The sequence below is a fragment of the Aricia agestis genome, chromosome 7 (assembly GCF_905147365.1).
Source record: "Aricia agestis chromosome 7, ilAriAges1.1, whole genome shotgun sequence".
Classification (NCBI taxonomy): Eukaryota; Metazoa; Arthropoda; class Insecta; order Lepidoptera; family Lycaenidae; genus Aricia; species Aricia agestis.
Window position 1 is genome coordinate 11451799 of NC_056412.1, and position 125423 is coordinate 11577221.

At 36.4% G+C, this 125423-nt stretch overlaps 5 protein-coding genes across 9 annotated transcripts; all 5 read right to left on the minus strand.

Moving 5' to 3' along the window:
- Window positions 1–989: 989 nt before the first annotated feature.
- LOC121728742 (chromatin-remodeling complex ATPase chain Iswi) lies at window positions 990–14880 on the minus strand. Of its 2 annotated transcripts, none has more exons than XM_042116985.1 (17): window positions 14547–14880; window positions 14251–14468; window positions 13912–14169; window positions 13678–13801; window positions 13266–13553; window positions 12669–12882; window positions 12169–12440; window positions 11427–11654; window positions 10919–11164; window positions 10655–10760; window positions 9109–9248; window positions 8412–8518; window positions 7515–7648; window positions 6528–6643; window positions 5561–5781; window positions 4811–4951; window positions 990–1403 (listed from the first exon to the last, which is right to left on the minus strand). In XM_042116985.1, exons 1-17 carry the CDS (start codon window positions 14592–14594, stop codon window positions 1202–1204), a joined length of 3063 nt encoding a protein of 1020 aa, XP_041972919.1. In that variant the 5' UTR covers window positions 14595–14880; the 3' UTR covers window positions 990–1201. The 2 variants fall into 2 exon arrangements, with proteins under 2 accessions (XP_041972919.1, XP_041972918.1); XM_042116984.1 differs by having other exon boundaries at window positions 9103–9248.
- Window positions 14881–17847: 2967 nt separating this feature from the next.
- Window positions 17848–28699, minus strand: LOC121729071. The gene is made up of 4 exons (XM_042117460.1): window positions 26889–28699; window positions 26440–26660; window positions 26201–26288; window positions 17848–18581 (listed from the first exon to the last, which is right to left on the minus strand). Exons 1-4 carry the CDS (start codon window positions 28492–28494, stop codon window positions 17848–17850), a joined length of 2649 nt encoding a protein of 882 aa, XP_041973394.1. The 5' UTR covers window positions 28495–28699.
- A 5483-nt stretch (window positions 28700–34182) lies between these two features.
- On the minus strand, window positions 34183–84316 carry LOC121728741. 3 transcript variants are annotated; one of them, XM_042116982.1, is made up of 13 exons: window positions 84195–84316; window positions 83882–83984; window positions 62847–63061; window positions 56884–56992; window positions 53960–53984; window positions 53178–53333; window positions 52653–52797; window positions 50310–50536; window positions 49125–49626; window positions 48358–48561; window positions 37479–37592; window positions 36179–36682; window positions 34866–35538 (listed from the first exon to the last, which is right to left on the minus strand). In XM_042116982.1, exons 3-13 carry the CDS (start codon window positions 63051–63053, stop codon window positions 35410–35412), a joined length of 2322 nt encoding a protein of 773 aa, XP_041972916.1. In that variant the 5' UTR covers window positions 63054–63061; window positions 83882–83984; window positions 84195–84316; the 3' UTR covers window positions 34866–35409. The 3 variants fall into 3 exon arrangements, with proteins under 3 accessions (XP_041972917.1, XP_041972916.1, XP_041972915.1); XM_042116983.1 differs by lacking the exons at window positions 34866–35538; window positions 84195–84316 and adding an exon at window positions 34183–34837 and having other exon boundaries at window positions 83882–84141; XM_042116981.1 differs by lacking the exon at window positions 84195–84316 and having other exon boundaries at window positions 83882–84142.
- LOC121729073 lies at window positions 71443–72180 on the minus strand. Its single transcript, XM_042117461.1, has one exon. It carries the CDS (start codon window positions 72178–72180, stop codon window positions 71443–71445), a length of 738 nt encoding a protein of 245 aa, XP_041973395.1.
- A 5044-nt stretch (window positions 84317–89360) lies between the features above and the next one.
- On the minus strand, window positions 89361–121859 carry LOC121728845 (sodium- and chloride-dependent glycine transporter 1-like). Of its 2 annotated transcripts, XM_042117153.1 has the most exons (13): window positions 121519–121859; window positions 120326–120485; window positions 105060–105347; window positions 103089–103242; window positions 101753–101885; window positions 98332–98466; window positions 98115–98218; window positions 97682–97919; window positions 93336–93464; window positions 92947–93156; window positions 92508–92681; window positions 92232–92414; window positions 92083–92158 (listed from the first exon to the last, which is right to left on the minus strand). In XM_042117153.1, exons 1-12 carry the CDS (start codon window positions 121597–121599, stop codon window positions 92268–92270), a joined length of 1953 nt encoding a protein of 650 aa, XP_041973087.1. In that variant the 5' UTR covers window positions 121600–121859; the 3' UTR covers window positions 92083–92158; window positions 92232–92267. The 2 variants fall into 2 exon arrangements, with proteins under 2 accessions (XP_041973086.1, XP_041973087.1); XM_042117152.1 differs by lacking the exons at window positions 92508–92681; window positions 92947–93156; window positions 93336–93464; ... (6 more) ...; window positions 120326–120485; window positions 121519–121859 and having other exon boundaries at window positions 89361–92158; window positions 92232–92321.
- Between the last annotated feature and the right edge of the window lie 3564 nt (window positions 121860–125423).

The following is a 125423-nucleotide window of genomic DNA, read 5'->3' on the forward strand; positions in this document are numbered from 1 at the left end:
TCAAAACTCAAATAGTTCCGATTAGCTAGAAGTGCAAAACTTTTAGTGTGCCCCATGTATTGTTGCTTTTTAAGAAGAATCTACACCGCCGTTTTTCCATACAAACGTTGTCCCCTGTTTCCTCCCTGGATAATGGTGGTAGAGTTATGATTTTTTCCTGAATATCTATGGCAACTATTAGCATGTCCCTATGTTTTCTTTTTTTTCATAATTTTATTATTAAAAAAGATAAGAACGTCCAAAAACCCAAAAAAATGGCCAGATTTTCCTCGGTGTTCTAACACCCAGAAAACAAAACTGGCTAAAATATACAAAAAAAAAACATAGGAACACAGCTCAAGCCTTGCTTTAATTCTTAATAAAAAAAGTACTTAAATCGGTTAAGTTTTGGAGAAGGAATCAGCGGACAACGAATGGAAGATTTTCTGTTCTTTTATTAGAACTTTTGTCGTGTTGTCTCTATCGCACTCTGCGGTGGGAGACTTGAGATTGGTGAGACAGCAATACATTTTCAAATACCTATTGAATTTTCGTATTTTTTTTCTAAGCCTTATATACCACTAGAACTTTACTCGTTTCAAAAATGAACCAGAATGACATAGTAGTTTTTGCAAAAAATCTATTTATAGATTCTTGCCAAACAACATTTTCGTAATTATTTTTTTCACCTTAAATATACATTTTTATAAAAAAACTTAATAAGGATTTATTGTTACTCCTCTTAAAATCTATCGGATGGTATTTTTTCCACACCAAAATCGAACTTTTTTACGAATGTCCACTATTTAGCGATTTCGGACCACTGTGCGCCGCGTGGCCGTGCACAGCGTGCGCAGCGATGGGTTGGCGCCTTTATGGTACACTAAGTTCTAATGATTTTACTTTGTATTGTAAACGAATAAATTAGGATTTAAACACATATTGCTAAATGCTTAACATATTTAACTGTAATAAACTTTAAGAAGTTTAAATAATAAATTAAACAAGTATTAATTTCACATGATGTATAATTTAGGTAAAAACAGTAAGTAATATTTCAATCTTCACTATTGTGGAAAAGGAATGTTAACACCTTTTTTATCTTATTGTAATACTCGAGGTAAGCCTAATCTTTATCATACTTATGAGCATTAATTAAATATTACTAAAATTATTATTTGTGGCGCTTCACAGAGACCAATCGGGAATATTACTTTAGTAATCATTTCTTTTTCTTCTTATTTTTCTGAGAGTTGTCGGGGGTGTTTTCGGCCTTGCGTTTTCCGGCGTTTGCGCCTTTCCCCGTGGCGTTACCGCCTGGGGTATTCTGGTTCACATTACCGACCTTCTTTTTCTTCTCTGCTCGCTCCTTTTCTTCTAGCTCTTGATTTTCTCTTTCAATCAAAGTGATGAGGGTGTTACATCTGAAACGATTACAGCATGTTACATTATAAAATTATCTGTATGCGAGTAAATGTAGCCATCGTCTCCTTAGCCAAAATATGACTGTTCAGTCATATTTTGGCTCGAACGGTTCGGTGATAACTGAACATCACGCGTCACTCGATAGATTAATGCAGAATGTGTGGGGGCATTTTCAAAAAAATGTGTACCCCCTGATTTTGCCTTGTCCCTCGACTTTTGTTGAGATAAATAACTTTTAACAGAATATATTAATTTAAGTGAAAAAAGTATATGTTTAAATACATATATAAATTGTCGTCTTGTTGTTACTTTACTAAATAAAAAACTTACGAAGGTTTTAAAGTATTGAAAACCAACCATTTATAAGGTGTCGTCTTTGGAATCTCTAAGAGAAAAATTTAAAGAAATAAGAATTCTGACCGTTACATCTCAATACATTTTGGAAAATCTCTTATATGTTAGAAAGAACATAAATATTTTCAAAAAGAAAAGTGATAATCATAATGTAAATACTAGAAATAAGAACAAGTTAGCAATACCAATGTTCAGACTAGCCAAAATAAGCAAATCCTTTAAAGGCCAATGTATACGCCTATACAATAAAATCCCAGAAAATGTTCAAAATCTACCTTTAAACAAATTTAAAAAAGCAGTTAAAGAACGTTTGTGTGCTAAAGCGTATTATAAAGTCAATGATTTCTTCGAGGACAGCACACCTTGGGAATAGGGTGGCTCCATGCAGGTTACTTTTCTTTTAATTTTGTTACATAGCTGTAAGCCATAACATTGTAACTTTCCATTTTTTTTTGCAAAAGATGGCCCCGTGCGAGTTTCTTACGCCGGTTCTTCTCGGCGGGGTAGTTCCCGAACCGGTGGTAGGCAACGTAGTTTCTTCGTTCGACTTTCAAAAAGTGTATCATGATACCCATTTTGAATAAAAAGATATTTTATTTTATTTATTTTATTATTTTATCAAATATACCTGTCCCCTTCCCAACTAAGATCAGATAATGATTGATTTTTAAAAATATCGAGTATTGGAAGTGATTTCTATATATAATTTAAAATCTCAAAAGTCAAATGTATCAGTTGAAGGTATCAATTATATATTTTTATATGTAATTTCTTTTAAAAGTTAATTTGAATTTAAAACGAAAATTTTAGTCTTCCGGAAGATTCCGCTTTGCGACCACTCGTTTTTGCAAAAATTCTTCTAATACTTTTCTAGTATTCGGCACGATAGTGTTCGGCACGATCTGGCAGAACAACGTATGTTCTTCATCGATAGGTACGTCTTTTTGTTTTTACTGGCAAACTAACTAGTGACAAGCGCGGAAATGTTGTTGAAGTACAGGTGCTTCAATTTCTTTGTTCAGGTATGTGACCAAGTTTTACTGTTATTAATCACTTTTCTTTGATTATTGTTATTGTTTACACATTGCAAAACTTGTATAGTATTTGATACCAAAAATGTATTAGTGCTAAATAGGATGGTTAATTTTTAAACAATTTAAAACAACAAGAAGGTAGCATTATGTGACCTCCGTTGGGTGATTTTTTCTACGGTAATTTTTGATATTATCAGGAAAATGCCTTAAATTCCGCGTTCTTTTTTGTTTTTTTGTATAATAAACTATATTTTCTATTACTTTATAGAAAAAAAGAAAAAACCGACATAAAAATTAAAATGAAATTTTATACCCCGTACACGTTTTTTTGAAATTGCCCGTGGACGAAAACCCAGGCCATGGGTTTAACTCTACATGATTGCTCAATGGAGTAAAATTGTATAGTACGAGGGCTGCTATTTATGTATCCGGAATTAAAAAAAGAAACAAACATATATCATTTAATATGGTTTTATTGCTTTTCAAAATATTCGCCGCGATGATCGACACACTTTTGCATACGCTGGAACCAATTTTCATAGCACTTTTTCCATTCTGATTGAGGTATCTCCAAAACGTGCATTTTGAACGCATCAACAGCCTCTTCGCGGCTCGAAAAACGTTGACCACGTAATTTTTTCTTCGCGTATGGAAATAAAAAGAAATCGTTAGGTGCCAAATCAGGGCTGTACGGCGGATGACCAGTCAATTCGATCTTTTGACCCTCCAAAAACTGAGTTGTTTCAGCTGAGGTGTGACAGCTAGCATTGTCGTGATGTAATATGATTCTGCGTTGTCGGTTGTCCTTTCTTATTTCTTCAAAGACTTCTGGTAAACAAATGGTCGTATACCATTCAGAATTAACCGTTTTACGATTCTCTAATGGCACTGTAGCCACATGTCCATTAATTCCAAAAAAACAGGCGACCATTTGCTTCAAAGTACTTTTTGCACGAGTAACGTTTGTTGGTTTCGGCTCATCTTGGAACACCCACACCGTTGACTGTTGTTTAGTTTCGGGGTCATATGCATAGATCCAAGATTCATCACCTGTGTAGATATTATAAACGGCTTTTGACGTACCACGGTTGTATTTTTTTATCATTTTTTTGCACCAATCGACACGAGCCCGTTTTTGATCGATTGTCAAGTTGTGCGGAATCCAACGCGAACATATTTTTTTTACAGCCAAATGTTCGTGTAATATCTTATTTATGCTCGTCATACTTATGCCTAAGGACGCCTCTATCTCGCGATATGTAACATGACGATCACGCATTATTAGTTCCCGCACAGCATCTATATTTTGTGGGACAACAGCTGTTTTTGGGCGACCTTCTTTATTTTCATCCGTGAGCATAGACCGCCCACGATTAAACTCACTGTACCAGTGATAAACAGTGGTTTTTGATGGTGCTTCATCTCCAAAAGTTGCGGTGAGTCGAATAAAGCACTGTTGTTGATTTAGCCCACGCCGAAAATCGTAGTAAATCATTGCACGAAAATGTTCACGCGTTAAATCCATGGCAAATGAAGACACGCAATTTGCAAAATGACGCCACAATGGAAAATAATTGACAGTCACATGAAACAAAATGTATTCTTCAACCAAAGAGTTCTATTTTCAAATGTTGTAATTACTTTTTAAATATTGTTCTTGTAAGTGGCCAGTTCCGGATACATAAATAGCAGCCCTCGTACTTTCATAATATTATATTATCTACTTTTTCTTTCACTTGCTTACTTAGCCCCAATTTCACCAACGTATGTTAGTGTTAACAGCTTGTTAAAATGTCATGTCTTCTCTTTCATTCATAAGAAAAATGAAAGAGGTAACGTGATACTAATTCGAGCGTTAACTTTAACAGTCGTTGGTGAAATTGGGGCGCAAAATCATAAAATTGTATCTTGTAGGTTTGCGACTAATTGGGGTAATAATTTTACACACTCCAAATTCTATTCAGAATAACACTACCATAATCTAAAACATAATTATATTATATTGATCAAGTGTATACCTTCGTTGTAGTTCAAGAGCAGTGCGAGATTTGAGGAACCAGTCGAATCGGAACTGAGGCGCCGCGTGAACCGCTGACCGTAACTCTTCATAAACGTTCTCCTTGTCGAAACCCAGTTTATGTAGCATGCACACCAGGAACCTAAAAAAAAATATGGATGTAGTTTGTCTACACACCAAAGCCACCGACGGCACAAAGTTCGTGCGGGCAGAGCCGGTGGCGTTATTTTGAGACAAGCTTGCCGGCGGCTTCCACCCGCGCGTTTCCCAGCGGCACACCCTACGCTCATTTAGTTTCTATGACATGACTGTGTTTTAGGGTTCCGTACCCAAAGGTTAAAAACGGGGGACCCTGCTACTGAGACTTTGATGTCTATCTGTCTGTCTCCAGGTTGTATCTTAAGAACCGCTATAGCTAGATTTTTGAAATTATCACAGATTTTGTATTTATGTTGCCGCTATAACAACATAATATACTAAAAACAAAATAAAATTAATATTAATAATCGCAACAGGTAGGCACTTGAAATACTCACTAAATCCTTAATTAATTGTTGCCATTATTGATAACGAGAAAGGAAGGCCAAAAAAAATTCGAATCGCAACATTCAGAAGCCGCCGTGTTCGTGCCGCCCTTATTACATATATCTACCAGATATCATTCTTGAAATTTTATACAATCTTACAAGAAATTATAATTGCTTATATTGAATTTTAATTGAAATTAGTAATTACATTACGAAATGTATACCTGTCCTCTTCTTCGACGTAATTTTTGCCTTTATTCGTGCCGTACGAGATTCTCAGTTGATGGAAAGGTGCCCTGTATCTCGCCATCTTGGCGTCGAGCGCTTTCTTGATAGACGCCCGTCTTTGGATCTTGGCTTCACCCTTTTCGATTTGCCCCATTATTCTATCGACGTCTTGAAGCTCGTGACATCTTTCCCAAAATACTGCTGAGTATTCAATAACCTGTAAATATTAAATAAGCATACTATAAACCAAAAAACATCAAATTATACTTCACGCTTCGATAATTTCTTGTATATTTTTTTGTAGATAAATGAAACATATTATCAAGTTGAAGGATTTATTATAAACTAGCTGTTGCCCGCGACTTCGTCCGCGTGGACTTCAGTCAGCTTCAGTTTATAGCGCGCGATGTCAACAAAATTGGTGTCAAAAGCTTTTATAACAAAACCCTGGTACCCCTTAAATCAATACAGCTGTGCAGTAATTACAACAAAAACATAATAACTAATAATTAGTATGATTAGTTCTATGTTACAATGAAGTAAAAATAAAACGCCATCTGTTGAATCGTATTAGAACTAAAATGTTCATTGCATCGATATATTTCTGGATTTTTTATAATATTAAACATATAATATATATTAAAGATTTTTGAAATATTATTTTAATACACATCCAAGACCCAGGAACATTGAAAACTTTTTGTTTCGCCTGCGGGACTCGAACCCAGGACCCCCGGGATGAGCGCTGGCCACGCGCAATGCGAATTAATTTTCATGGAAATAAGATATTTTCCCACATCAAAATGTAGCCTATGTCCTTTCTCAGACTCTAGAATAACTGTGTACAAAATTTCATTGCAATCGGTTCAGTAGTTTTGGCGTGAAAGCGAGACAGACAGACAGACAGACAGAGAGAGATACTTTCGCATTTATAATATTAGTATGGATATAGCAAAACTATACCTCTTCCGGGGTTTTCCCTTCAACATCCTTTGCAATGTTCTCAATATCATCTCTCCCGTATTTTTCATTTGCTTTGATAAATTGATTGAAATCACGTTTTGTCCAATTCGTAAACCCTGAAAATTAAAAAAGAATATACAAAACGCATTCAACATTCACAAGCACGAGAATAATTCAATATAATAATTATGTAATTAAGTACTATCAGAAAGTTGGGTTATGTCAAGTCAATCTTGATCGTAATCTGTCGTCTGGGGTTAATATCTCCCGACCAAATTACGAAGGTCTGGTACTACCATGGTATAATTTCGCTGATAGCATACTTCTGTCATACATGTTATGGTAGATTTTGCCTGTGCACACATCGTTGTGGCGAAATTTCATTGCCGCGTACATTTTAAAACTATTATATGTTCTTTACCGGGTCGTTTGGGGACGGGTTTGCCGTCGGAAATCTCCATGCTAAATTTTATCGAAATCGGTTAGCCTCATGGGCGTACCCAGGTAGGGGTAGAGGGGCTAAAATAAAGGTAAATTTTTCTGGCAAGTGGGAATTAAAAACGTGTTAGCTACTCTGTGCAAAATGTTTTGTGTCAATCAAGTCAATTTTCATGCTTTTTTGTTTCAATATACCAGACCGACCATCTTCTCGAAACAGGTATGCTGCCCCCCCCCGCACTGAAATCCTGGGTACGCCCTTGGTTAGCGTTAAATCGAGAAAAAGTAAGAGACATACACGCTTTCGTATTTATATCGTATGGAATATGGATGCTTACGAACGTGAATCACATACAACACAGAGCCTGATTTATATTTTTTATGAGTATAAGATTAAAGTGGCCTACTTTAATCTTGGCGCCTCTATCTGTGTACGAACTCTGCCGGCCATGACCATGGCCTTTAGTCTATACTGCCTATTCCTAAATCCAGAGCTGATACAACATGGCATAAATAATAAGACTGAGACATGACAATCACAGATTGTACCTTGTGTGAGGAGTTGTTCCTTCTCTTGTACCTCCTCCTCGGTGAGGGCCTCAGCGTCGTCGATCTTGCGCTGCTCCTCGCGCTGGATCTTGGCCGCCTCTGGACCGAGTTCCGGATTACGGGGGACTTTGTACCTGTGGGAGAAAAGTTTACATTGCAAACTTGAACCTAACACGGACACAATTGGAAATCGCCAAAAATATTACTCAACCTTTAAAAAATATAATATTTGCCTAGTGTCGGATTTGTAGACACTCAAAGTATTTCTTATATACTTTTTTGAGATTTTTAATAATCCTACTGAATACTGATCGCCGCTGGCGACAGGGTGTCCTTGCCCACATTTAGATCATAAGTTTAGTTATAGGCCTTGATTCACAATGCGGAATTCGACTCGGATTCGGAAACTTCATCGCGCGACAATCGACATCCAATAAACTCTCGCCGCGCTAGACATTGACCAATGACCGCACGGTAAAGTTTCCGAATCCGTGTGAATGGAAATCGTGAATCGCCCTGCTAGTCTACTAATTATTGTCTTATACCCCCACACCGGTTTCGGTGACGGTGGCTGGTACGCAGGAGTAATTTTATTGTGCCCAAGTGTGTGCGCAGTACACAAGAGCACTCTCTATTCCTTTACTCTCATAACCCAGTGGGACGGCAGACCGACACGATGGGGCGCAAGACAGACTTTTTACATGCCCATCCGACGCATGGATCATCTTACTTGTCAGACAGATCAGCTTGCATTGTCCTAACCAAACTTGGAAATAACATGTTTCCAACGCGGGAATCGAACCCACGACCTCCGAGTCAAGCTCGCTTTTAACCACTGGACCACGGAGTCGTTGAAGCATACAAAGTATTAATTATATATCTATCTGTTAAAGTTACCCGAGCGTTTTACGGTAGTGGTATATCTCTTGGTCCAACAGCTCAAACAGTCTTGGCGGGAAGAATTGGAAGTCCTGTACGATGGGCTGCTTCGGTGGTCTCGGTGCCTGCACAAATAGCAATACATTACTATGTATATAAAATAATAATAGTCTGACTGGAATTTTAAAAAAAGCTTGGTGCAGAACATTTTGGTTACTCAATTTAAATGTCGATTTTTCCAATGAGCACAGTGCAGGTTTTTAAATTTCAGGTCAGACCGAAACATAATAGTACTGTAAATCTACAGATACATTGATACAAATCAATATTTATCATATTCAAAAAGCTTACAAACAATAGTTTAAAAAATATTACAACAAAAAAATACTATTTAAAATAATTATATAAATACTTAAATATACTTACACTAATGAGCATAAAGAGCTAAACAATAATTACATAATATCCTGAACAACATAAACCTGGGAATAGTCTCAAGTCATAAGTGGATATTGTTTTTTTTTCTTTCAATAATGATTACAATATAAGCTTGTAATAAATAATAAAAAACACAGCAACAACTTACTACCGTAAAAATAATAAAGCATCAATAATATCAAGAACAGAAACAATCTACAAATAACTGGACCTCACACCACCACCACCCAGAATGAAAAGGGAGCGCACTTAGCTCTTTACACTTTATTACCTGTACCTTGGGCGCCTTGGGCTCCGACACTCGCAGAGCCTCCCTGAAGTACGCGTCCACGGCGTAGTTGGCCTTACGCTCTCTCTTGGGAGGCTCGATCCAACTACCGATCGGAATTATCTTTTGCTTCTCGCGATAATCCTCACCTGTGTAGTGTAAATATTGTAGTATTATTTTGTCTTAATAATATGCTGTGCAAGCATAAAGATAATATACCTAGCGGAATAGAGCAACAATCTCGAGCTGTCAAACGAAACCAAAATTGGTTTTCATCTGTGTGAAAAATATGGGTATGTATTATACACTTACACAAGCATGATTGAACATGAATTGTATGAGATCAAATTGTCAACGTGCGGCACGTGCCGACTGGACTTTTTTTTATTAAATAAGGGGGCAAACGAGCAAACGGGTCACCTGATGGTAAGCAACTGCCGTCGCCCATGGACACTCGCAACATCAGAAGAGCTGCAGGAGCGTTGCCGGCCAGGCCGGCCTTTTAAAAGGGGAATACGCTCTTTTCTTGGAAGGTTTGCAGGTCGTATAGGTCCGAAAATACTGCTGGTGACAGTTCGTTCCAGAGTTTTACAGTGCGCGGCAGAAAGTTACGCGAAAAACGCACTGTGGAAGACTGCCACTCAAGGTGATGAGGATGGTATGTTTTTCCCGTGGGACTATGGCGAAAAGTTGCCGGTGGTATGATTCCGAACAATTCCTCAGAGCACTCACCGTGATACAAGTTACAACCGATAGAGGATGCAGTGTAAAGCTACATCTCGGCGTAATTCCAACAATTCGAGCAGCCCTTCGTTGGATACGATCCAGAGCGAGCAGTTGGTATTTCGGCGCCCCTGCCCAGAGGTGAGAACAATATTCCATATGACGCCGAACCTGCGCCTTGTAGAGTTGTAGGCGTTGTACTGGACCGAAGTACTGCCGGACGTCAAAAAAGAGTGCTGCTGTCATGTATCACGTCTCTTTTTACCACGCAGTGTTACTGATATATTCCGGTAGGTATATTATAACTTTATGTGTGCAAGCCAAACTGACGTGTAGATCATGTTATCGAAATATCACTTAACGCTCGTAACGCTTTAACGCTCGCGCAAAAAATGTCGCACGTACGATCAACAAAGTTGACCACAACATGAATGCATTCATAACTCAATACATTTTTTGTGGGTTTGATACACCAATGCTTATAGCGTCCATATTTTATCAGTTATAAAATAATTCGTTTGCATTGCTGCGGAAACGTGGCGTTTAAGATGCGCGCATCATACGTCGTCACGCGTTGTGCACGCACTCCAATGACAAACACAACCACTCGCAAATCAGTATCGTGACCAAACTATAAGATCCAAACTCATTCAAAAGCTTTAAAACAAAATAATGGCACTGTGAGTTAAATGATACTATGAGACTTACAGAGATGTCAAGTGCTTCATAATAAGCCTCATCAAAAATATTATGATAATTGAAAAAATACATGCATTGGGCAGATTAAATTTAAGTAAAACATTATTAAAATTTATCATAAACATTATCAAACCTTCAAATTGATACACAGAATCTGTGGTGGCTCCAGGCGTGTCCATGGAGAAGGCACGCAACGACGACTCTCCCAAGCTCTCCAACTTTTGTTTCAATTCTTCTGTCTGAAATTATTATCAAGTTTGTATCATCAGAGAAATTGTTTCTTACATAATTTAGCTAAGTTATGAAGGACCATCTGATACAATATTACGAAAATAATAAATTACTGACGAATTACTATTTCAATTTACTTTTTAAGTGGTTTTGTATTCAAAGTTACCTTTGTCTCGCCCTTAGCCAATATCGAGTCTATATCCTCATCGGTGATTTCAGAGTCTTTGGATGAGAAGACGTGGTTAGCACCGTGTCGGATCATGTTCAACATTTCATCTTTGTTCAGCTGGTTCTTCTGATCGACGAGACGACCAGACTGGATGACAAGTTTGTCCAAGCGCAGCTTCACTTCCGCACGTTCTACGATTTTCTCCTCCACTGTGTTTTCGGTGATAAGACGGAACACCCTTACCTAAAAAAATATGTAATAAAAAATTGATGTTTTGTTTCTGAGTGTATTTTGATCAAAAGTTTTAAGAATTATGCTACTTAATACTTATTGACCTAACAATGGTTCAGGACCAACCCGCCGAGATGAACGGGAGTAAGAAAAGGTAGTATTAGATTACTACAGAATATTATCTTAGTTTACATGCCAGTACAGGGTTACTACGCGAAAATGCGGGAATTCGCGTCACCTTGTAAATGTACTAACAGAAGTAGATAGTACTTACTTGCTTCATCTGACCAATACGATGAGCTCGGTCCATAGCCTGTAAATCCATCTGTGGATTCCAATCTGAATCATATATGATGACCACGTCGGCTGATGTAAGATTGATACCGAGACCTCCAGCTCGAGTTGACAACATGAATATGAACTTCTCACTGCCCGGTGCATTGTACTCTTCTATCTGCCTGTTTCTGTCTTCATGTGGTGTTTGACCATCAAGCCGGCAGTACTAAAAATTTACAGGAATTACCATTAAATAATTTTAACAAGGACGACCTCTGTGGCTCAATGGTGAGCGCGTTGGTAGCTCAAGCCGGGGGTCGCGGGTTCGAGTCCCGCCGACGGAACAAAAAGTTTTCAAAGTTCCTGGGTCATGGATGTGTATTAAATATGTGTATCATATAATAAAAATCTTAAATATATGTATAGTATAAAAGTATTAAATATATTTCCATTGTCTGGTACCTGTAACACAAGTCCTTCAGGTACTTACCACAGGGCCAGACTGACGTGGTGTGAAGCGTCCATAGATATTATTTGTCGTTTTCAATGTTATACAAAAACTATTTTACTACTTGGTTTATATAAAAAGTTAAATTTGTAATGATACATAAAAAATCATACATTACTGAGAAGCTATTGTATATCAGTTTTCATAATAGTATGTCTTTATATAACAAATAAATCAGAATCACATTACGACTATGTCTATAATCAAATACTTACTTAAATGTTACTTTTACCTTATACTGTCTCCATAAGCAATAATCTTCTAGAATATCCAGCATCCTAGTCATCTGCGAGAAGATTAACACTCTGGACTCTTGTTCTTGGAGTTTAGGCAGCAGTTTGTCGAGAATAGCCAGTTTTCCACAGTTGTACACCAGATGTTCATCAGTTGTGTACGGAGGGCCGGGTTCCGCACCGTCAAACAGGTATGGGTGATTACAGCATTTCCTCAGCTGCATGAGAATGTTTTGTAAGCGCATCTTTTCCACCTTACCAGCTCCATTTACTACAATAAATAACAAAATATAATAACAATTAATACACTTTTTAGTTCTTGGATACTTAAGTAAAATATTAGCAAAAAAAATTGGCAAAATTAGGCTTACCAAAGTAAGCCTAATATTGGTCAGTAAAATTACACAAAGTCATGTAAGTTCTCGTAATTACGGCATTGTGAGTTTAGACAATCAAGATATTATATTTCTGAAATATAATTAGGGCATAGTTTACTCACCCACATCAATATCCTTCATAAGAACTTTAGTGTACCATTCTCTCTGCATTTTGCTCAATCCAACATAAACCTTTAATTCTTTCTTAGGCTTTAGTTTCTTTTCTACTTCTGACTTCAGACGTCTAAGTAGGAAAGGTCTTAAAACAGCATGCAGTCTAGAAACTAGTTGGTTATCCCCTAAGGCAGCATTTGTGTTGAACCATGCATCAAAGTCCTATAAAAGATAAGTCAAATGCTGATTTAAATAAGCATCAGGCAATTTATGAAAATAAGTATTAGTTGACGCCCGCAAATTGGTTGCGCCAAAATTAATTAATCGCGCGGGAACCGTACATTTTTCCGGGATAAAAAGTATCATATATCCTTTCCAGGAACTCAAAGCATCTCCATACAAAGTTAAATTGGTTTTTGCAGTTTGGGTGTGAAGAGGTTACAGACAGACAGATACACTTTCGTATTTATAATATTAGTATGGATGTAGGTACATAATATTACGTATCATCAGATTTAAGGGTTATTAAATGAACACCATATAATACTTGCTGTTGCCAAACAATGTGTAGAAAAAAATATAACAATTTAAATGTTTATACTTACATCAGCACTATTGAAGAAATCAGGTAGAAGGAAATTAAGAAGTGCCCACAATTCGTGAAGGTTGTTCTGTAAAGGTGTACCAGTCAACAAAAGACGATTCATACTCTTGAACTCACGCAGAAACTCCGACAACTTGGATTTCTCATTCTTAATACGGTGAGCTTCATCTATCACCATATACCTCCAATTAAATTTCTTAAAGACGGACTTCTCTCGGATGATCATTTCATAAGACGTGATACAGACATCCCAATTCCCAGGCATAAGTGTCTCACGAATAAAGGTATTCTAAAATTTTAATATAATATAGAGGTTAAAAGAATAGTGTACAATTTATAATTCAATTTAACAAAATATCTATTAAAGGCTTTTAATAAAAAATTGGTAAGGCTTGAATTTTTTTAAAACATACCCTTGTCTCCTGGTCACCAATTAAACAAACTGCCCTTAGGGAGGGACACCATTTTTTAAACTCATTCATCCAATTGGTTAATGTTGATTTAGGTACTATCACTATGTGTGGGCCTGGTGCATTCCTGAAAATAAAGTAAATTGGAGTTATTTTTTTTATTTGACATACAAAGTAGGAGTGGTAATAGCCTACATTATATTGGACACAAATAAAACATATTAAAAAAATGCTTACTTAAAATTTTTCATATAGCCCAGGAGTGAAATAGTTTGCAATGTTTTTCCGAGACCCATCTCATCAGCCAGAATACCATTGATTCCATTTTCATACAGTGATATCATCCAGTTTAAGCCTCTCACCTGATAATCTCTCATTTCACCATTCTTTATGTAGGGTGGAGATGATTCAAAACGAAAAATAGTCTTTTGCTTAGTGTTTGTTTCAGCGAGAAGCTCTTCATCTTCCTCCTGTTCCGTTTTACGATGACGATGGCTGTAAGCATTAGGTAATAAATATAAATCTTGTTTTATAGCTCAATAAAACACACAAGTACAAGTAGACTATGAAACTTACTCTCCTGGACTAGACTCTATCTCTTTGTTCTTTCTCGGTCTACCGGCTTTAGCTTTCGGAGGACTACTACCAGACTTGGAAGTATTTGTCATAAAGTGGGAGAATATTTCGGTTTGCTTCAACAAAAAATCGAATCTTTTTGAGCGGTCCGTTTCGATCTTGCTTTCAAAATCGCCTTCTTTGCCTCGCGACGATGGGGTGTCACTGGACGAGGTATTCTACAAATAACAGAAGATTAGACATACAACATTTTTTGAATAAACAAAAACAGCAACAAATGTAACGATAGTACTCACCGAATTTTCCCCATCTCCTGTTTCTATTGCTTCCTCAACTTGAGCCATTTTTATTTAGGTATAATTATGAATGTCGACAGAAAATGTTTAAATATATTAAAGTTATTATTGTATAGAATTTAACATAGTATCTCTGAGTTAAAATAAGGACACAAAAGCTTGGAAGCTTGGTAATTAATACGAGTGTGTTATTGGTGAAATGAATAAGACGTAAATTTTAACTTAATGATAACAATTTACGAAGTAATCGTCACATAAGATATTGTAGTGATTCAAATACTGTTTGATAAAAAAGTAATTACAACTTCTACAAACGATGCAATCGGCTTCGTCGTGAACACAGATTACTAGTATATATGTCGTGAACAAAACCGAAAACGTTATGTCAAACCCTACGTTCCAGATGACGTTGAAACGCTAACGCTCAAGACTGTGTTTTTCCCGTTCCACTAGCATGTGAGCGTCAGTGATACAAACCCAAGTGGAACGGATTATGGATCGTTTTGAGCGTTTTGAGAAAAGTTTAAAAAAAGAACTATAATTTTTTTTTATACATAGGTACATTGAACCGAACTTGGATATTACGATCCTTTTCTTCAAGTCGTAAATAAAAGTAATTGTTTATAGTTACATTTATTTTACAAATAAAATACATAATATTATATTTGTTTCGTTTTTAGTATTACATTTTTTAATATTTTAATATAGTTAAACTTTTATTACTTAAGTATATGTATTTGAGTTTTCACATTGAATCATATTTTAATAACAAAACCACATACGTTGAATATTGACTATTGTCACATATTATAAACGTTAGGTAACAATACCGCGTAATGCTTAGTCAAGTACGAGGTCAACAGGTATAGGAGAGATGAAAATTAGTATTATATTTTATAAGAAATCATTTGACCTTTCATTTAAAACAATTTATTTTCCAATCAAAATATTTCATAAAATGTTATTTCATTTAATATACATATTTCAATTAAAATATTATTTGTAATGAAATAATATAAAGTTTTTTGTCTCTACTCTGTCGTGAAAACTTTCCGAACATGGCTTTCGCGATATAGTTACGTTAAAATTAAAAAAAAAACTAGAACGACCACTTTGACCCATCTTCATCGAGGGTCGTTTAGAGCGAAAATGATGACGTCATGAGTGACGTCATAGCCGCGATCAACACGACCGCGGTCGTCAAATGGAACGGCAGAAGGGGACGTTTTGAGCGTTTTGGTCAAAATTAACGTCTTCTGGAACGCAGCCAAAATGTCCGCAAGCTCAAGCCATGGAAGGCGCAAAATTTTGACATTTGACAGAGGTTCATGTTCTTCTTTTTTTTCTTAGGCACTTCGGCTATTTAACCATGGCCAGTGTCGAGTATATTATGGCGGGAAACTACGAATAATAAAAACTAAGGAAATGTAACTCCCATACTTCAACCATAGACTTAATATATACTGTCGTCTGCCGCCTGACAACCCGAAAATGCGTGACCATTTTCGATCTGTCAATGTGTGCGTGTGCTAGTGATGTATATTTTACTATCGATAGTATAGTATTTTGCTATCGATAGTTTAGTCCGTTCGAGTTATTTAACCTGAGTTTCTATAAGAAATAAATAATATGCAACTTTGACAGATTTGTATTTTAAATTAGGTATCATAAATTTTAATTGGCAAAAAAGGTGACGATTGAAAAGTAGATACACATTTTCTTTTGGAATGATTTTTTAATCGTCGGATATGTTATGACATGAGGTTCTTAAAGGGGTAAATAATATATATATAACACATTATAAAGTTGCTTATTTATTGCTGAGGTAAAATATATGTGGTACATCAGCCCTTACATTGAAAGTAAACAACTCGCATAGTATATTATATTTTATTCTTAAATTAAATACATATCATAAAATATCATAATATTTTTTATTACAATTATTTTTAACCGACTTTTAAACAGGAGGAGTCTAGACGTTCGGCTGTGGATATATTTTTATGTATGTTCAAAGATTACTCCGCCGTTTATGAACCGATTTTCAAAATTCTTCTTTTGTTGTACATTGTATTGTTCCGAGTAGGTATCATGTTCACAAAAGTGGTGGTCTGGTGATGGAAACCATGAGAAATCGAGGTGACTCCTTGATATTCAAATGGGAATGTATGGTCCCAGAAAATGTTCAAAATCTTTCGATTAATAAATTTAAAAAAGAAGTCAAAGAACATTTTGTGCCAAAGCCTATTATAAGATCAATGATTTCATATGTAGCAGTACCTACGTTCGTGCGCCGATTGAAACAAAGAAAACAACGCGCTCTGAAAAGAACGCACGCCGTCTTTGTATACGTTCGTTATAGAAATTGAAACACAGAAGAAAATCGCTCTGCAAAGAACGTACGTTCGCAAGGACGAGAGAAACTGTCCGTGTAATAATACCGGACATGAACCGGCCTTGAAAAAGGCATTTTTCTAATAAGAATTCTTCGCAACACAACACTACGCGTCTTCACATCGAGGCTACGTCGAGCGAGGGATCTTCGCAGCGTGGCTACGGTCTTCATGGCGTTTGCAGAGCTTCATAACAACTTCACAAAATGGCGGCACTAATATTATTACCGGCGCGGCGGCAAGGGACAGCGAGACGACGTCGGTATGGAATGCGCGCGCGGACTAAATTCGCGTCGTAACTTACTCCATCGTAACTTCCCTCACGCCGGAACCCGCGAAGAGGCCCCGGGTGGGAAACCATGGTCGGGGGCTATACCCCTCTACATGGGAAAATACAAGTTTTTAAATATCGTTTTAGGCAAAACCCCCGCGACAGAACACGGGGAAAACCATGAGTAAGCGACCAATACCACGCCTGACCAGGCCACAATCGAGCATTAGACGCAGCAGGTTAACCAAGTGGTGCGTGCGTACCCCGGCCGATACCAAGGGAACGTGTATGGGTCCACTCCCGCACACACCACTACTACCACGCCTGCGGACCAAAGCGACCTGGGAAATACTTCCATCCCCGGCCTTTTTTATTATTGGCGGACGGGGGGAAGTGACTAGGAGCGGAGGTGGAAAAAGCTTCCGAACCCGGCCTTTTTTATTTTTGGCGGACGGGGGGAAGTTGCACCGTGGGGTCGACGGTTACGACAATAGGGCTGCCGCGACCGTCAGGCCCCAGGCGGAAAAGAAAATATACGCCGGCATGTAAATTGGCGGCGCAGGGATAGGAGGGGGGAGACAATTCCACGGTGATAGTGGGCGCCGCGGCTAAGCGCCGCGGCGCAATCTCCTCCTCTTCAGTGATTGGGGGGCGGATGTTCCGCGGTGTCCTCTGGGACGGCGTCACGGGGGAGTCGGTGTCTGTCCGGCGGCCGTGCATGCCACGGCGCCAGGTTGGCCAACTCAGGTAGGCGCGAGGCGTCCGCTCGCGCGAAAAGACTCTTGGAGAGTTGGGCTACGAACGCCTCAACGCTCTCCACGCGCAGATCTCTCGCGATGGTGTCGTTCCTCACGTACCACGGCGCTCCGGCGATTCGGCGTAGCACCTTGTTCTGCACTCTCTGAAGCGTTCGCTTGTGCGAGTCAGAGAGCAGATGGTGCCACGCTGGGGCTGCGTACGTGAGGCGGCTGCGGACATATAATTTATAAAGCGCTATGCGCATGTTGAGCGGGATCTGCGGTGATGAGTAGGCCGGGTGCAGCTGGGCTACCGCTGCCTTGGCACCGTTCACCGCTGCCTGGCACTGGGCTGACATGGAGAGGGACCGGTCAATGATCATCCCCAGATATTTCGCCGTTCTACCCCACGGGATCTCGGCGTCACCGATCTTCAGGGGGGCCGGGAAACCTCGATTCCTGGTGCCGGCGAGCGCTTGGGACTTGGCGGCATTGACAGCCAGTCGCCATTTGCTCAGCCAGTCTGGGAGGAGGTCCAGCGTCCTCTGGATCTTGATGGCCGCATGATCTACCGTGAGGGAGGAGGCGAAGTACGCCGTGTCATCGGCATACAGCGCCGCTAGAGTGCCCGGATCTTTGGGCACATCACTACCATAGTGCTTATAAAGATCCGAGGAAAGAACACCCCATTTACGCAGGTGTCCCCCAAGGGACACCTGCGTAAATGGGGTGCTCAGCGACCAGCGACCCCGTCGACACGGACTTGAAAGGTCCGGTCAGAAAGAAAGGATACCAGTAACCCTACAAGGAAATTAAAATAGAGGGGAAAACCGGAGCTGCTCTAACGTGGTGGAATAACGGCCGGGAAACCAGACACTCCACTTTCCACCTAGAACCGCACAATACAGTCTTCCAATCTGAGATCTATGCACTCTATAGAGCGATCCAATTGGCAAGGACATCAAAGGAAAGCTTAATTAACATCATGAGTGACTCCAAATCGTCACTAAACATGCTCAGAAATCCTTTAGTAACTCACCCACTTGCGATCGAAATGAAGAAAGACCTAAGAGCTATAACAGAGGAAGGTAGAAAAGTGCGGCTATTCTGGCTAAAAGCGCACATGGGTACTCCAGGGAACGAAAGAGCGGATGAACTGGCAAAAAAGGCTGCACTTACCATAGACACGGCATCAGATTACAACAGAGTGCCAATGTCCTATATACGGAGGAAAATAAGGGAGGAGACAACAGTTAAGTGGCAGGAAAGATACCAATCCTCCTCAACCGGATCGGTCACAAAAGTTTTTTTCCCCACTGTTAAAAAGGCGTGGGAAATACTAAGGCACGCTACAATGACGCCTACACACGTGCAAGCTATGACCGGTCATGGAGGATTCGCAGCATACTTGTATCGTTTCCACCTTAAAGACAGCCCCTCCTGCATTTGTGACCCCGCAAAGGACGAGACAATATTCCACCTGCTCATTGAATGCCCAAGGTTTGGTAGTAACAGGTCTGACTTAGAAATACAACTGGAAATGGAGCTAAGTCAGGCAACCCTCCCTACCATCATGGAGGAAAAAGCCACCAGAGAACCGTTGATGGTATTCATTAGCAAAGTTGTCTCCAGTGCAGCCACAGCAAATGGCTCAACATTATACACAGGCCACAACAAATTAAACTATACACCAAGGCGAGTAATAACAAACACATCAACACAACACACACGAAATCAAACACAACGCACACGATCACAAACTCCAACGTCCATACAGACATATTTCACATCAACCCACAGGCCAGGAGAAATACATGCGCCAACACAATCACAGGCACACACAGAAACACAACGGGCAGTTTCAACCGAAATTGTAACACAGCCGACCCTAGAGCAAACCCAACAATTATTAGCCCGTGGACAAAACGGGGAACCGAAAATTAAACTAAGGCCGATCCCTCTCTTTATGTCAAATCAAACGGAAACATTGGGTATAACATACAGCCGTCTTAGCACTCACAACCACGTCAACATCTCACCGGGACTAACAGCAATCCTAAACGGAAGTACATCAAAGACGAACATGAAAATGAGCAAATATTTAGCTCTCCCAACAACTACCTTCGCTGGCCAACCATGCAGAGTACTGAAATCAGACACCAAAACGATAATAGTATTCGAATGGGACGCGCAAACAGCCTTTGAACGGGCATGTTCGTCTTTGAAGGAGTTGGGAGCAATGGGGACAAGACACAGTACCACCCCACGCATAATCAGCGTAGACGCAATGTCACTGGGACAGGACAAAGGCAGGGCTGCAAATTACTATGGAATAGTAAAAGCCTCAGAACATCATGAGATAATCGTCTACGAGAACCGAGGGGATGACCTAAGCTTCCTCAAAAGGAATCGTGATGATCAGCCAGCAGCGTCCCAACCCAGTAATAAGGCGAACTCATCCTCCGCAAGTGAACGACTCCAAGCATCACGGGAGGACAAAAAAGAGGATGAGAAAGAGAGAGATAAAAATGAAATTAAGAAGTCTCTAAACTCAATGGCCAAATTAAAAGCGTTTGTGGGATCCATCAAAAAAATACTTCATCGTGAAAGAATAATCGAGGATAAAAACACCCTTCCTCGGATCAAGGCTTCGTCACAAACAAATCGGCAGGCTTTAGCAATGGAGGCTTTTTTGAGGGAACCATCTACACAAACACCGGCAAATAAAAACAAAAGATATAGGGCCGATCTCGGGCAAGTGCTCCCGCCAAAACTCAGACTGGCCCAGAGCCCCGAAGATCATATAATAAATGCCTTCCTCGAGTTCCAGGCAATAATAAGAGCAAACAAGACCATAAAGCTCTTGACCTGCAATAAGATCATGCAGGCCTATCAGCGGAAAAATCAAAAGCTGTTAGAAGTGAGACTCGAGGATGCAAAAGCTGCCATATACGACAATGTCACCTCCACAATAATTGCTGGGGCGATGACAGGGCAGTATATGGCGGCATTAAGTGCCGACTGCGGATTCGTGGTTCTGGACGAGGATGAGACAAAACGCACGGGAACACTCAAATTTATTACAAAATCTGAGGATCCAATAGTGGTAATAGCGGAATGTACCAGAATAATGCTGGAAGACAGGATACTAGAAATGGCAGAAGTCCTATCTGGGGACCCCGAATCTAGCATGGACTGGGACATATTCGCGAAACCTATCAACTACTCGTGGGTCAATGGGGTTCCTGGATGTGGGAAGACAACTTGGATCATTAATAACTTCAATGAGGAAACAGACGTTATAATAACAACTACAATCGAAGCAGCCGAGGATCTAAAGCAAAGGCTATCGCTACGAACTGGCAACAAAGTTAAAGATAAAGTTCGTACCATGGCCTCTTTGCTGGTAAATGGGACAAAAGGAACCTACAAAAGGTTGATAGTTGACGAGGCCCTCATGAACCATTTCGGCTCAATCGTCATGGCGAATCAGTTAACAGGCGCCAACGATGTCATCCTCATTGGAGATATTAACCAACTTCCGTTTATAGAGCGTGAAAACCTCTTTAAACTTAATTACACTCGTCCAAACCTGGTAACCAGCATCACCCAGGAGTTGTCTTGCACACACAGGAGCCCTATAGATGTGGCATACGCCTTAAACATGGTCTATAATAACATCTATTCATCGAAGGAAATTGTGCGGTCCCTAAAGCTAATGAAGTATACAGGAGCGAGAATACCTAAAACCGATCTAAATACCCTGTATCTTGTCCACACACAAGAGGAGAAAGCAGCCCTCATACAGGCTATGGATCGGGAACGGACTCTCGCGTCCTCACAATCCATGAAGCTCATACAGACCAAGTCCCGAAAGTTGGCAATCCATGACAGCGTTCCTCATGCAGTTGTAGCTATATCCCGGCACACTAACACCTGTGTCTATTACACTGACACTGATGGAGACGCTGTGGCAAGCTTCATAAAAAGAGCCACGGAGGTGTCAACCGAACACATAAAAGATTATAATATAAAAATGGCTATAAAAGACAGGAACGATAAAGTCCTAAGCCACATGGCGGGTAGATTCGACACAGAACGATATCTTTTTAACAACCTAGAAACTCCACCCAGCTTGAGTGACCCCTCTCCACCAAGCCAATGTCACAACATCTAAAGGCAAAGGGTGGAGCAGCATAAAATCTAAGGAAATCGGAAAATGTCGGATCTACTGGCCGCCACACCGACTGGGACCTCACCGTTCAAAACATTAATATTATTATTATGCAATTTATAAAACAATAAATGTATATATTTATTTATTATATGTATAACATATTATACTCTATTCTATTAAATATATATATACACATATATATTAAAAAAAAAAAAAAAGTGTCCATGGCGTGATGGACCACAATTAATTAAAATTCATAATATTATTTCAATTATCCTTGGTGCGAAAAATCTAATAATTAAATAACAAAAAAAGGATATGGACGAACAGTCTATAGACGGCCCCAATTTTATAATAAAAAATAAAAAAAAAAATAAAAAAAAAAAAACCCTACAAGGAAAAGGGGGACGCCTGCTCGGATGAGCTTGCAGAGCAAGCCATCGTGCCACACGCTGTTTTGTGTTTATTTAGCTATGTACAATAATTTTTATTGAAATAAAACATTTATTTGAGCTCATTTCTTTTTTTTAAATTTTTGGTATGTTTAGAGTGGAAGGTTTTGCACTTAAAAATTTTAACTTTGGTTTCAATAAAAAAAAAAAAAAAATGTTAATATTTTTTCTTCTAAATCCGACCTCTGGTTACGTAGTATATGACATTCTCTTTAGTTTATTGAATTGCTGTATTTGACGTAAAAGCAAGCCAGCTTATGTCAGTTAGTGTTGTCATGATACGAAATTACAACTCAGATAACAATGGAGAAGTGAGTTTTGTGTCACGTGACCACTGACTGGCTGGAAAATAGAGGTCTGAATGGTACCAAAATGCGAGCCAGTCAGTATTCTGACTGGCTTTAAGAGCTTATGACTGGCTTTAAGAGATAGAGGCCCTGCTGTGATCTTCTGGAACTTTTTTTACTGTTACAATCGACCACGACTAGAGATGTAATTACCCGGTAAAAACCCGAGGCTCGGGTAAATACCCATTTATACCTATTTTTACCCATCCATTTTCATTTTATACCGGGTATAAATTAAAATCAGTTTATATCTCTAAAATATTAGCTAAAACAGATAATGTGACCCTTCTGATAAATAAAAATGACTGTTAAAAATGGCGTTTACTTAGCTAAACGCCATTTTTAACAGTCATTTTATATACACCGACAATCACGAGCGGCCATTGCTTACGTAGTCGATGTTGAGGAAATACACTGCTCGTGATTGGTGGATTCAAGTGGTGTCCTATACAACTTAAGTATACAATAATTATTGATTTGATTAAGTTCTTTTTTTAATTAAATTATGAAGACTAGATATTATATGTATGCTGTACACGAGTATGCGTAAATTTTATTTTTTATAAGTACCTGTATTTTTATCTAGTATTAAGCACTTGGAAGCGAAATTCAAAATCATTGTTATAGTAAATATTCACATACTATATATTTTTGTTATTATTTACATACTAAATCTTGTATGTAGCGATTAAAAAAGTGTTACATTTATTATATAAATCGTGCACGACAAGAGTTGTAAAATTATAATAATGATGATTGTTATGTGTTCTTTATTTTAGATGAATAATAATTATAATTATTAAATTTTTTCTTTGTTGTGCCTTTTTTTTATCTGTTGCATGTTATTTTTAATAATAAATTAAAATGTTAAGTTTTTTAACTCAAAATTTTACATAGTAAATCGCAATATTAAGGGTTTAGCCAATAAAGTAATGTTTTACATATTACCTATATTTAAAGACTCATCAATATTTATCCGGTATTTTTAATTTATACCCGGCAAGAATGGGTATTTTTTAATTTTTAACCTATTCCACCCATAACTATAAGTCTAACCACGACACTATAACTAAAATCTTGTGTGGGTCTCCTTGGAGAACAAACGTGGGGAAGCATGGCCCACCTCAGCGTATGTGTGATTTATACAGCTACACATGTGCAAAGGACAGTAGCGCGGCGTCGATATTTTTCATGATACTTAATTTTAATGTTTTCATGAAAAAAGTCCTAAAGTGCTTCGAGTTAACCCACCAATAATTATTGGTGGGTTAACTCGAAGCACGGGATATTAAATTATAATTTAATATCCCGTACAAAAGATTACCGCCGACAAAAAAGAGGGGTGTCTGTCTCTCTGTCTGTCTGTCTGTCTGTCTGTCTGTCTGTCTGTCTGTCTGTCTGTCTGTCTGTCTGTCTGTCTGTCTGTCTGTCTGTCTGTCTGTCTGTCTGTCTGTCTGTCTGTCTGTCTGTCTGTCTGTCTGTCTGTCTGTCTGTCTGTCTGTCTGTCTGTCTGTCTGTCTGTCTGTCTGTCTGTCTGTCTGTCTGTCTGTCTGTCTGTCTGTCTGTCTGTCTGTCTGTCTGTCTGTCTGTCTGTCTGTCTGTCTGTCTGTCTGTCTGTCTGTCTGTCTGTCTGTCTGTCTGTCTGTCTGTCTGTCTGTCTGTCTGTCTGTCTGTCTGTCTGTCTGTCTGTCTGTCTGTCTGTCTGTCTGTCTGTCTGTCTGTCTGTCTGTCTGTCTGTCTGTCTGTCTGTCTGTCTGTCTGTCTGTCTGTCTGTCTGTCTGTCTGTCTGTCTGTCTGTCTGTCTGTCTGTCTGTCTGTCTGTCTGTCTGTCTGTCTGTCTGTCTGTCTGTCTGTCTGTCTGTCTGTGGCATCGTAGCATCTATACTGGTGGACCGATTTTGATCTAGTTTTTTTATTTGAAAGCTGACTTAATTGAGAGTGTTCTTAGCTATAGTTCATCATCATCAGCCTGCTCCGTGCAGGAAAATCGCGGTTCATCTGGTTCGTGAAGGGCCGATTAGCATCTTGCAGTCGTTTGGTGGGCTTTATTGCATTCTAGTTCGTGACATTTATAAATATTTACACATTAATGGAAAGTTGACCTAGTGCTGCAGCATCACCTGGTAATCAAGAGGATACCCAACTCCTCACCAACTTAGAGCAATGGTTTCGTGTTTGGGCTCATTTTAATTGCGACAACTAGTAAGACGTAGATAACCAATAAATTTTTGCATGCTGCTGCTGCAGCATCACCTGGATTCTGTAGGAGTCGAGCTCCATATGAACCCAAAGTGGAGGTTTCATGTTTGGACTTATATTGACCGCCTCATCCCAAAGGACATTCCTAGATGGTATTCATTGGGATATAATATGATCCTGTTGATAGGAATTATTCTGCACTATAACCAACACAAGTTTAAAAAGCATGAAATAAAATTAAATTAAGAAATTTAAAAAGCCCCCGCCAAACTACTTTAAAAAGTAATAAAATAATATATTTTGCTGACTTTAAGTTTAAATAATTCCTAAGTGTAAAGTGATATTTTAGTCCATAATTGTTGTCAAGGTGTGTCGGGGGACCGCTAATGTAGATGTTTGATTTCACATAACATTATAGTGTAAGGGTCAGTTCACAGCGAACTGAATCAAAATGCAAAAGACACTATTGGCGGTCCCCCGACACACCGTGACAACAGTTGTGGACTAAATGTCACTTTACACTTAGGAATTATTTAAACTTAAAGTCAGTAAAATATATTATTTTATTTCTTTTTGTGTTTTTAAAGTTGTTTGGCGGGGGTTTTTTTTTAAATTTCTTAATTTAATTATGAATACTATTTAATTGATAAAAGATTGTAATATAATAATAATAAAATATACTTACTTAATAATTTAATATAAAATTGTTGATGTAATTGGATTTTGAATAATTTGTATAATATTAAGTACCTGAATTAATGTTGTATTGCTCTTAAAATGTTATTAAGTATGTAATTATTAATTTCTTTTTAATTTATGCTCATATAATTTATAACTTATTTTAAACATTATTTATTTTAATTTTGCATGTTGTTGTTAACACTGTATTAATGAATGTTGTGTTGCCTGTAAAGGTGTGTGCATCAGGTATTGAAAACTCATGTACTGTACTGTTAACTGTAATTTTTTAAATGCATATGCTGTTGGTAACCATAATAAATAAATAAATAAATACATGAATTATATTTACTTACAGGATTAAATAAAAATCAATGGCTCTATAATTTTTAAAGTTTACTTTTAAAATTTAATGATTCTTCTATTAAGGAGTTTAAATATTTAGTTTTATCATTCTTGTTACATTCATCATAGATATGCCAGCTTACCTGAAAAAATATAAAAAGTATATTTTATTTATTGGCTAGGTCCTCATAGTATGTCGCATTGTGCATAATATGTCGCAGTCGACTGGTTAAAGCTGAGAGCAGATGAAATACACAATCCTGATAGTTTTTAATGCCTGTAATAAATACTTACTACTGCAGCACAATATCCTAATTTGTTAAGTTCTCTTTGTTTTGTTAAAAAATGCCCAGTTGGACCTCCAGAATTGTGTATCATGGCATTTCTTCCAGCTATTATGAGAACAATCCAGATATTATCATCAGGAGGATACCGGATCATTCCAAATTTGGTTTTTGGAAAGATGTCCTCAACTGGTAATGGTACTCCATGTTTATCATTACAAATAATTATATCTGAAATTTTAATAAAACTTTCTTATCACTAGCTATTTTACAACATTATAAGCAATTTTTACTGGATAAAAGATGTGTTGTTTAAAATAATATGATAATATCTCTGTTAATGTTAATAACTTCAAATAGAATTGATTTTATTTTGGGCTTGTCAAGTATATTCTAGTTATTATTATTATTAAATATTTCGCATATATGCCATTAATCAAATATTATATTTTATTTCACCTCCTCTTTGATGATGAGTAAAAATATGATTCCCAGTGACAAAACTGGCACCCCCACGAATTTCTCGAAGAGTTCTTTTAACATCTAAAAACATCTTCTCTGTTGCATTGTACTGCATTTTATAATTTTCATTTGGAACAAAATCTGTGTACTTTTTGGACATAATGGCTACTTCTTTATCACTTAGTGGACTCACAATTTCATTTTCTTTAAAATATATTTTTGATATGTTATGGATCGTTAAAACTTCTCTTCCATATAAAAAACAATGTTTTCCATAAGCCTTCATCAAAAATTCTTTATTTAAAACTTTCTGTATTAAACTTTTTGGGCGTAAGTCTAATAAATTCAAGTATGCAACACAGTTAGCAAAAGAAGCACCATGTTTATTAATCTCATCAGATCTACTTTCTTTATTCAATTCCTCTATAACCTTAGTGAAAAAGCACTCTTTCGTTTTTGGAACATAGTTGAATGTGCCATAAGTTAATACTAACCTTTCCAAATCTTTAACTCTAGTATTGGTCATATTATGTAAAACTGTTTCTGATATTTTAAACAAGCAATTTTCATGTAGGGTTAATGTAGCAGTACCCAATAATGCTACATGTACATTACACATTATGGATAATCTTGGTAATTGATGCTGCAGACAGTCCAATAAATCATTTATTTTATTATCAACACGTATTTTCATTGAATAACGGATAACTTTTAATAGAGCAGCTAATGATACTTCATGTACTTTGTCTGCTTCAACCATGACTTTGTTTATAATATTAACAATTAAGTCCATGCTGCGTATTGGTGTTTTACTCTTGAAAAATCCCATAGAAATTATGGCCAGTTCGTCAATATTGAATTGTGCAAAATTTTCTTCTATAAAAACTTCTAGATTATACATGTCATGAGGGGCATTTCTTCGCACTCCTACATAAAACATTACCTGTACTACTTGAGCTTTGTTTAGTTTTTTACTTTTGGAAGCAAGTCTTATTAAGCTTTTACTACAAAAATCGCTATACCTTAATACACTGAGTAAATAAAATAACGATAAATGAGACAGGACGTCATCGAAATCCATTGTATGATATCTCTTAAGACATTCATCGTCTAGGGCTGCCCAAACTTCAATAAAATTCCTTGTTCGTATTGACTCAGTTGGTGGGAATCTCGCAAGAGTAAAGAAAAGGGTCTTGAGTTCTTCATTGGTTGCATATTTAATGTTGTCAGTTAGGGTGTCTATGAAATTATCAAACTTTGTGTCTGAAATGCTAATATTATTTTCATTGCAATATTTGGCTAAGTCTTCAAAACAGTGAAATATTCTTTGAGGTGTTTCTTTACAACAGTTATCCAATGAAGTGGTTTCAAAGGTAGCTTTAGTTTTTGAAAAATCATTTGTAAATCCTGGAGTAAGATCTGGAACATATCCATACTTTTCCATTAAACTGTATGCAAATTTGTTTTCATTTTCAGCAAACATCTTTAGACGAAGTAACGCACTAGTACTAAAACACTTGTTTAGGTCATTTGGATTACGAAATACCTTGTTTTTAACAAAATTTCTAGAAAAAAATTGCGAAACATTCTTTAGTAAAAACATATTGAATATGTTCAAAATAAACACCACATATGGATCCGTTTAAATAAAATAACTTATTTTGTGTTTATATATTGAATATTTACGTAATTAATTTACGTAATTCGTATTTTATACACAGTTTTAAACGTAGAAATAAAAACATAACCTAACATTCTTTTATTTTTTTTTCTTCTATTTTGGCAACTTGACACAAAGGAATAAGGATGCGTATGTTGTGCCACAGACAGGGTAGAAAGGTATGGAAGGGCGTAAGGAAGAAAAGGCAACGGAATTTGGAAGAAAGTTAATTAAAACAGTGTGGTAAATAAAATTCTACAATAAACTGAAATATAACTTATTCTAAATATTAATATTATTTTATGTTAAGTAGTTAGATATACAATTATATATTACATATTTATCATTGGAAGCAAGTAGTATATTTAAAGAAGTAGGAAATGGAATAGGGATTAAAGATAGGTTATTAAACAATTGAGAATGATCATGGAGGGGACACGAAAGGATAATGTGGTTCAAATCACCTACTTCTCCACAGTCACATAAATCATCATCTTTAACGCCGATTCTCCTAAGTGCGTTGGAATGCACATATGACCCAGTCTCATCCGAATAATTGATGTTGTTAAATTTTTAGGGAGGAATATTTTAGAAAACCAGGGCTTATTACGGATCTCTGGTTGAATTTTACGATACTGCATAGCTTTTGTTTAGCTACTCAAGGCCCACAACTTATTCCAAGATTTCAATAGGGAACCACGTGCCAGAGCAGCCAAATCATGCGCATAATTATTAAAAGGGAACAAATCACCACTGAAAACAGCAAAATCTATAATAATTAGTTATTTTATCTATATAATATTATGTAATATGTACCTATATATTTATTTTATATTAATTATTACTTAAATACTTAATATGTAATATTGTATATACTTAATATATGTATATTATATTGTATATTATAATGTGTTTATTTTACTTTGAATTGTATATATAATTATGAATATATATCTATAATTGTATTATTAATTTTAAGATATTTTAAATCACTAGTCCTCTAAAGGTTTGCATCTACCTCACATTCTCTGCAAGACCCTAAGGTTTAGCTGGAAAATAATGCCACGATGCATTAAGCCCGCCTTTGTACAGAAACGTGCAAAAGTTTTAAATAAATAAAAAATAAAAAAAACAGCTTCTTTTGCCAATTTGTCAGCAATTTCATTGCCGACAATTCCGCAATGGCTCGGTATTCATATAAATGTTATTGAAAAGCCTTGAAGTTTACATTGATATAGAAGGTTTCTAACTTGGACAATAATTGGATAGCAATTTTTTGATTTAAAAGGAAATTTAAACAGGGATTGTAGAGAGCTTATAGAATCTGTAAATATTAGTGTCTCTTTAAGCCTGCCAAGTAAAATATACTCAATAGCCTTAAAAAGGCCGTAACACTCTCCTGTAAAAACAGATGTTTCAGGCGGAAACTTTACTTTTTGTACAATATTATATTGTAAATGGTAGACACCAACTCCAACACAACTATCTGTAGTATTCTTAGATGCATCTGTATATATGTGGTGGTAACCCTGCCAATTGTTATTCGTGATGTACTTAAATATATTGTTAGCAAAAAATGTATCTGTTTTTTTAATGCCAATGTCAAGTCTAATATCTGGCACAAGCGTTAGAGCTTCATATACTGAATCAAATAATGGAAAAGTTTGAGAACGAAAAGTGGGGGCGTCAATTACTAAGAATTTACGATAACTAGTAAGAAGTAAGGAATGAGATTTATGATGCCAGTATTTATTATTACTATGACACAGTTGAAATAAAGTTCTAAGTTTTGGAATTAAGGGATGATTTTCAAAATTGATAACAACGAACAAAATATTTATCCGCCAGATATTGTGGACGGAGCTGAAGAGGAGGTTCGCAACATTCTAACTGAAGTGCGTTTATTGGAGATGATCTCATAGCTCCGCAGATTATACGCAAGGCTTTCGCTTGTATTTTGTCCATTTTTTGTAAACCAGTCACGCTACACGGCTCCAAAAGAAAAGTGCCATAATCTAGGACACTCCTAATTATTGCATTATAAATTAATTTCATAGTAAATGGATGTGATCCTCACCAGACACCAGATAAACACCTTAACATATTTAGAAGCCGCTCACATTTGGAACAGATGTACCTAATCGATGTGTGCGTTGAAATTTAATTTTCCATCTAAATATAGCCCTAAAAATTTGATTTTGTCTTTAACGGGAATTGGCGCTCCATCATAAATAATAGTAATAGGAGGAGGCATACGCATACGGGTAAATAAGACGACGGAACTTTTATTGATCGACAAGTCTAAGCCATGCTTGTCGATCCAAGATTTTAACTGTTCCAAAGCGCTAATAAGATCTCTACATGCAATATTTATAGCTACTCTTTTAACTGTTCCAAAGCGCTAATAAAATCTCTACATGCAATATTTATAGCTAGCAATTTTATCTCTACATGTAATATTGATTACATAAATAGCCTTGTCATCTGCTTAATGAAGTAATTTTATGATACTTAAATCTAGACAATTTTCTAAGTCGGATGTGTATATATCGTAAAGTAGTGGACTTAAGACTGACCCCTGAGGAATGCCTTTCCGAACAGTTCTAGTTTCCATGAGAGTTATTTAAAATTATTATTCTTTCTATTAAAATATTAATAATGAAATTTACTAAAATTAAAGGCAAACCAAATTGAATTAGCTTTTCCTTTAGGATACATATAATAATAATATTATCATATGCAGAATTTATATCCAAAAAAGATGCAACAACAGATTTATTTTCTGTGAATGCTGTGCGTATATCTGTGGTTAATATGGCAATATTATCTATGGTACCTCTACCTTTGCAGTTTGCGGAATCCAAACTGTGTATTCGAAACAAATATATACTAGTAATCTGTGATTCGAAAGGAGGTTATGTTTTTCTACAAACCATTCTAGTCTGTTTTTAGCTAAATGTTCCGAAATCCATACTAATATTATAAATGCGAAAGTATCTCTGTCTGTCTGTCTCGCTTTCACGCCAAAACTACTGAACCGATTGCAATGAAATTTTGTACACAGTTATTCTAGAGTCTGAGAAAGGACATAGGCTACATTTTGATGTGGGAAAATATCTTATTTCCATGAAAATATCGATGAAAATAATTTCGCATTACGCGTGGGCAGCGCTCATCCCGGGGGTCCTGGGTTCGAGTCCCGCAGGCGGAACAAAAGAGTTAATAGGTACATAATAACATCCTTATAATATTAGTTCATAATATTTTATAAGGATGTTATTATTGTTCTTACCTTGGAAGTCGGTTTTAATTTTAATAATATTATTGCATAGTTCGCATGAATTTAATCTGCTCAAGTTAGTAAAGAGGCATATAAACTTTTGTAGTGAAAGTGTGTTGCCATAATATTATTATTGTAATTAATAATTTTACTTTTCCTAACCAAATTTCTCACCATAATAGGGGAGAACTCATAATTTGTATACAGCATTATTGTGTTGGCAACAAAGTAAAAATAAAATTGCTTTCTATCGAAAATATATTTTTGTAATTTCTATATAAAATATTTTTTTGTAATTTTTATTGATTTCATTGGATCATGTTGTAATACACTAATTAATGTTTATTTATGATTTTTATCCATTTTCCCTAACAATATAGAGGGTGTCTACCTAAAGCACTTTAAACTTTAAGGCGCAGCGCAGACGACAGACAATCCGTGACGCACTTTTTAGTCCGTGGAAATAGAACCTATGCAATTATATGCAGTAACGCACACGTCTGCGCTGCGCGTCGTGCAATAAGCACGTCGTGTGCGTTACTGCATATAATTATACGACGACGTCGTTATAATATACAACGTATTTTTTGTATGCAATTGTATGCAGTAACGCACACGTCTGCGCTGCGCGTCGTGTGCGTTACTGCATATAATTGAATAGGTTCTATTTCTACGGACTAAAAAGTGCGTCACGGATAGTCTGTCGTCTGCGCTGCGCCTAAAGTAAATTTAATCAACAAAATATCAACACAGTGCTATCAGCTGTGCGAGCTGTTTGACGCCATATTTGTTTTAGTGACTACTAGCGCCGCAGTGAGAAAAAAATCAAAAACGTTTAATTACCTGACTGATTGCATGTCCACTATCTTCAAAGGGCTATATTACAAATCGCTAAATAGTGAGACGTTGAGTGACGATCGTTCAATCGACATTCGGCTGAGTCATTTAATTGAATGGTGTCAATTATTGTCATTCAATGAATGCGCTAGTCATTCAATCGATTGTAATGGTTGTGAGTAACGATTACTATTAAGTTTCTGCCAGGAACGGCTATCTTCCCCTCTAAGTAGTTATGGGCTAATAGGGAAAACAAATAAAATGTATAGGTTGACTTAAATTTATTTTATTTGACTTAGGCTCTGCACATTCAATTAAACATATTACAGAGTAATATAGACAAATTATATAAAGACTTTCGACTTCCTCCTCAGACAAAATCAGGCAGGTAGGTATTATTTGATAAATATACTTAATAACTACAATACAATAATAAAATCTCTAAAAAAAGTGAAGAAATTAAAAAGTGGCAACATCGTAGTGTCATCCCTTTTTCTAAGATTGATTTGAAAGGGATGGCACTACGATGGTTGCCACTTTTTAAATTTCTTCAGGTTTTTGACAGACATATTATTTAGGTATATACTTATATATATATTACCATACATTACAAAATATAAAAAGGTCAGCGTGTATTATTTTTTGTCGGATTCATTTGAAAAGTGGTTTGACTTTTCAGTTTTCACTTTTGTAATCAGCTGTGATTTAACGCCTATTTTAAATACAGCTCGACAAGGCTTTAAATGAACGTGGGTGACATTGACGGGAGCGCTGCTGGTAAAGGAGAACTGTCAAACACATGTCAAAAATGACGTTTTTGTATGATGGAAGCATTTAGTTCCTTTTCTCGCCACGTTCATAAAAAGCCTAGTCGAACTTCAAGTAAGTAGGTACAACTTTTATCCATGAGATCTTTTTTGTTATAAAAGAGCAACAGTTTAACCCCCTTACTAATAAAAATATTTTGACTTGGTAAGCACTTTAAAAAAGTAACTACGTTGCATAAATAATATCTTTAAATCAGTAAATATGTATAGTAAAATTTATTATTAAGGGGCAATGATAAAATACTCAAACCAGATATGTTACTACCGCGCGCGTTGTGAAGCTTCAAATACGGCCCAATTGGGCCGTCTGTTGTTTAGTCTGAATCGAGCGCAGTCACGAACGTGCCGCGTCTTGTCTTACCTAAATAAATTGAAAATGACGTCGTGCGTGTTTCGAAAATGTACCAATTTTAAACTCGAAAGTAAACAAAACACATGGAATATCTTACCACATGTCTTGACTGCAATAAATACCTCGATTATTTACATTTTCAATTATTTTTTCGAACAATCTGGAAAAAATCGAATTTTCGTCATAGCTCAGGCGAAGAAAGAGACAGCGATACGATTCGACGTTTAAAAATAGAACTGTCTCTTTTATGTAAATTGTTTTTCGTATCTTTTGTTTCACTTATCTGTCAAATTTGTCAATGTCTGCAATTTTGAATTTGAAAATTGTTCGGAAGAGATTTAAGCCGGAAAATAGTATGGACGTAACATATCTGTATAAGTAGAACATCATTGTTAAGGGGTAAAAGAACATTAGAACTAATAAAAAGTAATAAGAACTTTGGTTCATAAATTATCTTAGATTATTATTATTCGTTTTATACAGAGTTAAGTAGGTATATGTAATATTCTAATTCAGATAATATAATATTCAAGTACTATCACACAACAAATTATAATATTTTATTAAGTATATTGAATTGTCACACGTAATCTGCTAAATAGTTATCTACCTAAGCATCTAGTATTTACAGTTTTGTCCATAATTTAAACACCACTTAATTTTAATTAACTTTTCCAAACAATATCTACCAAACGCACATACTTTAAGTATGATACTTATACGAAGATCTAGTCGTTATATTATTAGATATTTATTAGTTCGGTACACTATGTGCGCTCACGATCTGCGCACCTTTGTTTTATCCATAACCTCATAAGTACTTCATATTATGTGTCATTCCATTAATCTTCGATAAAATCTCCTCAATAACATCTCGTAGAACTCGCAGACAACACGGGAACTCCTCATTATTTGGACTAGTTATGAATTATAAACATTTTCGCCTTTTATTTATAACAAGCGCTTAAAAAACTATCGACCACCGTCACCCTGAAATAATTAAATTTAAAAAGATTATTAATTTTCAACACTTTCTTAAACAACTTCGGCAAATGGATACAATATAATTACAACTTATAAAAGTGGCAAGTGCTGATTTTTTTTTAATTATTCGGCTTTAAAACTTAGGTGCAATAATAAGGGTGCAACCATGGTCCATACTCCATAATGCAAAATGTTTGTCATTTACCTAAATGACTGCGAACCAGGCCTAGGCCTAATATAATAATATCTAATAATATTATGTTCCACCACCAGAGTGTATACCTAACACCAAGCTCGAGTTATACACACACACAGTTATTTACAAAATAATGTATTTTAAGTGCTTATTTATAAACAAAAGTGATAACAGATAAAACCGTGTAGTTTTAAATGGTTACAAAACCGCCCAAAAACCGAAAAAGTTATAGGTGGGTAGGTTTATAATTATTTATATTCAAATAAGGCTTGCCAAAATAGGTTTCCATTCCTTACGTTATTTATGATATACTTTATGTATTAAGTATTATAGTATCTTCTATCATATTAGGGGTAAGACGAAACAACGATTGAAAAGCTGATCAGTGTTTTAGTTTAGAGACTTTGGGAATAGTTATAGATGGCGGTAATGGTAATATGTTATTTCCGTATCGAGCATAAAAGTTGTCATTACTCAAGTTTACTCTCTCTAATTTATATAAAGCATGATCCTGTAAAAGATTAAATTAGTAGTAATAGTATAAAGCTTTACTCAAATTCAATTCTTTTTAATATATCTAAATGTAAACATAAAATTTAAATTCGACCGAATCAAGCCGAATCAACGACCGAATCAACCGAATCAAAATTAATGTTAAGAGTCCGGGTGCCATCGAAATTCTCATACAAACGTTATACCGAGATAATTTCCCATACGATAATATTTACCATATTTGAGTTATTATTCAGCTTATGATAGTAATTACGTAGGTTTCTGTACAAAGATTTATATAATATTATTCATAATAACTGAAATATGGTAAATATACTCATATGGGAAATGCGATCTTGGTATTACGTTTAAGTATGATAATTTCGATGGCACCCGGACTCTTAACATTAATTTTGATTCGGTCGAATTTAACTTTTCTGTTTACATAACGCCTGACTCTTAATTAATTATCAATTATAATAAGCCACACTCATTACTCAGAGAAGGTATATTTTATTTATTAAGTACGGGGTTAATACGCGATATTTGAATTGTAAGCATTAACATAGCTTAAACTCAGCTCATTTTAAACTGAGCCAAAATGTTTACATTTAGATCAAATTGAATTAAAATGAATTTAACGTTTATATTATACTTACTAATGCTTCAGTCTTTTTACGCAGATTCGATCGCGACAGTGTTAGCGCCAGTTCTGACTGCAGTCTACTCGATATGGGTTCATTTTCTGCGATCTGATGGCAACTTTTCTTATCTCCGTTCAGAAATTCGAGTTTGGCCGGTTCTTTTCTCCCTCCGATATTGTTAACGTACTGACCGATAGTAACGGACACCGGTCGAGCGTGCTTCTTCATAGTTTCGGTACCGTTAGGAGCTCTAACAAAATAATTAGAAGGCGGTTTCGGATGGACGCTCGAAGTGTTCTTCAACTTGTACGACTCCAATGAATCCACCTCTGCGTTCGTGGTTTTGGTGCCGTTTTTATCTGTGAGAGTGTCGGTTTTGTTACTGTAGTCGGGCGTCGGTATTCTAGTCAGTGTCGCCACCTTCCTCATGTTAGGAATTTTCATCGGTCCATCAGTTTCATACACGTCTTTAATTGAGTTTACTCCGTTTCCATTACAATTTCCGTTTTCAACTGGCATCTGAAATATGAAAACAAAAGTATGAATAAGAATTTTTCCGTTAAATATAATTATTAAGGTTAGATATACAGGGTGTAACAAAAATAAGTGATAATACTTTAGGGTGTGTATGTTTTCCCTGTGAAGAGATCACTGTGAAAGTAGCAGCGCTGAAAGACCAAAATTTTTTTTCACTTTTGTATGGGGAAACTCGTGACGCTCGGGCCCTTGCCCATACAAAAGTGAAAAAAAAAATCCTTTTTCAGTGCTGCTACTTTCACAGTGATCTCTTCACAGGGAACACGTACACACCCTAAAGTATTATCACTTATTTTTGTTACACCCTGTATAGAGAGAGATAGAACTTTAAAGGCGAATGTGTGCCTGTCCGTCTATCTGTTTGTCTGTCTGTCTTTTACCTCTTTATTTTATTTTACTTTATTTTATGGAATTCGGAAAACTTACGGCTAACAAGAACACAAGAACAAGTAAAAATGACACACACAGGAAGGCCAATTACAAGTTTTCACAGATAAACAAAAGATAAAAAAAACTAAACTCTACTACTACGAGTAACTCTTTACGCCCAAACCGCTAAACCGATTTTGCCGAAATTTGGTATGAAGATAGTTTGAGTCCCGGGAAGGATATATGATACTTTTTATCCCGGAAAAATGTACGGTTCCCGCGCGATAAACGAATTTTGGCGCAACGGAGTTGCTGGCGTCACCTATTAGGTAATCATAAAATCTCTCTGTGTGCGGTATTCCTGTTTTTAAACCCTTTTATTTCCTTTTGTTTGTCTCTCAATACTTACCGGCGGAGGGGGCGGTGGCTTGTGGTCGAGCTCACATTTGGTCGGAGTTACTTTTCCATTCGTTAATTCTGTCGTTGTACTCTCCTTTCGTATACTTGAGTTAACTTGGCGGTCCTGAAAATAAAACAGCCTGTAAATAATAGTCAAGGACAATATAAAGAGATACTACTACTGGTTTTATTCGATGCAAAAGTTTTTCATTATTTTATAATAGGGGAATAAATATGAAACAAATCAATGAGTTAACTGTATTTGTCTGGTATGTGACCTTACGACGTCACACTTTGTATCAACTGTATAAACCACTATAAAACTTTTTAATTCTTAATTTTTTATCATTAAACATTAATTACTTTAACGTCAACGATTACAATTCAGGTAACTTCTATGTTTAAGATAAGCAAGAAGAAAAAAAAAAACAAACGCTATAGCCTTTAGGCATTAAAGCTGAGCAAGAAGAAAAAAAAAAACAAACGCTTTAGCCTTTAGGCATTAAAGCTGAACTTGATTGACATTGAACTTTAGTTGCATCATTCATGATCATGACATAAGATAAAAGATTCAACGTAAGTAGTAATGGATTAGGTATCATAGGCCACAGTCAAGGTGTATAAGAAAAACAATAAACACCTAAATGACGTTAAATTGTTTATGCATCATGCAGTATGTTAAATGTATAAGACGATGGTACCTAATATAGAAATACTAGTCTTTGCCTAGCTGTAACTTTGTAGTGCTTGAATTCTTCTATCTAAAAAACCACCTTATCAATTTTGATTTAAGAGCGGTTTAGGCAGACGTACGTTATTTATGTATTAGTATGGAATTGATAGCAAGTGGTAAATACCGAAGAATATGGTTATTAATTTATTATGCTATACAGATTACAGAGAAATAATATAATCCAGTGTAAACTTTTTGTGTCTACAGAGACTGTCACACGGCACCTAATATGTAAACATAATATTGTACCTGTACTGAAAACGACATTTTAAAGTAGTTATTGAAGGAGCCATTTTTGAAAATAAGAATAAGTATAAAGTAGTCATTGTTTTTCCGTTTTCGACGCGGGTATCTTGTTTATCGATCGCATGTTATCGGACGGTGTTTCCTAGAAATGTGTCAAATACAAACAGGTATGTTACTCGGCGTTTTAACAGCAAGGTTTTGAAATACTAACTTATCCCCACGTCCATACTGATATTATAAATGTAAAAGTGTGTCTGTGTGTTACCTCTTCAGTCTTCACGATTTAACCGCTAAAGGGATTTTAATAAAATTTGGTAGGTATATACTTTGATCTCGATAAAAGGACATAGTTCCTGCGCTATAAATAATTTTTTCGTCGTAGTTTAATAAACCTCTTACCGCTAAGATTATTCTCAAGATCATTCATGGGATGCTGATTTAATAATTAATCATACTTAATTAAGCACCGTAATTATGTGTGGCGTATCCACTAAGATTATAATAGTTGGGGAGGGGAAGAGGGAATTTCGGGACAAGTGTAGGCTTCCGACATGTGTCTTGTTATCATGCTATAGAAATCAGATTTCTCACGTGGTGGGTTAATTTTTTTTTGAATATTGAAATGTCATCGGATCTGTCAGATTAAGATATATGTTTAGTATACCCCAAAGAAGTTGTCAGCCAGCTGAAGCCCCATATAAAGCACTGACGATTCAAAGGTTAGGTAAGTCTGTAGGGATATTTTAAAATATAAAAAAATTAAGCTTCATATTTTCCTAACTAAGCTTCGCAGATATTTTACACTAAACTAAATGATTTATAAAACTAAATGATATTTTTTGCACTAAACTAAATAATTTAGTCCTTGTTGTCTAAAACATAATATTTATAATTTACCGTAGTCGATCTCTCAATGAAAGAATTTTATACAATACTAGATGTCCCGCGCGGCTTCGCCCGCGTAAATTAGAAATTTTGCAGAATCCGTAGGTACATTTTCCCATAAAAAATATTTTTCCCCGTTTTTCCCATATTTTCCTGAGTTTCTTCTGTCGTATTAGTCTTAGAGTAATAATATAATATAACCTTCTCGATAAATGATGAGTCTTACTCGATAAATAATCTATCTAACACTGAGATAAGTTTTTAAATCGGACCTGTAGTTTCTGAGATTGACTGGCTTTTATTGACTTGATACTCTTCTGGTTTATAATATTAGGTAGATATAGATTTTTTTTAATTATTGCTTGACAAACTCGAGTCTCGATCTAAAAGACTATGAAATGGTATAATATGGTAGTGATGATGATGATGATGATGATGAAGAATGTAATTTGCATAGTAGCATATGCTTTCTGTTCTTAAAACAACGCCGAAATTCCCAAACTTGTATCTATAAAGAATCAGGAATTCTCTCAGCACCTTCCGAACCACGGTATACCAGGTATATCTCGGTGCAAAATCTTACTTGTTGGTAGCATATGCTTAGAATACTTCTCACGAAACCGAAGTCACCATATGTTTCCCTATAAGTTTTGAGGAGTTCCCTCGATTACTTATGGATACTTCATCAGATCACCACTTTTCTGAATATAATACCAAATTGGGATGATAGCCTATATACCAAAAGAAAAATTTTGAAAATCGGTTAACAAACGGCGGAGTAATCGTTGAATATAAGAAAACGAACATAACACCTCCCCCATTTTGAAAGTCGGTTAAAATTGTAGCCTATGTGTTATTTATTTAATATTTTAATCAGCACATGAATTGAATAACAAAATTTTCAAATTAATCGTAGCACCATCTGTCAGGACAAACTAAAATTGAAATAGAATAATATTGAATGCGATGATAGCGCCGTCCGCCGGATCTAATGTAAAACATTCCTAAATCAACAACTCCTTATAAATAAGAAATTAATTGAAAAAACATTTTCCAGTAGACCAAACTGTAAATCTAAACCATTCTCGAATCTCCACGAACACACACAAAAAATTTCATCAAAATTGGTCCAGTCGTTTAGGAGGAGTTCAGTCACATACACACGCACACAAGAAATATATATATTAAGATTGTGTTAAAATATTAACTTAGTCCAATGCACGGTTATGGCAATAAATGAAAAAATCTTGAAAATTAGATGCATCTTTGTGATTTTTTACTATCGAGAAAATTTTAAGATATCGTGTTTTTGCTCAGATCGAATTCTCGGAAATATAATGTAGTAGAAACAATTCGGGGTTTATTTAACAAGTATAAAAATTAATTATAATATCGACACTTTAGGGTTAGTCGCCCCCTTAAGGATTGGTAGAGAGCCGTTTGCGAATAAGCTGCAGCCTGCAGACAACTTCTCAGGTAGAGTAGTTTTCTTCCCCGTGTAAACATTACAATGAAACAAAATGTACTACATACAACTATGCTACATATTTATAATAATAATAGGTAATTAAAACTTAAGATGTTTTTGTATTAAAAATATGAATAACACATTGTGTAGTGTGTAGTGTGAGACCGAAATAATATATTATGTTAATAAATAAGCGGCCAAGTGCGTGGTGATATGTAGAGTTTCGTAGTTTTCTGTATAATGAGAAGGTTTCATAAGATTTACTAATTGAAGATAATATTTATCTAATGTACTTTATGATAATTAGTACAGAATTATTTTTTTATATAAGACCGCCTTGGTTTTATTTCAACTGGTAACTTCTCATATAAATTATAATCAATCTTAAAAATATCGTGTAATATCGGGGTTTTCATTGACACGTCTATATTTTCTGCAAATATAATATTTTTTCTAAGTAAAACTTGACACTCTTGATATTTAAATTGGAAAGGATGATTCTATAAAAAGAAAAAAAATTATAAGTTTCCTAACTTTTGTTGATAAAGACAAACAATTCAACAAACTTTTTATATTTATTTTGCCAGTAACCTAACTTGTCGTTCCTTATCGCAGTCAAGTGTGTAGTTAGATAGTCAAATTCGGCTCGATAAGTATTATTTGCCGGGTTTATTCCGTTGTGTTTTGTACCTATGTGGTTTTATTTACAACCACAAAAAGAAGATGTCACTCCGAAAAAATGAGCTAGGTGATTGGAACTAGTCACTGGGAAGTGACTAGTCTCTACAGTCTACAGTAAATAATTATACCTAGACAATATATAGGGACTTCCCTATGGAGTATCAGACTTTTGTATAGTACCGGTGTACCAATTTTAAAGCCCTCTGAATAGCAATAGATACGAAATGTAATCTCGAGGCGAACGTAGTTTGTTACTAAAACACCATATTTTCAGGGCCGGAAAATTCTTTTCACTTCCCCTAAATACAATTTATAGAGCTTCAGGTAAGCTCCTAAGCCTGTAAATCCTATTTATCCACTAGCCACCAGCCAGGAGCCCCTTTCAAACACACTAATCCACACACATATCAAGTTCCTAAACTAAGTAATGTATTGCTTATTTTACTCGGTACGTAATTACACGCAAAAATATGATCCAAAGTTATTCAAGAATAATATTAACATCATATTTGCATACGTGAATATGTAAATAAACACATGACTTACTTCATAACATTGGATGGTGAATAGAGGCTTGGATTTCGGGTTCTTCTTCATCTTGTCGGCGAGAGTTTTTTATTTCTTAGAGTACATCATAACGTTATTAATAAAAATTCGATCTCGATGCACCGGGTGGAACGGAATTACAATGCAAACACGTGTGAAGGTCGTCGATTATTTTTAATGTGCGGAAAATCGCGTTTCGGAGCGACTCGTGCAGTGTCGCCGGCGTTCGAGCGAGTACAGCGCTCGCCGCGGCCCGCGGGCAGCGAAGCGCATCGCGCGGACGTGGTAGGCGACTGCGGCGACCGACGCGGCTCGGGCTTATCAGTGCGAGGTGTAATCATGTAAAATCACTGTACCACTAAACGGATCAATTGGTCAACAAACCAGACCGACGGATAAAACAAAATCGATGAAACTCGCACCGCAAACTACTTTCAGAACGACGCCGTTACGTTACGTGACTAATCAATACAAAATACTTTGTTTCCAGTGACTGATTTTCATAACCTTTTTCAAATATAACACCATAAATAAAAAAAATCGAATATCGGTTCATAAACGGCGGAGTAATCGTTGAACATACATAAAAAAATATCCACAGCCGAACGTATAACCTCCTCCTTTTGGGAAGTCGGTTAAAAATAATAATATAGTTGCGGACGATATTTTGTAAATACTGGAAGGATTACAAACATATTTTGTTAGCTACAATATCTAATTTTCCGATTATCTCGAACAAAATTACATTATTAATTATTATGAATGTCTGTAGAGTCCGTTTCGCTGAGTTTCCTCTTTTCCTCTTAGCGAGTCTGTCAGTAACGTGTAACAACTACATAATGAATAGTTGTCCGGATGTTATTTTACAGTTTAATGACAATAGGAAGTTGTTTTGCAAAGCCATTATAAAACAGTTACTCGCATTTTATATTGCCTCTACTCGTTTAATAGCATCGCGATTTTATTGCTTGAGTATTACAATTAACATGTATTATGTTTCCAATTAATTCATTATTATTGGAAATTTAGCAAATTATTTATTAAATTAGCGAAATGTGCATGAGAATTTGGCCTATGTTACGTGCAATTATACAAGTATTATGTAGACGGTAGAAGTAGAATTATGTACGTTGGTTCGTCATCGAATAGTTGAAAGATCAATTAACGTAAGCAATATTTCTCAAACAATATTCTATTATAATATTATGTATAATTAGACCTATTTATTTTATCTCATACTAGCTGTCCCGGCAAACGTTTCTTTGCCATTTATTAGTATTACGCCCGTATTATTTTATTGAAGTGACTAAATTTATTGAAGTCACCATGGCAAAGTCCATCGCTATCCCGTCGCACAAACAATAGTCGCCGTCACGAGTTGTTATAATTTACTATTATTTATTCAACAAATGCACTTATCAATATAAAAAATACCCAGTAGCCGATTCTGAGACCCACTGAATATGTATATAAAATTTGGTTAAAATCAGTAAAGCGGTTTCGGACGAGTACGCAGCCTGACATTGTGACACGAGAATTTTATATATAAGAGATGAACTTAATCATAAAAGGTTTTACTTAAAGGACATAATACTTATATTAAGTATGATATTACCTGTTAAAATCTTAAGCCAAATTAATTTCATTGATACGAAAGTGTGTCTGTCCGTCTGGTGTCTTCATGTCCTCTCAAACCGCTAATAATTCAGCGCAACAAAGTAGCGGGCAAAAGCCGACAGGTATCAAATGATTTGATCATTATTCATTATCTAAATTGAATCAGTCCGGATACCGGACGCTGCAGTAGCCGCATCTATCTAATTAAATTATATTTCATGTAAATGTTACAAAAGAAACTACATGTATTACAAGTAACCAGATCATATTCATACACCACTGAGCAGATTTTTCTGTGAACTACATTCAAGTAAATCATCTATTACATATGCTTTATCTTTGAAGCAGCTTTATAACAATGAAAGTATGATATTTTGTACGTAATTTAAATAACAAACATGAAATATTTCTGGTACATCATCATCATCATCACTACAATCGCGGTAAGAAAAATTGGGCTACTGTTCACTATGGTCAGTACATTCTCTGACCTCAGTGGACTGAAATTGATTAGCAAACAGAAGCGTGCTGATCGAAATTCATGGGTCTTAAAGATGAATCTTCTAAGATTCGCTAGCGGTTTTCCTTACGATTTTTCCTTGAACATTTGAGCGACTAACTAGAGAAAAACCTGACTGGTTGACGTCACCTGTCACCACCCGGAATAAAACCTACGTTGCATCTTCTACATTGCAATCTAAGCCACAGGCTGTAATCGCTAAAATATAGGTTATCTACTATTTACCAACGTTGCAATAAATCGGTTACATTGTTATTTCTAATTGCCACTTTTGTAGCTAATTTTGCAATAGACGTGTGACAAATCAATATAGATAGTGTTCGTCTTTATTAATAGCCTCGTTCACTTGTTTCGAGTGATCAAAGGCCGTCGGACGAGTGCTCGAGTGGCATAACATTCAGTAACTCTTGCTATAATATCCAGTTTTGCTCGCTCTAATGCTCGCAGTTACGTAATTAACTCTACTTAGCTGTTCTAATTTTGCAAAGAATTTTAATTGTCGTTCAATTAATAAGATTTTTTCTCGTATGATATTTCTATTGTTGGCCACCGTACCTATTACGTATAAAATATTGGAAAGTCAACTATAAACAGGGTGTAGGTCAAAATTTTGTGAGTTTCGACATACAGCAGAATGTTAAACGCGCTAGGCAATAAAAGTTGTTTGTAATTATGGCCAATTACCTAAATACCATGACGATCAACATTTTAGCTGGAGTGTTCGGTCTAGTATGCATGAATCATGACGGCTAAATACATAATAATTATCAGGTGCCATATTCGTCAAGGGCAGTGCTGGCCAAAATTACTTATTATAGGGTTTTCCAATAGGGACTTGACAACTTTGAATTTAGTTTGTGGACGCACCCTTTCACTTAACATCGAACTTTTAATGTCATTTTACTCATTAGACATAAAAAAATTATCATGGTGAAGTACACGAACGAACAAAGTCTGCAAATCTTAAAAAAATGCTACAGAAAGGAGTCGGTGGCCGCTACTTTAAGAGCGTTAACTCCGATTTTCGATCGTAATTCTCGCCCTAGCAGACTGACAGATTGACCATGATTATGGATTATTTTGGTCCGAATTAGAAGATATGGATTTGGACAGCATGAGGTTTCAATAGCACGGCACCATAAGCCACACATCACACGTTACAATCGATTCATTGAAGAGCAAGTTTGATTAGCGTGTTATCTCAAAATATGGACCAGTCGATTAACCGCCTCTTTCTTGCGATTTAACGCCTCTAGATTTTTTCTTAGGGGCTGCGTCAAGTCGTTGGATAAGCCGACACCGTTGGAAGAGCTCAGAGCCAAAATTGAACGCGAAATAGCCGAAATGTGTGGCAAAGTCATAGAAAATTGGGTTTAAAGAATCATCGCTGCAGCAAACGGGCCTGCGGTGACCATAATATGAGCTAAGTCGAGTTCCATTAAAAATGTTTTTTTTATACTTGAATTCGATACTAAATTTTTTTACATGGTTTTAATTTTATTTTGAAAAAAAAGTTGTCAAGTCCTTATTGGAAAACCCCTTATTTCTAAATTCATGAAGCCCTAAGCGGCCGCATCCGGTCGCGATAACAATAGATAAGCTATTGTGTCTCGTTATTCCACGATCGAAGAGTTAAATACCTAAGTATCCAGCACTAACTTAGTAATAAAAGTATTACTATTTAAAAAATATCAAAATTGAACACCTGTGAAGAAGATCATTGTAAGACAATTAAAAAAAATGCTTTTATAATGTTGTCGTGCAGTGTGCACGTTTTATTTTTTGTCACGAAAACATAGGAAATCATTATTGTATGCAGACGCTATAACGGCCACGGCAACGGCGAGCCGCGTAAGAGAGCTACACAAAAAAAATATAAACAGACGAACACGGAACATAATATCCTCCTTTTTGGAAGTCGGTTAAAAATACCTGGGATTTCTACTTTATTACCGAGCCGTGCCGTACCACGTCAAATTGCGACTATGATAGAAAAAATAAAATATAAATAAACTAAAAATTGTTTTATTTCTAAATTTGAATCTTAAAATACTTTCAGGACGTCCTACAATACGTTGCCTGCAACTGCGCCGGTTCGAGAACGAACCTATAGAGATAATAGAGATAGATGTTTGAACGCTACTTGTACTTACAATCTATAATAGCTTAACCTTCTTCATAAAATGCACTAACGCAAGTAGAAAACGATAATTTTACTCTACGAGCAAATATTTACCCAGACGAGGATTTTCAGAGCGTTTATGCATTAAGTAGGGTTTAGTTAAGATTAAGGTTTTGCGTGATAAGGAATCGTTTATCTCTATGACGGTTTTCATCTAGTGTTATATGGTCGCTGTTAGTGTCCTAACCCACATTTTTTTTTGTTGTTAAATTTTGAATGTAGTCTTGTTCTAAATCATCTGAAGAACATACTGCATTCATAACTCAATACGTATTTGTGTGGGTTAGTACACGAATGCTTAACAGCGTCCAATTATATTCCGTGGTTTTCATAATGATCAGTGACGTCATGATCAACGTACATTGTACTCACAGTAGGCACTATTATAGTGTATAGTTAAAGTTAGAAAAGCTAATTTTATTTAGCTTGTCTAGTGGCAAGCTAAATAATTAGCTTTCGTTATAACTTTTCGCATAGTTATATAAATACATCGGAAATAAATTATAACTAGCTATTTGACCGAGCTTTGCTCGGTATTCGATAAAACACGAATAAAATGACATTTTCTAAAAATGATTCCTAGCTAGATCGATTTATCGCCCCCGAAACCCCCTGTATACTAAATTTCTATTATATATAGTATTTATATATATATATATATATATATATATATATATATATATATATATATATATATATATATATATATATATATATATATATATATATATATCTTCCTTCACCGTCTCTGCTATCCGTCTGTGGAATACCCGAAAGCATACAAAATTCCAAATCTATTAATACTTTAAAGAAAAGACTTAAACAACATTACTCTTATAATTCTGATTTCTTTTATTTCCTTCTTCGTATGTTATGTGTATATTATATGTGTTTATTAATTTATGTATGTATACATGTATTGTAAGTATTTATTAATAGAAATTGTATCTATTATATTTATTTGTGTATAATATTTATTTATCTTATTATATATTGTATCTCATTTTGTCATTTTTTATATCTATGTTTTTAATTAATATTTTCAGTTAAGTATTTGTTTTTTTAAGTAATTAAGTTTACGGTTGCCTGGAAGAAACTGCTTCCAGCAGTAAGGCCGCCATTTCAAACTGTTTTTTCCCTCTTTGTATCTGAATTGTTTCATTAATGGTTTGAATAAAGAGTTTTTTATTTATTTAGTTATTTATTTACATTACTAAAATGTTTAATGGGTAACAGAACAGACACGACAACCGAAGACAAATTTAGTACACCCATACTAATACACCCATAAGTGCAATGTAATAAGGTTATGTGTTGGTGCTGAGTGAGTTTGTATTCATACGGTTAGCCTTTATTAACGTTAACGAACGATAAGGTTATTAACGTAAGTGGTGTCAAACCGAATCCCACTAAATTTGAGTGAAAGATAGCGTCTTAGCACAAAATAATATTATATCATGTAAATAATTTCTAGCAAAAACAAGTTGCACAATGTAAAAAATACGTTTTAAATAAAAAGTTTAGATTTAGTTGTGACTGTCTATTTTAACAAACCAGAGGTTTGTAATAGTTTCCATTAGATTTCTTTAGTTAAAACTTAAAATAATTTAAGGCGCCAGTGGTCATTGACCTTTCAAGTCTAGGAGCTATGTGAAAAATGCTCGCACTGTATTCTGTTAACTTAGAAAAAAACTGGACTTTTACAAAGACAGATTTTTATAGATTCATTGAAAAACCTCTAGGTAACTCTTAGTATGATAATCTCCAACTATTTATAAGTTCTAAGACTTTTAAGAAATATATTACTTCAATCATCGTGTATACAAAATAGGATATCGCCCTTAGACTAGAAACACAGACTTCATTGTCAAACGCGGTTTGTATAGAAAACGATGAAATATGGCAAGTTTTTGACAGGGGGTCAATGACCGCTACGGATAGAATTCAGCAATTTGAGAATATATTGTATAGTTAAAAAAGTTAAATAGGTACGTCTTATTTTATCACTTACCGGTGTGTTGACATTATTTTCTATAGCGTTTATATTCGTAGCTTCATCAGGTTCTTGGTTTAAAAACATTTTCCTATGGACTTTCTTGAACTCATCCATCAAGGCATCGTGATGTTTTTTTTGGTCGGTGTCTAATGTTTTTGTTATGTTGGGTTTTTTGCTCGTCACTGTGGTTTCTTCGTTTTGTACAGGCGTTTTCTTATTCTGCACAAACATATAAAATCAAGATTAATATTGTAAAATTAATAAGAAACATAAATGTTGAACAGGTTTTTGCGGTAACGATAATATAAGTACTTTTTGCAATATTGTATTGTTCACCTTCAATTTGTGAACAAATAAAAATGTTACAATGCTACCCATGATCAGACTACAGAAATTATACTTAGTTATAGTGTTTATTACTTACACTTCAAATTGGATCAATAATGTTATATGTGTTATGGTAAAACTTACATCTCGGTATGTTAGTTTTACATTCATAAATCATAGGTGCAACACACACAAATAGTATTTCTTACTGGGCTATTATAATCTATGATTATGTACAATTTAAATTGGATCCATAATGTTATATGTGTTAGGGTAAAACTTACATCTCGGTATGTTAGGTTTACATTCATAAATCATAGGTGCAAGCCGTGCAACACACACATATCCTTAAATTAATTACCACTATAATAGAAACCTTAAGCTTGATTATAGTCGCGTTAAAGATCTATGCAATTTTAATGAAAAACCAAAAAATCGGCTGATAGAATACTTACTAATTTTCTTCTCTGTATCTCCTCTGCAATGGCACTAGATAACGAATTAGAACTATTCATGCTCGTATTATCACACGCAATTTCTTTCTTCGGTGGTGGTGGATAGCTGCAGTGCGTCTTAGAATAAGAATTTGAGTCCATGTGATGCACTTCAACGAAAATCGTCTTCTTCTCTTCCTCCCTTTGCGTCGTTCGGTTTGGTAAATAATGACTCGTCCTATTATAGTTAGAGTTGTTGTTGTTGTCGTAGCTACATTGTATCGTCGCTCCGTCCTCGGTCAAGTTTATTATGGTCCTGTTCAACCCTTTAACATTTTCATAGTCCTTGGGCTTTACATTAATATTCGCTTTGTTCTCGTAGGTGTGGGGGTTGTTTGGTATACTGGGGCAGTCGTAGTCTGGCTCTATGTCAGACGGGATATCGAAGTTGTGAACATCGTCGCGTTTCCAATTAAAGTCCAAATTGTCCCATGTTCGACGTTTTATTCGATTTATCGTTAATCTGTAACAAACAGCACAATTCACTATTTACAACAACTAACATAAGCTATGTTGATCAGTGATTGACCACGTTGGTATCGCGTCGTACGGAACGTCAACATGGCGTTGCTTTGTGTGGTACAACGTTCCATGCATCGTTAAAAAATCCTAAATACTGACAGCGGTAGTCGGTCCAATTCCGATGCAGTGGAAGATGATAACAGTAACAAAATAATATTGCACTTTCTACTTATATCAAATGGTAGTATAGCCTATTTCCCTCCTAGAAGTTGCCCGCAATTTCGTTGCGTTGAAATTAATTCATGCGCGGGAATTATTATAAAGCCCTAGACTAAAAAAATTGTTATACTTTATACTCCCGATATTGGGCAGGTTTAGTTTTTTCTGGATGTCTTCATACAGTTGTTATCGCCTGAAGATGTAACACACAGATACTCTTACTGCTAACGGTTAGACAAACAGACTTCGCGTTTATCCTCCTCCTCTCGTCGTGTTCCTTATTGCTTAGGGTCGTGATTCCCCTTTAGGAGTTTAGAGGTGACCACTGACCACATTACGCCATCTGTGGCGATCATTGGTGGAATGGAGGGATCATGAAGGCCGGTATCTAGCGTAGTGCGTACTCGGTCAGACCATCTAATAGGGCTTCGACCGTATAAGCGTTTATAAGACTACTTTTATTACCTCTCAGCTCTATCAGCGGCCTCCTCGGCGACGCTGGCTAGTCGGCGTCGCAGCGCGGCGGGCGGCGCCAGGGGAATCCCCTGGACAGCGGGCGCGGGGCTCCGTTCTCCCGCCGCTGACGACGCGGAGCTGTTGTACCCCGAGCTCTCCGGAGACACCAGCTCGGTGCCCGCGCCCTCGCGGATCACCAGCTCCAGACGACCGCTCACCTTCATCGCTGCTATCGCCTGGGAAAATGAAAGAAAATGGGTAAAATGAAAGATACTCGTAACGAGCATATCACAACGAAGAACAGTAAAATAATAATGAACCACGACTGGGAAGAATGCTAATCAGTAAAAATATAATTAGGTAGTAGCAAACAAAAATAGCTTCTGCGGCTTACTTTAGAATGCTGCAAGTACCATAATAGGTATTATAGGTATACTAGATAAGTTTGATGATTACCAAGTAGGTACTTTAAAAACAAAAATAATGTTAAGATTATCAATTGTCATTATTGGAAATTATTAAGTAGGTACACTAATAGTCCAATACATTATTGTTTACATTGATATCTTACATTTTAGTCAAGTGTAGTTTTTCAGAATTGATCATATCAATAAGTACGATGTGATAAGTGATAACACATCTGATATTTCGTTATGAAATCTAGATATGACGATAAATTTTACACTTTTTTTATCACTAACAGGCAAATCATCCTTCAGTACGTAATGTGTACCTACTAAAATTAGAGAAAAGCATTAAACGTTCTTATTCAAATTTAAAGAGTGTCCGTGCGTCTAGTGGGTAGACCTTTGGTTCGCCCTCCATAGTCTAGAGGGTTTAAGTCAGATCCCAGGTGGAGGCGTGTACCAATGAGACAGATCTCAAGTACATTTAATACGGGCGCTCGTATGGCGAAGGAAAACTTAGGGTGGGTTGCACCAACTTACTTTAACTATAACTTTAACTTTAACCATAATAAAATGTGAAATGAAATGTCAAATCCCTAGTAAAAGTCCATAATGAACGCCATATTTGATCATAACCTTAACCTTAATTATAACTACGCCTCTGGTGCAACCCACCCATAGTGAGGAAACCAGTATATAATAAAGTACTCTGTGGAGGAAACGTCCCGCACATGGTCAGTCCCAGATAGGGAATGCAATCTTGGACCGAGATTGATAACTCAAGATCTTGGCGTCTTTTTTCTGAATCAAGATTGGTCAGTTCGAGATCTTGTTGAGATTCGGGTCGAGATCTTGGTCGTGAATCAAGATTTTCGAGATTGAGCAGAATAATTGAAAAATAATGCGTTTTTTGCTGCAAATAGATAGTAACCAGTACTTAAATATGAAGTAATATATTATGTAATGTTTTGAAGAATTTGTTTTTGAGAAAATTGGGTATTGTTATATAAACTAAACATAACAAACTCAGTTTTTACAAATTCAAGTTTTTTGAAACATAAAAATCGTCGCAGCGCAGACGACAGACTATCCGTGACGCACTTTTTAGTCCGTGGAAATAGAACCTATGCAATTGCCAAATTATATGCAGTAACGCGCAGCGCACACGTATGCGTTACTGCATATAATTTGGCAATTCCATAGGTACTACTTCCGCGGACTAAAAAGTGCGTCACGGATAGTCTGTCGTCTGCGCTTATCTGTCTACTATATAATTATACCCTAATCTGTGGTGCGCGCTTTGCAGCGCAGGTATGAACAAACAGAAAATCTTGTTACAATCTTGGACTATTTTGTCAAGATCACGAACAGGATTTCGAAATTCAGGATTGATGGCTTTCAAGATTGAATCTTGGAAAATCACTCAAGATCTTGGTGGAATCTTGATCTTGCAAGATCAAGATTGCATTCCCTAGACGTATTGACCTGTTCATAATCCTCGGGCCTCGGTAGGCCGGCTATGTTGTTGCGAGAATGTATGTGTTCAGTGTTTGGGAAACCATACGGACATCAAAAATATTGTCCCAGGCACTACAGAAATATTGAAGAGTGGTTACAATTTGCGCTGAAAATACTGTATAAATCATCCACAACGAATGCAAAGGCCTTGTTTTTGTTTTATTCTCATGGAACAGTAAGGTTTGTTGCCTGTGTAATATCAGCTTTGGCTGGAGTTGCTCTCGCGAAATTGAGGGTCCGCACTGCGAGACGTGGTACAAATCTTCACAGAAATTCCTTGCCAATATTTGGGTTTTCTGTCTGGCCCTCCAGCAGTGCCGAACTAATTTCGCTATACAATATCAAACCAACCACCTACTATACAGTATAATACAGAGTATAAACCATACTGTATAGTAGGTAGGTGGTTGGTTTGATCTATACTTACGTCATTAAACGATATATTCCCAAAGTCGAGGCCGTTACACGACAAGATCTGATCTCCGGGCCTGAGGCCAGCCTCGCGTGCGATCCCCCCCTCCCGGATGAACTGCACGAATATCCCCGGTTTCCAGTCGGGGCCTTTGCAGATCCTGTAAGCGATACGAATACCTTGTTATTAATTATTATACAAATTACGAGAAAGTATTTTGTCTCATCCATTTAGAAAAATACGCTTTTTTTCGTCCCTTATGCTTTTAGATATGATAATGGATACCGTCATCTAGATTTTTTTGATTTCAATAGGTATTCTTCAGACATGCCTGCGTGACACTAGCAAAAAGCAATTATGGTTTAAAAAACAACAGTTAAATAATATTCAAGATTCTCAATAGGCTGCAAAAGGTTTTTTCTGTACAAAACTTTCTTTATCTTAATCTTACAAGTTAACAACTACAAAGTCACATTTAACGCCAATTAGGGCTGGACAAGTGTTCTAAACCCAAGACAAAGAGCTTGTTAGAAAACATACCCGCATCCGAGCTTAGCTCGCGGCGGCACTAGTATGGAGAGGCGAAGATCTGTCAAGTGGTCTGTAGTGTGGCAGAGTGTGGGGGACGATGACACTTCCGACGTAATCGACGCTCGCTCCGACGTGAACTGCCACGAGAGGCTCTCGTGCTCTTTCCTGCAATAATTAGCAGCCATTAGCAACTGGGGTACTCAGTAGTGCCGGTTTTCACACTACCAACGCCCTGGGCGATTTTTCGGCGCCTTGAGTGCTAGTAGTGCTGTTTGACTTCGGCGTCCTTTTTTAACCGGCGCCCTGGGCGGTAGCCCAGCCTCGCCACCCCCTAACGCTGCTACTGGGGGGTACTATTACCAGAGATCACTAAATACTAATTAGTTAGTGCTATATTCGGTAAAACAAGGGCATACATCTAAAGAATTAATATACGAGCTCTACTTGATAGACATAATGGTCTTAGTTAGTGATTCGCCGCATAAACAGCTTTATTTGTAAAAGGTAAAAAACATCATAGAGCTTAACATTCTCAAAGCAATTTGTGGCCTTGTCTTACCGAAGCTGAAGGTACGAGTTGTGTTTTTTTTTAATTCTAACCGAATATTATTTTTCTGATATTGTAACTATTTTTGACAATGACTATGGTAATAGCAAATATTTTTGACAATGACTATGGTAGGTACTCTAATGGAAGACTTAAAGTTGTAGTCTGGACAAAATAAAGAAAAATCTTTTCATTACTTTTAATGGTTTAAATTATTATTGTGTAAAAATGTTTTAATACTTACTCCTTAACAGGAATCATGCCCACATCTGAAATAAAGATATTATAAATTATTATTTAATTTAATCAATTACTATAATATTATCTATCTATCTATATTAAGAAAATCTTCTTTCTAACACTTGAGAGTTATGTAGGTAAGAAAGATTTTTGTTTTCCTAGAATAATATATATAATTATTTATGAGCAATTTCAAATATTGCTCAAACATTTACGGAAGCTAGAATGGACCCATTACGAGGGCACTCAGTAGTTGCTGCAACACACAAAGCAACAATTATTACGCCCAACAAAAGCATATAGCCGACCACGTATTTGATACAGTTATATCAAATCATTATGAATATTCAGATCGGTATGACGAAAATCACTGTCGTTCCATTTTAAAATTATTAAGAGTACTTTTGTAACTCATTAACTTTAACCCTTTGACGTATAAGGGACACGGGTGTCCCTAACTTTTAATGTAATTTTTTATCCAAACAATAACTTTATTGAAAAAAATAATCTTTCCAAATCATAGTTTTTGAACTTGCATTTAGTTGTTTTTAATTACTTGGTAGCTCTGCGCGAAAAAAATGTAAATTTTTCCCTATTACTTTTCGGTGTTTTGGCGCGCTTCTTTGATATTTTTCAGAAGTGATTTTATTTATGTTTTCTGCGGTAATTACTAACTTCTTGTGCAACATTTCATGAGAATGGTAAGTAAAAGTTGTGAATTTACTACTATTTTCTAGATTTTATGAAAATAAAGTAACTAAAATACGATATTTACATCAAGGGACACTGCTGTCCCAATATGCGTAAAAGGTCGTACTCCTATATTATTACTGATATTATTTTATGACTTATTTATTCAATGTTATTCGTTTTTTATACTAATTTTCATTGTTTTAGGCCAGTAGAGGAACACGAATATTATATATAAAGGCGAAATTGTGTCTGTCTATTACCTTTTCACGCCCAAATTTCGTATATAAGGGGTATTTTGAGTCCCGGGAAATGACATAGACTTTTTATGTCGGAAAAATGTACGGTTCTCACGCGATAAACGAATTGTGGCGTAGCGGAGTTGCCGGCGTCATCAGTACTTATACATAATATAATTATTTTATAATGAAAAGTATACTCGAACGATAATGATGTGGAGGAGTATCTTATGGCTGATAACAGCGATGATGAAGATGCCCTAATCTTGGATGAGGAAGACCAGGCTTTTATCCAAGGAGATATGGAAGCTGGTGTATCAAAACTCCGAAGTAATGATTGAGCCTGCTCCTGCATCAGACTCCACTTCAGCTCCAGATCCAGCTCTAGGTTCATCGTCGTCTGACTCGCTTGATCCGCTGTTGAAAATAGCATTTTCTGTTTGCTGTGAAGCACAAATTTACGTTGCATAAATCGCAAATATTGTTAGTGCAATTCTCAACTCCCGCCTTGGCGCACTGCACACATCTTTTTCGTGAGGGTCCTTTCTTCATCACGTGCGCCAAGGTGGGAGTTGAGTTGAGAATCGCACTAATTTATGGAACTTGTGCTTCACAGCATACAGAAATTGCTTTGCAGAGTTTCACTTGTAAATTTATCAATAAATTTATATTATTTTATTAAAAAGTTGTATAATTTATTACCTAAAGCATATAAAATACTGTAATTATTATACTTAGTTAAACTGGTGAAAGTCGCCCTTTATCGCATATTGGGACACATTTGTCCCAGCTATTTTTGAAAAATCTACGATGTGTTTTTTATTTTTTTCCAATCATATCGATAAAATACTCCACAAAGCATACCCTAAACTACTAACATCCATAAAAACACTTTTATACTAGTTTTGTACGTGTAAGGGTTAACTGAGTTTGATTTGTACCCACTCAAAATGATGAGTTTTTAGTTTCCTTGTGTGTTTGCTAATTATTTGGATTACGGTACATTTCTACAAACTCTCAGGCTCTATGTCGTCTATTGGGTGAACTTCTACAACCCCGTCATAGTCAAACATACCTATCTATCAACACAATATATAGTCTATAGGTCCATGATCCAACAGGCAACGGTCGTATTTTCACATCTGCGTCATTTCTAACTTACGTCCAAAGTGATTTAGTGTAACATTATTTCAAGTTTCTAAATCATAGGCTGTCACTGTTTCTATTAGGCGAAATGACAAGGACAGCATAATCATTATAACTTGTGTGCCATTTAATTTAAGGGGCGTTATAGTATGTTACTTTAGTGCAGGTTTTATATCACACAACCGTAGATACTCTTATGAACGTGCACCAATTTGCGATTGATATAGTCAAGAACAAAAAAATTTAGATTTTGAGAGATTCTGCAGAATTTTATTAATATGAGCCATAAAAAGAATAATGTGACCTAATTGTGTTGTGATCAAAACTTGAAATACCCCCATTATTACCTAAGGGCCTTTCCACACGACGTATTTTTTACGCACTGAGTACTGACGACGCGCCTTTCTGATGCGCTTTTTGGCAGATTAAGGCCCGTATAAATAGTCAGTACTCAAGATACATCTCGGTCTCAAGACTCGGTTCAGGCTTTGTGATTTGTTGGCTGTCAAAATTTGGACCAATCACAGAGCCGAACCGCGTCTTGAGACCGGGTCGCATCTTAAGCACTGACTATTTATACCGGCCATAAAGTTTAAAACGTGTCGGCTTCCTTCCGTTTGCTGAACGTTCAACTTGCGTTTGTATCGATACAAACGAGAGTAAAAAAACGTCGTGTGGAAGGGCCCTAACATCTATTCTTATGCCTGCTGTAGTGCTGTCACAGTTACATATTTACCGTCTGTAGCGGGCATTATATTCAAAGTTAAGCGCTATTACACGCAAAAATTACCTCCACCCTAGGAAACTATGTATGAAGCTGCAAAGTTTATTTGTGTAGGTTATAAATACTTACGTCTGACTTTAAGTTTGAGCCTGGACTGGCTGGCGATGTAGTGGACCAGCTCGCCATGTATTGCGTCATCCACGCGGTACCCGTTGACACTTATCACTTGATCACCAACCTGAAAATGACAAATGTTTCTGTTATTCCGATAGAAACTCACCGCGACGGCTTTCGAGGCCGAACGGCCGCAATAGTTTTGGAATTCGGCCCTTGTTATCTCGGCTAAGGGAAAATAAGTAGATTCAGATACTATAAAGCTATATAATAATTAATAATTATATAATATATATTTGAAGGTAAGTGTTAAGTATAACAGTAATTTATACCATATATCCCTACTTGTACGTATTGAATTATTTTATGAACTTGACTTATTGACTTGACTTATTTTATGAATTACTGCACTTCTTCCGAGATTAATAAACAGTCTAATCATTTAGATCAGGGATTCCCAAACTTATTTTGTCTACTGCTCACTTTAAGAACTAATTATGTTTTAACACCCCCATTGTTTCAATTTCAAACCCCCCCATTTTTTTTTGGGTCCTACATCCTTTATACCTTACGCGCCCACGTCAAGGGGACGTTATCACCCACTTTGAGAAAGGCTGATTTAGATAATGTTTTAAAGGCGAAATTTTGTTACTGTTTTTTTCTGTAAATATAGGGTTTTGGATAACACCAAAGCCAATTTTTAATTAGCTAGTTGTAACACGGGTAAAAATAGTTAAAATCTACGATATCATATTAAGAACAAAATGTGTACTGTGCAACTTGCATAAGAAATAACGCACGCGGCCGAGCACGCGTGTCTTATTGTGAGCGTTTGATAAGCATAACGGAAAGTAATAAATTATGTTGTGGACATGGCATTCATGTTGAATGACGTCATCCGCAATGTCACGTCAACCTCTTCGCTGGCGTGACGAATGCGTAATGCGACGCGACGCTACGCAGCGCGCGTACACTTTCTTTGTAAAGTACTAAGAAGCCGGACGGTACGCCTTTTGCCCTACATATGAGACAACTTTCATTGAAAGTTTCGTTGGCCACCTCTGTTGCCAACTACTACGCCAGACTACGCGGCGGCCGGCGTCATAACTCATATCCTTTTTGACATTTTGTACACTCGATGTGACTTTTCGAATATTATTTGCAACTTAAAAAATATTAAAATCACAGAGTCTTGACTTTGGTGTGATAATGCACTCAAAGTCAATTCTATATTGTTTTGTAGTAGTGATGGCGCTGGAGTGAGACAAGTGGAAAACCCTGAAGGAGGCCTTTGCCCAGCAGTACTTGTACTATTATCTATTCTGTGCCAGCAGTGGGATAGTATAGGCTAACAAAAAAAGTAATGATTGCCTATTTTTTTTAATTCCATTAGATCAAATATTATAATTTATTTGGTGTTAAGTTGTGTGTCATTGTCAGGTATTTATCGAATTAATAATTTGCTGTATGCAGCTGTTCAAATATTCGCAAGTTGTCGACACCGATGACTACGATAAAATCAAAATTATTCGCCGAGGTCCAGGTATTTTAGAATACGGTACTGAAATTTACGCAACAGTTCTATGAACTAAAAATCGGAATTGGTAACTGATTTAAGCTAGACTAGCCTATTTAGTAAAGTTTAATAATTGTAATCAATTGAATTACAATGATTAAAAGAGTTGGTAGAGTATAATCGTCCAATTTTGTAGAGTTATTCAAACTATTAAATCTTCAGCATGTAATGCTCTACAATTGTGCTCATAGGTACAAACGCTGTTTCACTCCCCCTCAGGTACATAGAGTACATCAATGCAAAAATATCACTAACTACTTAAATACTATACCTAGTACTATTATCTATTCTGTGACTATACCTCATACACACCCATACACACGCAACACAATTCTTCGCTGTTTTCACAAATGCTAGAGCTTTTCCAATAACTAAAATACAACGCATACAAAAACTTGTCTGTTGGTGTATAATAATAATTGACTGTCATAACGCTGGCGATGCGCGATGAGGGATGCATGAGGTAACATCCATCAGTACACGTAAGGTTCGGTTATACCACAATGTAACCAGAAATTATGCTTGATTAGCGATGGCATAAGAGAACAATCGATTAAAGTGTTAAAAAATAATTACACAAATACAATTGGCAAGCACAAACCATTAAGTAGTTAACGCAGTTAAATACTTTTTCTAAGAAATATTATAAGCTTGACTAATATTGGTTTATTAGAAAGCAGACAATGTTAAAACCAATTGTGAACACAAAAATATTACTGAATTTGGTTTAGATGCTGTGATAGCTAATTCACTATGTATTAGTCCAAAACTTAATTACTTCATTGTAAAATTAGTAATGCAAATTAAAATTATGACTGACTGAATAATGAATAGTATCGTTCATTGTTTACGATGCGTGCTGCTTTTATCGTGCGACTGCTCCAAATTCTATGATAATTTAGTTTTTGTTGACTTGAACATGGTCTCCAAAATGCTAATAAAATGCCGGATGTTAAATAAGAATGGTTAATGCGCTACTTCCTTCTCTCTTTTCGAGCCACCTAATGGCCAAATTGTAAGTAAATGTTGTTTTTTTATGCCTGCAGATAAAAATAAGCGAGATGTGCTATAAATTTAATATAGGAAACTAAAAAAGGAAAATATCGGAATATATTTTAACCGTTTACCTCACTAGACCGTCTGAACTTAAAAAGTAGCACTCTGGCATATTTGCACTTTTCTATTTTAGCAACTCTTGCGCAATTGATATTGTCGAAAAGACCCACGAGAATGATAACACTAGAAAGTCTTCCACCGTCCGTCTCCCGTTTGTTTTGTGGCTCAGAATCTGTTTAACTTACACTGATTATAAAAAAGTGGAATTATTTTTAAATGCATAAAAGTGGAATTATTTTTAATTTTTAAACATTAAAACAAAATTTCGAACACAATTTGGTGATTTCATACTAACTTAGAAACGAAACCTTCGGCAAATATTTTTTATGTCCGATTGCAGCACAAAAACATTGCGCCTTTCTGATTTTTGCTATTCACAATATGCATTTGTAATGGTGTTCCATTAGTGAGTATAATCGGTGCTAGCAAGTGAACAATAACCAGTTACTTCCAAGGAAAGCGGCTAATATTAAAACAGTCGTTCGAGCTGACTGCGAGTTACAAAATGCGCGAAATTATAGTAAAGATCACCTCGGCGACGGACAAAAACTAATAATGGGATCGGATGTGGGCAAAAACTCACTCAGACTTTTGTACGTACGAGCAATACAAACGTTAATTAACGTACAGCAAAATTCACATCAATATGAACACAGGCGTCCCAAAATATGATATTAAGTGTAAGACCACCGGATATAAGCAACGCCTTTCGTAACGTCTTTGTTAAGGAAGTAATTGTGCGAAAACTACTAGATATTTGCACAATAATGTGCTCATTCTTGTGTTAACTAAACACAGGCCATAAAGTGAGAGTGTGTTCGGTGGCCGAACAAAATATAATATTTTAGGTAACACTACATTATACGAACTATAACCACCCCGGTTTCAATACATTTTTAGATAAACTTTCCTCTTGAATCACTCTATTGCAAAAAACGATATTAAAATCCGTTCAGTATTTTTATAGAACAGAGAGCGGAAGTGATTCATTTTTAGCAAAATAGATGAAAAAAGTTGAGATCAACTGAAGTGAATAGCGAATCCATTATATTGTAAAAATAATTGATTCCGTTAACATAGATTCGATGAAAAAAGGTCTTCTGACTCTTAGAAGATGAATAAAAATTGCAAACGGAATTAAACTGTTATGTTTTACCGCTAGGTGTATACACAACTTATGCAAACACTCGTAAGGCAGAAGTAGCACATCTGTCATCTCGAACAATCGAACAGGCTTAAGAGATTAATTACCCAATAATATCGTAGATAACCTTCGTCGCTTGCATAATGTTTGCACCTAATTCCTGAACGAAACAAAACGAAGTACCGAACGAAACGTTACGTGACCGTGATGGAGAGCGGCGGTTCCAACACGAGAGAAACGAGAGTGAAGAAAAAGTTCCACATCTTCCAGCACAATTAAATGTGCTATTGAACTCCACATAATACTCGGTTTATGTTCTGTAAAATTATGGTAATTATGATTCACGACATAAGAATTTCATTAAAAAAAAGCGATGATTTCTGTTTTCTGAACACTAATGTATTTCTCGTTTACACATTTAGTAGTATAATAATTAATAGCTAGTCTAAAAATTAAGTTAGCTATTAGATTTGTCCACACTGTGCCTTTTTCTGTTCGTCAAGGCAGATCTATAGCGCAGTCAACAGCGAACGTGAGGCATGCTCGCGACGCATGCCCTCAGACCGTATCCAAAACTTCAAAAATGACAATATTGGCGTTGCGTTCCTTGATGCATTCAATTATCGAATGCGCCAATATGAAAGTTGATGACGAAAATTGAAGATGAAAGTGCACATTGTGGACATAGCTATATTGACTCACTTAAATAATATTCATCATTGTTAATTTCATAATTTAAGTAGAACAATTTTGGATACACGTGTTTTATCTACGTTGCGAAATATGCACAAAAAACGAGACTTCATATTTACGGAACCTAAATTATCCGGCTAGCCACACGTGAAAGAGAAACAATGAAATAATACACAATCGCTTGTAGTCCTTGTAAAAATAAAGCAATTGAACACAATAATCATACAAAACTGCATTGCCTTCTTTTGTTACGCAATATTAAGTACCAAAACTCTATCATAGCTATTACAAAACTAATAATTCATTTTTATTGTTTTTCTTTGATTATTAATCATAGTTTTATGAATACACTCAATCGTTTTTATCAGATCTCTATTTTACATCATCCAACTTTCCAACGTCTTAACGATTATAAGTATTTTTCAAGTAAGTAGTCAAATAAATTAAATTTATTTCTTCCTTATAATGCATGCTTAGAATTAAGATGGTAGAGATAGTTTCTTCGATAACATTGTATGAATAAAATTTAATTTTTAGTCGTAACAGTCGGGTCGTTTGGGTGCAAATGACAATTAAATAACTCCCACATTAAAATTAGTCATCTCGGCTATTATATAATGAGGCTGTCGTTGCATAAGCAGTTATTAAGAGTCACCAAATAAACGCTCTGTTACGTCTTTGTTTGTTTTTTGTGACTGTGAAAAACTTAGTTCGTACTCTATACTTTCGTATGAAGTTGTAATATTTAATTATTTCTGGGAACAAACTTTGTTTATTTTCGTAAAGCTGTTTTGATTATCGTAACTTGTAACTAAATGCTATGTTCTTGAATGCTCGTTGACGATGATACTCTTTCCTCAAGCCCTTGGCTATTGCCCTGAGGTACCTGACACGACCGGTAAGATATCAGGTGCAGATAGCAGCTGATGCATGAAGAATCACCTTTCTTGGATCACTGATCATTCGATCTTCGGGCAAGAAATTCTTCATGCATCGAGGAATGTCAGCGACGAACCCAAGCTTGAATTGGACGCGGACGGAAGTTGCATTGCTTTCTCTAGACGTTTAAGTTATTTGGAGAAAGACACGAAATACATCGCGAATGTATCGAAATATAGGCGCAATTGTTGTTTCTTTACTAATTACTTCAGCAATAAGCATCATACATTACTCGAATATATTAACGTTTTACTCATTAAAATCATAGCTCTCTCATATCTCATAGCATTTTTAGAAAATGTCATTTTATTCGTCTTTTATCGAATACCGAGCAAAGCTCGGTCAAATAGCTAGTTATTATATTATGACTCCTACATAAATATAATATGTAGTGAGTATCTGTAGTAGTAGAGTATGTGAATACCTTTCTCTAAGCAGCGTGGTCAGACATGATGAGTGACATCAACCCATAAATTATTATACAATATACAATAATTAAAGATAACTCACCTTCAACCCTTGCAGATGCGCCTCGGAGTTCAACTCGACCTTGGATATGAAGAAGCCAGTGGCGTACTCCTTGCCGCCGCGCAGGGAAAAGCCGAACGCGGGCGCCGCCCTGCGCGGGCGCAGCAGCCGCACCGCGCGGACGCGCCGCTCCGCAGACAACATGGCCGACCCCGACGTCGTCGTCGACAACGTCGATGTGGAGTACATACTGCCTCCTGAAAAAAAAAAAAATCATTTTTTTTTTAATTTGTATTCTAGTCTTTGGCTTTCTTTTCGAGGGCCAGAGTGCTTGGTTAAAAATTAAAATGAATTCGACAGTTTTGATAGCGAATTTAGACGAAACTTCTTTTTTTTTTAACATGCCAATAAATTGTCGCAATAATAGCATTTATCAAATTAAAACTACGTCGTCGTAAAAAGATAGTGTGAAACATACCGTGACCTACTCCTAATTTAATAATTAAATTTGTTACAAAACTCTAATTATATACGTTGTAGGCTTTATCATAATTATAGCCTCATTTGAGCACGATAATGTATTGTTAGATCGCTTTGTGAGGAGCAACAGTAAACTAGAGAACCTACGCTGAGGTCGACAGAGCAGAGAATCTTGCGCAAGGATAACCACATAGATAGAATAGACCTTAAGTGAGAAAGATTCCTTTGTTTATTGCAGCTGGTGTTGAACTACTTTATCATAATTTATAACTGAATAATATATCTGCTTGAACTCGGTTATTAGGCGGAAACATTTTTTGCTTGTTTGTATCGAAAAGGCTTCACAACAATTGGACAGATTTAGATGAAATTGGATACAGAACATCTGTAGGTCATAAGAGACTATGGAAAAGGATTAATGCAACTTTTTATCGGCTAAATTTACGGCTTTTGTGGAGTCTCATAATATTCACGAATCACGCGGGAGATACCGCAAAACTTCCATAAATATAATGTCACTAGATGACGCCCGCCACTCCGGGTTGTTTCGTTTATCGCGCGGGAACAGTGCATTTAGAAATAAAATATGTATATCCTATGGCCTTCTCCGGGACTCGAAGTATTTCTATATCAAATTTTCAGCTAATTCGGTTCAGCTGTTTGGGCGTGAAGAAGTTACAAACAAACAGACACTACTTTGTATTTATAATATTAGTATGGATGCTTTTCATTCCATGATCGAAGCGCAATTTCTTCTGGCCATTTATCTAAAACTTTTTCGGTATCGTTTCGTTAAAGAATCGCCAACCAAAATGTATGGAATTGACATTTAAGCGTTCGCTAATATGACGTTGATGTTCGACTCGTCTTACGTCAATTCCATACATTTTTATCGGCGATTCTATAAAGAAGCGATAAAGAAAAGATCTTGGCTCACCCCTCTGATTTTCAATCCCGAATCCCGATAACCCGATTCGACGGTGGACGGTCGATCTGATAAGTGGGTAAGTCGCACGGGAACCGCAACCTCAGCGGAAACACCAACCCGTTTCTCGTCATTAGCTATTAACGACTCCAAATCTCACGCTTATTGAGTATAACGGAAGCCGACAAAGTCCCGCTGGGTATAAAAGTTTGAATAACAGGTAGATATGACAGGTAAAGATCGATATTTTGAGGATTATGATGACATAGATTTGAAATTCGATTAGGACTTACGTAGCTCTGTCACATGTTCCTGGTAATTAAAACAATTAACTCTATATTCTTGTATCACAGATACAACTGGTTATTAAATATGATAAGTTTAATTATTTGAAATAGTTTTTAAAGTATGTATTGTGGAAAATAGTTTATTATTACTAGTCACCAAATCATTTTAAATTTTTAAAGTAATTTATGTTTTAGTATTTCCGGAAATATGATTCACAAATCACCGTGAATGTAAACATTTATGGGTTATGACTTATGACAGTTGTGGTAAAATCTTTCAGCTTTTAATATCCGCTATGTGGTTATGTCTTATTGATTTAATGATAAAAGTATTTTTATTTTTAGGTATTTCATTTAGTGTGCCTTGGCCTATGTGATTTCTTTACTTATTACATTAAATAAATCGCCGCAGAATATCAGAAGAAAGTCAAGACCAATTTTTCAAATGTCTATAAGTAGGTAGGTATTAACTTCAGAACATTATTTTGTACATTTTTTAAATAGTATATTAAACTATTTAATCATCGATTAACTAAAAGGGTATTAAATTGACCTGTTTTCTGATTAGATGATCAACGTTAAAAGTTCGTACGTAACATCTGTTTGTTTTGAATTATATGATCATTAAATACTGCTTAGATATAATGAAGAGTGATTACACAATAGGCATTTATCCGAAGAGGCGCTACGATCACGCTATTACAATGTAATGCGATACACATCATATTATTACACATTACACCGCCATTAATCAATAACGATATTAATGGCTCATTTATTATAGATCTGTTTGAAATAATTAGGTAACCATTATGAGTAAAGAATATTTTTAAATAATAGGAGAAATCCCAAACTATTGGTACCTAGCTTAAATTCTGATAAAAAATAATTTTCATTATTATGTCCTTAGCCGGGATTCAAACCAACGTATTGAGAAACAAAATTACACTAAATAAGAACATTCAAAAGTGTTGTTAACAAGAAACAAATTCTTGAAAGTAATATCTGTGGTAATATCTAAAATTAGAAAGATGAATCGCAAGAGCCGTTTGACTTAACAATACGCTTTGTGAAATCCCACATTGTCGAAACTAGCAAATGCTTGATTATCCTGTCCAAGGGTGAATTAAGGCAGATGGCGGACCTACGTAATTTGCTCCCGTTATGTCAAACTTAGGTGATAGGTCCTTCAAGTACTACAAAACGGTTTCTTCGATGGTACATAGAAATTCTAGCATAGAATAGAATAGAAGAAAGCCTTTGTAAAGCATCAGTCACATCTCTCCGTCTAACAATTATGTAAATGAAGTATATTTAGTAAATCGCCAAATCGTACGGATTACGTCAAAACCAATCACACGTGTGTGTATGAACTATCGAGCTTTCACAACAACGGTCATTTGTTTAAGTCAACGTTATTGATGGCGATCATGTGAATCAATGTTCATTCGTCATGATCATCATCACCATCTGATATATTATGAGGATATTCTAAAGTTGTATAAAACTAAGGGTGTAACAAAACTAAGTGATACCTAATACTTTAGGATTAAAAAGCAACGCTAAAATACCACTTTTTTCACTTTTGTATGGGGAAACTTGTGACGCTACGGCGCTTGCCCATACAAAAGTGAAAAAAAATTTGGTCCTTCAGCGCTGCTACTTTTACAGTGAACGCACTACAAGGAACACGTACCTACACATCCTAAACTATAATCATTTAGTTTTGTTACACCTTGTATACGTTTTGTGTGGCAACGGGCGGCCGCAGCAACAGTGCATTTTCCCACAAAAAAGTATCTCATGTTGTATTCTGTATATTATGTGCCAAATCACATAAGAACCAGTCCAGTAGTTTGTGAGATTAGCGTGTCTAAACGAACCAACGCTTTAGCTTTATACCTCTAATAACTTATCTATACTAATAATATTATAATTCTGCAGAGTTCGTTTGTTTGTTTGTTTGAACGCGCTAATCTCAGGAACTGCTGGTCTGATTAAAAAAAATCTTCTACTGTTGGATAGCCCATTGATCGAGGAAGGCTATAGGCTATATTTTATCACGCTAAGACTAATAGGCGCGAAGAAATAGAGGAAAATGTGGAAAAAACGGGGGAAATTACATGAAAGGGCTTATTTGAACGCGCTAATCTCAGGAACTACTGGTCCGATTTGAAAAATTCTTTCAGTGTTAGATAGCCCATTGATTGAGGAAGGCTATAGGCTATATTTTATTACGCTAAAACTAATAGTAGCGAGTAAATAGAGGAAAATGTGGTAAAAACGGGGGAAATTATATGAAAGGGCTTATTTGAACGCGCTAATCTCAGGAACTACTGGTCCGATTTGAAAAATTATTTCAGTGTTAGATAGCCCATTTATTGAGAAAGACTATAAGTTATATTTTATCCCGCTAAGACTAATAGGCGCTAATAAATAGAGGAAAATGTGGAAAAAAACGTGGGAAATTATATGAAAGGGCTTATTTGAACGCGCTAATTTTAGGAACTACTGGTCCGATTTGAAAAATTCTTTCAGTGTTATATAGCCCATTCATCGAGAAAGGCTATAGGTTATATTTTATCACGCTAAGACTAATAAGAGCAAAGAAATGCAGGAAAATGTGGAAAAAACGGAGGGAAATTATTTGAAATTGCTTATTATCTTAAGAACTACTGGAGCAATTTTTATGTTATTTGGCAAACATGAAGAATAGACCACGTGAAGGGACATAGGCTATTTTTTGCGGAAAAATGTACGGTTACGTAAAATTCTTAAATTACGCAAGCAAAGCCGCGCGGAACATCTATATATAATAAAATCGTAGGAAATTCAATTCTGTACATTGAATATTTTTGTACAATAAATAATACTAGGCATGTGATCTACTATGCTAACGCGGACGAAGTCGCGGGCAACAGCTAGTTATTTATATAATAATATTAATACGCGGACGAAAAACTTTGGAATATGGAATGTTTTGACTGGCACACGAAATATACTCCTTTGTTTATGGTTGAAGTCTGTTATCAAATTAAAAATAGATTGTTGTTATTTTTATTAAATCTGAAATAGTCATTGATACTTTAAATGGGGAGCCAAAAGAGAAAGATAATTAAATTTAAGGTCGAATTTCGACCATTGGGCGATTTCTAGTTAGTATAAGATTGTTAAAATTAGTTGAAAAACGTTTAATGCAATATTTTTCTTCCTTACCAGGCCTGTCCCACTCGCTCCTTTAGGTATCGAACTGTAAGTACCCCTTTAAAGGGGCAGATCACAAGGGTCTCACAAGCGAGCGGTGACGCGCGCGCAAGATTTTTTCGTCGCATATATCTACGTACTGATTTAACCGCTGTGACAGAATCATTATTAATCTGATAAATATGAACAATTGAAAAAAGTCAAAGAAATATTTCAAAAAAGTAATTTAAGACTTTAAAATACAAAAAAAGATAAAAAAATACACAAACATAGCAAATAAACCAATTTTTTACAAACAAACCGCATACTACACATAAATAAACACAAGTTACTATGTTTAAGTTGTAAAAAATTCCTGACCAGCTCCTACATTATAATCGAATATAAAACTATTATAAAATATACGTTGGGTTACTAAAATTTGATTATTACTATAAAAAAGTTTGCTATTAGTAGCTATAGTAATTAAAAGAAGATTATTATTTTTTTTTCGTCAGAAAGGGTACCTCTTACGCGATAGAAAGAGAGCGCACATGTAGGCAAATATAATTGTAGGCACCTAGCACTGCGCGGTCGGAATTTGAACTTTATAGTATCGCAGCAAGAGTTATTATTTTTTAAACGGGTTTCACGAGTTGGACTTCTGTTGGTACTACTAATATATATTCTGTGTCCTTATTCAATCCACGTAGTTTCAGCGCAACAAAGTTGCAGGAAACATCTCTAAAAATATTATACAACTCGCTAATACGTAGATGTCAATTGGAATGCTTCGGCCTTAGAACTTATTAGGCTTAATTCAGACCGCAACGCGACGCGTAGATGCATTTCTTAATTTATATGGATTTGACAGATTCGCAAGACGTCTCACGCAATTGAGAATCTGTTAAATCCATACAAATTTATGCCGCGCCGCGCCTCGCCTCGCCTCGTCGCGTTGCGGTCTGAATTGACCCTTAAACCCCATCACATCCTGCTGTCGTTAGCATAATTGCTACCACTCATAGTTAAAGTAAAAAAAACATTCATAGTTACCTATTACAGCTAATAAGTGGCAAAGGAAGGGGCTAATTACGGTAGAAAATACTTTTCCAAGTACTCTCAATCATAGCGTCTAAGTATAATCGACACAGAATAAGTATATAATAGTACTCCTTAGTATCGAGGTCCAACTGAGAAGTAACTTCAATTCTTTAGGTTATTTAACTTATAATAGAATTAAGATATTTAATTCGGAACGTCGAAACCACTGTTGTCCTTTTCCGGGACTCTGAAATATTTCCAGAATAAAATTTCTCCCACAATTGGTTCAACGGTTTAAGCGTGAAGACGACAGTCACATTTATAATATTAGTATGGTTAGTATTTTTAATAAGTACCTAATACCTAGTACAACTACCTAGACTTACCTATCATTCCTACCAACAAGTATATTATAAGTTCGAGGTGCAGCGTGGAATGTAAAGTAAATTCCTTGACATTAAGGCGTTTCCATTCCACCGTGATAAGCCGAACAAAAGAATGGTCGACGAAGATTTTTATATAAACATTTGATTTGTAATAGCATGTGCTTTTTGACGCGACCACCACAACCACCTATTCTTAATATCCTTTTGTTAAAATTCTCCTACTTAATATCTTTTTAGTTTTTTTTTTACTGAAATAGTTCTCTCGACCTCTGGCGATCCAGGGAGTCACGACCCACAGGTTGAAAAACACTGATAATAGTAGTAAAATAATAATAGTATAATATGTACCACTTGAACTGAATTGCCAATAATTTCCGAAGTTATAGAATCTATACTAAAACACTTAGGTGACTGTGAAATGAAAATAACTGTTACAGTTTATTTTTGTAAAAAATTACATTCTATTTTATGCATTTGGAAATTATTGCGTTTTTATTGTACCAGAAATAATTGAGACATCTACAAGTAAGTACGTTGCCCAATGCTCGACAGTGAATGTTTATATAAGTTAAGGCTTTACTAAACTTTACTTGCTCGCTTCGCTGAGCGTAAATAATGGCTCGCAAAAAGAAAAAAAATGTTATTACTTAAAGATACTATAACTAATTATTAATTTCTATTAAAGTATTGTTTTGGTATAGCTCCTTTAATTTATATTTTCAAAATAAAATTTACTTATTATGATTTTCTTATTTTAAATATACTTTCTAATTATACTTAAATTACACAAAGAAACAAAATAATCTTTATATAATATAATGCAAGTTGCAACTACACATCATATAACTTAAGTTGAATACGGAGAACATCACACGCGTTGATGTCTTTTCCTTGTCGCTTAGATTTTTATCGGAAACTTATTTTAGTAACATTCTTGCTAATATTGTTATAGCTAGTTGTACTCGGTTACCAATAATTTTATATTTTTTTTAATAATTTGATCACAGTTTATTTATTTATTTACAGTACAATGAACTTAATTGAACATTATGCTGTACCCATATTGTACGAGTAGTACTCATATCAAAAAATCTATACTATGAACTTTTATAATTTTATTTTTATGTACCCAATACAATGAAAGAAATAAACCAGGGTCTGTAAGGGGATCTATATCTATATATTCGCGACTCGCAGGTCATGGATGGCGGCGCGTCGGGCGAGGGCGGGGTGGGAGGGGATAAGGAGTGAGGGGGGTGGGGGGGGGGAGCTTCTCGTGGGGGGACATTGACCCCACTTAGCGTCAACCGCCTTCGAATGTTTTACTTGAAACTTGTCAAAATCGCATCTCTTAAGTAAGGTCTCCATGTTGGGTATACGAAAAATTGTTGATGTTTGAATTTATGTTTCTCGGATGAAGACCCAATGGTTTAAATGATAAGTGCTTAGAGAGTAGGGTATTTTTAACTGTCTTCCAAAAAGGAGGTTCTACGATTGGTACCTCAATTAAGTTTATGTCTAAGCTCGGGAATAGAGACACCCAAAACAAGACCCACAAAACCTTTAGGTTGAATTTAAGATCTTGAATTAAAGATTATCATGACGTAAAGCTCAAGATTCCAACAAAACAAAATCGGTGCTAATATTATAAATGCGAAAGTGTGTCAGTTTGTCTGTTAATTCTTCCTGCCCAAACTCTTGAACCGATTTCGTTCTTTGGCATGGAGATGCTTTGAGTCCCGGGAAAGGACATAGGATGCTTTTCATCCCGGCAAAAAGTACGGTTCGCGCGAGATAAATGAATTTTGGCGCAACAGAGTTGCGGGCGTCATCTTGTACTAAAATAAATTATGTACTTACCTATAATTACTAGGCAATCAAGCAAACATAATTTAACTGTGATTTTTTCTGCTTAAATGTAAAGCATTGGGCTATTTTTTGGTGATGTCTGATTTTATATAACTAATATATTAAGCTTTATACTAACGGATTGTTTACCTTTTACGATGTATTTATGTTAATTGTTTTATATAATCCTAAATTGTATGTCAATGAATGCATAATGTATATAATATTTAACACATATTTTAAATATCTAGAGACCGAATTTTTTGTCTTGCACGTAATTTTAATGTTTACAATTTTAACCTCGAAAGCGAATTCCTTAAATTCAATAAAACGCTGAGAATTGCAATTGCATCTTTAATATTTTTTAAACCAATCTAATTCAAATTCAAATTCAAATTCAAATTGTTTATTTCAGACAGCACATAATTATAGTCCATATTAAAAATTATATAAATCCCAATAAATGCACAACATAAAATACCTGATTACAAATTACGTGCATGCATTTGTGTCCATTTCTTCATGAATGGACACTCAGTGTCCATTCGACTCGCAATGAGTTGCAGGTAACTGTTGGAGCTGCCGCGTACTCTTCTCATCAGGGATGCGGATCTTTTTCGCATTATTGCAGCAAAGCTGTCCACTCCGGCGTCCGCGAACATCCCTGACGCGCTACAGAATCGCGGCAGCCCCATCAGTGTCCGAAACCCATTATTATATTGGACCCGCAGGGCACTATAAGCCGTTAGCGTATGTTTGACCCATAGGCTGCACGTATAGAATGCCTGACAGTAGGCGCGAAACAAAGTAACCTTCGCCTCTGCCGTGCATTTAGCAAACCTACGAGCCAACATATTTGCCCTGACTGATAGTGCCCTTCGTTCCCTCGACATGTCCAGGTCATCAGCAAGCGACTCGGTGATCCAGTGGCCCAGGTACTTTACTCTCTCGACTCTTCTGAGCGGCTCGTTGTTCAGAGTCACGCTCGGCATTGAGTAACTCTTGGTTCCCGCCTTGAACACGATTATCTCGCTCTTGTCAGTATTGTACCTGAGCCCATGCGCCTCCGCATAGCGCTCGCATATTCTTAATAGACGCCTAAGGGCACTGACAGATGGGCTCAGCAGCACCATGTCATCAGCGTAACTTATGCTATTGATGCATTTACCATCAATAGAGCACCCCACCCCGGTACTGCTGAGCTCCCTGATCAAAGAATCCATGTATAGGTTGAAGAGCCGAGGAGAGCTAATGCTAAGTATGTACTCACATACGGTTTTGCTCGATCGAGCAATCACGTAGAGTAAAAACCACGGCTCGGGCTTTCGTCCACACATTCAGCATTACTCGATAGTTTCACTCCAAATCAAAGGAAATTAGATAATCATATTTAATTCTATCGAGCCGGCTCGATGCGAGCCTTCGAGCTGTGAGTTTTTGCTCGATTTGGAGTAAAACTATCGAGTAAAACCGTATATGAGTACTCAGCATAACACAAATAATATTGAACTTTATATTGAAAAAAAATAATAGATCAGTTCAGATATTATAAACTTCTTCAATTTAAATAATATTATGTTTCTTACTTTAGAAATAAACTATAAAGCAGTAAAGAATTAATATTCGTCTCTGAACGTGGCAGTTACAAAATAAACAGCTTATGGTATTTAAAAACTGGTGCACTGATTTAATTGGAAAGTGTTAACAATTAAAACATTTAAGCCCTTTCACTTTAAAATATGTGAATTTAAAAATTAAGCGATGAGATTAAAGCCGGTTCTGTACGGAGAGAAATGTGAATGTTTTCATCCAAATCCTTGCTCGTTTAACGGTTTTTGATACTAATTAGGTTAATATCTTCGCTGTATAAAGTTAATAAATTTCTCCTTTCTTTTGATTTTATCGATGCTGTTATTGGCACAAAACAAAAGCGAATTGTTTCAACTCGAGACCGTTGATAATACAAAGTTTAATCTCATAGAAATTTAGGGTTAGTAAAAATGCGAACGTTTAAATAAATAAATACATAAAAGTACCTATTATGTTTATTTCTCAATAAATTTCATAGAAATACTCAGAATGTACATGTTGACCAACCACCGATTCGGGAACTAATCCGGAGATATATTTCTTTCATGTTGTTACTCGTACGTATACAGTGTTTTTCTTTTTAAAAGCAACTGCAATTGTTTATAAAATTCCATCATTATCATCCAACAATCGTTCCAAATTCAAATCAAAATCTTATTTTAAATTCAAAGTCGATTCATCATAGTTCCAATTCACAAGTGAATGTGGGTCATCATTAGTATAGAGACCGGTGCCGTGGTTTTAGATGTTTCGGTAAAAACTGAGATAATGCGCGGGCGCAGGTGGCGGAGCCGCTCAACCGTGCACCCCCCCCCTCCCCCTCTTTCCCTCACCTCACCCCCTCTAACGCCCTCACCGGTTCGCTCCACAACTGTTGTGGGTTTTTACTCTTCGTTTAGAAAAGTGCAACGCCCTACCACAGTCCCGGCAAATCTTTGATCACCAAATGAATCTCATTTGAAGAAGTTGGTTTAGGATTTGTGTGAAATGGTTTATTTGTTTAAAGTATTCAGTTAAAAAAGTTATCAAATGTATATTCATACTAATATATATAAAAACGAAAGTGTGTCTGTCCGTTACCTCTTCATGCCCAAACCATTGAACTGATTTAGATGAAATTTGATATGCCGATACTTTGAGCCCTGGGAAAGGACATAGGATGGTTTTTAATTTTTATCTCGGAAAATTGTCCGGTTCTCGCGCGCGGGGACCAAGTATCAACCAGTATTCTATATTCTAGCAAAGAAATCAAGCTATATTCTAGTAGCAAATTAAGCACACTAAGCTTTTTGCTCCATCCCATTGTACGTTCTGTTAGAATTAGTCACCGTGAATTCGCGCGTTGAAGACTACAAAAGGACTTTCAGCTATTATCCTTTTGTAGTGTGTCTTGAATGCTAAAGTTGCCTAATATAGATACTTTGGTCAATTTAAATAAGATTTACGCTCATTTACTGTCAAGTCAATTTACTCTGCCAAATGCTTACTTGAACGTATAATTTAAGTGCGTTTTCAGACCAAACTGACTATACGCCGCCGAATGTGAGCAGGCTCACTGTGAGCCCCAGTGTGAACGTGAAAATATACGGTATCGAATGTCCGCGCCTACGCCTAGCGTAATGGCGTATTGTCGGTTAGGTGTGTACGAAAAAGTGAATATGTATAGAAATACATTAACCTGCGTGACGTTCGCTCACATTCGGCGGCTCAAACACGTGTGTGAACATGGCCTAAGTATTATGAGTTCTTATATTAACTTAACAATAAAAGGTTTATCTGAGTACCCAGTTAAATTTGCGTTCGATAGTTTTAATATAAAAAAATATAAAAAATGCACTTATTACACTTTTGAACCCACTTTCAAAACTTATAGAATTTAATTTGACTAAGTAGCCTGTAACATTAAAAGCGTTAAAACGAACCTAAAATTAAATTATTGTTCTTAGCACAAATTTAATATTTGTTCTGAGTACAATAAACAATTAAATTTGGGGCTTAGTAATTCCAGGATTAAAAAATCCAATACTAGTGGTAGTAATGAACTCTTTACTACCACTAGTATTGGGCAAACAACGATCAATATTGCCTGGTTACACTATACTTAAACATTTGGGGTGGCTTTTGTGGGGATTCTCAATTTCCGGGTTACGGACTACGGAGTACGGTATGGAAGCCCGCCGCCGCCGCCGCGTCTATATCATGTTCCCTTTCACTTTTCTGTTTTAATTTTCATCTATTTTATTAGTTTTTATCTTACATCAACCCACTTACGTCCGTAGGTATGCAACTTAAATTACTATATTCATACTTTGGCACACAAATGCGTGTAACAGCCGGCAATTATGATGAAATCGAGATTGTATCCCCCCAATTGAAACATAATTATTTTGGTGATTTCACATGTTTTAGATGTGTATGGTATTTATCTCTTATATGGATTTTTTATTGATGTCTTCATACCAAAAACGCTTAAACATTGCCATTTATTATTAAACAGAGAAGGTGAAAAATATTAAAATGCATCTATAAAACTTTGTAAGTTAAAAATAATGAGTATGAATTCCATCTAGAGACTAGACTAAAAATATTGTGGATCCTGTAATCTAACAAAAGTTTTGTAGAGTATTTGTCGTATTTATAATCTTATGTTTAATCCGCCATACCAGGGAGCATGCCATAGCATGGTCACTGGTATGGCGGATTTTATAAATGCATAATATGTTTCATTGATGCATACATCAATCCCCTAAGGCCTAAGCTAACTGTCATATGAGTGATGTTATGGCACCTCAGACAAACTAGAATATTTATTCTGGTAAGCCAGCCTTTATTTGCAGTACCTACTTGCAAGTAAGGCCCAGACTATACACATTACACAATATATTTCCGGAGTTGAGGGAAAATCCTAAGTTTGTACTAAGCCACCAACTTTAAACATGCAACAAGGTGAATACTTACTCGATTTTCGAATTATTTTAAACTGACTTCAAAAAGGAATATAATATAATTATTACCCATATAAGTTATCGATCGTACTGTAAGTTTCAGGTGAAAATTCATCTCTTATACTAATAAAATACAATCTTCTTGTACCTTTTCATTAGGTACTAATTATTATGTTTAGGTACTGACAATTTAAACAAATTGCGATAATTTTTATCGAAACGGACAATAACACCGTGTTCGTCCGTTACGATCAAAATCATCATCCGATCATCTAACACGTATATTGAGGATAATTCTGACTTCAATGCTATTTTTCCTGCAAGTCCGGAATCCCGGCGCGTCCCAGAGCTATGGCACAAAAGGAGCGAGACTGCGCAAACCGGCCTGGTGCGGACCGGCCGGCCAATTAACCGCTCCCGACCCCGGGCTATTCATAGACCGGACACTTCGTATCACTCGGACTGAGGTTATGTCTGCTTTGTAAAGTATTACAAGCAAGCACATTGCACAAGCATACTTGCATTTATAATCCTTACTTCCATACTTATATTATAAATGGGAAAGTGTGTCTGTCTGTTACCTCTTCACGCTAAAACCGCTGAACCAATTTTGGTATGACATCTCCATGATCATTTGAATTCCAGAAAAGTGCATAGGATTTTATCCCGGAAAAATGTACGGTTCCCGCGCGATAAACTAATTTTGACGCAATGGAGCGGGCATCGTCTATTATTAGGTAGGTACATACTTATTACATAATAATATTATATCTGTCCGAAAACTTAAAAAAAAAATGCATTCGCTAGATTCGATAGCGAAGGATGTAATACGTATGCGATTTGACATAAGGGCCTGTATTCACGCTGTGTGTCATGCTCATGGACCATTGCGTTTATGATGCGATGCGTCAAATCCCATACTTTTTTGACATCTAGCTTCGGCAACGAAACTAACGGACTAAGCAATCTGATACAAACGGTGAAAATCCGGAACAAGTAGGCTCATTCTCACACGCACGTAAACATAAGTTGCCTAATTACACCTACCGAGTACAACAGACAATTTGATTTGGCTGAGAGCACTCTATCGAGTTCTCGACACTCTACTCGGAAGGTGTAACAAGGCCACCTGACTCTAAAAATCAAACATCGTCCTTCTCTCTTCACACTCACGCCCGTCCTTCATATGCCAGGTGAAAAAGGACGGCGCGGAATCATCGCCGAGTTAGTTTTACTTGAATAAAAGACGAACTGTAATGATTATGAAAAAAGTGTTTTGAGCAAATTTAGATTTTATCAATACCTTTTTAGATATTAAAAAATATTAAAGAAAAGACAGCAAACTTCGAAGATCCAAGCAAAAATGTTAAATGTGTCTAAAACAAGGTTTTTTGTAAAAAAGAAACTATCGAGCATTTTTTAAGTAATCGTGTTTTCGTCTTGAGCATTTAATCTTTATGAACTGAAGTTACTTGTGTCAAAAAGTCAGTTTTCTAGACCTTACAGATTTTGAGATCTAGGTTAAAGTATGTAGTCAAGTTAGGGTCATATCGACAAGAATGACGCCGTGTTGTATGGGAAACGAAGTTTTCCGATTAATATAAAACTATGGTAATATTATAAATGCAAAACTCTGCTTGTGTGTCCGTCGGTCTACTCTGTTTTATCTCTTCGCACTCAAAAGTTTAGGCGCAAAGTATTGTAAGTATAACACACACAGAAGTGACTTAAAAGGTTGAACCGATTTTGATGGGTGTGGAGTATACGGCACTTTCAGTGTGAGAGTTTGAGAGACAAACATTCGTTCAATTCTTTGAACTGAATTTAAAACTTTCGTACTCGTATTCATAATGTTACTAATACATAACTTGATAAATTAGCTTTCTATTAAATGAATTTATTTTTATTAATTTGTATGAATAATTGAATGAATCATTTTTACGTAACTGCCATGATCTTTTCTGATTCGGCTTCGATTTTTTATTATTTTATTTATTAAATTTGCAGAATTTTAGGAAAAAATTTGAAAGTTTTACGTAAATAAACTCGCTTCCGATATTTTGCAATATTTTTGCTTTTATTAGCATAATCAATTAATTAATGTAGGTCGATGATTCGGAATTATGATGTTAATAGGTTACTTTTAGTCTGCTAAACGTGTTGAAGCGGTATTCTGAGAGGATCGTAAATACATTAGACACTATTAATAAGTAATAATAATAACAGTAAAATTGTAATTTAACCGTTATCGTTACTAATAAAAGCCGTCGTATAATATGTTAATGTTTTGTCCCGAGACTCAAAGTATCTCCATACCAAATTTCAACAAAATCAGTTTAGCGGTTTGGGCGTGAAGAGGTACAAACAGACAGACACACTTTCGCATGTATAATGTTAAGCATGGAAATTTAAAAGACGGATTTCATATGACACCAATAATATAATCATGTGCAATGACCCCGCTATCCCGTAGCAACGGTACACACATTTTGAAAGAGTTTTTTATGAATAAGGATAAACAAACAGTCTATAATGTCTTTTGTAAAATAAAATATTAGTGTTCATGACAACAATTACTTACTATTATTCCAAACTAGAGTCTAGAACTCTGGACCAACTACAAGTATGTTATAAGCTACTCGTATAACACTTAAATAATCACACCGACTGGGACCTCACCGTTCAAAACATTAATATTATTATTATGCAATTTATAAAACAATAAATGTATATATTTATTTATTATATGTATAACATATTATACTCTATTCTATTAAATATACAGTGTCCATGGCGTGATGGACCACAATTAATTAAAATTCATAATATTATTTCAATTATCCTTGGTGCGAAAAATCTAAATAATAAAATAACAAAAAAAGGATATGGACGAACAGTCTATAGACGGCCCCAATTTTATAATAAAAAAAAAAAAAAAAAAAAACACTTAAATAATGCTATTTCCTATATATTCATTAAGAAAACAAAGCGATTGCTTAATAGTTTATACCTATATGTTTACTTGTCAATTTGCGGGAACACGTGAGTTCTAGGAGCGCCGTCAAACAATGGCGTCCCCACAATTATCAAATGTAACGATCAAATCGCACAAGGCTGTGATCTGCTACCTGCAGAAACACCGCGACACAACAATGGCGAGAAAACCTGAAGATAAAAGCCCATCGCATTTGCGCAATCCAAAACTCGCAATAACAGAGCCTTCATATATCTGATGCGGGCTGCCGTATAATTACTAGATATACACATAAGTACCATCAGCAAAATTGATTCGAAGGGTCAATTCAGACCGCAACGCGACGCGTAGATGCATTTCTAAAGTATGGATTTGATAGATTTGAAAGACGTCTGGTCTAACACAATTAAAATAAAATTTCGTCAGGATCGTGATCTTCGTGGTTTAATATATTTCGCCCAAATTACGAAGGCCCCTCATCTCTCTATAAATTAATTTATCTGTACTACACGCCAATAGCCAGCTTGACAGTTGGAAGAGAAGTGTATTGTGAGGTTGTCAATACCAGCGCTACATCGAACATACAAAATTAATCGTCTTTAAATTTTTTTAATACATTTTAATCTGGATTATTATTTTAAAATCGACTTAAAGGTACTATTTGTTAACACCAAAAATTTCATAAGCTTGTAGCTTATAATGCTTCTGAGTTACAAGTATTAATACATATTTATAAGCTTAATCTTTGTTGCAGCTCGCACAGATGGTTAGTAATGTTAGTATCGAGCTGAGAGGACGTTGCACTTTTACACAATATGTTTTCAACCTCAATACCTTTGCACCAGGCACATTATTAGGTTGGCAAATCTTGGAAACAAATTACCGCCGGCGATGTTATCTAACAACTAGCTGGGAAGGCTTTTCCAGGTAATAACGGGTAATGCTCCGACGTTCTCGGGAAAACATCTTAATTGTTAGGATTTCCTACAAACGTTATGTACGAAAGCTTAAAAGGATACGTGTTTGTTTTTTGCACGGTAGCCGTTAAAAAATGTTAATAGTAAAATTAAATATTGATAAGTTTGGTTTGCTATTTCCTACTTTTTATAAAAATTCTGCTACCTTAAAATTTACCTAGTAAAGAATAGATACAGCTGTTTTATTAAATACCTCGATATGTAAGATCTACTAATCATTAAAAAGATTTCTTTGAAGACATAAAGCCCGTCACTTCGGTTATTCAGTTCATTAGCGAGAAGGAATCGCTTCTCGGAAACATTCCGTTAATTTCGTATAATCTTTGAGTTTTTTACAACATATTTTTTTAAACCTGTCTGAATAAACTATGTGAGTTGGCCGCTCGTATTTGTCTTATCAGTTGTTTTTTTTTTTCGTTTTGTTACTTTTTCAATTATCTACTAAGAACATTGGATACTAACTTAAATTAAATTCACATAATATTCGCTTTATTAAGAAATATCAGATTCACTAACATTATAATTCAATAAGAACCTCACGTGTCCGAAGCATTATTTTCTTCTTCGTAAACAAAGTTTAAAACTTCGTTAGCGATAACAAAGATCGACAACCGTGAACCGATTGCTAATGACAATAAGTAGATGTAGTACAAGACACGGTGAGCCATTCGTTCTTATTACTATAGAAATAAAGTTCAAAATTCGTACACAGATTTGTCGGCAACTCTACATGTAACATACCTGTCCGACCTACACAATCGACCGCAAGACATTATCATTACATCTCATTTGCAATGTTGCGATTAAAAATTAATTATGGACTGAATATTTCATAAACCTAATTATTAACGGAAAGGCATGTCTAATTAAGGTTACGCGGACTTATCGATAACATCATTGCTACAGTCGTATGTAAGCTACTTCGCAGAGTTTTTTTTTTCGGTACAGCGGTTTAAGCGTGAAGAGGACTGTCTGTCCTCTTCACGCTTAAACCGCTGATGCAATTTCTCATTTATGATATTAGTAAGTATATGCAATATTTTGAGGGAAGCTAATTTATCCTCAAGTTGTAATCCACAACAATCATTTCAAATGAAACTAACAGTAATGATCGGTAAGTAAGATTTGAGAAGCACAAGAGATCTCGCGTCCGACCATCGGATTTTTCCTGAAAAACTTTAATAGCAGGATGCTGCCGCAGGAAGCTGGGTTGCGTCGTATCCACCCGCGAGAAATCACGCAGCGTCCGGTCTGAACGAATTTCATAATGTAAAACTTCCTCATTTAAATACAAAAACGTTATTATCAATAAATTATTCCTCGTCGAATTACGTGATCGCAATTAAATGTACCGAAGTGAAAGATGTCGACATGAAAGCTAGTAATAGCTCCACTCGAGCGTATACCGATTTTAAAAGAAAGAAATCGAATGAAAAAGCTGGATACGCCATGAATGGATGGAAAGTGAGGTGACGGGCGCCATGTGGAAGTTTCTGTTCACACGGCCTCCGAGAAACCCCGCCACGGCTATTTTTATACGTGTGTCAATTGTACACGTTGAAGATGATGTTAATTGTAATATCAGTTGAAATGATAGTTAATGTTGCTATAGGTTAATTGCAGGTCAATAAGTAGGTACGGCTTAGATCGTTCTACCCTTGACTAGAAAAGTTTTTGATTGTGGAAATAAAATTAACACTCAGCAAAATAATATCTGCAGTGTTAAGGTTTCATCACTAAATTGTACAGGCATGTTTTTCCATTTCAAGTTGATTCTTATGATTGATAGCATAATCCCATTTGATACTTTGATAGCGATTGAATTGGGTTTTTGTAATCTACTCTTTGTTTTCTTTCATTTACATTTTAACATACTAATACAAGACTATCATATTTTAAGGATACCATTTTACATACTTACAAAGTTTTATTATCGACGACTAGTTTCTAATTGATCTTGATTCTTGTTACTTATATAGGCATTTGAAAGTATTGAAAAAGAGAACCGATTTCTATTTGTCATTGAAAAGTTAGAAATTAAACAAGTTTAATTATGTGTACTTATTGAGTTAGTGCAAGTGAGTTTTTCTTTAAGGGTCCCGTCGTCGATAAGAAAGTAGTTTTTTTCCTTGCGATGGACAAAAAAGTATCGAATCTGGATTCTGGAGCTACCCTCCAATTTCCATAATGTCGTTTGATAGGTTTTTTCGATTAGGAAAAATTGCGAAGGCGATTGTTACTTTTACTAGTATGTATTTACTATTTAGTGATATTTTCATTATCAAAAAAAAATTGGAAAGAAGTCTCCCCAATTTTCCTACAAGAAAGGCATGATCTAATCTGGAAGTCGGCGACTAACCCTAAATTGTCGATTTTATAATTCATTTTTATACTTGAAAATAAGCCCCGAATTGTTTCATGTTCTAAACATAGATACTTACTACATTAAATTTCCGAGGATCCGACCTAGCGAAAACACGATATATTACCATAACCGTGCATTAAACTAAGTTAATATGTTAACACATTGTATAAAATTATAACATTGAGAATCTGACCTAGCGGACTTTTTAAATGTTGTATATGTATTTATCGAGTTATTGAGAAAAACTAATTTGGCGTTGAATCCGCGTCGTCCTTTTTCACCTGGCATATGAAAGACGGGCCGCGGGCGTAAGTGTGAAGAGAGAAGGATGAATCAAAAATTTTTGCGTTAGTCGCCCTCCTAAAGTACCCGAATATATAGGCCTTATAGGCCTTAGCCTATAAGGCCCAATTTTACCAACGAATGTTAAGAGGATACAACAGCGGCTAGAGAAATGAAAAAAAAGTACGTGTAATATCTATAGCTGTCTCCCTTACCTCAAGCCTATACCGCAGAACGCGATAGAGACAACTGCAGAAAATCAACGATTCGTTGTCCCCTGATTCCTTCTCCAAAACTTAACCGATTTAAGTACTTTTTTCATTAAAGATTAAAAAAAGGCTTGAGCTGTGTTCCTATGTTTTGCTTTTTTTGTATAATCTAGCCAAATCTGTTTTCTGGACGTTTGAACACAGTGGAAAATCTGGCCATTTTTTTGGGTTTTTGAACGTTCATATCTTATTTAATAATTAAATTATGAAAAAAAAGAAAACATAGGGACATTGTATTAGTGGCCGTAGATATTCAGGAAAAAAATTATAACTCTACTAGCATTATCCAGGGAGGAAACAGGGGACAACGTTTGTATGGAAAAAAGGGCGGTGTGGAATCCTCTTAAGGTTAATGCTCGAATGAGTATCACGTTACTTTTTTCGTTTTTCACATGAATGAAAGAGAAGACATGACGTCATATAATTAAGAAGCTGTTAACACTAACTGACGTTGGTGAAATTGGGCCTATGTCTAGTGTTGAGTGTTGGCTTTAAAATTACAAGGCCACGGTTAAACTACGAGATGATTTAAACATACGTAATAGACATATCATAAATAATCCTCTGATACTGTCAACTGACGCTATCTTGAGATGAGTGCCATTTACAAATACTATGGTAGTAGATAATATTTTAACATCTTATTTGATTTATTAATATGTATTATATGTAAATATGGAAAATAAACTTTAGTAATAATAATTACCTAATGCAACACGTATCATATTAAAATTAAACATGTTACCATGTGGCATAGAATACCCTTATCATTTGATTGTTTATTTTATTTTATTTTTGCATAAAAGTATGCAACTAGGGTCTAGGATTGACAGGTTTTCAGTTGTAACATTGAACGCAATATTACGCCTACATCATAAGTGGATGAAGTGGCCTAACAATTTTTTTTTACATAAGTAAACGAAAGCGATAGGGAAAAATAATTTGAATTTATAAAAAGGTGGATTTTATATAATATGACCGGACATAAATTAGCCAGGTGATGACATAGGTAAGTTCAAATTATATGGGAAAAAAATATTACTTGCCCTTATAAATTTTCAGCTATAAAATGTTAGTTATCCATTTCATCAACTTACGTCTTTAAGCAGGCGGAATCCACAATAATTTTAAGTTTAACATACAGTTACTTTCCCAACAACACGCTCTGTCAAATATAAACTCTGTTAACCTGAACCAGGGAACGGCTGACTATTGAGTATTGACCAAACAATTTCAAATACCCATATAGAACCATTAATATTAATATATAAAAACCCAGTAATAACATTAATGATACCATATAATTTTTACGGTTTAAACTTTAAACATAGTTAATGTTTAAAGTTTAAACCGGGACCCAGTATTAGACGGTTAACCCTTAAACGAGTCGAAAATTATACTAACATGCATTTTAACTGAGACAGGCACATTTCACCTGTTCAAAATATTGCACCAATAATCTATATTTATTATATTATATAAAACTTCTATAAACTATTGAAATATAACATAAACAGCGTACCTTTACTTCGTTAAAGAATTCCGTTTTCAGACGTTTGAACTCCTAGCTACTTTTGGACGTTCGAAGATTTGAATAACTCGACATTGTTGCAAGTGTCATTTCACTGGAAACAGTTTTTCTGTCACTGGCACTAACAAAAATACGGACAGACGTTTTGTAAAAGTTAATTCACGGTTGATATAACATTATCCGACAGTGCACTGAGGCCGAGCGAGCGCAGACCGGCGCGCGCCCCCGCTGCTCCGACACGAATGGTAAAATAAAGGCCGCAGAAGAAAGTTCGTCGCATACCGTGATAAAAGCCTTTGCTTACCGATTTAATTTGAAGCTAATAGCTCATGTTGACCGCGTATTGCTGCAGATTTCAAAATTGTGCCCGTGATTTCTATTCGGGGCCTTGAGTACGACAAAAGGTAGGAAATAAAACAGTTTCAATATTTATTTGGTACGACACGTCAATTTGAGAGTATGCAGGTGTGCTTGAATAACCGACTTCTCGCAGAGCCGTGACGGATTTCTGGTATTTATGGCGATATGAACATGAATCAGTCAAGACTTAAGTCTAAAATCAAACATTAAATTGGACAATTATCTACACTTATACGATGTAAAGAAATATAATTTGATTGTTTGTATTATAGTGAAAGACTCCGTTCCGCAAAATATCGTTTATCGCGCCGGAACAGTAATTTTTTTCGGGACAAAAAGTATTTCCATACCTTCATCTTTGTCGTTTTCTTCATTACTGAAGGTCGCGCCTGGAAAAGTTCTCCTCTACTTTGGTTGTTAAGCTCTTCCATTTTGTTCGGTCTTCTGCTTCTCTAAGGGCGGCTGTTATTTTCAGTCCAGTGAGTGTCGTAATTTGGTCACACCATCGGGCAGGTGATCGACCCCTGGGTCGCTTGCCTTCAATTTTTCCCGTGACTATTAGGTTTTCGAGGTTGTCTGGTTGCCGGCGAGCGATGTGACCAAAATAGGATAAAATTCTCCTGTAACACGTTGTCGATAGTCTGACTTTAACGCTGAGCTGGTCGAGAATAGATTTGTTAGTCCTTTTGGCTGTCCACGGTATGCGAAGCATTCTTCTCCAACACCACATTTCAAATGCGTCGATCTTTTTGCGGTCTGCTGCCCGGATGGTCCATGACTCAGAAGCGTAGAGAAATATAGAGAAAACCAATGTTTGGACGAGTCTTTTCTTCGTAATTGTTGATATTTTACGGTTTTGCCATATACGTGTTAGTCGGCTCATAGCTGATTTCGCCATTTGCGTCCTTCTTTTGATTTCTCCATCGCTACCGCCCTGGCTCGAGAGCAATGATCCTAGGTAAATGAACTCATTAACAAACCCTAAACCTGCAAGTTCTCCGGTTCTAGAGTATTGACCAGTTCTGTCAATGAGCATTACCTTGGTTTTGTTTTGGTTGATGGTAAGTCCAACTAGTCTACTCTCATATTCTACTCTTCTAAAGAGTTCAGCAAGTTCCGCTTCTGTTGACGCGAAGAGAGTTGTCTCGTCCGTATATCTCAGGTTACTTATTTTAACGCCTCCGATAGAGATTCCACCACCCCATTCTGATAAGGCCTTTCTCATAATATATTCGCCATAGATGTTGAATAGAATGGGTGATAGAATGCATCCTTGCCTCACTCCTTTTTCGGGCTTAAAAGAACCAGAGATGGTATTATTGATTTTCACCAGAGAGTCGCCATCCTGATATAGATTCGCGATTAAGGTCACAAGTTGTTGAGGTACTCCCATTTCGCGTAGTATATCCCACAGATGTTCCCATTTTACACAGTCAAAGGTTTTTGAGTAGTCAATAAAGCACATTATCATCCATACCAAATTTCAGAAAAACCGGTTTAGCGGTTTGGGCGTGAAGAGGTAATAGACAGAGAGACTTTCGCATTTATAATATTAGGACGTATAGACAACAAAACATTTGAACCGAATTTAACAAAATATATAATGTATTGAAAAATATCTACTTGACAGCAGAGAAAACTGCATAAAAGGAAACAGATCGCTCTTATAATCCCCATCATCGATCATCTCCTATCAAATAAAGTATTATGTAATAAGAATTGGACGATGCATAGTCATTTATCGCTTTCATCGTAAATAGCAAATACCTTATACTGTTGTATGTAAAAGGAATATGAGGAGAATGAAACACCATCCATAACCACATCTGAACATATTTTATTAATAGCACAACAACACTAAATCTAATGACTTATTTATCACATCATTACATTTCCTATTCTTCCTTTGCGCAACCCCAGTGGTAATAATGTTATCAAAGATATGACTCCTCCACCGTAAAATATCACCCAAAAATACAGCCTTCTAAAACATTCAACATTCCATACTTCGGCTGTTAATCTATATTTACAATAAACATCTATTAACATCGATTTTATCAATAATTTTCTAAAATACATCAAGTTTCAACAACAATATCTATTTACTTAGGCAATTTTTATTTCGAAACATACATACCCACTAAAATAGTATCCTGTACCCTATAATCATATTTCCATACACCGTATTGCCCTGTATCGATGCAACCGCGCCGTGTGTTTTGAACGAGCCCGTTATACGGCCGACACGATCGTGCATCGGAATCTTCAAGCGCTTTCAATAACACACTATAGCGTGCTAAACTGGGCCTGCCGTAAAAGTAAGACGAGTAGTAATATTATTTTGCCAAAATAATAAAGTATTACGCCTAATAATTTATTTGTCACTTAGTACATCTTCGGTTTCATATGATTAAATTCAGTCAACTAAAATAATAACATAGTGTGGTTGATGCGGGCCCAGTCAGCACAATATCACTTTCAAGTTATAGCTCACACAACGACAGCTAGTTCCGACTTCGGCCTAAGTCTACGCCGATACTATATCTCTCCCCTACACGCGACATAATATTATCTACAGTCTCCTTGTCGTTACCTAACAACGAAAGAATAATTAATCGGGCACTATTAGGTAAACGAACGGTTCCACTGGCTTCATTTATATATCGGGAAAACACGACATTTATCAAAATAAATTCATCTAAAACTGGTAAAAGGAACGGGGAATTCATCTTAAATATCTATACCTAGAAATTGAGTAAAGTATCTAAACGACACGGCTAATTTCTAATCAGATTTGATACAGCAATAGATATGACATCTATATACCTACATAATTTCATTTTATTATCTACTCTCAATTATGTGTTGTTACTGTTATTTTTTCTAAGTATTTTAATTACCCTCATCCCTTTTCAAGAGTTACAAAAAATTAATTTTAACAATATAAAACCGTTCATTTTTTAATTTTACATAAAATTGTTATAGTAAAACAATATTTAGAACACATTTTTGTAAACAAATTATTTTAATACTTACACATAACAACGCATCGTTAATCGTTATACTATCTCTACCTATTCAATGACGGCTTGAAATAATTTAGATGGCAACATTACTTAATTGTTTTTCTAATTGTCATAGATCGTTACAGTGAATACAATTAAATATTAATATTAAGAGTAAAATGTTTGCAAAAAGGTAATAGAAACTAAACTTATTATTACCTGTTAAACAATTTTTGTTAATCACATTTTTTATTCAACTTAAACAACCTGCTTAAATTATTTTTTATTCGTTTATCAAATATACCTTAGAAGTAAAAAAAATACCCCCGGGCTATAATAAGGATTTTTCATCCCATAGGCTGCGGCAGGTTGGCGGCAGGGTTGACCTTGCAGTTTTTACATAATTTTTTTTTAAGACTTAAATATTAATCATTTTATTTACATTCACTATAATTTATATAATTGATTAAACATTATGTAAGTACTAATAGTATATTGCACATTTGGCCGTGGGTTGGGTTTTGAATAAAGTGGTTTACAAACATATTAAATACGTCGACATACTCTTAATATTTTTACTACGTGTGTAAAAGGACAGAAAGTGCACAAAATATTTTTATTTTTTAACAAGAATGTCGGAGGACGTATAAAAAAAGAGTACTTACGTCATTATGTGTTTACGTCAATTTTTTTGCACTGCAAGCACTCATTAATAAGATTTGTAATTCTGATGAATTAAGAACGCAAAACTTCCCTGTATTTCTAGCCCTACATTTTAAACAATTTTATTATAGCTAAAACCATTTGACGTTATAACGTTAAAATATGATTTATGTTTTAGTTTTAGTCATAGACTAAGACTTGAGAGAAGTCCTTGATTTTAGTAGAGGCCATTTACTTATCGCTCTCGCAGCAATAAAAATATCAAAATAAAATACCTACCGCGAATCCTCTCCTCCTTTGACTAGTACATATTTTTTGTGTCAGGTTGTGAATTACTTTTAATTTTATTGTCATTAAACCGCAGTTGACGAGTTAACTTGACCAACTTTGGTGAAAGTAATTATTATCGTTATATTCTTTAAAAAAACGTCAAATTATGTATTTTACAAAATAAAGTTTAATATATTTTGTCATATCGGTTTATTTTGGAAAACTTTTACTTAACAATAATTTAAATATGCTTATGAAACCCGGAAATATTTTCAGTGTTTCATAAACAGCTCTCGCTCGTCTACCTACTATTAAATCGCTCTGATTCAAATAATTATTCCGTATAAAATATAAATATTTTTCGCACATTATGTGACATTATAAAATTAAGTAATTGCGCTGATGGGTATTATATTACGTAAGGTAAAGACGGATATTATAATTTATAGTTTTTTATATAAAGTGGACGTCGTAATTAATTCATTTAGTACGAAAAATTGAGCACAACGTTCATTCCTAAGGGTCCTATTTTTATAATAAAATAACAATTACTTAGTAGAGTCAACAATGAGTTTTTTATAAAATAAATCTTGTAAATAGTACGAAATTTTATAGTAAGTACATAATACATATTTGAAATTAAATTTTCAGTTGTGTTCATCAACCGCGGAAGAAAGGTTCATTAACGAGTACCCTGCTGTGTCAGGGCTTCGTCCACGACTGTCACACAATTGAAACGGAATAGGTAGAGATGTTACATTCATGTAAATATATTATTATATATTATTTAATTTAAAAAAATGTTATAAATTGACATTGTGTAAGATGAAACGAATCATCTCCAAAACTTTATCGAAAATTGAAAATATATTGTCTATGAAAAATATTGTTTTAATTTTTAGCACCACTAAACATATCAATTTTAAGACGGTCGAAATAGTACGACGTTTTCGGAATTTTTTGTGGTACCATAATTATTTTTTTTAGAGTATTGTACACGATGATATTAAAATTGTCATTCAATTCCTTATTTTATAAAAGTGAGCAAACAAATTATTAATGCCTAAAGTGTTTCTATATCTAGTACCAAAGCATCATGATTGACCTCACTTTTTTGAGTGTGCAACCTAAACATGTAGATCAGAAAAATATATATTTGAACTTTGAGACGAAACTATAATTAAAAATTAAAAATAACTGAACAATATTTGTGCAATACACATTTTGGGGATACATATTAGGTATGTACATCTAGGTCTATTTGAGAATCTAGTAATAATTAGAATATGTTACTATTGCTTACTGTGTAATAGGTCCTATTGATCTTTGATTGGCCTTCGAATAAATCCATTAAAAAAAACATTCCTACTTAGACATTATTGTTTTAACAATAATAATCATTCAATTATGTAATTACAAAACAAGAATATACATAAATAGCATCTACAATCATAAGAGGACATAATTGCTAAACTTTCCCTCCATCCTTTTGCTTTTCTGTGTTCGTTTTCGTTTGTTTGACCGGACCCGATTGTTTTGTACCTTGGCTCGATGATGACGTAGTTGGTAGTGCAGTAGTTGTTGAAGTTTTAAGGCTTGTTGCTGGCGTAGTTTTTATTGAGTATGAGTTTGTCGAACTTTTTGAATCGCTTGCCGATTTTTTGAGTTCAGGTTTTAATGTAGCACTAGTGGTCGCTGGTGTTGGTACCGTAGTTGTTGTAGATTTAAGGCTAGCTGCTGGTGTTGTTTTTACTGAATATGAACTTTTTGTATTTTTAGAGTCGCTTGCCGATTTAGACGGTTCCGATTTTAATGTGGCACTAGTGACTACGGGTGTAGATAGTGTAGTGGCTGTTTTAAGGCTAGAAACTGGTGTTGTTTTAACTAAGTATGAGTTAACTGAACTTTTAGAATTGGTTGCCAATTTTTTGGGTTCCGATTTTAACGCTGAACCAGAAGTTACTGGCGTTGACACAGAACTAGTTAGAGTTTTTGGGTTAGTAGCTGGTGTCATTTTTACTAAATGTGAGCTAACTGGACTTTTTGAATCGCTTGATGATTTACTAACTTCGGATTTTAATGTAGCACTAGTAACCACTGGTGCTCCCGTTTTCGCCTTAGAAGTGGATACAATATACGGAGGCAGTGTTTTAGTTACGGGAGAACTTTTCTCTGTTGCAACTGGTGAAATTTCTTTGGCACTTGATTTATTTACAAAAGGCGACTCATTCTTATTAATTGTATCAAGCTTTACTTCTTTTTTGTTTGAATTAGCAATTTTTATTGAACCAGTATCGTGTATTGTTTTAGAAGCGGTTGTATGAGATGTTGATTTTGTTACTATATTACTGACAGGACAAGTAGGAGTTGGTATCTTAGAAACTGGGGTTTGAATTTTACTGTCAGTAGATTTTGGTGCTGTCACCCCTTGACTAGGCATTTTACTATTTGTTATTGATTGTAGTGTTAAGTTTTTAGTAAGTTCTGATTGAATTTTATCGTCGGTAGCTTTCGGTGGTGATATTACTGGGCTTGGTATTTTGCTACCTACTATTGGTTGTTGTGTAACGTTTTTAGAAACTGGCGTTTGAACTTTACTATCGGTGGGTTTTGGTATTGATCCTACTTGACTGGATATTTTACTATTTTCTATAGGCTGTGATGTAGTATTATTTGCAATGTTATAACTTTTTAAACTATATTTTTCCTCACTCTGTGATTTGGCTGTTGCTATCGTTGACGGAACTGTCGAGGTGACTGTTGTAGTTCTTGTTTGTGAAACAGTTGGTTTATCATCAGAGCTTGTCTTATCTTTTATAATATTAGCTGATGATATAGAGTCCTGTGGTTCGTCGACTGTTGCCTTTTTCTGCCTCTGCAATTTTTTACTGCCTTGAACTATAAGTTTTTTGTCACCTTTTTCTTTGCTGGTTTGCTCTGATTTGATAGAGCCTGAAGATAAAGCACCATTATCTGAAACAATTTTTTCTATTATTTCTCCTTTTGACTCTATCTGTTTTGATATATTTTGCATTTGTTTTGTTTGTTCCATATTTTTAATATTTAAATCTTCGGAAACTGTTTTGGCATTCGAAATATTTATAGTGGTATTTTTTGTCCCGGTTTTTATTGAAATATTATTACCTACTGCATTTTTAGGTATATATTCTTCACTTTTATGATTTGTAGACTTTTCTGTAAGATTCAAAATAGCTTTAGAGGTAGAATTATTACGTATGTCTGATTCAAGATTCAATTTGTCATTTTTATTGCTTATATTATTTAATTTTTCGATTATACTGTTACCGGCAACGTTAGCTTTATTACTATTTATACTACCGGACACTTCAACATCTTTCTCTGTTGTAGATTTAATAGGTACTGGAGTGACTTGAATTGGCTCCATAAGTTTCGTTTTACAGTCGCTGTGAATCTTCGCTGTAGTAAAAATTAAACTCGGGCTGTAACCAGTAGTTTTAGCAGCATCAAGTTCTACAAGTAGGGGGCTTTTGGTTGACATCTTACCCTTTGACGCCTCAGATACACAAAAAACATTTGTGTTCATATGGTTGCGGAAAGTGGTCACTCCAGTTGAGACATTATTGGAGTCCTTTGCGTCGTTCATGTTGGTTGCAGTTACTACTTTATCCGCTGCTGTAGTTGGCGTCGAAGCGGAAAAATATGTTATGTTAATTTCCGACATTCTAATTGAATCTTCGTTTTCACTTATCGAATCAGTCTTTGTTTTTGACAATAAATATTTGGCACTTCGAGGCGCAGTTTCCGATTTGTCTTTGTCAGATTGGAGCAACGGTTCAATTATACCGTCATCAGATTCATGGCTAAAATTCGGAACCTTTCGTTTGATTGAACTTTTCTTCATTTTTATTATTCCCGTTGTACTACTCTTTTTTACTTCGTTCTCTATTCCACTCGTAATGGACGTAGTGTCGACACCATCGTGTGATGTCTGTCGATAAAATATATATTGTTAGTTTTCATAAGTAACTTTAAACATAGCATTAATAGCCAAAATAAAGTACCTTCCGCATAGCGATGAGCGGATGGGTGTGCGGTGGTCAAGCACCGCGCTCGCGCAACACGTGACGGCCGTGCAGGAGCAGCACCGGCGGCGATAGCTCGCACTCGCGGGTAACACTCAGTGCAGCACCCTCCATCTTAGCCGGGCCCCACTCCTCCGTCGGACGAGCTAGCACACGGGCTTTCTGAAAAATGATGTCACTTTAGTGACTCTATGCAGAGCATATATATCTTTATGTCATTGTGTCCCACAAAAGAATATTAGTTTTCTAGCTTACTTCCATGATAGTGAGATCATCTGGTCCGCTGCATATTTGATCGACCGCCATTAGTACCACAACTACAATTGGCAGAACCCCCAAAGTCCAGCCGACTGCATCTGCCCACATCGGATACACGTAGTGGCCGTAGGACGCTGGCTTATATTCGATCCAATTGAAAACTAGAATAAACTGAAATTAATGGTTTAATTAGATTGGGTAGCTCTAAGAAACATGGAAATAACTCATAGGTATATATATAATCATAGTGGCCTATAAGGAGTATATAGGTATATATACTCCTTATAGGCCACTATAGTGGTTTAATTATAGTGTGCACTGTGCACCAACTTAATATAATATGTGCGAACCCATCTAGGTTACTGAGTAGTGTCTTAACAAGTGTGCGCAGAGGAAATTGACAATATGACAAGCGAATTACTTAAAGTATTTTTACCACTAAAGCAGCTGGTGTAATAACTCGCCACATGGCACTCCAGAAGAAAACCCACAACTTGGACTGCCTCCCGATCATCCTCTGGATGTCACGACAGAACTTCTCCGCGCCGTATATCCAGGCGATGAGGATGCATTCTCCGATGGCGATTATGAGGACAGACCAGTTGGCAGCGTATTTGTCCATCAGTTGCAGCCAGTACATGCCACTCTGCAACAAATTCATTGAAATATAAGGAAGAGTCGAAATGGAAGTAAGTTTATTCAACTTAAAAACATTTCTATCTTTGTAATTTAAGCTCAGACATAGGTTTGCAAGTAAAAATTTACTTGCCAGCTTGTTAGTCTTGAATATTATCGGAAGCATAGTAAAAGAGATTTCAAACTTACGTTTGTTGTAAAAATCAAGCCACCGATGTATCCAAAGACAGCGACAGAAAGAACAACCCAAACTTTCTTCTGGCGGAAGCTTGGGAAACGATCCAAAATGGCCGTGGTAACAGTCTCCATTAGTGCAAACTGAAATAGTAAAAAAAATATGTTTTACTTTTGGAACGAAGTTCCTTATCACGCGTTCAGCGTAAAGGAGACTAGACAGAACAATATTTTTTTTTATTTTTTTTTTTTTTTTTTTTTATTATTTCGTCCCCCTAACATTATCAGGGCTATTTATTTTCTATTTGTCTATACATACAATCCAATTCCAATAAAAATACAAATGATTCCACTAAAATAAACAATTAAAATAAAATACAATTAAAAACAACGGCACAAATATAAAACCAAAATTACAGAGACTATCCTAATATCACAATTCACAGCTTAAAATTAGATCCTAATTATTGTTATCACACAAAATACTACCGTTACGCTTATTTACTACACCCACGATTATCCTGCAAAAAGCCAGGAAGATATCCCGCTTTTTACCCCCCAGGATGGATGGCAGATTCTCACCCGTTATCGATGTGCCCAATTTCGGCTCAATATCGTATCTATTGCTAGCAAAAATTGGGCACTCGAGTAGCAGGTGAGGAACCGTCTCCTCAACTCCTGGCTGACACAGGCAGGACGGATCCTCCTTCAGCTTGAATCTGTTCAAGTAGAAGGCGAATCCGCCGTGACCGGTCAGAATCTGTGTGGTGTGGTGTGTGATGTCTATTTTCTGTACTATTTTGTATGCAGCAGCAGCGTCTGGGAAAAAGAGCTTCGTGACTCCGGCCGTCCCTCCCACTTCATATCTCCTGTTCCATTCCTCAATCGTATCCTCTCTCAAGATACGCTTGACGAATGAAACAGGACACAGATCGTAGTCAGGTTTCCTTCTCAATTTCAGCGCGGCCTCCTTGGCTAATTCGTCAACCCTCTCATTCCCTCTCAACCCTGCGTGCGCCTTAATCCAAAACAAGGAGACCTCCCGTCTCTGCAATGCAGCTTTTCGGAGGGCCGCCCTTGTTTGCACTGCCAGGGTATGAGGGGAACTAAGGGTGACCGCCTGGAGAGCCGATCTGGAATCACTAAGGATACCGACCTTTGCCATTCCACTCTTGCAGGCTATACTTACTGCTCTTTGGAGCGCTAGAAGTTCGGCTTGGTAGACGGTGCAATACGGCGACAAGGCAAGCTTGACGGCCTTTGTCTCGGCCTCGCCCATCCATACGGAGAGTGCGGCTCCGACTCGACCCTCAATCTTGCTGCCGTCCGTATAGATCCTATGGATGTGGCTATCAACCACATCGGCATACGAGTCCTCGTCTACCATCCCGAACCTCAGCTCTACCTGCTCTGCCGGATGTGGGTCCTCAATCGCGGAAGCCACTCGTTCCACCTCCATGTCCCCCAATGCCGGGTATGACACTCCCTTCTTGATCTCATAAAGTCTCGATGCTTCGAGTATTCTGAGATCAAGAGGGAGTATTCCAGCCAACAGCAGCGCGGAGTTCAGAGAGACGGTCCGATATGCTTTGCAGATCTTCAAGGCAAAACTTCGTTGGACGGAGTTGAGCCTCTTTTGGACCCCCATCTTTTCCACGGTGGGTGCCCACGCTGCTGATGCATACAAAATAGTCGGTTCTATGACCGCTGTATATATAATTTTGACTACTTGGGGGTTAAGACCCCAACCTACTCTGGCTGCTCTGGCTAGCATTTTGTAGCGAACAATGGCTTTTTGGTACACGTTCTTGACATGGTGGTTAAAAGTTAGGCCGCTATCTATTGTCAATCCTAGTATTTTTATTGATTCATAATACTGGATATCGACACCCCCCATTGCGAGTCTCGGTCTATCATATTTTAGTCTCCTGGTGGAGATCAGAGCACAAGTTTTTTGTGGAGCGAAGGTTAACTTATTGTCTTTTCCCCATTTTCTAATTTTTTCAAGTACTGCGTTCGCTTTACGCTCTATTTCTATCGCAGTATCGCCATCTATCACCATCACAATGTCGTCGGCAAAGGCTTGGTTAAAAATATTCATTTCCTCTAACATCCATAGCAGAGGGTCCAACAAGAGGTTCCACAGGATGGGTCCACCGATGGACCCCTGCACGCACCCCTTGTCGGTATCCCTGCTCACTTCCACACCAGCATATCTCACATTTACACTCCTTCCACTCAAGTAGCTACTGATCACCCGCCTCAGGTTCCCCGGACACCCAACTTCAGCCAACCGAACCTTTATGGCCGGCCACCAAGCACTATCGAAGGCCCCCTCTATGTCCAGTGATACCACAACAGAAATTTTCTTCTCCTCCCTCTTCTTTCTGATGTGGTTCACCAACCTATAGAGGGCGTCTTCGGTGCTCCTTTGGGGCATGAAGCCATACTGGTTGGGGCTAATCTTGGGCAACAGTTCAATCCTGGGCGTCAATAGATGGCGTTTTATAATATTTTTTTGAGTGTATATGTATACAGGTCTTTTGAATATAAGAAACAACTTCTTTCCATTCCGGTGTCCCTTGGCAGTTGACACCTCTCAAGTTTTTTAAATACTTCTTAATTCTACATCAGCTTTACAAAGCAAGAAACCAATTGCCTAGTTTTGGAATCTGGAGCACAAAATCCTAAGAGCTATGAAGCGAAAACAATAAAATCGAAAGGTGTTTAAAACAATCAATCAAATCAATGGGCCGGCTCGACCGGAGAAATACCATGGGCTCACAGAAAACCGGCGTGAAACCCTTTAAAAAAAATGTTTTATTTCTGAGTAAATTTGAATCAATTTTTTTCAGAAATTTTTCTAATTAATTTCTTTTTAATAATTTCTTTTTAATAAAAATTAAAGAATTTTTTCTACCTGATACCTACCACCGGTTCGGGAACTACCCCGGCGAGAAGAACCGGCGTAAGAAACTCGCACGTGTCCCACTTTTTACCAAAAAAGTGAGAGAAAAATTGTTCTTTTTTAAAATAAAGTTTACAATTTTGTAACTTAATATTATATACAATGTCAACATACATAATTGTAAGTCATAATATAATAATATAGAAGTAGCCTTCTTGCAAGGCTACTTTTACATTATTATATTACTACCAAGATGTGCCATCTTCTATGAAATCATTGACCTTATAATAAGCTTTGGCACACAAACGCTCTTTGACTACTTTTTTAAATTTATTGATGGAAAGATTTTGAACGTTTTCTGGGATTTTATTGTAAAGGCGTATATACATTGACCTTTAAAAGATTTACTGACTTTACTAAGTCTGATCACTGGCATATCCAGCTTGTGCTTATTTCTAGTATTTCTACAGTGAATGTCACTTTTAACTTTAAATTTATTTATATTTTTTCTAACATATATTACATTGTCCAAAATGTATTGAGAAGCAACCGTTAGAATACCAATTTCTTTAAATTTATCTCTCAGAGATTCTAAAGCAGACATTTTATAAATAGAACGTATGGCTCGTTTCTGCAGCACAAATATTGTATTAATGTCGGCAGCGTTTCCCCATAAAAGGATTCCATATGACATCCTACTATGAAAATAACTAAAATATACTAATCGTGCCGTGTCTTCGTCAGAAATTTCTCTAATTTTTCTGACTGCATATGCTGCAGAACTGAGCCTACCTGCTAGATTAGCAATGTGAGGACCCCACTGTAATTTACTATCAAGTGTAATACCTAGGAATACAGTGTTATCTACCAAATTCATCTTCTCATCATTTAATAGCACATTGGTTTGGTCTTGCCTAACATTGGGCAAAGTAAACTTTATACATTTAGTTTTCCTAGAATTTAAAAGTAAGTTATTAACATTAAACCAATGTACTATTTTTGAGAGAGCACTGTTAACCTCGTCGTAGTTCGACTGTTGTCGCTTCACTTTAAAAATAAGTGAAGTGTCATCAGCAAAAAGCACTATCTCATTATTATTATCCTTTACTAGATAAGGTAAGTCATTTATATAGATGAGAAAAAGAAATGGGCCTAAGATAGATCCCTGTGGGACACCTAATTCTATTTTGGTTCCATTGGACCTTTTACCTTTGTAAATAGTTACATCAACCCTTTGAGTCCTATTTTTAAAGTAAGAAGTCAAAAGGCTGAGAGCAGAGTCCTTTATGCCCTTCCCTACCCTCCCCTATTTCCTTCCCTAACCTCCCCTATTTCCTTCCCTATCCTCCCCTATTACCCTATTCCCTCTTAATTAAAAGGCCGGCAACGCATCTGCAGCTCTTCTGACCCGATTAAAAACAATTAATACGCTGTTAAAATATCTGTATAGTACCTGAGAATCGAGTCCCAGCGTAAGGAGCATCACGAAGAACAGTATCGACCACAGGGGAGACACCGGTAGCCTGGTCACCACCTCCGGGTAGACGATGAAAGCCAGCCCCGCGCCTTGGTCTACGACGCGGTCCACTTCCACATTCAGCTCGTGCGCCAGAAATCCAATAACCGAAAAGATGACCAGACCGGCAAAGAATGACGTCGCTATATTCGATACGGCAACTATCAAGGAGTCACTGGAAATAAATAAATTCAATTTATACTCGGTTATTTTACCACGAAGCTTTTAATTAGAGTGATTAATAGGTTTATCGGCATCGGAACGATTTTATAATAATTAATATAAAATCAAGCCACGCGGTACCGTTTTTAACTCTACGTATAATTTTATTATTTTAAGACTACTCAATAAAATCTTTGCAAACACTTACATGTAGCAGTTATTGGAGAATTTGTTGTATGATGACAGTGTAATGAGGCCTCCCCAGGCTGGACTTAGGGCGAAAAATATTTGAACCGCTGCGTCACCCCAAACCTAAAATAAATTTTTACTAACTAGATTTTATGTAACTTACATTAGAAGGTACCTACTAAAAGGTAATGATGATAGAATATCGACTAATACTGAAGTATCCAAGCAAATCTCACCTGAGCATTTAACAGTTGACTGAAATCAGGCGTCAGATAAAACAGTATGCCAGTGGAAGCTCCGGGCAATGTTACTCCACGAAAAAATAGAATCACCAACACAACGTACGGAAACAATGCCGTGAAATAAACCACCTGCAAATATTAACACAATTCTTTATGCATTAGATAAGACAATATTATAATATTAGACTCAGCGCACACGGCCACCGAAAACGACTCCGTCGCCCATGGTCTGCAATCACAATATTGACTCTAGCTGTACAAGCAAAATTAATTCTAGATTTCTACAAAACAGATGTCTAGCTTAGTGAAAAACTAGACTCTATATTGCAGGTGCTAATAATATAGATAATCGGAAAATAGATGCGCGCACTGACGACAAAATGAAGTAAACGTTTTTGATCGCCAGTACAGAGTAAAGCATTGCACTTAAATATTTGTTTTGTAAGCTTTTTCCGCAACATTAATGCTATTAAAATCGCTGGCCTGTTTAAGCTTGCTTTTAAAAATTAATTTTATCAGCTTTTACGTGTTAAAGCTCTGCATCATTAATTATTTTTCATTATTTTAGGTGCATTCAAAATAAATTACTAAACTGTCAGCCTCACGTGATCGAGCTTTACGCAGTCCACTATATTTCCATACACCTTTACGTTTTCGTTCACATCTAATCTAACCGACAATAAGTTAAAATAAGTTATTAATAATAACACTTTACTATCGGGCGAGTAAGCCTACTCACAATCGGCGATAACCTATTATAATAATAATAAAACCGGCTAAGTGCGTGTCGGGCCACGCTCAATATAGGGTTTCGTAGTACCGCAAATTTTTTTAAATGTTTGTTTGGTCAATGAATGTACATTTATAACGTGTTTTACACTACTAACAACATCATCTCAGTTACTTTCAAAGGAATTTGAACGAAAAGTTCCTTTATAGGTATATTACGCCGAATACACTTTTTTAGTTGATCGACTATTACTCAATAACTTATGAAGTCTTCTTAGCCGTCATAGTTTTCCTTTTAAATTCAGCATATTTCCTACTCCCGTGAATTTTTTCACATTTCCAGAAGCAACCGCTTAACTGGTAGAAAGAGGGGACAGACTGGATTCTAACGATTTTTCCCACCTTAAACTTAATATTTCACAAACGGATTCATAAATCAGAAAATGATCTATGAATACTCATGAATCATCCTACTTCCTACTAATATTATAAAGGCGAAAGTTTGTTTGGATGTATGGATGTGTGGATGTATGGTTGTTTGTTACTCTTTCACGCAAAAACTACTGAACGGATTTTAATGAAACTTTACAATAATATAGCTTATACATCAGAATAACACATAGGCTACAATTTTAACCGACTTTCAAAATGGGGGAGGTGTTATGTTCGTTTTTTATGTTCAACGATTACTCCACCGTTTGTTAACCGATTTTCAAATTTTTTCTTTCTATATTATATTCAAAAAAGTGGTGATCCGATGAAGGATCCATAAGTAATCGAGGAAACTCCTCAAAATTTATAGGGAAACATGTGGTGACTTCGGTTTCGTGAGAAGTATTCTAAGCATATGCTACCAACAAGTAAGATTTTGCACCGAGGTATACCTGGTATACCGTGGTTCGGAAGGTGCTGAGAGTCTGTGAGGTCCTGATTCTTTATAGATACAAGTTTGGGAGTTTCGGCGTTGTTTTAAGAACAGAAAGCATATGCTATGCAAATTACATTCACCCTCATCATCATCACTACCATATTATACCATGCATCGTCCCATTATTATGAACCTATTATGACCCTGTTATTGGTACTTTTCATAGTCTTTTAGATTGAGACTCAAGTTTGTCAAGCGATAATTAAAAAAATCTATACTTTTTTTTTTTTTTTTTATTTAATTTATTTAAGGTCGTTTTCAACATCAAGGTCATTAAACGACCACCTTAAATACAAATAATTTTAGTTCAAATACAATTATACATATTAATCAATTTCAAATATTTTAAAGTACAATTACAACCTTTTCCATTCAAACACTCTTTTAAATTATCAGGAAGATTACTTAATTTCTTTTGTAAATTAAATTCTACACATTCAATGAGTAAATGAGAAACTGATAATTCAGCTCCACACTTGCACTTGTTTACATTTTGTTTGGTAATTAAATGTATATGTGTTATGTTCGTGTGACCAAAGCATAGTCTAGTTATAACTGTTTGGTCATTTGTACAGGCAAATGAAATTGGTGATTTATCAAAGATTGTCTCTAACATGTAGGCTGTAGCAACTTACTTGTATTATTTATTTTCCAATTATGATTCCATAAATTTTTTCGTCCATAAATCTATACATTATATTATAAACCTGAAGAGTATATTTGCTTGAACGCGCTAATCTCAGGAATTACAGGTCCGATTTAAAAACTTATTTCAGTGTTAGTTAGCTAATTTATCGAGTAAGGCTATAGGCTATAATATATTATCACGCTAAGACTAATACGACCAAAGAAACTCAGGTAAATGTGGGAAAAGCGGGGGAAATATTAGAAAGGGTTTATCTCACGAACTACTGGAAAGCAATTTTTATGGCAATATTTGGCACAGATATAGAGTGCACTCCACGTGAAAGGAGTATAGCTATTTTTTATGGGAAAATGTACGGTTTCCGTAAAATTCCTAATTTACGCGGGCGAAGCCGCGCGGAACATCTAGTGATACATATTTTTTTAAAAACCTATCAAACGACACCCTACACGATGGGGTGGACGCGAAAAAAAATTCATCCGCGCTTGATATGTAGGGAAGGTACCATAATTTTTTTAAAGGTTTCATGTACCATTTTGTCGGCATCGTTAATTTGTGCATTCATGCCAAATTACAGCTTTGTAGATCCTATAGTCTCTGAGCAAAACCGCGGACAGACAGACAGACAGACAGACGGACAGACGAATGGACTTGTTGACTACGGAACCCTAAAAATTGCCTATAAATGCTTTTCCATAATAAAAAAAAAAACTTACAAAACACGCGTAGACAATACATACACAAACCTAAGAAATTATAAAATTACTAAATTCAAATTAATTAGGATGTTTTTAACTTCAAGTTGACACGAAAAACATGACCCGCCGATCAAGGCCTCCTTTGAAAGTCGAAACTCATCCTCCAAAGCATTTCCATGGCTAATGCACAGCTACCATAACCCCAAAAATAATTTCGCTTTGTACGTACAACGCATATGAATACGCAGTAAACAGTAGGTACTCCACAAATTAGCTGTGGTAAAATGCACTTTAGGTATTAACCTCCTAACCAATAAATCGACCATACTGTAAAAGAATGATTTGCCCTTATATTCTGCTACGTAGTAAGGATCATTTTATTACCAAGGCGGTAAAGTACGATATGAAACTTACCTTTCCTGAAGACTGGACACCTTTGCACAGGCAGAGGAAAACGATGAGCCAAGCAGCGAGAAGGCAGAGGGCCATGCTCCAACGAATCTGTCCAGTCTCCTCTATACCCGATGACAATCCGAGCACTTGATTGCTAAAATATAAAAATACAACTTGTAAATTTTATCTTTGCATCCGGGAAAACCTACGTGGTGTAATGTAGAGCCCGACTCTTGATATGGGTCGTGAGTTCGACGCCCACGTAGAACCAATAAAAATGTTTAAGTTTGATTAGGACAATATTGCACGCTTACCGCCTGATTGTCTGACAAGAAAAGATGTTTGGATGGGCATGTAATAGTGAAACCTAGCATAATTTCTCGCCTGTTATGTTGGATAACATACGTCCCAGCGGATTATGAGAGAAAAGGAATAGACAGTGACTTTTTGCATTGCGAGTACACTAGGATACTATAAGATTACTCCTGCGTAGCAGGCTTGAGTTGCACTGACATCAAAAACGGTATGACAATTTAATACATAAATCGCAGTTATACGCTATAAATCGAAGTTGCTTACTTAACTCTTCTGCTTACTTGGATATTTTAATCAAGCTTTACAGCACTTAAAAGGAGTGATTCAAGAGTAAAGTTTATACATTGCAATCGCGCGCAGTAATTAGTAATTACGTGATTCTTTATTTGGATTAGAACTAAATGTAATCTTATCTTATATCTTTAAACGAGCAATTCTTGTATATATATATATATATATATATATATATATATATATATATATATATATATATATATATATATATATATATATATATATATATATATAGGTCGGTCTCGGTCAAATAGCTAGTTATAATTTATTAGACAAACGCGTTAATCCTGGCGTCTTGTTTTCTAGCACATAGAAAAATCTTCTGGTGCTATAGAATGGAGGCACTCAACAAGGAAATCTGTAGGCATCAGGCTTAGCATGACTACCTTAAAAATTCGAAAAAAAAAAGAAAAACTAGTAAGGGACTAGCTGGTTTTACTTTGTCTCGTTGTGTAATGTGTATTCTACTGAAGAAAAAGTAATTTTATTACGCCACTAGCTCTTGCCCACGACTTCGTCCGCGTGGACTTTAGTTTATAGTTGTTCCCATACTCGATTGAATAGTTTACGCGCACGGCACGGCACGGCGACGCTGGGCGACAGCCCAGGGCGCCGGGTAAAAAGGCGCGCTGAAGGGAAACAAAAGGGGCTCCAACTTTTTCAGCACTACCAGCACCCTAGGCGCCGAGGAATTCTCGCCCAGGGCGCTTGTAGTGCTAAGCCCGCCACTGGGTAGTAAAATACTTACGTGAAGTATTCTTCTGCGGGTGGCCTCCTCAGCGCCACCTCAGCCAGCGCTGCAATGTTGTGTCGCGCCGCATACGTCTGGTTGATACACTGCCGCAGGTAGTACGTGCCGTTCTGCGCCTCGCACTCATCCGCTTCCTCGTATGAGTAGCAGACTAGAAGATATCAAACAGGGCCTGAGTAACCCTTAGGCTAATTAGGCTGCAGCCTAGGGCGCGAGGATCGGGGGGGGGGCGCTGAATTCGTGTCTTCGCAATTCACATGCACTTATCTAGCATCATTGCATCTACTCTATAAATTTCAACTAGACCGAGACAAAACATTAAATTTAAATGCGCTTGAGAGTCCCAAAGTTCAAAAGTTGAAAAATTGTAACACAACTAGCGGGGGCACGTCTTCATAAATAGCCTAGGGCGGTCAGAACTCTTGATCAGGCGCTGATATCAAAATACATAATATTTAAATATTGTGCAATGTGAATTAGCGCCAGTTATTGCTAATCGTTTTTCAAAATCACGGTAGAATATATGGAAGAATTAAAAGTTTACTATGAGCTTTTAGTTCCACAAAACATAAATCAAATGAGTATGAGAGAAAGATAAATATCGGCTTTTTCGCTTTTGTAAGATTGTACCATTTTTGGAGTCCAAAATAATTATTTATTTGTCACAAGTAGAAAAGTAATTGATCAAGCAATTAAGTCGTAAATTAATCTAGTAAAATTACACTTTAAGGCCATAATATTATCAGAGAACTCAACAGCCTTTTAGCGCTCTCTGTCTCTCTGGACATTATGCTTTCTCATTCGATAGTCGGTGTGTTTGTCGGTGTTCGGTTAATTTTAAAGTGTCTAACTCAATAACACGCTCGATTTTAACGAGTTAAATCTAATTCTGAAACTGCACCGGACGGCGTCCGAGGGTGTAAAGCCAATTTCGTTTTTTTGTCACGTACGGCTCTCCACATCACACAAAAACGTGTGACAGTTTTCAGAACACCGCATGTTACCGAACGTGAAACTGGCCTCGCGTGTCGGGCCTCGCGTGGATCCCGTTTTCGCTCCTAAGTCATGCATTACATAATTCTGATCGATAACTTGTGATGCCTACTTATCGCTCCTGTTTGGCACTTTTATTCATGCTCCTATTTTTACTACTTTAATCTACATTGTATACATACTTAGGTGTAGTTTAAGTCATGTTATTACTAGATGTTACCCGCAACGTTTCCTTATAATTCCATGTATTAAAAAACCCTAAATATTTCCGTGATAAAAAGTATATTTAACCGGGTCCCGACTCCCGAAGTATCTTCATACCTATCTAAATTGTATGAAAATTAATAAATATAATTGTTTTTTTATGAAATAAGGGGGCAAGCGAGCAAACGGGTCACCTGATAGAAAGCAACTTCCGTCGCCCATGGACACTCGCAGCATCAAAAGAGCTGCAGGTGCGTTGCCGGCCTTTTAAGAGGGAATAGGGTAATAGGGAAGGGTAGGGATGGGAATAGGGGAGGGTAGGGAAGAAAATAGGAGAGGGTAGGGAAGGGAAAAGGGTAGGGGAATGGGCCTCCGGTAAACTTACTCACTCGCAAAACACAGCGCAAGCGCGGTTTCACGCCGGTTTTCTGTGAGACCGTGGCATTTCTCCGGTCGAGCCGGCCCATGCGTGCCGAAGCATGTCTCTCCCACGTCAGATATGTGTGGATATGTAGGAAAAGCGTGAAGAGATAACAGACAACGTTCGAATGAAAATGTTCATCTGTCTGTCTTTCTGTATTTCTGCTACGTCTTCACGCCCCAACCGCTGAACCGATTTTACTGAAAATTGGCATGGAGATACTTCGACTCTCGGGAGGACATAGGATATTTGTCCCGGAAAAATGTACGGTTTTTCCGGGACAAATACGCACGCAACACGAGTTTTGGTGCAACAGAAATGCGGGCGTCATATAGTCAATAATAACTTACATTTAGTGCTCCAATCGGCGTCGCAGTTCTGCCACGGCAGCTGGTAGAAGATGCTCGCGAAAGACACGGTCATATAGTATATGGTCCAGGCTATGATTAGGTTGTAGTACAGCATGACTATACACGAGACTATGACCATGCCGTAGCCCAGGCCGCGAAAGAGCGGGCAGAACTTGTTGTAGACGGCGACGGGGCCCAGCGCGGCGTACTGACCGAACGACAGCTCCATGAACATCAGCGGCAGGCCAGCGATCACGAGCATTATCGTAAACGGTATGAGAAATGCCCCTGAAACAAAACGCATACCTGAATTTTGTATGGAATAAAATAAAAAATAAAAATTATTTACTGAATAAATTTGAAACAAATAAATTCAGAAAGTCTATATGGATTATGGAGTCACCGGTTCGGGAACTAACCGGTTGAAAATAACCGGCGTAAGAAACTCGCAATGATATGATCTGTGTAGCCCAAGTGGGATTAAGCACAGGAGCTGCAACTTAGTGCACGATTGTAGAAAATAGGTTTTATTCGTCATTTTTATAGGGAAGTTATTGTAAGTAAGCGTCACGTCCATTGTTCTAGTGAATCCGTGGTCATCCAAAGTCTCGGTCATCTATGTCCATTCGACGAGTATTTTCAAGCCAACATTTTCGATAATATCTCATTCGCAATCGCAAATATCGAATGCAAATTGACTGTACTGAGTACGGTCAATTTGCATTCGATCAATTGCATTTAGGGCACTTACTATACTTAAAGTAAGTGCCCTGACTTTAAATAAAAGCGGGAATCGAATCGACATTGATCGTATATTTTTATAGCAGAATTGTTAATCAATAATTTTACAGAATAGGACTAACGATATATTTAACTACATTAACAATTAGAGTCAAATAACTGTTAGAGTAAGACCCAATTTCACCAACCTCTGTTTGTTAAATCCTAACAAGGCATTACTTAACGGACCTTGGAAAATTAAACAGACTGTTAAAATAATTATGTCCCACAGTAAAAATTTAACAGCGGATTAGTAAATACCATAGGTAAATACAATGTTAAGTGAACAACGAGTGAACAACTAATCGTTCATTCTTATTATAAGGCGACGAAATTGCAATGTTTGCTGCAATGTGTCACTTTCTTCCATAGTAGTATAATAGTAGATAATGCTACCAAATTAAAATATCACTGATCGCATACATTTGTTACGCTATAATAGTTCTTCTTAATTTACCAGCTTAATAATTATTATCTATCAAAGCTGAAAACATGAATCATAATACAAACTTTTATTTACATATTTCGGTTTGGTAATTTTGATACAAGTTAGTATATTTGCAATATCAAGGAAAATCCGAAGGCTGAATTTTTGACACAGTGAATATAAATAATTATGCATACCTATGAAAATAATTAATAATAAGGACGTAACGGAAACATGGCGGAAAGACTCAAAAGTCAAAACAGATTCTTTTATTGATATTGCATATTATTGTCTTTGAAAGTTGTTATTTTGACTCATATAACAGCCTGTTAAATATTTAACGGACCTCCACAGCAGGAATTAAATTTAACACCGTGTTAGGTGATTTAACATGACATTAGGGCCTAGTGGAACGCTCGATAGCTCTAACAGGCCATTAACTGATTTAACAAGCCATTATTTATTTAACATTGCTTGATGAAACTGGGTCTTAAGCTCAAATAAATATCTCTACGTGTGGCCTAACTCACCTAAGTGACCTGTGACTCACGCAATTGAGGGGCGATGCGATGCTTTTATTTACTTTTGAGTTTTGATCTCATTTCGCTGTTAGCCAAAAGTAGGCTGAATTGGGAAGAAGCAAGAATCTAATCGAGAGGAAAGAACATTTTGTCAATTTTTATACTAACTAGAGATCGCTCAATGGTCGAAATTCGACCTTAGTTTAAACGACATTAGGACTACTACTAGTCTATATTTTGTAAAAAAATATTGACTTTATCATATTTTTTTCAACTCTTGTCTCTGGGATGCAGCTGATCTCAGACTGGCCGTGTAAGAATTGTCTAATAGTATCTAAGATTCAATAAAAAAAAACTATAATCCATTTTCAATTTGTCAAGTTGTTGTCAACAGACTTCAACCATAAATAAAAGAGTATAATTCGTAGGTATAGGCTTGTCACTCAAAAATCTGTCATCTTCTTGAGTGTGCGTATTGTAGTGTGTGTAATGTTTTATTTGTTAAAAAAATGTATGATAAAAGCATAATTTCAAAATAATATTAGCTCGATGCACTCCTTCACCATATAAACTATAACTGTGCAAAATTTCATTCACCTACGTTTCCCCATTTTTCGTCAAAAGGGATACAAAGTTTTTGGCTCACGTATTAATATTTATATATTATAGATTATAGATTACAAAACGATTTAATTAAATTAAAAACAAGATCTAACGATACATTTTATTAACGATTTAGTTTTAATCAGCTGTTAACGTAAAGAACATGCTACGAATTAAGCTGTAGAGAAGAAAGCAAGAAAAAAATATTTAAGCATATATAAATTTATAAGCCGTGGGCCATAAATTATCCAGTTTTATCAATATACATACTAATTACAAACGTAAGTCAGCCAGTAATAACCAATTATACCTGGGAGAGCCATGTTTCGGCACGAATGGGCCGGCTCGAACGGAGAAATACCACGTTCTCACAGAAAACCAGCGTGAAACAGCTTGCGTTGTGTTTCGCCGAGTGAGTGAGTTTACCGGAGGCCCAATCCCCTTCCCTATCCTCCCCTATTCCCTTCCCTTCCCATCCCTACCCTACCCTATTACCCTATTCCCTCTTAAAAGGCCGGCAACGCACCTGCAGCTCTTCTGATGCTGCGAGTGTCCATGGGCGACGGAAGTTGCTTTCCATCAGGTGACCCGTTTGCTCGTTTGCCCCCTTCTTTCATAAAAAAAAATAAAAAAAAATTTACCTCAAATCATAGACATAATAAATAGATGTAGATTCAATATTCAAACAACGTAGCGCTCCTGCTACGAAGAACTCTATATTATGCCTCTACGTCGCGAGATAATATATATCACAGTTACGACTAAACAGCACATTCATTTGTAACAGGAATAAAATTTCAAAAGCAAAGTAGCATAAGTGCTGCTGACCCAATTTACAAAGCAGAAATGCATTGAAATATAAAATCTTTTCCTGCAAAATGAATATGTAACTTTATTTTAACTTAAATAAACTCATTAATCAAAATATAAAATGCTCAACTCTTTCGACAGATTCACCAATGAATTTCGATGCCGAGAGATATTAAAATTATTGATATAATATTATTTTCAATCAAAAGTAGGACTCGCCACTACTTCTGATGAATTAAATGCGCAAAATGAGCGTTCAAAACTGAACTTTATTTACAAGAAAAGAAAATACATATTGAATTATTATTTACCGGTCTTGCCACCTGCGGTGTTAAGCTGCCTGTTAAAAAATTTAATGACTTATTCAAAAACCGTTACGCCTCGTGACGTTGCAACTTGAATTTAACTTAAGAGGGTGACGTACCCCAAAAATCAAACAACGTCCTTCTCTCTTCACACTCACGCCCGTCTTTCATATGCCAGGTGAGAAAGAACGACGCGGATACATCGTCAAATTAGTTTTTTCTCAATAACTCTAAAATATACAACATTTTAAAAATTCGCTAGGTCGATCTCTCAATGATAGAATTTTATACAATATTAACTTAGTTCTATGCACGGTTACGGCAATAAATGAAAAATTCGTGAAAATTAGATGCATCTTTGTGATTTTTTTCTATCGAGAAAATTTTAAGATATCGTGTTTTTGCTCAGATCGAATTCTCGGAAATATAATGTAGTATCTAATTTAAGAAAATGAAACAATTCGGGGCTTATTTTCAAGTATAAAAATGAATTATAAAATCGACACTTTAGGGCTAGTCGCCCCCTTAATGTGTTTACCGAACCTATGGACTTGATTTAAAAAAAATATTTTATAAGGTATAATATAAGTAATTGCTCTTAAATATAGACGAACATTCGAGTGTCTTTGATATCAGTGGGAGACATAAGTAAGTATAGTATTACTTAGAACTATATAACTCTACTTATAAATTGTTCTTTTTTCGAATTAAGCTACATAATATTATTTTAATTAAATGTACGCATCCACCATCTTGAGACGAGTAGACTATATTTTATTAAATAGCCGCGTACAAGTTTAAGATCGCTCGGAAAGGGGAAAGAGCGATATCAAATTTTTAGATCTCTTTGGTGGCGCGAGAAGTCAGCGAGGCGGGTGCTCGGGCCATGGACGTGCTATTAGTAAATCAGAAAAACTTCCTGAAACAATGTCATCGAGCATAAGTTGAGCAGGCGGATACACTCTTCACACTAACACGTCGAAGATAGATAAGTAGTAAACAAGTCTCAAGGATGTTACCTACAATAATTAGCGGCACATAAAGCTCATGAAATTCATTATTCATATATACACAGCCCCAGCTAGCAGACCTCTTTCCCCTGACCTCATAACGCCCGCCCTTCACTACCCTAAGCATTGTTTTTGAGTGCTGAGAAATAATCAATATGAAGAGGTGGGATTTTTTGCTGGCAAGCTAAAAATATTGAGCTTTTTATTCGAAGCGAATAATTCTTTTTTGTGCGTCTGACTTCCGATTTAATGAGTGTTCTAGATCTCTAACTATGTCAGTGTCTCTCTGCTCTCGGACCTCGGTAAACGTTTCAGAAATATAAGCGATACCTCAAAACTAATCACAAAACTTTATCTATATATATATAAAAATGGATTTTCTATTGTGTTAGTAACGCTAAAACTCGAAAACGGCTGAATGGATTGGGCTAATTTTAGTCTTAAAATATTCGTAGAAGTCCAGGGAAGGTTTTAAAGTGACACGAAGTTCACCGGGATAGCTAGTTATTAATAAAAATAAACCTAAGTAGTTTTATTAAAACATCTGTGGTTTTGTGCTAGAATACGATAGAAAACTCTGTATTCACTGGTATAATAAAAACACATATCCATATTAATTATATTCTTCTATACTAATATTATGAATGCAAATGTCTGTCCGTCTGTCGGTCTGCCTGTCTGTTACCTCTTCACGCACAAACCACTTAACCGATTTTGCTGTTTGTATGGAGATACTTTGAGTCCCGGGAATGGGAATGGACACAAATGGACATACTTTGTATCCCGAAGAAATGTACCGTCCCGCGCGATAAACAAATTTTTGCGCAACAAAGTAATTAAGGGCGTCATTTATTAAATATTATAGTCATCTATTATGTAGTTTATTATATATTATGAAACCTAGTAACTGGCCCACCACACATTTCCACTAGGATCAGTCAGATCAGTAACACACTCCTGTGTCGCTTTAATTAATCAACAGTAGTAACCAACCATGAAAACCATTTGATATTCCGATTCGCTTCAGCGGTTTCGACGTGAAGAGAAAACAGACAAACAAAAACAGTTTTGCATTTACAGTACATACATAATATACTAGTATCCAGGGTTCAGCTGATTCTTATCTCAAACTGAAATCAAGGTTCCAAGAATAAACTTAAGTAGTGAAGCACTAAGCACTTAGTATGGAATGTAAACCTAATGAAACCTACCGATCGATTCGCCGTAGGTTTACGGAACGTGAGCGGGCCCCGATGTTCCGCATTTAAAAACTTTTATCTCCGCTATTTACACTTTTACATTCCCTCTTAGTGGGTGTAAACTGCGTTCAATTTCTAATACGTAGTTCCAACGGAATATTTTCCATGAAAACGCCCGGGAGCCTGCGACGGAGCGACTCATGCTAATTAATTCCAACTTTATTAATTTGTGTAATGCCGAGGTACGTTTATAGAACCTATCATATCGATACTAATTGGACGGTGACTCGAAGGTCGATCGCATTAGCGGAGCAAAGTTAGACCTGGACTAAGTATAATTCAATAGCTCCACAATCACATTACCGCGTCAATTGGCATCCATTAGTAGTGTATTAATACACTACATGGTCCTGTGGCTAAGATCTTATCTCATGAGACAGAGAATGTAGGTTCGATCGGTGCTACCGATGTCTTGACACCGGCCACTTGGCGTCGAACTGTCAGTCCCCGGTGGACCGTAGCGGGAATTGCTTCCGCTGCGGTAAGCCGGGGCACAAGGCCGCCGACTGCGCGGAGGAGCCCAGATGCTTTTTCTGCGCCGAGCTCGGCAAAGAGAGCAACCACGTGCTGGGGACTAACGGTTGCAGCACAACAGCCAGCAAGTCGCCCGGCACGAGGAAGATTCGCAAGGCTCCCTCCAAGGCTCGGCTGCGTAAGCGGCCTGGAGCCGATGAGACAGGGGCGAAACAAAACGCCCCCGCCATGGAGGTGGAAGCCTAGGCCTGTGGGCGGTTGATCGGGGGATCACTGCCCACAACATAGGCCTCGAGAAGAAAGGCTCCCTTTGATGCCCGGGGAGCCTCTCAGTGAAGGCAGGCGGCGGCGCAAGCTGCTGCAATGATGTGGTGCCGGAAGCGGCAAGCGCTGCGGAGGATGCGGTGCGATAACATCCAGCTCCTTCGCGTGTAGCGTTGACGAGGGCATGGGGTGGTTTTAGTCGGTAAACCTCCGGTGATCCGGGGAAAGTCCGACATACCCCTGCCCCTTCCCCCGAGGGGGCGGGGGATGCGTAATGCATTTCCCCTCCTCAAAAAAAAAGCCAGTTTATGCCTTAAAACAAACTGGTTAACATTTTGATTAATACGAAAATTTAGCCAGTTTGTTTTAAGGCAGATCCCATATTAATGGGTTCTTATAATAACTCTGAAAGGTATAGTCAATCATCACCCTAATATAACCTCAAGCCGTTTAGTTTTTTTCCCATTTTTTTCCTACTGGAAAGCACACTAATCGCCCTGCGAATGAAACAACGTAACGTAATCGTCCTGCCTCTAAACAGATTGTGATACAGTGACGATCCCTTCGTCTCGGAAAATACGATAGGCGCAGAAAGGCGCGTTTCAGACCCGTGCGCTGTTTGGTCCTAACGATGCTACAATGTTATTTCAGGTAAGAAATAGATAATGGCCGATTCTGCCATCCATTGAAAAAGCCCACATAATTTCAACAAAACCGCACCGGTCGTTTCGGAGGTGTTTCGTAAACCTGAGAATGTTGTATATTAGAAGATGACGCTTACGTCTAGTTTCAATATAAAGAAATATTTCTTTGTTAAGAGCGTTTACGCCGTTCACGCTCAATTTGGCTTAAAACTGTACTTTTAAAACTTGAATAAGTCATCAACCACTTATCTTTATAAAAATGTTGATTACTTATTTTTATAGGAAATTTCACTGTCCTTACAGTAAGTAGAGAAAAAAATACGATTTTTAGAGTATTTGTACATTAAATCTCGATACCTTAACAGAGGTTTTCTTAAATTCCGTTTTAGTATCAGTTTCGAAGCTTTTAATTTACGAAACCAGCGACAGATCTAATAAGAAAAAAATAATAACCTATTGACAAGATCTTTAAGCAAATAGTTAGGAGAAAATTTTTTTTCATTTTGTTATATTACTATAAGAAATTTCAATTCAAAGAATGAGAAATATCAAGAATTTAAAACCTTATTTTTACCTATTGAGCTTACTTATTTCAATATAATAATAGCTTCATATGATAGAAGAACACTTTAATTAAAAACATACATTTTAAAAATCAACAAATATTTTGTCATTTTTTTTCTATAAATATTTTAAAACTACTATAAATCGCTGCGCGCAAAGCAATTCAAATTAGTCCGCCGCGAGGCTTGCTGAAGGAAGGACGTATCGCTCCGTGCTGCGCATGACCTTTGTTGACCCTTGTCGCGCATACCAGACTGGTGAACATTTATAGCGCGATCGAAAAATCTTGGTTCTTTGGTAAGAAAAATATTTTATTTTGTTGGTAAGTAATATATTATATTTTATGTATGTATTTTTTATGGCGGAAAATAATTTTACTATTAAAATACATTACATTACAGAACTAATGGGAAACAAAATGAAGATGTTTTTAGCAAAGAAAAGAAAACGCAAAAATGTAGTAAATTTGGAAAGTTTGGAAAAGGCAAGAGAGGCCAAAATGTTGCTATAATTATCACTGTTATCCTTACTTCAACTTATTTTTTCATTTAATTACTTACTTAGTCTTACAAATAACATGTTTTGTGTGCTTTCTGTTTGTATTTCAGGCAATATAAAAGTAAATCAACTGAAGAAACAATAACGGAAAAAGATGAATGTGAAAACCAACACGCAGAAAAGGTACCTTTCGTATTTGAATAGCAGTATTTTGACCGACTTCCGAAGTTTAGTACAGTTAATAGAATAATATGTGCTAGTTTCATGCCTAAATCATATCTATCTGCAAAGCTGAAAGCTATAAGAAAACCTGAAAGTTTGCCTGTTTGTGACCTCTACAGAGAAAAGAACGACCAACAATTACTATGGAGTTTTGGCCGCGATTACTTAAGGAGGTATCCAGTTCTGATGGTCTACCTGACCTTCGAGGAAGAGTAAAGCTGAATTTCATAGCTTATATTATTTACAGTAAGTGTAGCAATCACTTCTTTCAGTGCCGGACATTTTTAACCGACTTCCAAGGAGGATGTTATATGTTCGGGTGTGGATATATATATTTTTTTAATTTTTATTTGTGTATGTTCAACGATTACTCCGCCGTTTGTGAACCGATTTTTGAAATTTTTGTTTTGTTGTATGAGGTTTCACTCCAATTTGGTTCCATTTTCACAAAAGTGGTGACCTGATGATGGAAACCATGAGTAATCAAGGGAACTCCTCGAAATGTATATGAAAACATACAGTGATTTTGGTTTTATAAGAAGCATCCTAAGCATATGCTACTAAAACGCAAGATTTTGCACCGAGGTATACTATGGTTCCGAGGATACAAAGAGAACTCCGGATCCCTTATAGATACAAGTTTGGGGGTTTAGGCGTTGTTTTAAGAACTGAAAGCATATGCTACTATGCAAATTACATTCATCATCAGCATCATCATTACTACGCTGTCGTAGTAATGATGATGCTGATGAATGCCGACTTCAAAATGAAGATTGAGTACAGAAATAGTTGATTTTTAGCCGAATCTGGAAAAAGGCACTATTAGATAGGAAAAACTATTTTATACTTTTTAGTTCATATAATATGGATGTTATTATTGTTTTTACTTTGGAAGTCGGTTTTAATTTTTTGTTAAAAATAATAATTAACAGTTGTTTCCCACTGCCAGGCACCCTTAAACCTTCTTAAAGTATTAGACTTTGAGTCATGAGGGTGTCTGGCAGTGGGAAACAACTGTCAAAGATGTCCAGCTCTGGAAGACGAGATTTCTCAACTAACTGCGAAGAATACAAACTATGATATTGAGCTTTACTCTTTCTCGAAGGTCAGGTAGACCTTCAGAACTGGATACCTCCTTAAGTAACCGCGAGTCGCGACCGAAACTCCATAGTTGCTGGTCATTCTTACCTCTGTAGTGGTCAGAAACAGGCAAACTTTCAGCTTTTATTAAATGACAAAAGTCTGGCTGTCGCTAGCTATTTATGAATGCTTCACGACACATCAGTCTGGTCCCGTAATTGAGTATTTCAGAAAAAAATAATTATTGATTTTTTTAATGTATTTTAAAACCTTATTATTAATTATATTGATATTTAATGCAAAAAGCTTAAAAAAATGTTTACAAAAAAATGTTGTCAAAATACATCATATAAATTCAAAATAACCATATGTTCCTATTTGAATATCAAGGAGTCACCTCGATTTCTCATGGTTTCCATCACCAGACCACCACTTTTGTGAACATGGTACCTACTCGGAACAATACAATGTGCAACAAAAGAAAAAATTTGAAAATCGGATCACAAACGGCGGAGTCATCGTTGAACATACATAAAAAATATATCCACAGCCGAACGTCTAACCTCCTCGTTTTTGGAAGTCGGTTAAAAATAATTGTAAAAAAATATTATGATATTTTATGATATGTATTTAATTTAAGAATAAAATATAATAAGTATACTATGTGTGTTGTTTACTTTCAATGTAAGGGCTGATTTACCAGATAGATTTTACCTGAGTAATAAATAAGTAACTTTATAATGTGTTATGTGTATATTATTTACCCCTATAAGAACCTCATGTCATAACATATCCGACGATTGAAAAATAATTCCAAACGAAAATGTGTATCTACTTTTCAATCGTCACATTTTTTTGCCAATTAAAATTTATGATACCTAATTTGAAATATAAAAACTGTCAAAGTTGCATATTATTTATTTCTTATAGAAACTCAGGTAAAATAACTCGAACGGACTATACTATCGATAGTAAAATATACATCACTAGCACACGCACACATTGACAGATCGAAAATGGTCACGCATTTTCGGGTTATCAGGTGGTCTATACGACAGTATATACCTATTAAGTCTATGGTAGTAATAGTATGCTAAAATGTAATAGTAAATCATAATCAATAATAATAAATCGACTCGCATCGACATTGCATCCGCATTCCGCACGGATCAAAATCTTTTGATTTGACTATAATGAACCAACTCACGCACACAGTCGCACTTGCTTCTGTGTGAATAAAAGTGCACTGAATTACATGAAACTTGAATTTATGCGTACGACGTAAACGCTCTTAATATTTCTTTTTTTTGTTAATATTTTTTGTTAATAGAAATAAACATCGGATTACGAAACAGCAGAAGCAAACGTTGTCTCCGTGCAGTAGAAAGCTGAAAGAGAGCCGCCGGTCTATCCACCTTCGTGTACAAAGCTTCCACCTTACCTATCCCAAAAAAAAGTGCACAACGTCGCTTTAAAAGCTTTTACTTCAAAATAAAATGCATTTATCACAAAACTAACTATCGATAAACTATCTCAGAAAGTTGCTATCTCCAAGACATCGAATAAATTCTTTAAACCGATATTTTTAACGGTAACGGTTATAATAACGGTTTACTGATAATATGATTAAGTTGCCTGTAGCACAGTGTAATCATTACGCAGTAGACCATCTTTATTCTAAATTGCCCGAGCGTACAGCAGAATAATACTTGTGTGAAGCTGCTTTTAGACTATACTATTATAATAGCATGTAGTATAAGGCTCATAACGAAACAATATCACGTACCATAGATTAAATTATGGAACGTTCACATTGTAGTGTATATTAATTTCTTACTATTAGGGTTAATTCAGACCGCAACGCGACGCGTAGATGCATATCTAAATTTGTACTGAATTGACCGATTTTGTGAGCGTGAGACGTCTTGAAAATCTGTCAAATCCATACAAACTTAGAAATGGATCTACGCGTCGCGTTGCCGTCTGAATTGACCCTCATCTTATATCTTATTTTATTAATATAAAAAATATATGATTAACGAAATCTGAAAGTAGTTTCAGTGTTGCACAATTTTGATTTCAACACGGCTAAGTTGAATTACTGTACGTGTATTGTGCCCGTAGCGTAGCGCTGCTACGCTAGCCTCTACGCCGCGTAGAGGATATAATATAGTTAATAGTTATGTATTAGCATTAATTCATAATTGAGCCCTTCAATAATAATAATATTTACACTATGCATATAAACGTTATATTTAGACAATGTTTTATCCTTGTCTGGTACGTGGGAAAAATTCCTTTTTCCCACGGAAACATTCGGAAAAGCCAAAACATTTTATAACTTTTATCTATATAATATTATATGCAGAGAAAACGGCAAGTTTAACCGTTAAATTAAACTGACATATTATGGTTATACTAGATGACGCCCGCAACTCCGTTGCGCCAAAACTCGTTTATCGCGACGGAACCGTACATTTTTTCGGGACAAAAAGTATCTATGTCCTTTCCCGGGACTCAAAGTATGTCCATGCTAAATTTCAGCAAAATCGGTCCGGCGATTTGGGCGTGAAGTGGTAACAGACAGACACACTTTCGCATTTATAATATTAGTATGGATTGTTCATCATACTATTGATTAAAGTTTGTGTGTCTGTTACTTCTTCTAATAGTTTTTCTAATGGGGATTGTCCATTCTTTTTTAATTTTGCTCATTACAAAAACATTTCGAGGAATAAGGTCAGTGATCATTTTTCTGTATATAAATGAAAAAAATACCCATTAGTTACTTATATTTTTGAACAAATACGTTTAACCTTTGTTTGACCCTCAATGGCGTTAAATTAGCAATAAATTCGACCAACATTACGTTTCGTTCTGGTAAGCTTCTCGTATCAGCTTTCACATAATGAGAACTTGCATTTGACGAACCAGCCATTATAAATAAGATTGAAAGGAAATTTAAAACATACTACGGAGGTCCATTGGCCGCCGATGATGACGTCAGAGCGAAACTTTAATAATTTATTGAGAAAAAACTAGCCAATGAATTTCAAAATTATTTAATTTATATTCTTAAAATACCCTATTTTAAGGAAAAAAAATATAAAAAGTACATGTGATTTTTTTTGGACAATGCCCATGCCGGCAGGGGGGTTCCAAGTGGTGCACTTGCATCCCTTGAGAATCTCGGGATCAACAGTAACATGGAACATTTCGTAACCCTATTACCATGCCGTACAAAGATAGTTCGCAATGTTTCGGCACTAAATGTATTCTGTGGACGTAAATAGACAGTCACTGTTGGTCGTTAAAGTAAAAAGAAAAGAAAAGAAAGAAAACTAAAATCTGCACCCCTTGGAAATTATTTCTGCCGGCGCCCATGATCCTACCACCGCACTACGTATGTTATTGTTTTTGAGTGAAAATTAAACAGTACGATACGACCTAGTTACGACCTACAGCTTTATGTTCGATAAACCTGCGTACACGAAGAGAATAAAATATAGCCGCCTGGTTGTCTGACAAGGAAGATGATCCATGCGTCGGATGAGATGATACAGTAACGGTCCTGCGCCTGATCTTTCACCAGTCGTCTGTCCTACCTGGTTTTGAAAGTAAAGGAAGAGAAAGTGTTCTTGTAAATACAATACTCAACACTTTGGGCACCATAAAATTACACCTGTGGCAGTTCTGTGAAATCGGCCACCGTCACCGAAACCGGTGTGGAAGGCATTAAATGCTTTTGAGAGTGAGTTAATTTACTAGGCCGTGTCACACTCATACCCGGAAATTAGGAGCATCCAGGCGTAATGAAGTTTATTAAAACGTTTTTCTAGAAAATGTCTCGACGTAGTTAAGACATTTTGCAGCCTGACATTCTCCTTTGAGGAGACGTGAAATGGAAATTAGCATTTAGCTGTGCCTCAGGTAGTCGCGTAATTACGACTTACGAGCTCCAGTCTTAAAGGATACTGACTCAAATGCATGGATAAGTTGTGCATGTTACAGAGAAGTTATAATATCCGCTTACTATCATCGTATTCGCATGGCTGTGACAGATAATGTGAGCAAACAGATTTCCGAAAGAAATTGAGTTGTAAGTATATAATATATCTGTGACGTTACAGCTTCGTCTAAAGGGTTGGTTGTGGAGTGAGCAAAGTAATTAGTGTCTAAAAACCCTAGGCTGAAAATACACGGCCGAAGTTCGGCATGATTACGCTTGCCATGTATTTTAAATTACTGATGACACACCATGCCGAAATTACGTCGCGTTAAATTGTATGCATAGCGCATTGCAGGAGTAATTATGCCGAACTTCGGCCGCGTATTTTCGACGTAATGTGTTTAAGAGACGAGACGAGAGTTCTAGAGAGATGTAGAAATCGTTCAATGGTATTCTGATTGTTTTAATTTTGACTAACAATAAACATTAAAGTTATAAATTACATAAGTAATTTCAATTGCGTAGAAGGCCCTTTAACCTTTTTTATCCCCCAGTACAATTTATGATGAGCTCTAGTTAAACGAGGTATATAAGAACCACTTTTTGGCGGATTGCCATCAGCCGCTATGAAAGGGCGTATCCCGAATCTGTTAACTGTTTTACTTAGAACACTTGCTACGATCGGACTTCCAACTTTCCGCAACTTTCCGTCCTGACAGGGCGTCGCGTAGAGGTAAAAGGGCCATTTTTTTTTTTTTTTTTTTAAAGAAGGCAGGTCACTGTAGCCCTGACGTCACTGCGACCCATGAGGATCTATTGTGACTCCTTCGCACTAGAGTATCATCCCCAACCCTATACTGCTCATAAATTGAACGATATGGTTGGGGTTGGTGCCACGAATTTCCTCTGTGGAAGAGTATTCGTGGCGACCAAGGTGCCTGTTCCTGCTCTGTAGTAGAGCAGGGCAGTCGAGGAGAAGGTGAATAGGTGTTTCATCCTCCTCCTCACAGAATCTGCAAGTCATTATGCTACAAATACCCATTCTGTTTAGGTGTTTGTTGAGCTTGCAGTGCCCAGTTAGGCTTCTGGTAAGGATTTTTAATTGGTTCCTACCCAAGGTGAGCACTAATTCTGATTGTTTCTTGTTGAAGTCAGGAATTAGTGCCTTGGAGTGTTCAAGGCCAGGGGTCTCAGCCCAGTGCTTCCTGCATAGTCTGTGACCCCATTCCTTGAGCACTTGCTTTGTGGTACTGGGAGTTATACCACAGACTGGTTCTGGACCATATATGAGACTCTCGGCCCCAAGCCTAGCCAGCTCGTCAGCGGTTTCATTGCCGGGGACGTTGCTGTGGCCCGGGACCCATACTAGGCGGATGTTGTTGTTCCTTCCCAGCATGTTTAACGTCTCAATGCATTCCAGAACTAATTTGGACGAGACTTCTGCGGCAGTCAGTGCTTTAAGTGCAGCTTGACTATCGGAGAAGATAAAAACGTTTTTATTAACTAGGGCCATCTCCAGGCATCTCCAAAAGGGCCATACTTCGATAGACAAATAATAATAATGCTTTATTACAGGCAATAAAATCAGACAAAAACGGAGTAGGGTTTGCTAGACCCTCTTCATCAATAATATGGCCCAACTCGTGAGGGTAGGTCAGCCCTGCAATTTGTTGCAAATGGTTGCGATTGCCAAAAGTCAACAAAAGTCCTTAAGCCTATTAGGATCAACGGCATTATTTAAATGGCAAACCGATAACATTTCACGTCGTTTGTAAAGCCGCATTATTATTATTTTATTCGCCGCCATGCGCAGCTTCCTTCAATGCTGTAGTCTCAAGGCAAATATACGAAATTACCTCCACCGTTGTTGTAGCAGAGGTAGGGGAACCGCCAGACGTTGCCCAGGCCCACGCTGTAGCCCAGCAGCGAGAGCAGGAAGTCAAACCTCCCCGTCCAGTTGCCCCGCTCCGGCTCCACCTCCTCGGCCAGCGGCTCCTGCGAGGATTCCTCGCGACACTGCAACAAAAGACCAGATCTTTAGAAGGGTTGTGACTTGAGACGCTCACAAGAAGCGAACTCTTGGCCAGGGTGTGCGGTGGCAACGTATTTACAACACGAATCTATTGATACCTCATTCGTCACAATCGGATCGGCTTAGGCTCAGTGGAACCATTTAAATACATAGACTGATATATCTTCCTTCAATCTATTCTTTACTGCACACGATTAGATAATAAAAAGTTTTTCAGCAAAAATGCTATGAAATAACCAAAGCGATATATCATTAATTTTTATTAACAATTCGCGTAATATGTCTGGCGTTTAAAAAATATTAATATTACAGAATCAGTAAACATCGGTTGGTATAGACCGATGTTTACTGATTCTGTAATATTAATATTTTATTATTTCTGTAATATTAGTATTCTTAATATAACGCTATAACAAGCAATACCATAATTAGGTAGTAAATAGGTATTAATTACTAAAGAGGTCTATGATTATGACATTACGCGCCTTCATACATACATACTTTACACTCGTACCTGCATAGGTATTAGGTATACATAATATTATAGCGACACATAATATTTAGTTAGGTACACATAATCTACAAAATCGGATAAAAAAAACAATATTGTTATTGATAAAGTATTGTGAACTACTCAGACAGGATTAATCCTGTAATTCCAGAAAAAAAAATGTTTATCAAGTTTTCTAAATCCATTTTTTTTTAATTATTCACAGGAATCTTATATCTTTAAACGAGCAATTCTTGTAATAATTGGAATCTCGGAATCGGCTCCAACGATTTTCATGAAATTTGGTATATAGGGGGTTTCGGGGGCGATAAATCGATCTAGCTAGGAATCATTTTTAGAAAATGTCATTTTATTCGTGTTTTATACTAGCTATTTGACTAGTATCTTATTTTACAAGATACTAGTCAAATAGCTAGTATCTTGTAAAATAAGAAATATTTCGATGGCTTTACGAATATATCAGGCGTGAAGAAGTGTCAAAGATCCTTAAGAAATAATTTACTTACGTCTGGATAATTCATGTCGACGGTGGGCAGGTTCTTGGCCACCGCCGGAATGGGCGACTTGCATTGGGTTTCGGGCTTCATGCTGCTATTGTTCGGTCATCAATCGAATGCTATAGCATTTTTAAATCACTCGAGCGCGAATCTCGTAGGTAGTAGCGAGTGCCGATCTCGACGAGCGCATAACCCGGCTCCGTCTACGCGCTCAGCGGGGAGCGAAAGCGGACCCCGAAAAGTCCCTGCCTCATTTAAACGATTAAAAGGGAAACAAACGAGGCGACGGTCGGTTAAACGTATATTAAATCGAAAAATACTAGACGGCCGAACGCAGGAACGCGCAGATGTCAAGTTTCGCATCGACCGAACTCTGAATGAACATCTAGGTCAATATCAAGCCTCCGCCGAGCCCTCGCCCCGCGCGACCCGCCCGCCCGCCCGCCTCTGAAACAATCTCACCCACACGTCGCACCGAAATGTCCTGATCCCGACGATATCCGTTTGTAGTGTTATTGTTTCGAATCGTAATGGACTCTCGACGTTCCGGCAGGTCCGAATAATTATTTTGAAAAAATTACATAATTTCGGGGTGCTCCCTAATCAGGCGGGCCGATAAGGCCCGAAGGTTACGTAACTATGGAGCGTATATGTACTGAGACAATCATTGAAGGGTGAAATAAGGGAATTTGCATAAGTGCATAGGCGCAGGGCTCTCCGGCGGGCGGGCGGGAGTCGGGATGTTGCGACAGAAGGTCGGTGGAAATGGAGCGGCGTATTGATTACACGCGCGCTCCTGCCGCCGGCCCACCGCGTGAGGGTAGGTCACTTCTGCATCTCTCATGGAAACCGAAAGTAAGAAGAACTCCGGAAGCGTTGGTCATTGATAAAAAGTAGACGCAACGGCATCCGTGTTGAGCACTGAGCAGGGACGAACTCAGCGCTATATATTGAAATGAAGCCACTACGTTTTCTTGAAATTGTAGTCTAATTATTATGTTTAAAGATCTACTAGAAAGAATTAATTTCAAATGTAGCGAGTTATTACTTATTGCACTAGCATGACTTCGTCAAGATACTTACCGATATTATGACAACCATTCCTAGAAACACGGTACATTTGCGGCCGCAGTCCGCACTCAAAGACAGTTAATGATTTACCTTATAGTTGTTATTTTGTGATAGAGTACTTACATACTATGACATAGACAGGGTAATTAGGAGGGTGAATAAGATTTCAATAAAAAAAGTCAGTTAAAACTGTGACAAAAATGTAAGTATGACATACATTTATTTTTTTTATTTAAATATGTACCCTCACTATTTCTTTGTAAATAATTATACATTGAAGAACTCCCGTACGACACAAGAACTATCGCACTTCATTTTGTTTTGTTTCGTTTGTATAGAAATAATAAACACTTTGTTGTTACTGTGTTTAATTATAAATTATATATTATTATAATTCAAAAATATATTAAATTGCACTCCGTGAGTGCCAACAGACGCGAAAACGAAAAACAGGAGCAGGCATTTATTACGGGAGGTACGGCGCGGCGCATGTGGCTTAATTTTCTTCCTCTGCCATAAAAATTACGAATTTTTGGTCAGGTCACCTTTTCTGACACTACTTTAACACTTTTTATCTACTTATCTCTAAAAAGCGCTCAACGTTGTAAAAAAAAATCACTTCAAAAATAGCAACATAAGTCAATTATTATTTTAATATCTCTTAGTGCAACAGTACCATAAGAACGTTTACGACTTGCATTGAATACGCTTGGTCCCGTACATAAGAAGATAATATATTGAGATATGTACAGTAATGGGGGAACCCGTGTCAAGCGCCACCTTGTAATCCGGCGCTGGCCATGACCTACAAAGATACGATTTGAATAAGAGAGCCTTCGCACTACCTCCGATCCGGATTCGATCCACACCCCTGAAAATACGGTCCAGATCAGTAGACGTAGAATCAATATTTCTATGATATAGCTTACGCATGTTCCCCACTTCTATTCGTCATCCGTGAATCGGGTTCGGATTCGGATCCGAATCCGGAGGCCTACTACGAAACCGTTTTGAGACTCTGCAGACCCAAACAATCGAACGAGAATGCCGCGTCCTACTGTAACAAGGGGGCTAACCCAAAATTGTCGAGTTTATAATTTATTTTTATTCTTGAAAATAAGCCCCGATTTGTTTTATTTTGTAAACATAGATACTACATTATATAGTTCCTAGAATTTGATCTGTTTGAAAACACGAAATCTTAAAATTTTCTCGATAGAAAAAAATCACAAAGATGCATCTAATTGTAACGATTGTTTCATAATAATATATTGCCGAGGCCGTTAAGTTAATATTTTAACACATTGTATAAAATTCTATCATTGAGACAGTGACCTGGCGGATTTTTAAAATATTGTATATTTATCGAGTTATTAAGAAAAAACTAACCTGGCGATGATTCCGCGTCGTCCTTTACACCTGGCATATGAAAGACGGGCGTGAGTGTGAAGAGAGAAGAACAATGTTTGATTCTTAGCATTAGTCGCCCTCTTAATTCACGTTTGTTAGAATAGGACGCGGCATTCTCGTTTGATTGTTTGAGTCTAAAAAACGGTTTCGTTGTACGCCCCCAGGACCGGAGCCTGAGGGGACGTAGTGCGAAAGCGCTCTAACGGCGAAATTCAGTTTCAATCTTCCGTCATCCTCGTTAATTTCGTGACTTCAGAATATGTTGGTATGATGCCACGCACCGACACAGACATACAGACAGACACGTCAAAATTATAACACTTCTCTCTTATTGGTTGGGAGTTAAAATTGGTAATAAAACTAGATAAGTACTTAAATATAATATATCTATTATCTAAGTACCTACTTATAATCAATAGAAATATGTTACATATTTTTAAGCCTAATGGAATTGGCCTTGCCACCCTTCCCTGCACCCTCATGGCATCCCTGCACAGTGCTCACACATTGCACCATAATGGCACACAGATATGCATAATTATCCACCGATTCCGGGAAAGCCTGTCAAGCGGGGTCCGATAGGGGGTTCCCCCCCCCCCCCATGTTCCCCTCCCCCTTAAACTAAGTAATTACTATGTGCAACGCAGTTGCATTTTTATTTCTGCCTTTATAGGCAGAAATAAAAATAGAAATAAAAAAACTTATGTATGTATAGGTAAGAGGTATTGCGCCTCATATTATTTGTAATCCAAAATCACGAAACCCGAAATTTGAGGCACAAAGTTATAGTCATTGTATTAAGAGCCTGCTGTCAAAAATATCAAAGCCCGCTAGCCTCGCCTACACACCCCGCTATCCTCTAATCGTGATATTATAATGATTCCATGAATCGTGCCACCGAGCATTGTGCTTTGCGCTGCAGCTGATAGTGAACAATATCGTGTAACAACGGTAAAACGGTTCCCGCATTATAGCACGAAAGTAAAGGTCGTAAGTCCCAAAACTGTTTTCGATGATTATTGATTACTCAAAAATTAAATACAATACTTACAAATATTTCCTTTAGCCATTATTTTATAAAGTGTATGATTTTAGTAGTGCAAGTTATTTAATTATAGTAAGTAGTAACTCAATAAGTGTAACAGATATTTGTTGAAAAGCCCAGAAAGATTCATAATTTCGAAAAATATAACTATCGAGTCAAAATAAGTGAATCGTGTTTTCCGTTAGGCAAATATCAGATAAATATAGGTACAATCTACGAATAATCTATATATATAAAAATCAATTGCTGTTCGTTAGTCTCGCTAAAACTCGAGAACGGCTGAACGGATTTATCTTATCTTGGTCTTGAATTATTCGTGGAGGTCTAGGGAAGGTTTAAAAGGTGAGAAAAATTCGAATAATTGCCGGGAAAATCCTCAAAACAGCAT

Bases quoted from the DNA above. Each gene is read 5' to 3' on its own strand.
- LOC121729073 (XM_042117461.1), bottom strand. From the start codon at position 72,180: ATGGATTCTTTGATCAGGGAGCTCAGCAGTACCGGGGTGGGGTGCTCT.
- LOC121728741 (XM_042116982.1), bottom strand. From the start codon at position 63,053: ATGTACTCCACATCGACGTTGTCGACGACGACGTCGGGGTCGGCCATG. The intron at 49,627-50,309 runs GTAATAAAAGTA...TGTTTGTTACAG, and splicing joins GCCGCTGATAGAGCTGAGAG to ATTAACGATAAATCGAATAA. The intron at 37,593-48,357 runs GTAAGTGATAAA...TTTTATTTTCAG, and splicing joins AAAATAATGTCAACACACCG to GACCGCCAAGTTAACTCAAG.
- LOC121729071 (XM_042117460.1), bottom strand. From the start codon at position 28,494: ATGTTTTTACTAAAGAATGTTTCGCAATTTTTTTCTAGAAATTTTGTT. The intron at 26,289-26,439 runs GTAAGTATTTAT...ATATTTTTTCAG, and splicing joins TAGGATATTGTGCTGCAGTA to GTAAGCTGGCATATCTATGA. The intron at 18,582-26,200 runs GTAAACTTTAAA...ATGTGCCCAAAG, and splicing joins AGAATCATTAAATTTTAAAA to ATCCGGGCACTCTAGCGGCG.
- LOC121728742 (XM_042116984.1), bottom strand. From the start codon at position 14,594: ATGGCTCAAGTTGAGGAAGCAATAGAAACAGGAGATGGGGAAAATTCG. The intron at 14,170-14,250 runs GTAAGTTTCATA...TAATGCTTACAG, and splicing joins ATAGAGTCTAGTCCAGGAGA to CCATCGTCATCGTAAAACGG. The intron at 13,802-13,911 runs GTAAGCATTTTT...CTTTATTTTCAG, and splicing joins GGCTATATGAAAAATTTTAA to GAATGCACCAGGCCCACACA.